The sequence below is a fragment of the Mercenaria mercenaria genome, chromosome 8 (genome assembly GCF_021730395.1).
Source record: "Mercenaria mercenaria strain notata chromosome 8, MADL_Memer_1, whole genome shotgun sequence".
NCBI lineage: Eukaryota > Metazoa > Mollusca > Bivalvia > Venerida > Veneridae > Mercenaria > Mercenaria mercenaria.
The window spans coordinates 31,817,674-31,961,852 of record NC_069368.1 but is presented as its reverse complement, the minus strand read 5'-3'; the positions used below and the strand labels follow the sequence as shown (position 1 = coordinate 31,961,852).

Sequence of the window (144,179 nt, the reverse complement as noted above, 5' to 3'; positions counted from 1 at the left end):
CTGAAGAACGACTCTACATGCTGAAGAGCGTCGACTTAATGTGCATGCATACCAATGACTGCCCCTTTATCGTATTTCAAACCTGCCCGGTTAGCTCAGTAGGTAGAGCGTTGGTCTACGGATCTCAGGGTCGTGAGTTCGATCCTCGGATGGGGCGTATGTTCTCCGTGACTATTTGATAAACGACATTGTGTTTGAAATCATTAGTCCTCCACCTCTGATTCATGTGGGGAAGTTGGCAGTTACTTGCGGAGAACAGGTTTGTACTGGTACAGAATCCAGGAACACTGGTTATGTTAACTGCCCGCCGTTACATGACTGAAATACTGTTGAAAAACGGCGTTAAACCCAAAACACACAAACAAACAAATTTATCGTATTTCGAAGGTAGCCGACACATTTTTGTTACTTCGAGGTGTCAGTCAAAGGTAGGCGGAGAATCAGATACGATTTGTAAACGTCAATTAAATTAACACAACTGCAGACTCTGCAATTCTGATTGGTCAAACATAGATTTCACATCATGTCAGAAAGAGTCCATGAAGAGAATTCTTTCAATAAAAAGAAACCTTGTTCGGTCACTCCCTATTGGTTTCTTTTTCACAAAGAATTCACTTCATAAACTCTATATCCTAGATCCCAGTAGAAATCAAGATGAAAAAAACAAACAAAATGAAGTTGAGATGTCATGTGAAATGAAATGAGAGAGAAAAAGCATAAGACTGGATTATATGCTATAGGAACAAGAAAAAACTATTAACTTAAAGACACTTCCTTTTGGGACTGAGATTATAGAAATAAACTTTGATGTCCCCTATGTGCTTCCATACTATAGGTTCTACTTAAGATTCTGTTTGAAATGTTTGAAGTAGTTGTAAGATAAGAATGATTTGTGTCTGTGATATTCCCTGCTGAGTCTATTAATTTTTTTTTTCTAACTTTAAGAGTCTACAGGTATGCAGATTGATATTTTCTAATTTCAGCTTAGATTTTTCAGATTCCAGAAAATATCAAAAAGTAATATGTTTTGCTTTACATATAACCGTACTGGATGTGCACTTAATTGTTATTTCTTATTTTTAGTGCTTTTATTGCTGTTCAGGTAGCAAGAAAATGAACTCTTGGTTTCTGTAATGTGTGCTTCAAGTTAAATGGACAAACTGTCAGGTCAGGCATCTCAAGGCACTTGCCAGACTTATAATTCATGGCTGAAATGTGCTCAGCATTATGAGGGTAAAGAATAGTGGCAAGGTGCCTGGCATTGCTATTTTAAAGCACATTCCAAACTTTCATTATTTCAATTTAATTGCTGAATTGGTAACGAAAAATTTCAGGTCATTTTTAATTTCAGCCCGGAATAGGGTCACTAAAGTGTGTAGTACTACTCATATTTTATTCGAGGATATCGTCTTACAGTAGGGGCCTTTGTCTCATTATATAAGCACATATCAAACATAGTTACTTTTATTACTTATAATTTATCACTATATTTCAGGCTGGATATCTGGAGGATGTACTCTTGTTTTATTCTGGGGTATTTGAACTGTCAGCCGGGGCAGCAATCGCAAGGCACATGTCAAACTTTCAGACCTTCAAGTACTTTGATTACTGGTAAATTCATTGCTCTATATTACAGGCTGGATATCCAGAGGGTGTACTCAATGTTATTCCGGGGTACGGACCTACAGCCGGGGCAGCTATCTCAAAGCACATGGACGTACACAAAGTGGCATTCACAGGATCTACTGAAGTATGTTAACTATCAGTTATGTAGTTCAGTCTGAATAAGACATTATACATAATTCAAAACTATACACATAATCACTATAGTTAAATGTACAAATTCCCTGCGATATATTGATCACAGTTTTCGTGACATTAGGTTCTTTTTAGCTCACCTGAGCAATGCTCAGGTGAGTTTTTCTGATCGCTCGATGTCCGGCGTCCGTTGTCCGTCGTCTGTCGTCTGTCGTCTGTCAACATTTAGCTTGTGTATGCGATAGAGGCTGTATTTTTCAATTAATCTTCATGAATATTGGTCAGAATGATAACCTTGATGAAATCTAGGCCGAGTTCGAAAATGGGTCATCTCGGGTCAAAAACTAGGTCACTAGGTCAAATCAAAGAAAAACCTTGTGTATGCGATAGAGGCTGTATTTTTCATTTAATCTTCATGAATATTGGTCAGAATGATAACTTTGATGAAATCTAGGCCGAGTTCGAAAATGGGTCATCTCGGGTCAAAAACTAGGTCACTAGGTCAAATCAAAGAAAAACCTTGTGTATGCGATAGAGGTGGTATTTTTCAATTAATCTTCATGAATATTGGTCAGAATGATAACCTTGATGAAATCTAAGCCGAGTTCGAAAATGGGTCATCTCGGGTCAAAAACTAGGTCACTAGGTCAAATCAAAGAAAAACCTTGTGTATGCAATAGAGGCTGTATTTTTCAAACCTTCTTCATGAATATTGGTCAGAATGATAACCTTGATGAAATCTAGGCCAAGTTCGAAAATGGGTCATCTCGGGTCAAAAACTAGGTCACTAGGTCAAATCAAAGAAAAACCTTGTGTATGCGATAGAGGCTGTATTTTTCAATTGATCTTCATGAATTTTGGTCAGAATGATTGCCTTGATGAAATCTAGGCCGAGTTCGAAAATGGGTCATCTCGGGTCAAAAACTAGGTCACTAGGTCAAATCAAAGAAAAACCTTGTGTATGCGATAGAGGCGGTATTTTTCAATTGATCTTCATGAATTTTGGTCAGAATGATTACCTTGATGAAATCTAGGCCGAGTTCGAAAATGGGTCATCTGGGGTCAAAAACTAGGTCAATAGGTCATATCACGTAAAAACCTTGTGTATGCGATAGAGGCTGTATTTTTCAATTGATCTTCATGAATTTTGGTCAGAATGATTGCCTTGATGAAATTTAGACCAAGTTCGAAAATGGGTCATCTGGGGTCAAAAACTAGGTCACTAGGTCAAATCAAAGAAAAACCTTGTGTATGCAATAGAGGCTGTATTTTTCAACTGATCTTCATGAAATTTAGCCAGAATGATAACCTTGATAAAATCTAGGCTGTTTTCGAAAATGGGTCATCTGGGGTCAAAAACTAGGTCACTAGGTCAAATCGAAGAAAAACATTGTGTATGCAATAGAGGATGTATTTTTCAATTGATCTTCATGAAATTTGGGCAGAGTGATTGCCTTGATGAAAACTAGGTCGGTTTTGAATATGGGTTATCTGAGGTCAAAAACTAGGTCACTAGGTCAAATTAAAGAAAAATCTTGTGTATGCGATAGAGACTGTTTTTTTCAGTTGATATTTATGAAATTTGGTCAGGTTGATTGCCTTAATGAAATCTAGGTCGAATTTGAATATGGGTCATCTGAGGTCAAAAACTAGGTCACTTGGTCAAATCAAAGAAAAAACTTCTGTATGTGATAGAGGCTGTATTTTTCAGTTGATCTTCATGAATTTTGGTCAGAATGATTGCCTTGATAAAATCTAGGTCGAGTTTGAACATGGGTCATCTAGGGTCAAAAACTAGGTCATATCTAAGAAAATGCTTGTTTTATTGCAAGAGACCAATTTTTTGGTCCAATCTTAATGAAAATTGGTCAGAATATTTGTTTCCATGAAATCACTAGGTCAAACATGTTTTACACTGTTATGGAGTGTTTCTTAGGTGAGCGACCTAGGGCCATCTTGGCCCTCTTGTTAATGTTTCCACTAACTGATCCTAGTGTAAAAACATTAATATAGGGTATTGTACATGTATGAATATTAAGTTATGCATTTTATGCATGAATATTTCAGACTGCTGATATGAAAGAAGATGGGTATGATAAAATGCACAAACAAAAAATTCAGGCCAAAGTTTTTTCTACTTATTTGTTTCTAGAATGTTAGAATTTTTGTTTTATAAAATTAATTTCATTGGAAATCTATTGAATTTTACTAAGTTTATTCACAATGTTTCAGAAATAGAAATGGGAAGTGTATGAATATTACATGTATGTATAATTATAAATGTCAGAACATTTGAAAATTCTTCGTCATAAAAATTTCAGTTGTAGGATCTGAGACTTGGAAAAAAATGTACAAACACTGGCTTTTATGAGACTTTTATATGCTGCACATTTTATTACCTTTTGAAATAGACATTTAATAACAAGAATGTAATATGTCAAGGTTCCAGTTTGTTGTTTTATTGTGGACGTATATACTATCAGAAAGCAAAGACTGCTAAATATTTTCAAATAAGCAGTAATAATAGTGCTGTAAATACCTGGAACTTAGGATTCTCAACACTGTTTGAATTTGATTTACATTGATCAGACCATAAAGAGAATAGCGTTCTTGCTAAATTTCTGAAATGGACTGGTCCATCATTCAATTTGGGCAATACCATTTGTTATTCGAAGCCTTGAAGGGGTGTTCACTGAAAATTTACTGACTGAATAGCAAACAGTTGCAGACCATGATCAGCCTGCACGGTTGTCGCAAAGGCAGAATCACTTGCCGCCAGCCTGCTAAAAGTTAAACTGAACTGAATTTCCCACTGAAAAAAAAAAAATATGCAGACTGCGTTGCATAATTAATTTATTGTTAATAACCAGTCATGATGACTGAGTTGCCTATTAAACTGACAGGTTTATCGACCAAAGCTTCTATTCAAACAACTGTGTTGCAGGTTTTATTTGTTGAAATTTTAACTTTAGGTTGGTCAGATAGTTGCTGCTGATGCTGCTACGTCCAATTTGAAGAGAGTCACCCTCGAACTGGGAGGCAAAAGTCCAAATATCATCTGTGCTGATGCTGATGGTAAGCGCTTTTTGAACATTTTTTAGCTCACTTGAGTCAAAGGCTCATAGTGAGCTTTTGTGACCGCTCAATGTCTGTCGTGTGTCCATCAACATTTTCTAAAAAAATCTTCTTGAAAACCACTGGGCAGAATTACACCAAACTTCACAGGAATGATCCTTGGGTGGGCCTCTTTCAAAACTGTTCAAAGAATTGAATTCCATGCAGAACTCTGGTTGCCATGGCAACCAAAAGGAAAAACTTTAAAAATCTTCTTGTCCAAAACCGCAAGGCATAGAGCCTTGATATTTGGCATGTGACATCATCTAATGGTCCTCTATGAAGATTGTTCAAATTATGCCACTGGGGTGAAAAGACGCCCCACCCTGGGGGGTCCCAAGTTTTACATGGACTTGTATAGGAAAAAACTTTGTAAATCTTCTTGTCTGAAACCGCAAGACCTAGGTCTTTGATATTTAGTATGAAGCATTGCCTTGTGGTCCTCTACCAAGATTGTTCAAATCATTACCTTGGGGTGAAAAAAAAGAGGCAGGGGGGTCTCTAGTTTTACCTATACTTATATAGGAAAAAACTTTAAAAATCTTCTTGCCTGAAACTGCAAGGCATAGGCTTTTGATAATTGATATGTTGCATTGCATAGTGTTCCTCTACCAAAATTGTTCAAATTACGCCCCTGAGGTGAAAAGAGGCCCTGCCCTAGGGGTCCCAAGTTTAACATAGACTTACAGAGGAAAAAAAATTCAAAAATCTTCTTGTCTGAAAGTCTAAGGCCTAGGCCTTTGATATTTGGTATGTAGCATTGCCTAGTGGATCACTAACAAGATTGTTCAAATTATACCTCTGAGGAGAAAAGAGGCCCCGCCCTGGGGGTCACTTGTTATATCAGTTATATAGGAATAAATACTTCAAAAATTATCAGATCATATTTCCTAGACTGTTAAGTTATAATTACCTTATGACCCCAAGTGATTAGGGGTCACCTGACTGTGACCTACTTTCTTGTTTTTTAGCTCAACTATTCGAAGAATAAGTAGAGCTATCCTACTCACCACGGCGTCGGCGTCGGCGTCACACCCTGGTTAAGTTTTTCGTACCAGTCCACATTTTGACAAAGTCTTTTGAGATAAAGCTTTGAAACTTTCAACACTTGTTTACCATCACCATGTCCAGTTATAGGCAAGAGTACATAACTCTGTCAAGCATTTTGACTGAATTATGGCCCCTTTTGACTTAGAAATCTTGGTTAAGTTTTTCGTACCAGTTCATATTTTGACAAAGTCTTTTGAGATAAAGCTTTGAAACTTTCAACACTTGTTTACCATCACCATGTCCAGTTATAGGCAAGAGTACATAACTCTGTCAAGCATTTTGACTGAATTATGGCCCCTTTTGACTTAGAAATCTTGGTTAAGTTTTTCGTACCAGTTCATATTTTGACAAAGTCTTTTGAGATAAAGCTTTGAAACTTTCAACACTTGTTTACCATCACCATGTCCAGTTGTAGGCAAGAGTACATAACTCCATCAAGCATTTTGACTGAATTATGGCCCCTTTTTGACTTAGAAATCTTGGTTAAGTTTTTCGTACCAGTCCACATTTTGACAAAGTCTTTTGAGATAAAGCTTTGAAACTTTCAACACTTGTTTACCATCACAATATCCAGTTGTAGGCAAGAGTACATAACTCCATCAAGCATTTTGACTGAATTATGGCCCCTTTTGACTTAGAAATCTTGGTTAAGATTTTTGTACCAGTTTATATTTTGTGTAAAGTGTTTGACATATGGCTTTGAAACTTTTATATCTTGTTCAGTATAATAGTCTCTATCAATAGGCAAGAGTACGTAACTCTCTCCTCTTTTTTGGCTGAATTATGGCCCTTTTTGAACTTGGAAACTGGTTCTGTTTTGTATAAGTCCATGTTTGTCAAGACATTTGACATATGCCTTTAAACTTAAACCACTGGTTTATCATTATGATTTCCATTTTAGGCAAGAGTACTAACTCTGACAACTATTTTGACTGATTATGGCCCTTTTTGGACCTTTCAAATTTGTTCAGTTTTCTTACAAGTCAGCGTTTTTCCAAAACTATTGAACTGTGGCTTTGAAACTTTAAACACTGTTTAATCAACATGATTTCATCTGTAGGCAAGAGTACATAACTCTGTCAACTATTTGACTGAAATTATGGCCCTTTTGGACTTGGAGAAAAGTTAAAATTTTCTATAAGTCATGTTTTGCCTACTATAACTTAACATATTTGCCATCATGGTCACCATTGCCATTTAGTGCAAGACTAATCGAAATCCACAAAACGACCATTTTTGTTTATCCATTTTTTGTTTAGTCTGAAAAATCTATGGAATATTTTGACCCCATTCTTCAATCAATTCTTCGAATAGTCGAGCGCGCTGTCATCCGACAGCTCTTGTTAAGATACAGCCTTGAAATTTGGATGACATGTACAGTTATGCACACCGATTTTAAAACTGACTTTCAGTGACCATGATTGTGACCTTAACTGACCTACTTTCTTAATATTTTAGCATCAGTTTGATATTTGAAACATGTAACTCATATTACTCAGGTGAGCGATCCAGGGTCATCATGACCCTCTTGCATACATGTGATCTCCCGCGCGGGCGGGTCAAAATCCCGATTTTTTCACCTTGCTTCCCGTCTCCCGACCAAAACCATAATTCTCCTACTTTTCAAAAAAAAAAAAAAAAATCAATATTATGACTGGGTTGGTAATTACTGAGGAGTGCCAAATATGTTTACATAGTAAATCAAAGTGTCACGGACTGTTGTGTATTATACATGTTACAAAATCCCCTTCATACTTTTGCAGGGGGTATCATAATCCCCTCTGTGATTTTTACTTATTTCATTAAGTTCAAATACATCTATATACGATTTAAAAGTCTATTGCATAAAACACGTAAATACAATGCCTTTAGCAAACATAATATAATTTGGAGCACTGATATCTATATATCTATAATGAAAATCACAGAGGGGATTATGATACCCCCTACAAAAGTATGAAGGGGATTTTGTAACATCCAGTCATTTTTCAGTGGAGGGGATTTTGATCAAGGGGATTTTGATATACACTCGTTTGACACACATGTAGCCGGAGGTTGCTGGCTAGCTGGAGTTGTTTTTCACAGGTGAATTTTGATAACATGATTGTTTGTTTTGATAAGGGATTAGACAAGCAGGGCCTTTGCCAATTAGGCTCCATTTTTTTACCAATATGAAGCAAAAAAACTCCCAGTCAGAAGAAATAATTCCTAGCTGAAATAATTTTTTGATTATTCGAAGAAAAGTTTTGTTCAGTAATAAAATCGCATAAATAATTGTTGGAAAAACCAACCCATTACTATTTTTAGAACATGAATGTTACTTCCCCTTATGCAGTTACCCCATTTTTAGCCCACCATCATCAGATGGTGGGCTATTCAAATCACTCTGCGTCCGTGGTCTGTCGTCCTTCCGTCCGTCCGTCCGTCATTCCGTCCGTCCGTCCTTCCGTTAACAATTTCTCGTTATCGCATCTCCTCAGAAACTACCAGGGGGATTTTGACCAAACTTTGTCAGAATGATGTATTGGTACCCTAGTTATGTCCCCCTGAAAATCAGACTGGTTCAACAATTTTTGAATGAGTTATGGCCCTTTGTTTATTTCTATAATTTACATAGATTTATATAGGGAAAAACTTTGAAAATCTTCTTGTCCAAAACCACAGAGCCTAGGGCTTTAATATTTGATATGAAGCATCATCTAGTGGTCCTCTACCAAGATGATTCAAATTATTTCCCTGGGGTCTAATATGGCCCCGCCCCGGGGGTCACATGGTTTATATAGACTTGTATAGGGAAAAACTTTGAAAAACCTCTTGTTCAAAACCACAGGGCCTAGGGCTTTGATATTTTATATGTGACATCATCTAGTGGTCTTCTACTAAGATTGTTCAAATTATCCCCCTAGGGTCAAATATGGCACCGCCCCGGGGGTCACATGGTTTACATAGACTTATATAGGGAAAAAACTTTGAAAATCTTCTTGTCAATAACCTACAACATTCAGATTTGGACCACATGTATGGTTTTGAGTGGCAAGATGAACCTTGACATGAGTTGACCTTGATTTTGACCTAGTGACCTACTTCCACATTTATGTAGCTACAGCCTTCAAATTTGGACCACATGCATAGTTTTGTGTTCTGAAATGAAATTTGACCTTTACATTGACCTGGTGACCTACTTTCACATTTCTCAAGCTACAGCCTTCAAATTTGGACCACCTGCATAGTTTTGTGTACCGAAACAAACTTTGACCTTTACATTGACCTAGTGACCTACTTTCACATTTTTGAAGGTACAGGCTTCAAATTTGGACCACATGCATAGTTCTGTGTTCCGAAATAAAATTTGACCTTGTTTTTGACCTGGTGACCTACTTTCACATTTCTGTAGCTACAGGCTTCAAATTTAGACCACATGCATAGGATTGTGTACCGAAGCAAACTTTGACCTTGACATTGACCTAGTGACCTACTTTCACATTTTAGAAGGTACAGGCTTTAAATTTGGACCACGTGCATAGGTTTGTGTTCTGAAGTGTAATTTGACCTTGATTTTGGCCTAGTTACCTACTTTCACATTTCTCAAGCTACAGCCTTCAAATTTGGACCACTTGCATAGTTTTGTGTACCGAAATAAACTTTGACCTTAAGATTGACCTAGTGACCTACTTTCAAATTTTTCAAACTACAGCCTTCAAACTTGAAGCACATGCATAGTTTTGTGTACAAAGAACTTTGTCCTTGAAATTGATCTAGTGACCTACTTTCACATTTCTCAAGCTACAGCTTTCGAATTTGGACCACATGCACAGTGTTGTGTATGGAAATGAAATTTGACCTTGAGCTAGTCATTAAGTCTTGAAATTTGGAACACTCAAAAATGGCACATTGGTGGGCGCCAAGATCACTCTGTGATCTCTTGTCTTCCAATGTTTACCAAATTAATTTGCTCCAAAAATCGATCTTATTTTATTGAAAATTGGATGAAAACATACACTCATTTATTTGATAACATCAATCTACATTATTTTGGTAAGGGTAAATACATGTTGATGCATTTCTGTTTTTTGTTTTGCATAACAAAATCATTAATGATCAAAAAAGTGGGTGGGGTAAGGAGTTTACATAATTTATGAGTTGTGTTCTGATTAATGTAGAGCTTCGTTGTTTTTTTTCCAGTCCTGGAGTAGAATAATGTTAATGCATGTTCACCACCATTTCAGACCTAAAGTGAGACTTTGTTTCAACAAATTTAATCTGTTAAGAAAGTTTAAAGTTAGAACAAGAGGGAGTGCTCAACTTTTCACAGTGATTGGCTCTGAGTTAAAGCTTTGCCAGTAAACGGGGCATAGTACCTGTAGTCAGTAGCTTTGAATGTAACAGAGATATATTGAATATTATTTAAAACTAACCAAAAAATGTAAGTAAAAAGGTGGCATAACTCTAAATACATTAAAATTCATATCAAGAGTTATGAGGATTGTTTCTACTGGGGTAGACTTATGCGTTATTGTATGGCCTAAAATGTTGGATTTTGTCTCAAAGTTATGTGTCCGCGCGCTTAATTTATGTCAATAAAAAACCTCCAGTTTTGAAACCCCAACTCCAGCTGAAAAATGGCAAACCTCCAGTTTTGGGATTCTGAACTTATCACATGTATGCCTCTTGTTTAACCCTTACCCTACTAAATTTCTATAATTTACTTGTCCATCTTCAATTTGGACAGTACTATTAACTGTTAAGAAGGGTGCATACCAAAAAGGTACTAACTTTCGTAGTGTTAATATTATATCAGATACTGTATTTGTAATATGTTAAATTGTTCATAGTGGGTTAGTATTATGTCAAAAAGTTCATAATCTTGAATATCATAATATTTCAGATAGTTTATAGCGGTAAATTTTATAGGTGGGCCGGTGGTCTAGTGGTAACACGCTTGACTGCCAATCCAGAGGTCCGGGGTTAGAATCCCGGTCCAGGAACTGGAAATTTCTGAGATGCTCTTGAGTGTCTCCCACCTGACTAAGAGGCCTGTACTGTTCTTCCCAGGAAAGACGGCTTCGCGTGTATCAGTGCTATACAACGGGCACGTTAAAGAACCAGACTGACTATTTGCAAAGAGCTAGCTAAGTTAGCCGGACAGGATCTCACTCCGTCCCTCTGGTCAGATTGCTCTGTGTCTGTACTAGTAGAGGATGAATTTCGCGCCCTGTGTGGCTGCGTTTGCTATATGTAAAGCTCCTTTGAACGTGTTTATCATTAAAGGGGGCTATATAAATCTGGTATAATAATAATAATATCATAATTTGTAAAATAAAATAAAGCAGTTGTAAGCTGTTCTAATTAACCATAAGGGTAGGTAGGTTGGAAAAAAATTTTTTAGGGGGAATTTTTTTTTATTAAGGGAGACTTTTCGGAGTTGATTTCTAACATCACTGGCCATGTTTAAAGCATAAAGTTGAATAAAATATTCACCAAGGCCATAAAAACATTTAGGGTCGGGCCAAAAATTTAGGGTAGATTAGGATACCGGAAACAAAGTTTTTTTTTTTTAAGATTACAAATAAGATATTTAGATGGATTTTAAGGTCACATGAAATGCATGCCTGGCAGGTGTATGTCGGGAGAGGGGCACATACTGTGACACTCCTTCCCTTCACATTCACACACAAATTACTTAGTTTTTATTACATGAAAACATGCAGTGAACATGATTATTGTTGCAAATCTTCTGCCCTTGAAATGTTTTCTGTTTGTGCAAATTTGACAGATTATCTGGTTTAATATTTAAAGGGGCATTCCTCATTACATATTTCATAATATCAAAGGTTTAAGTTTAGAGGTGAAATTATAAGTAAGTGCCCCAGGGGGTCTACCTTGAGATGTACATTCAGTTATACATAAGCTACACCAAAATACATTTTTTTTAACCTTTAACCTGCTTAATTTCTAAAATGAACTGGCCCATCTTTCAGTTTGGGCAACACCACTTATTTTTTCAAGGGGTGTTTACTGAAAATTTACTGACTGACTGAACAGCGAACAGTGCAGACCATGATCAGCCTGCATGGATGTGCAGACTGATATTATTCTGCACTGGATGCAAAGGCAGAATCACTTGCCGCCAGCAGGCTAAAGGTTAAATATCAGTTATCTACTATGTTAAAAGCTTAATAAAATGTTTTTTTCTGCATATCTAACAGCTAGACTACACATTCAAGTTATCTATAAATGAATATTTCCTAGAACACTGTAATTTACTTTGTTTGTTATTTACTTATTTTTTGCCATTTTTTACTAAACAAATGTAAAAATTGGACAGAAATCAGGAGGTAGGCCCCTTTAAAATTTTAATTCATGTAACATCCAAAAACTGGATGAATATTTGATCATACTAAACACTAATTTGCATAAGTCACAGTAACTGTTATGTAAATAACTCTATAAATTTTATCACCTGCTGCAACCTTGACACTTTATTTGGTTCAGTTTGGAGGTCAGCAATGTATTTGTACTTTTAATAATAGTACGTTCCTTTAGGTAGTGTTATTCAGTATGATAGTGGTTCTTACCTAAATAAGTGAGTGAGTGAGTTGGGTTTTACGGCGAATCGACACAAAATGGTCATATATCACCGAGACTTACCTAAATAAGGCAAGGGAAGGCAAGGGAAATTTTACTGATTTCCCTGATCGGCAGACTGGTCAAATATTAACTCTCGAACATTAAAATCTTACTATAGATACTAAAAGCTATTTTTGCATAAATACATAGTATAGGAAAAGGACAAAATAGATATTATCATTAAATTCAACCTTGAAATGACATAGAAATGGGACAAACATTTTCTTCCTGATTACATGTATTTGAGCACAGTGTATAATAATCATAAATATGACCTTGTGTGACACTTCAAACGTAATTGTTTAGTATTATATTGTATCAAGTTTTCTTTCCGGCAGTTTCAGTATTTGTACTTGATGATAATTAACAATTACATAGAAAAGAGAAAGATATGAACAGAAATTAATAAATCTAATTTTGAATATATTAAGATATTATCGATATTAATTATGTCTCCCCCCCCCATGGGGGAGACATATTGTTTTTGCCCTGCCCGTCCGTACGTCACACTTCTTTTCCGATCAATAAGTGGAGAACCATTTCACTTAGAACCTTCAAACTTCATAGGGTGGCAGGGCTTATGGTGTAGACAACCCCTATTGTTTTGCAGGCTACTCCATCGAAGGTCAAGGTCACAGGACCCTGAATATAGAAAACTATTTCCAACCAATAGCTTGAGAACCACTTCACCCAGGATGTTGAAACTTCATGCAATAATTAGAAATTCAGAGCGGATGACCCCTATTGAATTCGGGGTTACTCCATCAAAGGTCAAGGTCATAGGGGCCTAAACATTGAAAACCATTTCCGATCAATAATTTGAGAACCACTTGACACAGGATGTTGAAACTTCATATGATGATTGGACATGCAGAGCGGATGACCCCTATTGAATTTTGGGTCACTTCATCAAAGGTCAAGGATGCAGAGGCCTAAACCTTAAAAAAACAAGAGGGCCATGATGGCCCTATATCGCTCACCTGTTATCATTGCACTTGAGGACAAGAAGGTCCTCAGAAAAAATATCTAAGTCCAAAGGACAGGAACAACAAAGGGAAGGAATTAGACCAAAAAGAAAAAAAATCTTACAAGGTATAGATATGTTAAAATACACCTAAAATTTGGAGGTACCATCCATGTTGTACCACAGAAAACTGGTCTCGTGTTTTCCCTACGGCCAATAATAAAGAAGTTACTAAAATAAGCTATTTATAGTAACGTAAAAGGGAAGTAATTAAAAAAAAAAAAAATATTGTAAGTGGACAAAAGAAGGATCTGCCAAATAAATCTGTTGACATAAATGAAATTTCAGATCAGTATCTTCATAAGTTATGGAGATATAACAATTTAAATTTGAAATAAAGGGAGGTAATTTGATATAAAATCAGTCCATAATTATCTACCCTGATTGTCTCAGTCCAACTAATAACAATAATGAAATTTCAAATAAGTCCTGTAAGTACTTACTGATATAAATCCATTTTGATTACAATCAGGGGAGGTAATCAGATATAAAATAACTCTGGAACATATGATTGGATCTGATTTGTCATGGAATCCAAGATTTATTGTTGTTGAAGATGTTTTGGAAGTTTGTATCAAATAAAACCATAAATGAAGTCTCTATATGGCTGCAAAAGCCAAAATAGCCAATTTTGGACCTTTAAGGGGCCATAATTCTGGAACCCAAGACGGAATCTGGCGATTTGAAGAAAGGAAACAAGATCTTGTGGTGATACAAGTTGTGTGCAAGTTTGGTTAAAATCAAATCATAAATGAAGCTGCAATCGTGCAGACAAGGTCAAAATAGCTAATTTTGGCCCTTTCGGGGGCCATAACTCTGGAACCCATTATGGGATTTGGCCGGTTCAATGATAGTCCAGTCCATTTTAGAAATTTAGCAAGGTAAAGATTAAACCAGGGGACCTGTTTTGATATACGAATGATATGATTACCTTAAATGAAGGTATAATGGTAGACAGTCTAATGAATTTCCTGATCACTATTCTGTCTCATCAATTTGTGGCTACACATCTGAAAGATGTCCAAAAGTTTTAGAATGATATAAGGAAGCCATATAGTGTAAACAAGGGTTAGGAGGAGTGCCCAGGTATCTGGGTATCTGTGTGGGCAGGAGGGGTTGAGGGTTGGTGGTACCAGAATACAAAATTAGTACCTTGTACCTGACCTAAACAATGATGAAATATGTTGTTGTCATGTAAATTTGATTTCCAAGTAGATAATGTTTACCTCCCTTTGTGATGATTACCAGTAAGCTCACATGAACAGAGACCTGGGACGTTCAGTACACCAGTAAAAAGCTTCGAAACTGTTTTTGTTTCAGCAGATGGCTTGATTATGCTTTTAGAAAAGAAAGTATCCCAACTGTTTACAATTTATTATAATATATTGTTGTTTTTAGGCATTCAATCTATTATCAAGTGCCTTCAGGGTTTTTAACAAGGTGGTCAGGGTAAAATTTTCTACCTGCCATACCACATGTAGACTATGAAAAACATTTAGCAGTTATAACTTCATTAAAAATAGTTGGATTGTAATTCTTTTTCTGTGCACACATCTTTAATACTATACTATAATAACTTCCTTGTTGTGGTGTAGAGGCCTCCATAGCAAAATTGTTAAAGTTGATGATTTTGAAACACTTGCCTGGCACCTGATCGAGTGTTGGTTTCAAACTTCACTTTGGGTGTAGAATTTTTCATGTAAGGAAGCCATCCAGCTTACAAATGGTTGTAGGTTCTACCCAGGTGCCACTCATGCCGGCAACAATGCATAGAGGGGACCCTGGGGTCTTTTCCACCATCAAAAGATGTAAAAGTAAAAACAAAAATGATCAAGGTGAAAGACTATTGTCCAGCTTTGTAATACAAGCATTTTTTACTTACAGTTGACATGGCTGTAGAGCAGGCCCATTTCGGACTGTTTTTCAACATGGGACAGTGCTGCACTGCAGGGTCAAGGACATACATCCATGAGAGCATCTACGATAAGTTTGTTGAGAAGAGCATGGAAAGAGCATTGAAAAGATCAGTTGGGAACCCCTTCGATTCCAAGAATGAGCAAGGACCACAGGTAGGGTTGTTCTACTAGGGTAAGATGGATATTTTAAAAATCTAGACACCCTTTAATCCTTTCATTTATGAAAGTTTTACAACCTCCTACACCATTTCAATGATTTAGTTTTGTTAATTTGTTTTTGAACAACCATTTTGGAAAGAAGCACGTATTCTGTGATTTCATAGTTAAGTCAGTCCACAAAATTAAATCCCAACAAATGAAGAAAATTCCTGTTCATTTTATTGTTGAATGTTGGAATTCACAAAATCATATCCCCCACTAAATAGTAGTTTCTGCCAAAACCTCAGAATTTACAGTTGAAAAAAACCTGTATAGTTCCAATTGCACAAACTGATTTAGATGTTGTAATTTTTCACATCACGTTTATTTTGCAGCTTGATAGTTTTAGACAACAATTATATTTTTGGGGTTTAATAGAAAAATGTTGTAACTCTTATTAAATAAAGAAAGAGTGTGACGGTTTCCAGTTCAGTCCACAATTTGTGTTGTCAAGAATTCACATTTGGTAACTTGATATACTGTTGGAGATAAAACATATTAGTAAAAACTAAATTATTGAGAATATTACCTACTCTACATTTATTGAATTAGATTGATGAGGAACAGATGAACAAGATATTGGCACTGATTAATAGTGGTAAGCAAGAGGGTGCCACCTTGATGGCTGGGGGTAAACGTGCTGGGGACAAGGGATATTTTATTGAGCCAACTGTATTTAAAGATGTCAGTGACAACATGACCATTGCCAGAGAAGAGGTATGTATAGTTTAGGTTAAAACAGAAATGATATAATGATTGATCTACTATTTCTGTAACAGGATTTTTTGTTGATTTCAACTTAGAAATAAAACAGTACCATTTTGATGAAAGCCAAAGGTAATAATGCATTTTAAAAAAAAAACAAAAAAAACAACAACATATTGTCAGTGGTTAGTTTTAGATTTATGTATGAAAACAGGTAAGGTTTGTAAATTCCAGTCATATTCATGCTTAACAAATAATCAAGTGGGCAGGAATTGAACTGCTAGGATGTTAGCCACAGTGGTTAAATATCTAAGCATCTGAACAATGGACCATGGTAAATTAGACAACCAACCACAAGAAGATCATGATTGTTTCATTCTTACATGTTCCTTGAATTATTTGGATAAGAATTATGCTGGGCTTCATTTAACCGAGTAACAATGCACTGGACGTCATGCGACAATTTGACGTCATAATTGACATCATAATTCTCTTTCACCAGTCCGGGTTTCAACCATAATGTTAATCACAGAATATATAGAGTCTGAACTTCATTTTGTTTAACTGGCAATCAAATTGAGGAATTTTAGATCTATCTGGTAATTTGTTATGAATCTTTCTGGATATTTATGTCTCCCACACCATTGTGGTGGAAGACATATTGATTTACCCCTGTCTGTGTGTGTGTGTTTGTCCTTGTGTCTGTCTGTCACAAATCTTGTCTGCGCTCTCAGTGGAACATTTCTCATCCAATCTTCACCAAACTTGAACAAAATGTGTTTGCCAATAAGTCCTTAGCCAAGTTCGATAACTAGCCAAATCGGCACTACAAAATTATGGCCCTTGAATTACCGAAAATACTGATGCCAGTGATACAGGTCTTGGTGTAAGGTTGACTCAGATGCATAATGGAGAAAAAAGCCAGTCTAGATGATTAGGCAGTTATGGGAGACATGCGCTTTTCTCAAAAGCAGCTCTAGTTATAGGTTTAAATACTAAAGAACACTTTGGCCTACAGTTGTCAAACTTGATTATTACCTGTGCTCTGTAGATAAACCTTATTGTGTTGGGTGTCAGTTGGTTAAAGGGCAAGGTCTTAGTGATCTCAGTACTGAAAATGGGACAGGCCATTGTCAGGGGTATACACGTTTTACAAACTGCTCTTGTTCAAAATTATGGGACAGAATTGTTCCACAAAAATATTTTTTGCCAAAACTTCAATTATTAAAGATACCAGTGATATTTAAAAAGTTCCTAAAGTTCCATTCAGAAGGACCTTGCAAAAAAGCTGAAATTTACAGATTTGGTATATCAAACAGTAGGTCACATTTCTGCATAATGTGGACTTAGTACATAAGCATTATAAATAACCAAATGAATATAAGTAAAGGTTATAGATCAGTTATTAACCTTCTAATGAAATTAAGTTTTGCGCTGTAATAATGGTAGTATGTAACCTGACATATTAAACAATAAGTGAGTCAAAAGTTTGAAAATCTCTGGTTGATGATTTGACGTTTCGACTTGTTAAGCTATAATAATAATTAGAAAATACAAAAATGATTATCAGCTTTACATTTTCTTGATTTTAGATTTTCGGACCTGTCCAACAGTTAATGAAATTCAAGACAATTGATGAGGTCATTGAGCGCAGTAATATTAACAAGTACGGACTTGCTGCTGCAGTCGTAACAAATGATCTCAACACAGCTCTACAAGTTGCAAACAGTGTTAGAGCAGGAACTGTCTGGTAAGAATTAACGCTAGGTCATACACTAAAAAATTCTGTGAAATCATTTATTTTCAAGTTTTTGGCCTAAATCTTTATTTTGTGACCATATGAATTTGTTGATTTGAACTTTTGAATATAAAATGAATGTAGATTTATTTTGTTCACTGGGATTTCATTTTGTGGATTGACTCAAGCATTGCACCATGGGTCTTTATTTGTGAGTAAGAACTTCTGAAATATTCTGAGAAATGAACGCTTAGATTCTTGTGTTTATTTCAGGGTGAATTGTTACGATGTGTTTGATAGTTGTGCTCCATTTGGTGGTTACAACATGTCCGGTAATGGAAGAGAACTGGGAGAATACGGACTTGAGGCCTACACAGAAGTTAAACATGTAAGTGTAAAATTTGAGATTGTCCTCCGTTTATTTAGAAAATTTAAGTCTGTCCCCTGTTTATTTCGAAAATTTAAGAATGTCCTATGTTTATTTAAAAAATTTAAGGCTGTCCCCTGTTTATACAGAGAATTTTAGACTCCTTTAAAAAAAAAAACAGTCTAAGATGGTAATCTGTTTATTAATAGAATTAAAGTTTCTTCTGGTGATAGGATTTAAGATGGTTCTCTATAGAATTTAAGACTGTCCTTTGTTCATTTATAGAATTTAAGACTTACCCTGTTTATTTACAGAAATTTGGACTGTCTAATTAAGACATTAGCATCTGAAACTTTTTGCCTAAATATCTGAACTTTCCATATATAACGTTGCTTTCAAAGAACGCTTATTGTACCGCGAGAATGCATTATTATCGGAGGATCTTCCTTGCCATAGCTACACTGTGTAACACATGTGAAACAATAGCAAATATAACATTATTTTTTTTCACAAGTTTTTTCATTTTTTTTGTTCATTCATGAACAGACTCAATCAAATCAAGTCTGCTATTATTCTTCTTGGTTGCATTTCTAGCTTCCAAAGGATCTTTTTACAGATTTTATTGATATAGATCTAATAACCTTTTTGTTAGATTACAAATTTCACTTTTTTTTCTGATTTATTTTACCTAGGTATGTATGTAAGGACTATTTTTCTATCATTCAGGGGCAATTTTAACTGGTCTATTCATACCGTAAATCCTTGCAGCTCAAAACTTTTACTTCAGAAGCTCATATTAGGTTAACCTTTAGCCTGCTGGTGGCAAGTGATTCTGCCTTTGCAACTAGTGCAGACCAAGATCAGCCTGCACACTGCGCATGCTTATCATGGGTCTGCACTGTTCACTGTTCAGTCAGTAAACTTTCAGTGAACATCCCTTCGAATAATAAATGGTACTGCTCAAATTGAATGATAGACCAACCCATTTCAGAAAGTTAACATAGTAAAGGTTAAAGTTTTAAATTAATATTTAGTTGATCATAGTTTTATTCAATTTGAAGAAAGTTGTATATTAAACAAGTATTTATTGTTTGTATTCCAGGTGGTTATCAAGGTCCCTCCAAAGAATTCATAAAAGGGAATACCAGAATCAGTCCCTTAAAGTGAAAAAAACAAAACATTTAAACTGAAAGTGCACAAATATACAAAAAAAATCAACAACAAGAAAAACATGAAATTTCTGCAACAGTCCGCACTGAAATGTGATACAGGTGTGAGAAATCTGTATCCATAGAAATGCTTTCAGTATAAAGATTAACAATTGTAAAGACGAATGTAATATATGTTACATGTAACCTGTATACTGATATTCTGTATCCTATCCCCAGGAGCTGTAAGCTTCATTCTATACAATCCTAACTTCAACTATTAAAATGTTAGATATTCATTATTAAGGTAGTTGTGCACATTTGTTACACCAGACGTTTTGTCTTGGTGTTAATTCATTTGGATAACCTAGAATTAAACATTTGGTACGATATACAGAAACATAAAATATGCATCAGATAAGTAAAAGTGTTAATGAGTAAATAAATATAATAACTATAATAATAATATACATTGTAGAATTCCTTCTGCAAATTTCAACAAAAACTGGTTTTTTCCAAAGACTGCCATCACAAAAGTATGTTTGAGTTTTGTTTTGTTTTCAAACCAGTCTGGTAAAATATCAATTGGGATGTTCAAAAAATTTGGATTAAATAAAATTTTGTATTGCAGAAAAAAAGTTTAATCTGAATGTGCAGAACCACCTTAAGGTGTCAGTCTTGTAATGTGCATGTGTTTTTTTTTTTTTTAAATGTCTCATACATTATAGACCGGTCACGTTAGTAGACTCTGTTATCTTAATGATTTGCAAGAATTAAAAATCATTCTGGAAAAATAGCTCCAGAAATTGTCATGAAATACACTCGTTACAGTATATGTAGTTATAAAATGCAATTTAAGTTGTGTATTGCAACACTAAATTAGATGAAGTTTATTATTTGATGCAGGCACAGGTGTCTGTTTTCAGGAAGTTCAAAGCTAAAAAAAGACATGTATGATCAACATTAATGCTGACCTTAAACTTACCTATGTTTTATTTGATATCATTGATTTATTATTTAAAAAAAGGGAACAAGTTTTTGATAATTATTTATTACTGTTGTTTTTTTTTTCATACATATATATTGATCAGCTTTCTGTTACGTTTCGAATATTTTGTCTTTTTTATCGTTAAATTTTCAAAAATTTTAATTGTAAAAAAGGATGAGACAAAACTGCACTGACATTTTTCAGTCGAAGCCTTATTAAAAAGTCTTTTTGTGTGCAACTTGTTTACCTTAATTGTGCAGTTGCTTTTTTTTATTTTGGCATGTTCGAAATTTTGAATTTCATATTAAGCTTATAATTAAAAAGTAATAAAACACAGAAAATGCATGTTTTAATTGATTTGAAATGGATGCAGAGGTTTATGGTAAAACTCAGGACTGTCTCAATAATTTTGAATACACCAGCATTATTTCGATTCAAGTATATTTTACATGTTAAATAATAGATCAAAATATACAGTTAAGATATTGCTAGGTCCCTGTGAGTAGGTCAATGTGAAACGGACTTCAGCTCTGCTTGTTTAATAAACATGATTCATCATTAGAGTTAGTCATTAGTGTACGATATAAATATATTTGAGCCGTGCCATGAGAAAACCAACATAGTGGCTTTGCGACCAGCATGGATCCAGACCAGCCTGCGCATCCGCGCATTCTGGTCAGGATCCATGCTGTTCGCTAACAGTTTCTCCAATTCCAATAGGCTTTAAAAGCGAACAGCATGGAGCCTGACCAGACTGCGCGGACGCGCAGGCTGGTCTGGATCCATGCTGGTCGCAAACCCGCTATGTTGGTTTTGTCATGGCACGGCTCATTTTATATTCCCATTCTTTTACAAGGGTAAACAAAACCATACTTGGGTACATCTTTTCCAGGTTTAAACATTACATTTTGTAAAATTTTGTTTGCTTATTTGCTATCACACACTTATCTAGGTCTTTCTAGATTTTGTTATCTACGTAGTATGTTAACTTAGTGCTTTTGCATCATGTTGTCTACCTAAATATAAACATTTTAGTAATCAGGGTGTCTAACTGTAATGTCTCATGTAATAAATATGTATACATCAAGGATGATTTTCACTGTTTTATTATGTCTCCCCCCTCTAGGGGAGACGTATTGTATTTGCCCTGTCCGTCCGTCTGTACATTACACCAGTTCTGATCAATAACTGGAGAACCATTTGACCTAGAACCTTCAAACTTAGTAGGATGGCAGGACTTATGGAGTAGACGATCCCTATTTTTTGGGGGGTCAAAGGTCAAGGTCATAGGGGTCTGAACATGGAAAACGATTTCCGATCAATAACTTGAGAACCACTTGACCCAGAATGTTGAAACTTCATAGGATGATTGGTCATGCAGAGTAGATTACCCCTATTGATTTTGGGGTCACTGCGTTAAAGGTCAAGGTCGCGGGGACCCGAACAAGGAAAACCATTTTCGGTCAATAACTTGAGAACCACTTGACCAAGAATGTTGAAACTTCATAGGATGATTGGACATGCAGAGTAGATGACCCCTGTTGATTTTGGGGTCACTCAGTTAAAGTTCAAGGTCACAGGGGTCTGAACATGGAAAACCATTTCCGGTCAGTAACTTGAGAACCACTTGACCCAGACTGTTGACACTTCATAGGATGATTGGACATGCAGAGTAGATGACCCCTATTAATTTTGGGGTCACTGCATTAAAGGTCAAGGTCACAGGGGCCCAAACAAGGAAAACCATTTCCGGTCAGTAACTTGAGAACCACTTGACCCAGAATGTTGAAACTTCATAGGATGATTGGTCATGCAGAGTAGATGACCCCTATTGATTTTGGGGCCACTATTAAAGGTCAAGGTCACTGGGGCCTGAATATGAAAAACCATTTCCGATCAATAACTTGAGAACCACATGACCCAGAATGTTGAAACTTCATAGGACGATTGGTCATGCAGAGATGACCCCTATTGATTTTGGGGTCACTCCGTTAAAGGTCAAGGTCGCAGTGGACAGAAAATGGAAATCCATTTCTGGTTTATAACTTCAGAACCATTTGATCTAGAACCTTCAAACTTCATAGGGAGATAGGAATAACAGAGTAGGTGACCCCTGTTGTTTTTGAGGGTCACTTCGTCAAAGGTCAAGGTCACAGGGGACTGAACATAGAAAACTCTTTCCAATCAATAGCTTGAGAACCACTTGACCCAGAATGTTGAAACTTAATAGGATAATTGGACATGCAGAGTAAATGACCCAAATGATTTTGGGGTCACTTGATCAAAGGTCAAGGTCACAGCAGCCCGAACATGGAAAACCGTATCCAATTCATAACTTTTTGAGAACCACTAGGCCCAGAATGCTGAAACTTAGTGGGATGATTGGACATGCCAAATAGGTGATCCCTATTGCAGCCAACCATCAGTGTCTCTTTGATTTTGGCTCTTCTCCCCTATTGACTTCTTGCATATACGACTTTGCAGTGGGGGGAGACATGCGCTTTTTTACAAAAGCATCTTCTAGTTTGTTATATTTTCTGGTCCGTTGGGACCATGGTGTCAATCAATACATATTCAGTAGAATTCCACTTAAGCTGGTGCTAGGGGACACGAAAGGTTACCTCTCGGGAACTGACTCGGTCATACAAAGTCTGCCATTACTTGCTAAGGTGCATTCTATGCTTCCAAAGGGTCTTCTAATAGAAATTTATTTTATATTGTATACTTTACCAAACAAGAGTATTAGTAGCTATCACACAGTAGAAAAGCAGTGTCAGTAAATAACAAATATTGGACAAAATCCCACTCTGACAAAATCCTGCCAACCAATAAGAACTAAGCAGCTTGACTTTTGTTGCACAAAACTTGAGGGGGCACAGTCACAAGAAATTAATACATTTTTTGAAAAATACACATGCACCTGAAATGTCACATCCAACACCAGGTCAGTGTTGATGCCACTCTCTTTGACACCTTGAAGGTGGAGATAGGTCAGTGTTTAATGAAATGTCACATCCAACACCAGGTCAGTGTTGATGCCACTCTCTTTGACACCTTAAAGGTGGAGATAGGTCAGTGTTTAATGCCACTCTCTGTGACACTGACCTTGAAGGTGGAGATAGGTCAGTGTTTGATGCCACTCTCTGTGACACTGACCTTGATGGTGGAGATAGGTCAGTGTCTGATGCCACTCCCTGTGACACTGACCTTGGAGGAGGAGACAGGTCAGTGTTGATGCCACTCTGTGACACTGACCTTGGAAGTGGAGACAGGTCAGTGTTGATGCCACTCTCTGCGGCACTGACCTTGGAGATGGAGACAGGTCAGTTGATGCCACTCTCTGCGGTACTGACCTTGGAGGTGGAGACAGGTCAGTGTTGATGCCACTCTCTGCGACACTGACCTTGGAGGTGGAGACAGGTCAGTGTTGATGCCACTCTCTGCGACATTGACCTTGGAGGTGGAGACAGGTCAGTGTTGATGCCACTCTCGCGGCACTGACCTTGGAGGTGACCTAACTTGTGCGACCCTTTCCTCTCTATGGTAAGATCTGTGTTAAGTTTCATTCAAATTCTTCCATATAATTAACCCTTTCCCACATCGATACGTTTATCACCGTATCTATTGATTACCAAACAGAAACGTATTGACCCGTGTCTATCGATTACCCGATAGAAACGTATATTAGCGAGTATCGGCCATTTGAACAGAAACGTCTATCCCCGTATCTCATAATCGCTTTATTTTCATTCTTTTCCTAAAGAAAAGAATTCCGGATGTTTACTAACACAAAATATGGGATTTCGTCATCAATATTTGCGTAAAATATCATGTGGTTACTATTTAAATTTATCGAGTACTTTGCAAAAATAGACACTGGGGTTTTTTCCTACATGTGCACGACGCTACGTCATGGAAAATTACTGTGAAAACTACCTGCAACTGGCCGGTTCGCAAGACTTTCCTCGCTCTAAAAATAACAACCATTTAACATCTAAGTATTTTTAAATGTGTTAGGTCATGAAGGTCACGCGTGATACATGCGGATTTCCCCTAAACAACAATTTTCAAATGTGTATCGATGCTTGGAATTTATGCCTTAATACGGGAAGTGTTAATCAAACAGAAGGACCAGACTTCCAAAATTTTATGACACCCCAAGAGTTAATTGCAGCGGAAGTCACCCGTGATGTACCGACGTTTGCTCAGCAAAATATTACGTAATATTATCTAAAAATATTTTTAATTTTAGCACAAGAATACTCTAGTCGGTTACGAGTCTCGATGTCAGCGATCTTTTTGCACTTTCAGAAATTTTAAGATCCGTTATTTATGTAGTGTTATTCAGTTTGATGGTTGTTGTTTTTTATATAAATACTTACCGATTCCAATTCGGAAGATGAGTCTATTAACTATAAATCAAACTTTCAAACATCAAAATGAAATTGTATATGAATTTCAATGTGAAAGTAATCCAAAACAGAATTTTACGCCTAAAAATATATTTCCCTTACTTTAACACTTTATATCTTCGAAACTCGAAGAGAAACTACAATGAATTTTGTATCATCGGAAAGAGAATTTAAATTGCTATAAACTTTATATTGACAAAAATAATGTCAAACTTACAGAAAATATTAAAATAATGATATTTTTAACATAGGTGTGTGTTATCACAAAATAATGCCAACACCTCTGTTCAGATAAGACAGTCACGCTTATCAGCCATATACCAATTATTGATTATTGATTATCACTTATCAGTGTTATTTAAAGGAGGTTACTTTGGCCTCTGTTCTATGTGGTAAAGGGTTAAGACACATTTCAGACCAACTGAATTACAGACAGCAGGATTGCTACATGCCTCTCTTTAGGAGCATTTACAAACACAAAATAGAACAATTTTAAGTTTAATTCTATAGTAAATCAGATTTCACTATAAACAGTAGAAATATAGCCATATCTGCAAATAGTGCAAAAATCGGAATTTCCAAACAGTTTAATGTAAGTATGCTCTTCCAGATAGTAGAGTTCTTGGAAACTGACAATAATATCAGTGATTTATTCTCCTACATTCAGCTATTTTCCCAGTTACCTCTGTGGTTGGGAATAAGCAGTTTAGTTGTCTTAAAGACCCACCACAACCTAGTGTCCTGCTTGTTCCCCAAAGTTAACATTACTTCATGAAAATCATTCTGGTAACTTCAAATCAAGTCAAAAGTTTATAAGGCAAAAACATATGTATTCATCGCCTAATACAATACAAAAGTACTTACACATATTACAGAAAAGTAATATTGGATTAATACAGCTATACTACAAGATGACAGGTGGACAATTCCTAAATAAACATGTTTTCACAACTTCATCTGCTAACTTATTCAATCTCTTCTCAGTATTTCTAAAAACATAGATAAACAAGAGCACCCCAATGCGGAGCAATATATGCCCGGAAGTATGACCTTTGACCCTTAAATGGCATTTATGATTGTATCTTCATGAAAGTTGGTCAGACTGTTGATCTTGATCATCTTTATGTCAAGATCGAATCTGGGTCATGTGGGGTCAAAAACTAGGTCACTACCGGTAGGTCAAATTAAAGGAAAAAGTAGTTAACACTCTAGAGGACACATTTATGACCATATCTTAATGAAACTTGGTCAGAATGTTAATCTTGATGATCTTTGGGACAGTAGGTCAGGTGAGCGATACAGGGCCTCCATGGCCCTCTTGTTTATGTAAATCATGTATAATTACTATCATGGGAACATAAACAAATATAATTATTCTGTGGTGGGTCTTTAAGAGACCTGATTTCAAGCTTTATTTTATATCTGATGAACAGCTTTTAGGAACTCAACTGTTACTAAACAAATCCATAGATTTCTTATTACGGAAATTTTGGACATAACACAATGTGTTGCTGGAAAGGAATATATCTTCATTTTTTCCCCGCAGCTTCAGCCTTTAACTATACCTTAGCAACTGTTCACTGATATTTAACACTGTATTTTATAAATGCAGTGGTTATCGGTTATTCTTTCTGGATTTTGTTAATTTTGAAAACAGAAGTCCATTATCGTGCTTTCCTATGCTTGGAATATGGCACTTTATCACAGATGAACTTTGTTTCGCTCAATGCTAGATGCCTCTACATTTTGTAGCAGAATTCAGGTCAGTAGCTGAAAAATACATGACTGAATATTATTTAAATACATTTGAGCCGCGCCATGAGAAAACCAACATAGTGGCTTTGCGACCAGCATGGATCCAGACCAGCCTGCGCATCTGCGCAGTCTGGTCAGGATCCATGCTGTTCGCTAACGGTTTCTCTAATTGCAATAGGCTTTGAAAGTGAACAGCATGGATCCTGACCAGACTGCGCAGATGCGGTCACAAACGCACTATGTTGGTTTTCTCATGGCGCAGCTCATTTATAAATCGTATAATTATGTAATAACTGATGTGTACATTATCAACATTTAATAGATTATAGAGGTTTCTGAAATATAACGGTAGGTTATATCTGTAACTAGCAGTTTTAAACTGTGTGATTTTCATTTGATACTTTTCATGGAGCTACACTTGAATGCAAAAGTTTTTTCTTTTTCTTTTTTGTTCGTTCTGGGTTTATCGCTATTTTTCAACAGTATTTCAGTTATATAACAGCAGGCAGTTAGCCTAACCAGTGTTCATGGATTCTGTACCATTATAAACCTGTTCTCCACAAGTAACTGACAACTAGCCCACATGAATCAAAGGTGGAGAAATGATTTCTAACAATTTTTCTTATCAAATTGTCACAAAGAACATTTGCCTCACCGAAGGATCGAACTCACAACCATGCGATTCATAAATCTGTGCTCTCCTTATTGAGCTAATATGGAAAAAAAAATTATTATATTTTAAGTCCAGTCGCAGCAAGAACTGTGCTAGATTAGGATTTGAACTTACCTTCCAAGCTGACCTCCAGATATGGAAAAGAATTTATTGAAGTCAAGTCGCAGCAAGAGCTGAGCTAGATGAGGACTTGAACTGTTACTTCTCACACTTGATAACATCTTAAACAACAAACTCGACTGCCGCTGTAGAGTCTACAATATGTTATTCAATTTGTAGTATTGTGACAAAATTACATGAACTTAAAATACATACATCTGAAACTGAGAGAAAAGTGAACCTCCATATAATTATGAGACATCTTAAACTTGGCTTAATCTGTCTGTCAGTTAAACAAGAAGGAAATCAAGCATTGTACATGTATTTTCTGTGATAAACAAGGGATGACTACTAGGATGACATCTTGACAGAAATATGGTGTCAAATAGCTGTACAATGTCCGGCTTGTTACTTCTCCGATGAAAGAATTTCAGCATTATCTTTACCATCATGTTTTAATAATTATGTAAGAATCAAAATAAACCATGCCTTCTTGTGGTTTATCATCTGATTCACCATGATTCATCATTGGATGTTTGGATATTTAGCCATTCGGGCTTACTCCCTAATAGTTCCATTCCTATGTAATCTGAACAATGAACCATTGCATAAGAAATCTACATACACGACCATTTTGTCAGAATTTGTGTAACCTTTAAATTTTTTTTACATATGAAATCTGTAAGTACCAGCACCTTTTCAATTCAAATGTATTACATCCTTCTGAGAAATTATTTAATCTTGTCAGCATGAAAATTTGTGGTTTTAGATAAAGTGGCTTTCACTGGGGAACAGGCTATTGTGAAAACATACATACCTTAACCCTTATCATGCTGGACACGACTGATTCTGTTTCTGCGACCAGTGTCGATCATGATCAGCCTGCACATCTGTGCAGTCTGATCAACATCTGCACTGTTCGCCATTCAGTCAGATCTTTTTGGTAAGCACACCTTTTAACAGTTACTGTCAAAATTGAAAGATGGACAGGTTCATTTTAGAAATTTAGCTGGGTAAGGGTTAAAAATTTATATATTCATGTTTGATATTTTTAATCCATACAACCTTGTAACACTATAACAACTGTACCCCAGGTATATAATTTTGTGCATTGTTCTGTGAAATAGTTTTACCTTTGCTATATTTTCAAGCTGAGCTGAATCTTTATGTGACATTGGAGTTTCACACCGTACAACTAGAGCGGTGAACACTGTACACTGATCCAAGATCTCTTTCAAACAATGGGCAACCTGTTGATAAAAACTCAAATATATCAGTACTAATAATGCATCTTGCTTCATCTCAATGGATAGGCAGCAGAAAAGGAGCTGTCCGAGGAGACACCTCACACAACTATTTTCGATGGTTTACAGTGACACTGTGTCAACACCATTTCTCAGCTTTAATGAGGAGGCAGTAACTAGTCACCATTTAACTTACAGACAGGGAATGGTGCCCTGGTTTAACTGCCCGTCACCGCCCATCAGCTGCAAGCAAGCTGGGCAGTTTCCTCACATGAAAGTTTTCAACACCCCAAGCTGGAGTTTTTAATCCACAGCAGATGGGGACAAGCACTTCAAAGTCAGCAATTTCAACAACTCAATCAAAGTGGCATGGTAATTATAATAATGTTTGTTTATGACCCTCCACATTATTTGTTGGATCAGTATGATACATACAAAATACAAGCCTTGCCTCCCATTTATCATACCGACTCCAGATATACTGTATATTCTGGACAATAGGCCGCTGCACCGTATAGGCCGCAGCCGTATATTTGAACTATTTCAGAAATAAAATTTAACATATAGGCCGCTCTGGCATATTGGCTTTCAAAATGCAAGTGAAAAATTAAAACTGTTGCATAGGCTGCATGAAAGGCCCATTTAGAAAAAATTGAATGAGGTATAGGCCGCTTCGACGCATAGACCGCACCCCTGAAAATTTTACTTTTTTAAACATATAGGCCGTGGCCTATTGTCCGGAAAATACGGTACCTGTGGAGAGTCACTTATAAACATAATAATTAATTTGTTTCACCAACCGCTTGCTTTAAACATTACATGATAACATCTACCAGTACCCTTTATAGAAGAATGGGGTTGGGAGGGAGAGGTCACCATGTAAGCACCTTTCAACTTTCAACAAGTGAATATATCTTTATATTTTATTCTTTTAGGTTTTTACCCCGCACTGACACAATCATAGGTCATACGGCAACTTTCCAGCTTTAAGAGTGGAGGAAGACCCTGGGTGCCCCTCCATGCATTATTTCACCACTATGTAGAACTAATGACCTTCCGTAAGATAGCTAGATGGCTCCCTCATATGAAGAATTCAACGCCTGAAGTGCGGATTGTGCCCACATCAATGAAGGGAAGGGGTTTGAAGTCAGTGACCTTAACCACTCAGACATGGAAACCCCTCACAAAGTGAAGAATTGAAAAGGTGCTGGTACTTACAGATTTCATATGTACAAAGCTCTGCGCAAGAAGTGCCGACAGGAAGTGGTCATGTGCCAGTTTGACAGCCTCGTAATCCCGCGTACTGTTTATCTTCTCCACTAGAATACCATACTGAGATTCTATCACATCAACCTTTAGTATATCATCAAATAGTCAACAATTATCTAGCAGAAGAGCATAAATCTGAACACAGCCATACCAGAACATCAACACTTAATCCTTAGCCTGCTAAAATTTCTAAAATGGACAGGTCTGTCATTCAATTTGGGCATTACCATTTATTATTTGAAGGAGTGTTCACTGAAAATTTACTGACAGAATAGCGAACAGTGCAGACCATGATCAGCCTGCACATCCTGGTCTGCAGTGGTTGCAAAGGCAAAATTTTTCCCAATCAAGTTGTCTTAAGTTATTTTCAAAATGATTCACAGATAAATCATTTCTATGTTAATATATCAAATTCTAAACACCTATTGCTGATGCTTTCTAAAGTTTGTTATGGGTGAGCTAAATCGGACACCACTTACCTGAAGATAGTACTGTAAATTGTCGACCAGGAATGACATATGGTTCCGAAGCTGCCACTTCAAAGCCTCCGCTGGATTAATGTTTCTGTGTTTCCGACTCATCTGTATGGTCCAGCATTGCTGAAGATCTAACTGCGTACGCCGTACCACCAATAAAAATCTGAATACTCTGTTATACCTGGTAAATAAATATTATCATTACATACTCATTCATATTCTGTTACCATGAAACCGGAAATGTCAAAATTTTTCCATACTGACGTCCTAGTTTCATATCTGACATCATTTCAATGTGCCTTGTTGTGTTATGTTTAATCTACATCAGTATTACCAATTATATTTAGGCTTTTGAACAAATTCAAAACTATATGTGATTATTATATAACCTAAAAACAAAAATTAATGTATAACTGTACAAAAAATTACAATATTGCAGTTACTAAAAGTAACTGTCACTCATAGGAATTTAAATATCTGTACATTAAAAAATATTCATAAAATAAAATCTACATCAAAATTGAGACATGAATTAGCAGATCTCAAATTTTAAACATTAAATAAAATGGGATTCTTATTTGTCTCTTGGCATTTAATCGTTTGGTTAACAATAAAGAAATACATAAAAATTAGTCACACAAGAAAATAAAGGATTCTACGGAAACTTACTTTTCAAGGACAACTGGAGTGAAGAATATATGCAACGGCCACTGTACAGAGTATTTCAGTGCAAGACTGTTCCACGCTGGCTCAGCTGCTGAGGAAGATTGACTGCTCCCACTGCTACTTGTTGAATCTTCTGTCAGAATAAATAGGAACAAAACTTTTTATACTAATTTTTTTTTGGGGATGATTGAGAAGCAAGTTCTACAACTTATGTTAATCACTCTCGACACCTAATTCCTGATGGAATCCATCACCAGAGGGTATGTGAAAAGAGAAGCCAATTTCCCTTTAAATAATGAACACAAGCAAGAGAGCCAGTAGTATCACTTTTCTGTGTCTAAAGAAACTAAAAGGGGTCTAACTCCAGACCTGCATGAAAAACTTAATTTAGAAAATGTATGATTTGACAGAAATGGCAAGGTAAAGAAGAGCACTGCCTGTACGTGCTGACGTTCTTTCTAAGTGCATGACATATGGCAATATGCAAGAAAAGAATTATGACAGTTTTCAAGAAAAGTGGATTAAAATGAAAGCAAGTTTTTAAGATTAAAATGTCATAATTCTCACAAACTGCAAAAGAGAGTTATACTTTGGGACATGCTTACTAATCTAATGATAATAAACAAGGGTACAAAGTTTGAAAGCTATAGCTCTTATAGCATAGAAGAAAAGTGGACCTAAACAAGGAATTTCAATTTTTTCGATATATGAAGGAACGTATTTCTAGAGCTAAGATCTCTAATTACTCACCTAAAAAAGATAAACAATTGTAAAAGCTTCAAAGCTATAACCTCCATCGTATACAATTAAAGACAACTTACACAAGAAATTTCTATTTTCTAGAATTCCAATTAAATGCATGAGAGAATTATAGTTCTTGGCCTACTTACTCACCAAAATATGATAAAAAGGAGTGTAAAGTTTCAAAACTACAGTTTACTGGTTTTGAGAAGAAGTGGACCAAAACAGACAAGAGCTGTTAGAGGACAGCAATGCTTAACTATTCAAAAACCCTGTCACTATAAAAGTTAAAATAAAGAAAACATTGACATATCCAAGAGTAAAGGGGGCAAAAGCCTTGAGGTCTTATAAAATTCCTCTCCCATGATGCTTAACAAGATACTGTGAAATTATTAATATTCGTGGGGGACTAATTTTCGTGAATTTCATGGTGGAGCCAATCCACCAAATTTAGTACCAACAGACAAGTAAAATTTCCATTCATTTTAAGTTCAAACGTTGAAATCCACAAATTCATATCCCCACGAAATTGCTGTTTTGACCAAAACCACGAAATTTCATGCCCTGAAATTAAATGATTTTACAGTAATTATTAACAGATTACACTAAAAATTGTCAAACAGTAAAGTGAACCTCCATGGCTGAGTGGTTAATGTCTCTGACTTCCATTCACTTGCCCCTCACCACCTAGGTTTCAAAACCTTTGCCTGGCTTGATGAAGGTTGGTGGTTCTACCAAGGTGCCCAACCACCCTCTGAAATAATTCTCAAAGGGGCACATGAGGTCTTTCTCCATGCTGAAGCTGGCAAGTCACCATATGGCCTTCAATAATGTTCTTGAGACACTTAACCCACCCCAAATAACAGAACATTTTCCGGTATTATAGTAAAGTCTCTTACTTTTTTGTGGTTTAGGTGCTTGTTTGACAGATAGTCTAAACCTCTGTAACAATGCTTCATCATGGAATAGCACGTTCCTTGCTGCACACAGGTATGCTGCATTTACATCTGAAACATACACATCTATGATATCAGATAGGTTGAGATTTCAATATGTGTACATGTACAACAAAATTACTACACTGTACTGTTAATAAACAAGTGTTTTCATACTGGCGCTGTAACAGAGATGAGGATCTGTCATATCGGCCCCAAAGGTGCAAACAGCGGCCCAATACGAAAGCTTGAGGTTATTAGTTATTACCAAAAACATGTTAATCAATAATTTCAATTCCCTAGAAAACAAAAATCCAGTACATGTATTCTTTATTTAGCCGTGTAATAGATGATAAATAATCTGCACATGAATACTTTAAACTAAATCCTGTAAGTGGTGGCAAATTGGAGTAATCATTTACCATGTAAAGAATTATATCGAGTATGATGTAAACTCTGCAGGATGATGCATGTCCTAATGTACAGGTTGATTAGCCCAAAAATCTGTGAATTTTAACCCTAACAAACCAAGAGTGGATCCACATGGGGGTGCACAAGGTGCACACCCTGTCTAACAAGAGACAGCATACTCTATTTCGCTGCTGGATAGTAAAACTGGGCACATCTGAGGAAACTGGAGCTGTCACTGAAGTGTTTAATTATTCCAATGGTGGATGAAGATATTGCCATGGACAATAGCTGGAGTCTCAGTCAACAAGAGATCACAGAGTGATCTTGGCGCCCACCAATGTGCCATTTTTGAGTGTTCCAAATTTCAAGACTTATTGACTAGCTCAAGGTCAAATTTCATTTCCGTACACAACACAAATCTATGCATGTGGTCCAAATTTGAAGCCTGTATCTTCAAAAATGTGAAAGTAGGTCACTAGGTCAATGTCAAGGTCAAAGTTTGTTTCGGTACACAAAACTATGCATGTGGTCCTAAATTTGAAGCCTGTAGCTACAGAAATGTGAAAGTAGGTCACTAGGTCAATCTTAAGGTCAAAGTTCATTTCGGTACACAAAACTATGCAAGTGGTCCAAATTTGAAGGCTGTAGCTTGAGAAATGTAAAAGTAGGTCACTAGGTCAAAATCAAGGTCAAATTTTACTTCGTAATACAAAACTATGCATGTGGTCCAAATTTGAAGCCTGTACCTTCAAAAATGTGAAAGTAGGTCACTAGGTCAATGTAAAGGTCAAAGTTTGTTTCGGTACACAAAACTATGCATGTGGTTCAAATTTGAAGGCTGTAGCTTGAGAAATGTAAAAGTAGGTCACTAGGTCAAAATCAAGGTCAAATTTTATTTCGGAATACAAAAACTATGCATGTGGTCCAAATTTGAAGCCTGTACCTTAAAAATGTGAAAGTAGGTCACTAGGTCAATGTAAAGGTCAAAGGTCATTTCAGTACACAAAACTATGCAAGTGGTCCAAATTTGAAGGCTGTAGCTTGAGAAATGTAAAAGTAGGTCACTAGGTCAAAATCAAGGTCAAATTTTATTTCAGAATACAAAACTATGCATGTGGTCCAAATTTGAAGCCTGTACCTTCAAAAATGTGAAAGTAGGTCACTAGGTCAATGTCAAGGTCAAAGTTTTTTTCGGTACACAAAACTATGCATGTAGTCCAAATTTGAAGGCTGTAGCTTGAGAAATGTGAAAGTAGGTCACCTGGTCAAAATCAATGTCAAATTTCATTTTGAAACACGAAACTATGCATATGGTCCAAATTTGATGCCTGTACCTTCAAAAATGTGAAAGTAGGTCACTAGGTCAAAATAAAGGTCATAGTTTTTTCCAGTGCACAAAATTATGCATGTGGTCCAAATTTGAAGGCTGTAGCTACAGAAATGTGAAAGTAGGTCACTAGGTCAAAATCAAGGTCAACTCATGTCAAGGTTCATCTTGCCACTCAAAAATATACATGTGGTCCAAGTTTGAATGTTGTAGTTACTGACAAGAACATTTTAAAAGCTTTTCCCTATATAAGTCTATATGAACCATGTGACCCCCGGGGCGGGGCCATATTTAACCCTAGGAGGATATTTGAACAAACTTGGTAGAGAACCACTAGATGATGCTACATTACAAGTATCAAAGCCCTAGGCTTTGTGGTTTGGACAAGAAGATTTTCAAAGTTTTTCCCTATATAAGTCTATGTAAACCATATGACTCCCAGGGTGGGGCCATATTTGATCCTAGGGGTATAATTTGAACAATCTTAGTTGAAGACCACTAGATGATGTCACATACAAAATATCAAAGCCCTAGGCCCTGTGGTTTTGGACAAGAGGTTATTCAAAGTTTTTCCCTATATAAGTCTATATAAACCATGTGACCCACAGGGTGGGGCCATATTTGACCACAGAGAAATAATTTGAATCATCTTGGTAGAGGACCACTAGATGATGCTTCATACAAAATATCAAAGCCCTAGGCTCTGTGGTTTTGGACAAGAAGGTTTTCAAAGCTTTTCCCTATATAAATCTATATAAATTACAGAAATAAACAAAGGGCCATAACTCACTCATAAATTGTTGAACCAGTCTGATTTTCAGGGGGACACAACTAGGGTACCAATACATCATTCTGACAAAGTTTGGTCAAAATCCCCCCAGTAGTTTCTGAGGAGATGCGATAACGAGAAATTGTTAACGGACGGACGGACGGACGGACGGACCACAGACGCAGAGTGATTTTAATAGCCCACCATCTGATGATGGTGGGCTAAAAATATTAAGTAATAAGAGAGATAAAGATAAAGTGTGTCAAAACACTAAATAAGTATAATTCTAAGCAAAAAGGGGGCATAATTCATACAATATTGGTGCAAGAGTTATGCACCTTATGTCATAATCTCATATAATGTTGGTGATGATGTTGAACAACTACTTCAAGTTTGAACCAAATTCATTTAGTAATAACTGAGATATAGTAACAATGCATCAGCATTGACCTTAAATTCTAAGTAAAAGGGGGCATAATTCATGAAAAATTGGTGCCAGAGTTATGCACCTTGTGTCATATGATGTGGGTGATACTGTGGAACAACAATTTTAAGTTTGAATCAAATCCATTTAGTAAGAGATAGAATGAAAGTGCACCAAAACTTTAACCTAACCTAAAATTCTAAGTAAAAAGGGGGGATAATTCATTTAATATTGGTGCAAAAGTTATGGCCCTTGTGTCATATGATGGGAGTGATGATGTTGAACAACTATTTTAAGTTTGAATCAAATCCATTTAGTAATAAATGAGATAGAGTGGAAGTGCATCAAAACTTTAACCAGAAATTCTAAGTAAAAGGGGGGATAATTCATTAAATACTGGTACCAGAGTTATGAACCTTGTGTCATATGATGTGGGAGATGATGCGGAACAACTAGCTTCAGTTTGAATCAAATCAATTTAGTAACAACTGAGACGGAGTGAAAGTGCATCAAAACTTGAATTTCTAAGTAAAAAGGGGGGATAATTCATGAAATATTGGTGTGAGAGTTATGGCCCTTGTGCCATATGATGTGGGTGATGATAAGGAATAACTATTTTAAGTTTGAAACAAATCCATCAAGTAATTACAGAGATAAAGATAAAGTGCATCAAAACTTTAACCAAGGTGTGGACGCGGAAGGACGCCTACGTCCGGTCGAGTAGGACAGCTCTCCATACTTCTTATAGTCAAGTTAAAAACTGATGGGCATACATTCTTAAGCCTAGAGCCGAGTTGTCATTTATTCAGCAAGTAAATATTTTCAGCTCCATCCTGCTTGCATGTCCCCTGACCCTAGAAATTCCAAACCCCCTCTTAAAATTCTTAGAAATTCCCCTGCTTACAAAAAAAACCAAAAAAAACTTCTACAATACCATGTTCTGTTGTAGCTGATGCAGGTACTCTCAGCAGATGATGAGCCTGGTCTATAAAAGCCAGGTACAGTTCTCCACGACCCAGCAGGTAGAAGTCTTTGATAATACGTAAATGTGCCAACAGGTCAGCATCTTCTACCAGAATCTTCCACAGAACCTTATCAGGTAAAATAAATCAAGGAACGATTTAATTGTAGTCATAACTCATTAGCAGTCCACCATGCATAAAATAATTGCCACCATTGTTTTCAGTAAAGATGTATTTGAAATATATTCAGTTTGAGCTATCACTTCATTTTATTCATACTCCTGTATTCTAATGTTAATATTTTTGTAGGAAGAATATATTTCACAAAATTTTGAAACTTTTCATCAAGGATAGCCTAAATTCAAATTTTTTAACTTAATCCTTCAAAATAATTCTAGTAATATAACAAATGAAAACTTACTTATATAATTATATAACAAAATAAAAGGATCTAAAAATTTTTTAAGATCCTATGATTGCATGCAGATACATTTATGGCGGCCAACCCAAGTGACTTTGGATATGGTACACACGGAGAAAATGTCCAAATTCAGGTGACATGTTTCCTTTATTTTCCTTATTACTTTGAAGATTTTCCATAAGAATAACAGTGTTGAAGACAGCAAAATGAGAGCTTTCCTACAAACACAAAAATTGCCACCAGATCTCAGCACTTTTCTACAAAACTTCGCCAAAGTTCTAAAGTGTACATGTTATCTACACAATTTGTCAACGAAACGCATTCGGGCGAAGTGTTTGAGAAAAGTACCGAGAAATGATGACAGATAATGTGAGATGCTTTGTGCAGAGGAAAGCACTCATTTTGCGGTCTCTGATGCACTTCATTTCATGAAAATCTGTAAGGTTATATTACCTCCAGACATTTTCTCAGAAAATCAAATGGGTTGGCCACCCTGCATTACAGGCCATTACTTACTTCGGCAACTTGTGTTCTAATGTCATTAATGAGAGATTCAAACTTCATGCTGTTAAAAGGCAACTCCTGAGCAAGCTGGTGCAGATCTTTGGCAAACTTCTCCTGTTTTCCTTCTAGAATATTACCTTTAAGTAGACATCAAGGGTAAATAGCTTTAACTGTTACTCTCTACAATGAACTTTTTAAAGGACAGCAGATATGCACCAAAGCATTTTTTCAAGCATTTAGTCTACACCTATCAAGTAAAACTGCCTGTTTTAAAACTTTAAAGAACTAAATCCAAGTTATTTCAACATTTTCTGGTAAAAAGGGAGTTAAAGGACTAAAATTTATAACTGTTTTCCCACAGACCTAGGGATACAGTTCTAGAGGTTATCACCATCAACAGGGGGTTATAGTTTTGACTGTTTTCTTAATACTAATGAAAATATAGTATATTGTTATCAACATTCTTTCACGAATTTCTTGAATTATGCAAAATTTAACAGTCTCCAAATGGGAAGGATCTCTGCAAATATGAAACGAGGCTTGTATCATTCATAGGACGACTGCCATGTCAAATTCTGGCACATGAAAATGAAATAAAATATAATAATATTGAACTGAGTTTGATCATTTTTTACATAAATAGGTTGTTACTATTATTACTAGGTGGGCTCCATCGTAATCAGATTTCGCACGGTACACCAATCTTTCCTGATTTGTACTCACTTCAGTTGGGCTAGTTGCACGAGCATCCATTCGGCACACATGCAGAACATGCCGAATAGCCTGACCAAAACATCAGGGTGCACCTCGGTGCACCGATCATGTGATCAGGATAGCCAAGTGTTGTATGAACCTAGTCCACCTACTAACATGCTGGTTTTATAAGGTTACGACAAATATTACTTATTTCTATCAAATAAGTGCTTTAAGATCCCTGACAAAACATGCATAAAAGCCTGGAAAAAAAAATCTTACTTTTTCCATGTGAAACAGCAGACTTTCCTTTTTCTTGAAACATCTGTATAGACTCTCCAACAAACAGAATCTTGCTTGCAACACGTATTGGAATATAACCTGGTAACAGATCAGACTTTATCGAGAAAAGATGGCTCTGCGATGAAGTACTGTCTGGGGCATTTATTTTTATCAATTTCTGCAGATGGAAAAACACATATTACTTTTTTTCATGTTACTGATTTACAGTTAAACATGCGCTAAACACCAGCTCTGAATTAGTAGGACAAAAACTACAGTCGAACTTTGTTTGCTCAAACTCGGATAATTTAAACACCATCTCATCATCAAATCCCGCCAAAATCCTTTTATAATGTATATTGTTTGATGGCTCGAAATGCCAATAACTCAAAAAAAATTTGACGGTCTTGTTGAGTTGGAGTGAACTAAGTCCGACTGCATATTAACCTGCCTGGAAGGGTCACTTCCAATTTAACCTTAAAACTGAATATTTTCACGTGTTATGAGACCGTCTGTTAACAAAGACCATTTTTTCATTTGCAGACAAGATTCTTTATTACACATGTTTGACTGCATTTATTTGACTGATTGTCTCTTACAAGTAACACAGCAATGCATCATAAGTAATGGTTCCTTGCACGAATTTGAACTACTAAGACGATGTCAGTGAGTTGCTCTAAAACTGACTGACTTCAAATGAAGACATCGTAGTCAAATTATTGTGCAATGCAAAATAAAAGGAACACAATTCTTAGAAGCAAATTCATTACAAAATCATTTGTTAGCAAACAACTAAAGTTATATGTCTTAAAACAATAACCAGCTTTCATGAATATTTTCAAATGGCCCCTGATACTGAAGAGAAACAACCATGCTTCATCCCATAGTTTACAAAAGTTTCTTCCCTTTTATTAAAGGCAGTAATGTCATGCATCAGACCATATACTGGCAAAAGATTCCAAATTTTTTATCAAGAGAAGAGATATTTTTTTCACCAGTACTGTTCAATTAAGGCATTTTTTATTTTCTTAATTTGTCTTCCAAAAAACTAAAATTTTATGTCTTATACCTGTAGCTGTCTTCCTGTAACTCCCATAATGCCTAGATCATCTTCCTCCTCTTGTGACTGGCTGGTTTGATCATGTGACTGGTCATGTGAGTCTCCTTCACTTGGCTGGATGAAAAACTCCTTATATGGATCATAGACATAACCATACAACAACCAGCTACATAAATGCTTGAACAACACACCATGGCATACGTGTAACACTCTGAAAGTTACATAAACATAATATTAGATAATATTGCAAACACAAATGTGTAAGTGCTCCTGAATGCAAATACATGTATATCTAAAGGTAATACAGTAAACATGTGAAATTGATAGCAGCTTGGATACAGTAAAATATCTATTTTGTTATTTTCAGGTTAAATTGTGACTCTCCATCTTATTATGAAGGACAGCCTCATGTGTCCCTCCAGAAATATTTCTGGAGAGGTGGGGCAGGGGGAGAGAAAACACCTTGGTAAAACCACTAACAATCTACATGGCCATTTGCATGGCTACCACACATGATGACCCAAGCATGGTTTAAGCCCAGTTCAAACTGGCAAGTGATTCTAAGCGAGTAACCATAACCACTTCACCTTGGAGACCTCTATGTTATAGGTCCCAGATTATCCTAATACCAAAAACACTTTACAAGCATCAGCTTTCCTTAGAGTACACCATTTCAGACAGACACCTTAGGAGACTTCTGAAGTCTTCATTTACAATGAGCTAACATAAACTGGTACAAACTCACTGCTGTAAAAGGAATGACACAGTTTAAATAATCATTAATGTCTCTACAAGAAAGACACTCAGCACTGTTAATATTGTGAATTAAATCAATCTACAACTATTATAAGAGGAAAACAAATGGTAACAATGTTTAATGACTATAAGTATCCTGGAATCAGTAATTTACCTTGTGAGGGTATCTTTGACCAGTGGATGACCTGTTTCGCTGTGCCTGTGTATTATATCCAGAATATAACACCCATGTGCCTGTAGATATAGTCAAAAGCCATGACTGAATATTTAGAAAAAGTTTTAGCTTAATTTTCACCATTTATGAAACAGATTGTGCCAGTACCAAACTCGAATGAGTTAACATGAGAAAATCTTGGGCCAGTATGATCTTCTTGACAAATGACAAGACCAATATGAAATAATTTGATTAATAACGTTATCTCTGTAATTGAAAAATTTCTCCACATATATCAACTTGAACAATTCTCATATTTCATGGACATTTCTGTTTTAGCAAGTATATCTACAGGGAAGCTTCTTTAAATATTCATGCATCCATAATTTATCAAATATGTTGAAAGAAATGTTTTATACTGCAAAATTATAAAACTCACTTTATAGCTTTATCTTTCTAAAACATAAAAGCAAGGCGATATGAGATTTATATGAAGTTGTCTGACATCACATTGTAAGAATTATTTACCTTATGGCTGGTAACCTGCTCCACGACAGATACCAAAGCAGGGAACAATAACTGATACTGAAAAATCAAAACAAACAAAATCCAAAATATGTTATGAAAAATGTCACTAATACTTAAAGGGAAAGGAATGCCTAACCTTTGATTGATTTTATATGAAGACATCATCCAACCATTCTTAGCTGATAAACACTAAAAGAATCTTTAAAACGGGACATTTATTGAAAAATATACAGCTTTTTGAAATTTCAGAAAATGGCTAATCATGTTAGCAGCAATTTTAGTGTGTTTATGACGTCATTTACACACTGCCATATTATTAATATAGCAAATACACTTTAAGACAGTTCTGCACATTAAAGTCCAAACTTTTTCTACAAGTAGAATTTGATAAAAACCCTTTTTTAAAACCAGAATTGAAAATTCGGCAAATAAAAAAGATATGGGTGTGTGCTTGATTTTTTGCTAGTATGATTTTAACACGGCGATCGGTAACACCGATGGAAGTTCCCCAAAATTTCTGTAAGATAAGGGGCTTTTTGGTCATGGAGGTTGTATTAAGGAGAAATGTGGTCAGCAAGAGTTGTGGTTCTTGAACAGTGCACTCCCTATTACTGATCTCTATGAATATGTAAAGTACTGAGTCAACACCATACAAAGTATTCAAGTTATGCCCCGAACAAGGTTTTCAAAAAAGGGAGATAATTCTTCTCAATGAGCTCTGTCATTGTATAAAGCTACAACTTGGTATCTTCAATACTTTTTGATTTATCCTCCAGACAAGAAGTGAAAGTCTTACAATCTATTACTCACACACTTTGCACAAAGTAATACTGTACCTGCTGCAGATGGCAGACGAGATGAGATACAGAGAGGTGTGGGTCTTTCATCACGCTGGTCTCAAGTTCAAGTATCTTTGTCCTGTAACCCCCGAGCACTCGGTCCAGACCACTGCAGAATGCCTTCAAATACAGACCAGCAAGCCCATCTGGCTTCACCCCTGTTAGATATCATTTTATTTTAAGAAATTTATTGTTTATGTTATTGAAATTCAAAAGGTACAAATGTTAACACCACCATCTGGTGCATACTTACTGAGAGAATTTTTTCTTAGAATAATTTTTTATGAAATATACTGCAACCTCCCTACAGTGAACACATACAGACACCATTGCTTCATAGAGGGTAATTAACAAAAAAACAACACCCCTACTGTATATTCTCTAAAAAATACCCTCCTAATAAACACCTCCTCAACCATTTTAAAAAAAAACAAACAAACAAAAAAACACTATTATATAAAAAAGTAAATACCAGCAGTAAGCTAGTTCTATATTTGTTCAAACTCCTTCATTATAAGTTGCATTTATAGTTTATATTTCCTAAAATCTATGTAAAAATATACCCCATTTTTCAGGGCCTTAAAAAATGCCCCTCCGCCCCCACCTCCATTTAGGCAAAACATATTCAACTTTAATACTGTTAAATGGTTTTAAAAAAAAAGTTCTTAGACTTTTAAACCTATATTTACACCATCGTCAGTATCACTTTTACCAGGTTGATAAATGCTAATATTGACATCACTATAAGGTAAAAACTAAATGATATTACCTTGTGAGGGAAGACTTGGACCAGTCCCATACTTCTTGATAAATGCACTCAATGTTGAGAAGTGTGTACCAAGTCTGCACAGGTAATTCAGCTGCTCCTCATCCGAGGACGAAAGGAATGGTAAATCACTCTGGATCTGTAAATTCACAAGAATGAGAGATAACGAATAATTAAGTAGTTTGCAGTATAGCCTATATATGAAGAAAAACACCCCTGCTCAATTTGAAGAGGATGGACATGTATCTCTGATGAAACTGAAGGTAACAGGCTTTTAGTTTCGGCTGCAGTAACTTAACCAGCATTCCCACCAACTTTTTGAAAAGCGGGTACATGTACCCACATTCTTCTGCAAATGTGGGTACAGGATAAAAAAGATGAGTACAAATCATATATATTTTTTTCAAAAATGTTCCAACTGAAACAAATATGAGAAGTAACACTTTTATTCAGTCTGTGTTTGTCAGTGGTTTGTTTTACCTATGCACCACGGTGCTACAGCTAGAGCTCGTACAGAATAATTTGTTTCTCATTCAAGCGGATTTGACAACATCCATAGCCTAGCGGTAGAGGGCCCTCTTCGAGTACCAGAGGTTGTGGGTTTGATTCCTGGCCGCGCCATGCCAAAGACGTCACAAATGGTACTAGTAGCTTCCTCGCTTGGCACTCAGCATTAAGAGGTAGTGCTAGGACTGGTCAGCCTGGTGTCAGTATAATCTGACTGGGTAGGGTATCATATCACGTGTCTACGGCGTGATATTCCAGTGAGGCAGCACTATAAAAGTTGGGCATTAAGCTCACTGCTTAAAGTAGACACCGCCGTTTATATGATGGAAAACTGTTGAAAAAAGACGTTAAACCCAAACACACACACAGACTCCAAGCAGATTGAGAAAAGTGGGGAGACTTCAAAGTTATGAAGGAGTGTAGTAAGTAGAAGACGAAGGGAGTGTTAGCTTCAAATTTATCATTTCTAACTCTACATAAAACACCCAACTGCAAGTAAGCTTGTATAGTGATTTGAAAAGATGGCTTTTTGTGTATATGCAGGCTGTCAAGCAGTCAACTTGACAAGAGGGACAAGAGAGCCATGATGGCCCTATATCGCTCACTTGTTATCATTGCACTTGAGGACAAGAAGATCCTCAGTAAAAATATTTAAGTCCAAAGGACAGGAACAACAATGGGAAGAAATTTAACAAAAAAAGAAAAAACAATTCTTACACGGTATAGATATGTCAAAATGCACCTTAAAATTGGAGGTACCATCCATGTTGTACCACAGAAAAGTGGTCTCGGTTTTTCCCTACGGCCAATAATAAAGAAGTTCCTAAAAATAGGCTATTTATAGTAACGTAAAAGGGAAGTAATTAAAAAAAAATAATATTGTAAGTGAACAAAAGAAGGCTCTGCCAAATAAACCTGTTGACATAATTGAAATTTCTGATCAGTATCTTCATTAGTTACGGAGATATACCCATTTTAATTTGAAATAAAGGGAGGTAATTTGACATAAAATCAGTACATAGTTATCTACCCTGATTGTCTCAGTCCAACTAATGACAATTATGAAATTTCAAATAAGTCCTATAAGTACTTACTGATATAAATCCATTTTGATTACAATCAGGGGAGGTAATCAGATATAAAATAACTCTGGAACCTACGATTGGATCTGATTTGTCATGGAATCTAAGATTTATTGTTATTGAAGATATTTTGGAAGTTTGTATCAAATAAAACCATAAATGAAGTCTCTATATGGCTGCAAAAGTCCAAATAGCTAATTTTGGACCTTTAAGGGGCCATAACTCTGGAACCCATGAAGGAATTTGGCCAGTTCAAGAAAGGAACCAAGACCTTGTGGTGATACAAGTTGTGTGCAAGTTTGGTTAAAATCAAATCATAAATGAAGCTGCTATTGTGCAGACAAGGTCAAAATAGCTAATTTTGGCCCTTTCAGGGGCCTTAACTCTGGAACCAATTATGGGATCTAGCCGGTTCAAGAAAGGAATTGAGATCTTATGGTGACACAAGTTTTGTGCAAGTTTGATTAAATTCAAATCATAAATGAAGCTATTGTGCAGACAAGGTCAAAATAGCTAATTTTGGCCCTTTCAGGGGCCATAACTCTAGAACCCATAAAGGAATCTTGCCAGTTCAAGAAAGGAACCAAGACCTTATGGTGATACTAACTGTGTGCAAGTTTGGTTAAAATAAAATCATAAATGAAGCTGCTATTGTGCAGTTTAGATCAAAATAGCTAATTCTGGCCCTTTCAGGGGCCATAACTCTGGAACCCATAAGGAATCTGGCCAGTTCAAGGAAGGAACCAAGATCTTATGGTGATACAAGTTGTGTGCCAGTTTGGTAAAAATCAAATCATAAATAAAGCTGCTATTGTGCAGACAAGGTCAAAATAGCTAATTTTGGCCCTTTCAGGGGCCATAACTCTGAAACCCATAATGGGATCTGGCCGGTTCAAGAAAGGAACCCAGATCTTATGGTGATACAAGTTGTGTGCAAGTTTGGTTAAAATAAAATCATAAATGAAACCACTATCGTGCAGACAAGAAATTGTTGACGGACGCACGAGACGCACGGACGCACAGACGACGGACAAAGGGTGATCACAAAAGCTCACCTTGTCACTATGTGACAGGTGAGCTAAAAAAGTAGGGTTAATATTAGGAGCATTTTTCTTTTTAAAAAGTAGGGATTTTGTCAATAAAAAGTAGAGATAGAAGCGCTTTTTCTTACCTTTTTCAACACTAATCAGGCCCGGATCCAGAGATGTTTGATTGGGAGGCACCAGTTTATAACAAAGGCATCACCTGCATGGTGCATTGTGCCGAGAGGGAGAATGTACAGAAGGGGGCCTCTGTCCATATTGGGGGGAAGAGTGGGGGTCTCCTCCCTTAAAGTTTTTGATAATCAGGTATGACATGGTGCCTCTTGAACATTTTTGGTCTAAATTTTGAGGTACTGGACAGTACAGGACTGGACAGGTACTCCCCTCATTTCAGGGGGTAAGGGGGCTCTCCCCCTGGAAAATTGTGAAATACAGATATTCAGTCTAAATTTAGACGTATGGGAGGGGGTATCCTTGTCATTTTATGGGGGTCAGGGGGCTCTTTGAAATACAGGTAAGAAATGGTGGCCTCTGGTGCATTTCTTGGTCTAAATTTTGAGGTACTGGACATACTGGAGGGGTACTCCCCTCACTTTAAGTGGGTCAGGAGGTTCTCCCCTAGGAAAGTTTTGAAATATAGGTATGGAATGGTGTCCTCTGGTGCATTTCGGGTCTAAAATTTAAGAAAATATTTTTTTTTTGCCAAAAATGCAGTTTAGTGCAACTTTGATGAGAATAGGTCATTTCTCAGCCATCTGGATCCAGGCCTGCTAATTAATAATGAAATATCCAACCTTTTTCTTCAGTTGTTTTGATTTTTTCATTGTTCTGGCATTAGTAATTCAAGGAGGAAACCTGTGGCACAAGGAGACTAACCTGGAATTGTTTTTTTTATTAGATACAAATCCATTTTTTTATCTTTTCTCCAGATAACCTCATCACCTTATACTGGTACCCCTCATGAACCACTGTGCCAGGCAAAATCTACAAAACACTGGAAACAACTTTTAGTAAAGTTAATTCCTCTGAACAAAAATACTTGATTACCTTCTTCTTCAATATTTCGATTACATTTTTTTGCAAGACAATAGGGATAGAAAAGCTTTTTCAGAAAATAAAAAAAAATGAAGGAAAAAGTAGGAGCCTCTCAAACAAGAGCTGTCACAGGAGACAGCGCGCTCGACTATTTCGATGCTCGATAGTGAGACTGGGCATATTTGATGAAGCTGGAGGTGTCACTGGAGTGTTTAATGACTCCAATGTGGATGAAGATATTGGATAATAGCTTGAGTCTGTGTCAAAAGTATTAGGTAATAAGAGAGATAAGGATCAAGTGTATCAAAACATTAAATAAGTATAAATCTAAGCAAAAAGGGGCCATAATTCATGAAATACTGGTGCAAGAGTGTTGCACCTCATGTCATGTTGAACCAAATCATTTTGTAATAACTGAGATATAGCGAAAATGCATCAAAATTAACCTTTAATTCTAAGTAAAAGGGGGCATAATTCATGAAAAATTGGTGCCAGAGTTATGGACCTTGTGTCATATGATGTGGGTGATAAGGTGGAACAACTATAATAAGTTTGAATCAAATCCATTCAATAACAACTCAGATATAGTGAAAGTGCATCAAAACTTTACCCTGAAATTATACGTAAAAAGGGGGAATAATTCATGAAATACTGGTGCAAGAGTTATGGCCCTTGTGTCATATGCTGTGAGTGAAGATGTTGAACAACTATTTTAAGTCTGAATCAAATCCATTTTGTAATAACTGGGATAGAATGAAAGTGCATCAAAACTTTAACCTGAAATTCTAAGTGAAAGGGGGATAATTCATTAAATATTCATATCAGAGTTATGGACCTTGTGTCATATGATGTGGGAGATAAAGTGGAACAACTACTTTCAGTCTGAATCAAATCCATTTAGTAATACCCGAGATAAAGTGAAAGTGCACCAAAACTTTAACCTGTAATTCTAAGTAAAAAGGGTGATAATTCATGAAATACTGGTGCAAGACTTATGCCCTTGTGTCATATGATGTGAGTGATGATGTTGAACTCAAGTTTGAATCAAATCCATTTAGTAATAACTGAGATAAAGTCAAAGTGCACCAAAACTTTAACCTGAAATTCTAAGTAAAAAGGGGGATAATTCATGAAATATTGGTGCCAGAGTTATGGACCTTGTGCCATATGATGTGGGTGATGATGAGAAACAACTATTTTAAGTTTGAAGTAAATCCATCAAGTAATAACAAAGATAAAGAGAAAGTGCATCAAAATTTTAACCAAAATGTGGACACGGAAGGACGCCGACACCGGGTCGAGTAGGATAGCTCTCCATACTTCGTATAGTCGAGCTAAAAAGTAAGGAAAAGTAGGGCCGGCTTGACAGCCTGTATATATGGATATTTAAAACCATTCATTTTCTTAGATGCATAATTTCCCATCAATGAGTATTGTTTTGTTCCAAAATTCTGAAAAAAAGCCATTTTTAAATATTCCAGCCAATGCCTGCAAGTCTTACCCTCCAATTTTTGAACGATGTATTTTATTTCAGATTTTTTACCCATACATTGTACCCGCGGATTTTCAAAACTTGCATGCAAGTGACTTTTCATGTGTGAGTTACACAGACTATAGCGCAAATGAGAATGCTGACGCTTTTTTTTATTTTCTCCTTGTCACATCCAGTAAGATATGGCTTGACCCCCATTTGCTTACCTCACCAATGTCATTCCACCAGATCGTTCCATCAGATACCTGAGCATGTCAGCCAGGTACCATGGACAATCCAATGGGAAGTTGATGCGGCTCGGCAAAATCACTGGCATGAGATGAAAATAATGAAGAGATTTACTGGTATTAGTCCATGACAGGAAATAATAAATATATGGATGGAAAGACTTTTAAGGGCTGAATAGATTGACACCAATAGCATGTGTTTGTGTCGGCTGTCCAGAGCAAGGTCACTGTATGTAAACAATGAGCTTGAGGCCCGATGGACTAATACCAGTAAATCTCCTCGTTATTATCATCTCATGCCAGTGGTTTTAGGGCATTTCAAAGGAAGTATCTAGTCGTCTGGTAACTGGTTGCTTAGTCTGCGTTCCAGCCGTCTGGTCACCGGACGGCTCGAAAATCTTTAGAGGATTCTCTAGCCATCTGGTAATAGATTTCCTAGTGAATAAGTAATGATACCTGTTATTTACTAAAAATATTGATACTCATCAGCAAACAAAGATTTACTTTTAATCATCTCGAATAAATCACTGCATTATCCAGCCGATAAAACAAAAGTCTGCTGAAATCAATAATGGCGAGATCACCGTGACGTCACACATTAATATCTGTTCATCAAGTCGGGGGCAAAACAATGTTTTTATGGAATCGGAATCTTTTAATTTTAACAAATTTTTCACTTGATTTTCAGAGTTAAAAAGTTTCGAAATACTTACAATTTTATATATTAGTATTCAAATATTTTTTTAATGAATAACTGTTTTAAATGACATTTAATTTCAATAGCGGCAACTTTTAGAAAAAACTGTAGTTAAACATTCATAATTAATCCATTTCGAAATAATAGTCAACATTAATTAATGAATTGCTTGTTTTATAAGCTTTTCAGAACGTTTCCGGGATTCTGAGTTAAAATGTCCGGGATTTTTACCTTTTGTCCGGGACATACACCGTGACATTGGTATTCGTCTGTTTCATGCAAAAATATCATACTATTACTGTAATACATGTAGTTTCCAGAGATAAACAATGTTCACTTGCTGCAAATGTCGTCTAGCTTTCTAAGGGAGGTAAATACATGTACAGGTAATACACATCTATAGTTCGGCACATGAATTTATTGCGTTCCGGAGGTGAACAGAACTAAGAGACTTACTAAATACATAGATTATAAGAATCAACCGGGTCATCGTGATTTAGATTCTAGCTAATTTGGTATTATTCTAAAGCTTAAACATTTATCTATTTATCTAATAATTAAATTGAATCCTTAAAGGAATAAAATAAAGATAAAAATGGACAATATAAAATATATGGAGTAGGGTCAATTTTCATCGGTCGGTCGGCAAAGGCATTCAACATTTTAATTTAGAATATGTGTGACAATCGATCTAGATCTTAAATGATTACAACCTTTTAAAATAATTATCATTTAATTGACCGTTTTCAATAATCTCTTCCATAAAGGCTACATGTAGCTTTACTGCCAACGTGCTAAAAACAAAAAAAATTACGACTTTTCTTCCTAATTTAAGTATCATAAAACAGTTATTGCTTGTATAATCCTGTCAGTTCTTAACCAGGGTCATCATAATAACTGACCGTAACTTAATCAGTGTCATCAAAAGATGGTCGCGTGATCAAAGCGAGCTTAATCAACACGTGTCCAGCTCGAGGGCATGAAACTGATTAGGAATAAACAATGTGACACCGCGGACTGTTTATTGTGTAAAATTGAACAATTAATACACACAAAAAACAAGTTTTTTTTGGATTATTTTTATTTGTTCCTATATTTTTTTATTTTTTCCGGGACTTTTCAACCCTGTCCGGGACACCGGGACGAGTATGTAATTTCCAGGACAATCCCGGACAATCCGGGATGTATCACATGTATGCTTAAGAATTAAAGTTTAGGCCGTTAGAAATACATTACTTTTTACAAAGTAACATGGACGTTCGGCGATCAATGTTTTATCATTTCTAAAAACAGAAAATCAATGGATACATACACCTTCTTTTCTTCTTCCATTTGTGAACAGGTCCCACTCTGGGGCAACATCGTACAGTGTATACAAACACGATTTCATTCCTTTTATCAACTAAAAAATCAGTAATCTATTCGAGATGATGAAAAATATTCTTTGGTATGTGTTCACAAATTTTGTTTACAAAATTAGTATTGATATCTTAAGTAAATAACAGTTAAATCTATATAAAATCATTACTTATTCATTAGGAAATCAATTACCAGACATCTAGAAAATCCCCTGAAGATTTGCTAGCCATCTGGTAACCGGACGCTAAACGCAGGCTAGGCATCCGGTAACCGAACAGCTAGACAAGCTTACTGTCGCTGAGTGGCTGCTTTTTAATTTCTGACTTTTGCAGCCACCGCAATTACAGTTTGACCGTCACAATATAAAACAAACTGTATACGTCGGATTAGTTCGACTACCGAACAGCTAAACGCATGTACTTCCATTTTCAAAATACTTTATTCGTCAGATATGTGTGATGATAATATGTACACAATTAACTGCTGACCAATACTAATATAAGCTTGTCAAAGCCCCATGTGTCTGTGGGCAGTCACGGTACAGGGAATCAGCTGAAATTCTTAGCTACTATTTTGTGCGAATAAATTCGCGGCAGCCGGTCAGAAAATGTGACTACCTTAAGCCCATCCCCAGTATCTTTTATGACACCACCAGTATGGCCTAATAAAGCCAGCAGTACTTCATGCAGCATATTCTTCTCCCTGCAAAATGTTTGAATTCCGTTTGTTTGGAGGCAGGAAGTAATAATTTGGCGAGCTTGATTAACAATTTTAATACAGAATTAAAGAGCACAATGTTCATTTTTCATACCGTGTAATCAGTAACGGGTATTTTTTCTCGTTAATTGCAAATAAATTTGCTTGTCATGGAACTTTCTGAATTTCAGATAGCAGCAAAATAAAAAGATATGTATAATGTCCACACTGCCATTTTTTCAAATGTCGTGATTTTTATGAAATAAGCTCTTGTACGTTTTAAGTATCCACTTCTTGTTATATGTTTTAAATTGTTGCCATAGCAACTATATTTGTTGCCAAAGCAATCATATTTGTTGCTATTGCAACCACATTTGTTGCCATAGCGACACAATGAAAAAGATAAAGACTGTGCTAGGGAACAATGTTCCATTTTACAATTTTATAATTGATATTTTTAAATGTCAGGCCAGTCAAAACCCGAGCATAGGTGCTATGGTCCCTTTCTTGAAAAAAACAGCTCATATTCAATTCAATTAAAGAGTGTGATGGCTGTGAAAGTGAATTATGTTCTTTTTTCAACACTTGGTTTTTATAATTATAAATGTCATGCCAGTCTGACTCAAGCAATTGTACCGTGCTATTGCCCCTAGTAGCAAATAATAGTTCATATGCAACTATATAGTGTATAGACTGTGCTAAAACCTATGATTTTTATCTAAGAATATATATGGTATTTTTAAATGTAAATACTGATAATATAAATATACTGGGCGTCATTGAAAAGTTACCACTTAATATATACCTCTTTATTTTTTATACAATATCGACGTCACTTTTTCATGGTTTGTGCACAGTCTATTTCTCATAGACCCTGTCTGATCATGTCTCCTAACCCATTTCATGACTGTCAGGTGAGAACAGCACATACGACGTGCAACTTCACGACATGAAAGTTCGGCGTCAACCGTGCCAATGGCCTGATGGCGTTGATCGGGCCTTAAACGTGGAATTCTTAGTAAAGATATTCTGTTTTTAATGTATTCCTTTTAGTCTGTCGGCTAACTTTCAAGTGCAATGAATGATTTCCGACAGAATTTTCGTACATGTCGACATTGCTCGAAAAAGTCATTTTGCACGTGCAGCCCGTGCTTCGAGTCGAGTTCATCGAATTTGACAAATCTTTACACCAGTGATGTCTCAGTTGCGTCAAAAATGTAGTCGTTTATTCTTTTAAGGTTTAGGAGTATATCACCAAAACACAGAAATATTTTATAAACGAATAACATCATTACCAATAGTTTACTTAACCATTACATGTTCTGCCCTACTGTCCCGTACCGAAAATATTCTGAAAAAGTTGTCCCCCTTTGAAAATGAATGCCATTTGTAAAGAAATAAAAATAAACAATTGCTGAAAACTGTGTTCCAATTAGTTATGTGAAATTTCAACACTCGCATGCGATTGCAAATGAATCAAAACTAACATGTGTAACAGTTCTCTGAAAATGGTGAGTTTTTGAAGGCGTTTGACTGCCCGGAAGTGGGTCCCATTTAGGCAGTCTTTTTTTCGGAATTCAATGTTTATATTAGTATACTGACACTTGTTTTGTTGTTTTTGTAATGATAGCGTGTATATTACTTATATTACTCTACAAAACAAGTGTCAGTATACTGATATAAGCATTAAATTCCGAAAAAAGAACTGTTTAAACAGGCACCACTTCCAGACAGTCAAGCGCTTTTAAAAACTCGCCATTTTCAAGGAACTGTTACACATGTTTGTTTTGATGCATTTGTAATAGCGTGCGAGTGTTGAAATTTCACATAACTAGGTGGAACACAGTTTTCAGCGATTGTTTATTTTTATTTCTTTACAAATGGCATTCATTTTCAAAGGGGGACAACTTTTTCAGAATATTTTCAGTACGGGACAGTACGGCAGAACATGTAATGGTCAGGTAAAATATTGGTAACGATGTTGTTCGTTTATAAAATATTTCTGTGTTTTGGTGATATACTCCTAAACCTTAACACAGCCCAGAGTGGTTTTTATAATATAAGGGCCATTAGAGTGGTAACTTTTCAGTGATGCTGAGTATATATGTGTCAAAATGTACATACCAGTATTATGACAAAATGGAATAGAATTAATGTAAGATAATTCATGATAATAACAATAATGATAATAACTGATTAATACCATATTGGGAAATCAAATTCAAATGGGCCTAAGAAGCGACAACGCTTAACATCTAAAGACGTTCTGGCTTCTATTGTACATGAACTACATGAATGAATTAATTGCAATCGAGCTGGATCGATTTCCCAAAAATTTTCGGAAAGACAATTACCAGTTACATAAGCTCTGATGAGCTTTTTAACCGACTATATAACAAGTGTAGGTTAACAAAATTAAATAGGCTACAAATAAGAAAGGATAATTTACAAACATAAATGATAATGATAATAAATGACTTGACTAGTTTATAGTATTTTTCAATGCAAAATATCAACATGATTATTTTATGAACTGTCGCTTTAAAGGTGGTTAATCAGATTTTGGTCAATTCATAGGTTTGCTCAAAACTTAACCAACTGATCATTTACACTTATTTGTGCTCATTGAGTTCTTAAAACATGTCAGATTTTCAATGGAAGTATTTTTAAGATTTGATTTTCCTATCTTCAAATTGGTTGCCTAACAAAAAGAGCATTATTTCAGCATAGGTAAATCTAATTTACACATTTTGCCAAAGGAATAATATGAGTATAAGCACTATTGTATTAAAGTTGTCAAACATTTGTATTGACAAATTGGAAATGCGGGCTTATAGAATTATCATTACCTCCCTTTGTCTATCTCGGTTGCGCAACCAAGATAAATTGAAAACATATGATTTCTAAAGTCAAACACTGTTTTGAAACTAACCTTATTTTCATGTAGTTGAAATATCACAAGATTTATCAGTTGAAAATGTAAATCTAGAAATTATATTAAAATCAAAAGAAATACTTCACTATTCAAAAATTTTATATCAAAGGGAGGTAATTACAAATTTCGTAAAAAGTGATAAAATATACAGTGCCAATAGCGATTTAACTCTTTGTAATTGGTACTTTTGTTCCTTAAATAAATCTCTTAACAGAATAGAAGAAAGCTGAAAAATGTCATCAAATATTGCTCAAATGTGATTGATCACCTTTAAGAAAATACTGGTATTATTGAAATTAAAGTCATTATTCAAGTAGTAAAATTCAATTTTGTAGACGTAAAGCCACGAATGGACTCAACTTCCCTTCCCTATATAACCTTCAACTCGATTTATAATTTCATCCTGACAGTGAACATTAGTGCAATAAATTCATTGTAAAATAGTGCAATTAATATAAAATGAACCTAAAGTTTCAGTTTAAAGTATGTTTTTAATGGGAAAAGAAAAATATTTCTCTCGTCTTAACGAATAATGTAGCACTGCTGTTTAACATGTTATTTACATTACTTTGAGAAAACGCGTACAGGGTAATATCGAAACAGGTCATAATCAATAAATGATAGAGATATATAATACGTTACGACACCTGAAATTTTAACAGAGCGGACACAAAGGTCCAGTAGTTAATTTGTCTGCCTACGACGCCCAGACCAGCTTATCATAATAAAATTACTATCATTGGGATAAGAGTCCCATGTATGGGTGCTTAATACCGGACAAAGAACGTGGGAAGCTTCTTAGAGTATCTTCAGTATCCTTGAACTAAAATTACTAAAAAGTCTTCCAGAGGAGTAGCCCTTATGGGTTTCTAGTGGCGATTATAAATAAGCTCACAAAGAGACAGGTATCTACTTATCATCTAGTTAAAATCAATTGTACTGTCTTATATTTAAAGACAAATCAAAGAAAACTTTGTTACGCAAAAGGTAATTAAGTAGAAGGTACAAAAGTGATAATTACTGTATCTGCACAAGATACTCTACAATTATTTAAACTTTCTAACAACATCGATTAAAACATGACAACCACAATTCCATTAAATATACAACATTTACATTGTAAGGTTAGATTTTTCATCCTATTTTGATGAACAGACACTTAAGTCGATCCTTCTTGTGTTGACCCTTTGATGTTGTTTCGTCATCATTGTCCGGATTCATTTTTATTTGTGAATGTGCATACGTACACGTGAGTATATTGGTTGTGTGTGCGTCCATCCATGTACTGCTGTGGATTGCAGTTTATGGAGATTGTGTTCTATGACAATAGCTTTTCTTTTTTCGTTGTTTTTTGCCACTACGGTTTCTAAATTATACACGTCACGGTTTAACCTCTTTTTAACCTGCACCCTACCTCTCACATGTAAGCATCTCACCTCAGTATAACAATACTCCAGAGGAGATACGTACTTTACTGGTAGAATGAGATGTTTGATTATAGAAATATAAGAACAGTGAGTAAAATTAATCATTTGGCAAATGGACATGTATATGGGCATTCCTTTACGAAACATATATAGTGACAAAAAATCCTCAATTTATTAGTACAAAAGATTCTTTTACCTTCTAGATCTGAAAATAAGATGTTTTGTGTATGGCATATATATTTCATGTCATTTATACGACCAGTTATGTATATCACCAAGTTAATTGACATAATACATTTGAATATTTTGAGAAAGTTTGAAAATGTTTTAATGAAAAACAATGAAACCATGTATATTTTGTTTCATCACGGGCTTTTTAGCTATATACGTCTGTATTTTCATGTTGCATAGATGTTTGATAATTATATAAAAATAATGTCATATTTCGGTTGTCATGACAGCATAAATAACATTAATTTGTAAAAATATCGTGGAATTTGTATAAAATTTCTAGCCTCTACGTGAACAAAAGAAAAAAAAAATCCCAGCACTTTAAATTATTTATTATGCAATAATTATATTAATTATTATACAAGTTTTCCCATGAAATAGCCCATATATAAGCGCCTCCCCCCCCCCACCCACACACACACACCTTCCTCCCATACACACAAAATGGGCTGATAAAAATTTATCCAAACAAACACGAATAAACCCTATATAAATGCTAGTTATACCCAACAGGGAACGGAATCAATAGATATAACAGAAACTGATCATCTGATTAAAAGTTAGAATATAAATTTTATGCTCAAAATAAACCAAGTCGCATTCAGGAATTTTTTTATCACGTTATAGAAATAAAATGCACCGGTATATTTAGTTTGGTCACATGACCAAGTATGGCGGAGAGTGACGAAAGTCCCTCCCCTTCAGAAAATTCGCAAGATCCTAGTATTGGTCCACGAATTGTGACAATTACAAAGTCTGAAACAGGTTTTGGATTTAATGTTAGAGGTCAAGTGAGTGAAGGCGGGGTTCTAAAGTCGATAAACGGCGTGCTATATGCCCCACTTCAACATGTCAGTGCTGTTTTGGAAGGGGGAGCAGCTCAAAGAGCTGGAATCCGGAAAGGAGACAGAATTTTAGAAGTGTATGTTGTGTATACCTTACGTTTTATCAGTTGTACAGAGATATTGTTTTAAAACACTGAAAATATAGGCATATCCTTGAAAAATATAGATGTAGGTATTTCAGGAAGTAGAATTTTGTTGACCAGCTGTTGGAGCTGTAACCTCATTTGGGCAGCACGAAAAACCCAAATCTACCCAAATCTTACCCAAATCTACCCAAATCTTACCCAAATCTACCCAAATCTTGATAGGAATGATCAAATCTTCGTAGATTATGAATATTTATAATATATTTCAACATAAATATATCATTTTGATGTATTATAACGATAATTAACTAGAAAAATCGGCGTTGAATTGAAATCGCTCAATATTTGTAAATATCACGGTCAAGTATTCTTACATAGGTGCTGTACGTAAGAAGAATCGACTGTGATATTTACAAATTTCCCCATTTGGAAATCTATTTTCTTAATTTCATTTACTTCAAAACTCTAGGGAAAAAATGAAAAGAAAATCTTTATCATTATTGATAAATTATATTAACGCTTTACTGTTAGCACTGTTTGGGATGATAAGCACAACGAGAGATAACATTCATTTTAAGGATTTTAATTTTCTGTAATTCATGTTGTGAAACATGAGATTCTGGCTATTTTTATATCAACATACATATATTGATGAATTTTGTGCGGTGACATCGAATAATGGCGGCATCCATCACGTTTTCGGTGGCAGCGCCTGCGAATTTAATTGGAGAGATGTTTTTGAATGAATAACAATATTATTCTCAGTATCAGAAAGGGACAGGAAATGTTAATTCCCGCTTTTGATTTTTTTTGGACCCCAAAAGAGACTGGAATAGCCCTTCCGCAGACACAATATCCGTCATGGAATGCACGTGATTCTTTCCCGCCAAAATGCTAATAACGTGTCCACAACGTAATTGTTTTCACAAACGTGCACAAGCAATCTCATTTCAAATTTATCGTAAGTATCCTCAGATGTAAAACAAGGGAATTGCTGTCTTGATCATGCTTTAAATTTCATTGAGAGCGTTGATGGTCACCGAAAGAATGATGTCAATCTAGATGTCATCATGCCACCGATTATTTTCTGTATTTCGCACTTGAGTAGATGTCTATAAAACTGATTTTTTTCATTTTCCCGCCATGCACGTGGCGTTTACAATGCATTTAAGCAGCATGCCTCCAGATTTGGCTAAAAAAAATCTTTCTTTCAAATAGAAGTTTTGGTCATATCATGAACATTAGAATAAGAATCTTTGTTTCTAAAATATTTAAAAAATTCCAAATCAAGAAAAAAGACGACCGCGTCGGGAATCAAACTCGGAACTTCCGCGACAATAAAGACATTTTCCCATCGTCGTAACCAATAGTGCTATAGCTGAAGTAGTGAATAATGACTTCAAAATATAGATATTTATAATCGAGACAGTTTACCTTGAGTAAAAGCGTGACAAACGCTTTTCGATTTTCATCATAAAAAGTAGTAAAAACAGCAAATTCCCGAGCTGTCCTTCCGAAAGTTTAAATTGAGTGGAATTTATGAATATGACTTTCGAACTCCATTCTGCTTGAGGTCTACGTGTATGGTACTTACCCAAGTTTGAGTCAAGTGTGAGTTTGAGTAACGGCTATAAATATTGGCCAAAGTTTGCTGACATTCTATTTCGAGGGCTTAGAGCGAAACTAGTCTGTTTGCTTCTATTTCTATATACACTTAGACTAGTTTCGCTCTGATCCCTCGAATTTTATCCAGTCAATATTTTCAACGATGTTATCAAAAATAGGAAGTTTTGAAATAATCCGTGAACAAAATTCATCTCTTTGTGTACTGTCCCATTTATATCAAACATCTGTGAATGTACAATACAATGAAAAATGCAACGGAGCAGGATCACTCCACTCATTTAAATCACCAACAGTAAAGTTAGATAGCAATTGAAAGCCTTGTCGGCGTCGGGACATGATACGTGCAAGTTTTAGAATAAAAATGCCCTTGGCTCAATATGATTTTTTTTCCAAAACCGTATTTCCGTAGAAAATATGCTAGCTCGACATAGATCTTCTATACATTTTCCTACACTGACCGACAAAATTGTCCGAATATTTGGTTGCACGTGGGAGTAAGTTGTAAAGAGCCAGCCTTAACGAAAACGCGATTAAAATGTACTAAAATATCGTGTAATCCATGACTGTTAACAGCAAATTCAGTACGTTGTTTTTTGTGTTATATTTCGTAATATCAGGCCATCTTCTACGTTTCTTCAATTATTTTGGCGGGAAAATTGCACGTGCCTTCAATGATGCTTCTTTGCTACTGACCGCGTTTTTACATGCATTTTATTTTCGTGTCAGTAGCTATGTTAAATTTTCATGGAATTGTAAGCAAAATGTTTTAAACCAAATGAAAATACATGCTTCAGAGCTTGAAATTATTTCATATCTGTAGACCAGTGACCGTCTCTAAAATGGTTGAGGTTATAATATATTTCATTCAAGTTCTAAGTATATAAATGATGTGATCAGCTTCCAAAAAGAAAGGATGTTAATGTTTAAACAGCGGTTGGCTGATAATGTCAATTCTTTCATTTATACTCGTAATAGTGATACAACGAAATCACGACTTTTTAAAGAAGGTTGCGATTTGATTCTTTTTCGAACTCACCTGGCCTATTTCTTTTACTTAGGTACTGATTTGTTCTTTCAAACAAGGTATCATGTACTGGCTTGTTCTCATGATCCAACAACGTATTATTTAAATAAAATCGGACATAAGGTAATAAAGACATATTCCACCCCTCATTGACATATTTTAACGGAAAATAGTACATCATGAGAGGTTCCTACGACGGAACCGTATGAATTATTATATATGAATTATGTATCTGTTTAGACAATAACTTGATTTAATTTTAAAGCTATTTCACTAAAGTATCTTGCGTCTGTGGAGGAAAGGTATGAAAAATTAAATATTAAATATGTATATCACGATCGTTTGTTGATAACATCCGAAACGAAATTTCACCATCAATGTGTATATTTCAAATAGTTAACGAATTATATCTTGCATGTGATTGTGATAATATTTGTATTAATATATGCTTCTCTTCTTATGAAGGAATAAAAGATTGATCTATGTATTATTTGCATACGAAAGAAATGTTTACTTACATTACTATTAAACAAGTCTACAGATCATACAGAGGGACACAACTTACACAAAAGTATTCATTTCCATAGAAATATTAGTTATGCACAAAAGCCTGCTACTTCTGATTCTAAGTTGATGTACAACAGATTTTTTTTTTAGACAAATAAGATGTATTTTGGCGCTTTTCTCGCCTTTGAACATAGCACCAATGTTCGAGCCCGGACGACCCTTAGGGTCGGGACTTAAACATAACCTATACATTTATAGAAAAACCCTTGGTCATTGTGTGAAATCTAATTAGTGGCTTTCAAAGTTTACTTGCAAGGAGAAGCACTAACTTCGTATAAATCATCTGAATTATTGTCCTAAAGTTACAATCATATCAGAAATTTTATAACATTTTACAGCAACTGAAATACAAAGGAAATATAAGAATTTCATCAAAAATTAAATGCAAAGTAAATTGAAAGTAAAGAAATTTAGATTGCAGTTTGATAGTAATTTACATAAATTCAAATCAATGCAAAATATGCATTCCAAATTTAGATGTGATTAAGTTACATATATATTTTTTTAATGCACCACTCAGGGAAACGCCTTCAGAACGTAATTTTTTATTGGTGATAGCTGATTGGTCAGTAACGATGTCAGTTAAATAGCCAACGGTTCCGCCTATCTTTATGACCACCTGCCAGGCGCAATACACAGCCACTGTGCACTACGGCCAGCATTAAATAAACAGAATCGAGCTACTGGAATACATGACCTGTATATTTTTGTGACGTAAAATTAATTAAATTTTCAGCTTTTTTAAATACAAAGTAATTCATATAAAGTTAATTTTAAGGACACTGCCGACTTTATAATTATGAGCCGGTATACCTTTTAAATTAAAAGGACAGACAAATAAGCTATACATGATGGACATGATCGGAATACACTTTCCATAACCTGATTGTTTTTAAAAGAATTCGATCATATGTAAGTGTAGGTTACTAACCGAGTAGGAGGTGTTCATGAATTGAAAATACCCGCGCTCGTGCAGGTGTTCATGAATTGAAAATACCCGCGCTCGTGCGAATCGTGACACCGAGAGCGTAAGGCGCTCGAGGTGTTACCGCACGAGCGCGGGTATTTTCAATTCATGAACACCGATCTAAGAGGTAAGTAACTGACTTACACAACATTTTTTTTTTCAATTCAATGTAATGTTGTCGGTAAATAGCTATATATAGCTAATGTTTTCCTGTTTATATATATGTACCGACTTTGAATAAATTTGTATTGTATTGTTGTTACCGATGCTACTTTTACTCTTACAATATTTACGTAATATATTTCACGAGAGCTGATTGTTTTCTCTTGTAGATCTAGTATTCATTTTCGGGAAACGCTGGTGAGAAATACTTTGTCCTTTTATCCAAGATACTTCTAAATATGTTTCATTCAAAGTTTTCGATAACGTTTATAGAATAAATAAAACACATTCGCGCAGAATGTTTTATACGAAATTGGAATTGTGAACCTGCGGGAAATTTCCATTACCGAAATGCAGCCGTAGCTTTTTTTTATTTTAATAAATGGTGTTTTTGCAGGACTTATGGCAGCATTCATTCGTATATATAATATGAATAATTAATCTTTCAATAGAAAAGTACTATACATCCGCGTAAAACGTTTTTATATAAGTTTGAATTTCCATGAGAGCACGCGAAAATTTGCGCATTCGTAAATGAATTTCCGAAACCTCTCTATTAGAAACTACTTTTTTTTATTATTTTTGTAAGATGCACAACCCTATTCAATCAGATTGAACATAAATGAACAAAACTGAGAGAAGTTTATTAAAAGTTATTTCTGTATACGATTTCTGACGGAAATATTCTTCGCTTACGTGAATGACCAAAATAAGAGTAGATATCTTCTCCATTTGGGTTTATTTTGAAGAAAAAAAATGTATGTCACATGGTTTTCAGTTAAATAATAAACTTTGTCATGTATTGATATTAGCTACAAGACCGATTCAAGGCAGATTCTTTGAAAAGTTCGGAGCATTTATGTTTTTATTCTAAAATCATTTTTATTTGGTTTTAAATATTAAATAATTATTGTATAATTTGGTACAATTTGGTGCATTTTAAATTTTATTGACTCTTTTATACCGTCAGTGCAAACCCTAAAAAATAATTGAATGTTAAGACATATATGAAACTGACATGTTTAAAAATTAGGGAACTGAAATTGCACGTGCCTGTTTTAAAATTGCACATCAACATCTACAGAGAAAACACATTTTAATAAGAATATACCGTCTTGCAAATGATACACATATTACTGAAAAGACTAAACTTGGTAACATATTTTTCACTAAATTGATAAAAGTTGATAATTTTTCCTCAGAAGATATTAACACTATACCAACTTACTAAAGATACACATATTTCATTGGATGTCTGACATATAATTTTGATCATAATATATGCGACTATGCACGAGAAAATGATTTAGCTGTATTTCGTGTAATTACGCGAAACATTATTTTTACTGAAAAAGCAGTGTTTCTTTTTTTTTTCAATATATATATAAACACTTTACTGAGCAAATATTTTATTTGAAAGTCAGTATAATTTTTGGAGCACGGGAAGTTTGATTTGGTTTTCCGACTAGCTTTTTTGTAATAAAATAGCTTAGAATATCACGTTTCACGACTTGAATTACAGGAAATTTAAATCCTGAACTCCTGAAAATGAATGTTGCCTCTCGTCGGGCTTATCATCCAAAACAATGATTGTAAAAAAAAACGTTAATATAATTCATCAATAATGATAAAGATTTTCTTTTTATTTTTTCCCTAGAGTTTTGAAGTAAATGAAATTAAGAAAACAGATTTCCAAATGGGGAAATTTGTAAATATCACAGTCAATTATTCTTACGTACAGCACCTATGTAATAATACTTGACTGTGATATTTACAAATATTGAGCGATTTCAATTCAACGCCGATTTTTCTAGTTAATTATCGTTATAATACATCAAAATGATATTTTTATGTTGAAATATATTACAAATATCCATAATCTACGAAGATTTGATCATTCCTATCAAGATTTGGGTAGATTTGGGTAAGATTTGGGTAGATTTGGGTAAGATTTGGGTAGATTTGGGTATTTCGTGCCGCCGCCTCATTTAAAGAAGGAAGTGGCAAATGTCCGATAACCGGACTTGTAGACCTGGAGTCTAGAAGTCCAGTAATTAATACATTTGTACTGTTGGCAATAACCGGTAGAAGTCCCCTCTATGTACGGAACGAACAAAAATAATAAAGGGAGGTAAACGATAAAATATGTTGATTTAGAATCCTTTTCGAATAGGAAGTGTCTAGGGGTACGGATCCGTACCTCTAGACAAGCCTGTTAGGGGTACAGACCTCCGATTTTCTAGAGATTAAGGGTCATTTACATTTTAAATTTTGTTGAAAATGAAATAACAAGGAAGAATTCATCAGAATTCACCTTAAACTTGGATAGATCTAAATGGTTTACAGAAAGCAACGTTCACCCGATTTGTTATATTTTCTTTCAAAACGTAAATAACCGAGGAACGCCGAATAAATCATGAGGATTCGAACTGGCAGAAAAAAAGATATAAAGATTAAACAAAAAAATGTTAAATATCTTGGGGGGGGGGGAAAACTATTTTTAATGATAATTAACCCTTAGGGTATTTAGGCCTAAATTAAAATTAAGTTTGTTTGACCTTTACCGACCCAGTATTTTTACAGTGGGTAGGTAGGTAGGTAAATAATTTTATTATATTTTAGTTTTTTTTTTAATGTTTGTTGTCTCAGTAATAATAAAAATTAAAGTCTATTTATTAATACCTATTGCTTGTAGATAATCTTGGAAGATGCTCTGTTAAATGTATGCTTGTAATAAACCCCTAGCCCTATTCATGCACACACAATATGGGCACAGACTTAATTTGCACATAAGGCAAAGTAGTATCTTTCATGTCTATACTTTTTCTTTATATATATATCAAAAATGTTTTCACTACATCTGCGCTTAAAAGTACAAAACGATATAGTCGGGAAAATATTTGGCATCTAAACACACTACTGAATTACAGCTTATTTTCAACAAGTGTTTGATGCTTAATTCAATAGCTTTTTATGAGTTTTAGAAGGTTTTTACAACGGTTATGGCAGTATGCAAGCAAAAGTGATGATTTTTTAGCTTTAAGCTACTTGCACGTATTGGTCATGTTACTAAGAACAGAAACAAGATTGGGTTTCCCCGACATCAGACATTTATTATGCCACTGTCCTGGCAAAAGAAGTATAAGATTTTTATACCTCTTTGTTCTGGCATTACAAAATTAAAATATTAAAACTATTTAGCTTGTCATATTTCAAAACATTTACGTTCGTGTCAGATTCTTGAAATTCGGAAACTGAGATTTTCTCACTTCGAACAAATGCATTTCAAAACGATCTCTGATTAAAGACATTTTGAAATCAACAATTAAGTCAGTTCATAATATATTTTCACAGATAATCAAATTTCCCACCACTCGCCTGTCAATTGCCGTAATACTGTCACTGTTATGAAAGCAGTATTATGTACAAGCAAATTTCAGATATAACACATAGTAGACAAATAATAATCTCATGTACATTACGTTCCTTTGTAATCAATCGTATTTGTTCTTCTTAAATTTCGTTTTCACAGCAGACATTTTTCTTTCAGGGTATTTTAGTTATCACCACCACCTAGTTGCTCTCCATAATAACTGCATCGGTAGTAAAAATAATCACAGTCTAGCCCTTACCGTATTTTTTCCAAAAATGTTAGGACTAGTTATTTTCACTTTCTCAAGACTTATTTCCCGAAAAATGATTATTTTGTAAAGTGTCCCAAAAATATGGACACAATAATCATAATCCACCCAATGTTGAAAGCGTAATAAAAAGCGTAAACAATTATCGGTAATTAATCTGTTGATAAACTTAGTCCTTGTCCTTGTTTTCATCATCAATTAACACCCGCCTCAAAGAGCTAAAAGAAGTGTGTAGGTATCACGGCATCTGAAGCGGAGATCAAAGCGTTACAGTTGCCCGAGATTGTCATGGAATTACGTCATGTTTTCGCGCCATATAACACATCACTGTTTGATCGTACCGCCTCGGTTCTTTGAATTAATCAATAAAAAAGTTTCTTCTTTAATTTCTTAAAGCGAATTCAATAGCCTGTATAAACTGACAGTAAATGTGTCAAACGATAATTGTGGATATCCTACCTCTGTGAGCTATTTTGCCGGACTAACATAAATCTGTTTGCCAAAAGTCGTTTTACGCCATGTATTTAAATTGCTGACGCTTTTTCATTATTTAAGATTTTTTTATTCTGTTTTTTTTTTTTTTGTACCTTCTGGTCAAAAGTTTGAACTTTATACCCATAGAATTTATCATTTATTTACTCTTAGAAAGAAATAATTTTAAGACCGCACTGTTTGAAATTTTACAAAGAAATAAATTTAAATTTGACCGTTTTTATAGGATTTTGCCTACATTCCTGTCGATATCTTATTAAAATCGTTATAGAATTCAAACTATATTACTTCTTAAGCGGTGCTAAAAAAATATTGGTGCGATAATAACAAAAAAAATGAATGCACTACGCGCGGTTTTTTTTGTGTATGTGTAAACAAAAGTAACGTCGAGTGATGGAAATTAGATATTACGATAGCTCGCACATGCTCGTGGAATGGAAAAGTACCGGCATGACGTTTTGGTTTCTTTACGTTTAGCGGGTAAATTAGATACTAGATTTGTAAAATTATGTCCTTTCGTCAGATTGCCTTCCGGTTATAAGCGGTTTGATTGTCGTCTGCCTTCTATGGCCTTAGGCAACGTTATCGGCATAGTTGACACGTTTTCGGAATACACGAGATGATAAACAGTCTGCTTTATCGATTTCTACTAGCCGACCGCGGGTTGCTTTCTCACTTGCCATAATTATGTACGCATTTGTTAAATAAAATAATCGCCAGTTGCAAGCACCAAAATAAGTTTTTCCCTTTGATAAGAAAATAAAAATTTTTTTTTTCTCTGGAATGCAATAAAATTATTTGAGTCGGGGCAATTTTTTCGTGTCGGTCGGTAAAGGTCAAACAAACTTAATTTTATTTTAAGCCTTATGTTTTCCACACATTTGGTAGCCTTTACGAGATACAAGGCACGTTTTCACAAACAGTTTCTTTTACTTAATTTCGGTTAATTGATTATTAAACAACCAGTTCCGTGCCGATTATCATTATATCTTGTTATATAACAAAATAAATAGGTGCATTTTATTATGCCCCCACTTTTGGGGGCGGGCATATGGATTTGCCCTTGTCCATCCGTCCTTCCGAGAATGTTGTGTCGCGCCTAGCTCCGAAAGTATTTGACGTAGAGTCACAAAACTTTACAGGAATGTTGGTCAGCATGTGTAGTTGTGCACCTGGGGTTTCGCGTCTGGATTCAATCAGTCATATATGAGTTAAAGGCCCTGATTTTGTAAAAATTTGTTATTTTAGTGTTGTGTCGTGCCTAGCTCCAAAAGTATTTGACCTAGAGTCACAAAACTTTACAGGAATGTTGGTCAACATGTGTAGTTGTGCACCTTGGGTATCGCTTCCGGATTCATTCTGTCGTGTAGGAGTTATGGCCCCTGACTTAGTAAAAAATTGGTCATTTTAATGTTGTGTCGCACGTAGCTCCAAAAGTATTTGACCTAGAGTCACCAAAGTTTACAGGAATGTTGGTCAGCATGTGCAGTTGTGCACCTGGGGTTTCGCGTCCGGATTCATTCAATATTGTAGGAGTTATGGCTCCTGACCTAGGAAAAAATTTGTGTCCATTGTCATAAAGTGGGGGCATCTGTGTCCCATGGACACATTTCTAGTTATGCTTAATTTATTTTTTTTCTGCTGAATTTCAAATAGAATTCATTTAAGGGTTACAAGCACTCATTTATCTGTTATCAACAGTTTATTTCACAACAAACTTATTGGCACGGAACAGTGTATTCATTTGGAGTTCCTCGGTTATTTAGGTTTTGAAAGAGAAGGTAAACAATCGGGTGAACGGTATCTGTAAACCATTTAGATCCAAGTTTTAAGTGAACACTGGTTAAGTCTTATTTTTTATTTCATTTTCAACAAAATTTAAGATATATATAACTCTATATATCTAGAAAAAGGAGGTCCATACCCCTAGAAAACCCCTAACAGGCTTGTCTAGAGGTATGGATCCGTACCTCTAGAATCAAATTCTAGAGGTACGGATTCGTACCCCTAGACACTTCCTTTCGAATACCAGGTAATGCGTATTGTTCTGTACTGTGTTGCCAGAGTGTGTGATAATTAATTTGTTGTCATAAAAATGAAGGTAAGTTAAAGTTTCATGTTTAACATGGGTAGTCGATGAAAGTCCCCACCTTGTAGTCCAACTAATTTGACGCGATCCTAGGAAATATTGAGATAATCTTTTCATATAGGCAATATCCCCATTCGCGTCAAACACTCGAAAGACCAAAATAGTTGAAGCAATTTCTGATGAAGTTCTAATCACTGCCGATACTTAACATACTACAGGTTTAATTGCAGATTATTTCAAGAATTGGCCATAAATTCAAATAAAACTTACATGTATCAAAGGGGATTCAATTCCTCATTGATTTATGTAAAAATTATCAAATAATGTCCAAAATTACAAATTTTCTGGTGATTTAAACCAATGTATGTACTGTACACGATTAACGTTTGTACTCCCCAGTATGCATTAAAGATAAATCCAATAACTTTACATGACTGTGTACTGTGATTTATCTTCTGTTATTTTGGTCTTTCAAAGTTTTGACAATTAAATTGCCCGTCACAAATATAAAACAATCTGAACGTCAAATTATTTTGACTGGATGGAACAACTTATTTCATATTTACCTCCCCAGCATCCAGTCCAGGTAGGTACAGGGTTTCAGAAATCTGCAAATTATGGGTAACCCATTGAACACTTTACGGCATTTGGCAATATTTGCTTAGTGCTTGTAGTTGTATACTACAGTTGGACAGAATGCCTAAATCGATCATTATATCCCTTTAATTATTGCATAATAGCAATATCATAACAATTGTCAGTCAAATTATATAGACTTGCAAATCCCTCACAGTATCATGTTGCAATTGCAATTTATCTTATAAAATGATTATAAATTATTATTTCAAGCCGATAAATAGTTCTGTCTGTTTCTTTACATAGATCTGTTAAATAGTAATTGTATAATAGTACTAAAACCGAGTAAACAAAAGGTTTCAGTTTCTTTGCACCATGTTCATTTATCCAGTGTGCGACATAAACAGTAGCCTGATCGCCCATGGCTATGAAAAATCAGCTCGGGCGACAGAAAAGCCCATCAAGCTATGAAAAATTCTGAGGAATTAATTTACCAAAAACGATCATTGCAAACATGTGCATTTTGCTAAGTTTCCTCGTCGGCAGATTGTGTTTACATTTACATCGGTTTCGTGCATTTTACACTTTTGTAAAATCTACCTCAGCTGCAAGGGAGTTAACTGGGGTACCCGAGAGATGACAACAACTTTTGCGCACTGAGAATGAGCTGAGGCACAGCCAGGAAAGGCATTCAAGAGGCCAATGAAAAAGAGGTCCGTTTTTTGGGAATAGTTCTTCTTTCTGTCACCATCGCCCTATTTATCAAAAACAATAGTACTCGGCCGGAATTCAAATTCAGATAAATTTGTTTCTGCAGATTTGTAGTTTGAATCCATTTTATTCCCGGTCAAAGGTCAAGGTCAGAGTTATCTGGAACAGTTAAACTGTTTCCAGATGATAAATTGAAAACGCTTGGGCCTACGATCACAAAACTTGATAGGGAGGATGATCATGACCAGTAGATGACCCCTTTTGATATTGAGGCCAGTAGGTCAAAGGTCAAGGTCAAAGTGACCCGGAACAGTTAATCCGTTTCAGGACGATAACTTGAGAAGGCTTGGGCCTAGGATCATGAAACTTAAGAGGGAGGTTGACCATGACCAGTAGATGACCTCTATTGGATTTGAGATCAGTAGGTCAAAGGTCAAGGTCACATTGACACAGAACAGTAGAACTTTTTTTGCCAAATACCTAGAGAATGCTTTGGTTTAAGATCACATTTGATACAGAGGTCACTTATGACTGGTAAATGACCCATAATTATTGATTTTAGGTCAATACGTCAAATGTCCAGTGCACAGTGACCAAATAATTTCTATTTCTGGTGCAGGTACTGAATGCATCAAGGGGGACATTTCGTGTTCTACGAGCTCCTGTTTTCTTTAGATTTGGAAAACAACATAAGATACTTTTTAAGATACTGCTGTTCAGTATTTATGTTTGTTTTCATTCTTGTGCAGCAGTGATCATGAATATCAGTAAAATTATCCTATCTGTAGTACTGTTTCTTGATTCAGCATTCTGTCTTTATGCCATAGAATTTTTTGTTTATGGTAAAGCTTAAAGTATGAAACACTGCATTCATTTTGTCAAAATTTAAGGATTGTTTTATATTTAACAGTTTTTAGACAATTGGGGAGTTAATTTGTAAATAAAGCAAAAAAAAAAAAAGAAATAACTTGCAGTTTCAACCATGTATTCACTAAAATTTATTTGTATATCTTTAACATATTTGCATTTAAAGTTGCATCCAGGTAAATCATGATACCAGTGAAATATGTCATCAACTAATAAGTCATCTAGAACAATTGTAAGTAACATTTTGGCGGTTTTATAATGCAAAAAAACTTAAATCGAAGCTCCAAATCTGATGAAGCTGGCAACACGGGCGCTGCCATCTTTGATATAACTGACGACCAATCAGAATCGTGTATTTCAGCAGAACAATGTGAAAGATTTAAAATGAAATGGGTCTATTTTTTTAAAAATCGAAAGGCGGAAAATTATCCCCAATAAGAAGTTCAGGGTAGGGGGTAAAAAAAGAGGGTAGGTAGGGAGACCGGAAACGGTCCTATTTTTTTTTTCCTTTGCCTACACAATGTTTGGTCATCTTGTTTCAGTTCATGAGATGATAGTTATTACAAATATCTTTTTCTTGCAGGAATCAAGTGAATGTTGAAGGAGCAACACATAAACAAGTTGTTGACCTGATTAAGTCTGGTGGAGATACACTAACGTTAACAGGTATAAATATATATATATTCTTAAAAGCTACCGTAGATACCCATGTATAATGCGCACCCGTGTATAATGCGCACCCCCGATCTTAGTCCAAAATCCTGGGGAAAAAAAAAAAAAATTTGGTCAATTTTTAGGTGGATGGAAAACGAAAGTAGAGTTTACATCGACACCGGTAATAAATTTTATCTCCGCGGCGGAGAGCAGCATCGGTCTCACGGTACTATCTATTTTTGTTTTCTCGAAAATAAAACCAGTAAATTATTGTTATATTTGTTGTTTTACCTTTTTTAATTCACTATTTTGAATAAATAAATAGCAGCTGATATTTCGGAATGGTATCTTTCAAAATGACATGAGCTTCTCAATTTAAACTGATAACAAAAGGTGTGATAGTCTTTTTGTCACGATCATAAAGCCAGTAATTACCGGCAATTAACGTGTCACCTCATGTCAATTATGTTGTTCACAGTTTGATCTCGGTTAAAGATAATTCTCGATCTTTAATTAGTAACATAATTTTTGTGATTTATAAACATTTCTTTCGTCAAAATACTTCTAAATTTATATGAAATTAATTTTTTTGAAAGAAAAATAAACAATTCGATCTTTTACGGAACGTAACGTAAATCTTAGATTTTAGCGGAGACAGTAAGCGCGGGGAGTAGTTTCCCTTTACCAAAATGGCGAACATCGGTAACAAACTTGTTTTGAAGTTGGAAAATTGTCTATACCTGTGTATTGTGCGCACCCACGATTCGGGGGTGGTCCCGGGGGTCAGAAAACTGCGCATTATACATGGGTATCTACGGTAAATACTGTAAAATCATTTGATTAAAATTCAGCAAAAACAGTCATTTCATTGGGACATGAATTACAATAGTGGATTTCAAGTTTTAAGAAATGAATGGAGAATTTGCTGCTTTGTTGGGACTTAATTTATTGGAGTGACACAACCCTGAAATCAACAATATTTAGTCCCTGCAAATATAAATGTTTTATTGAAACTTGGTTGACGTCCCCTCTGAATTTCAGTCCTCATAGACTTCAGACCTATAAGGGTTACAAGCTACCTGAATGTATTTGTGTATTAGCCAGCTACACCCCACCTCCTCGGCAACCATTTTTCTGCAGAGTTCAATTAAATAGCTTACATGTAGTTTTATTAAGCATTAAATATTCTTATGATTATAAATGATGCAGCCTTCACATGATGTAAAATTGATAGTACATTTTTAAATGTCATAAACATGTACTAACAAAATTAAGGGACACTGCCTTTGAGCTGACAGTCTCTGAAGAGGGAGAAACTGGAATTTATATGTGTCTGTAGCAAGTCAAACTCAGAGTTGAATTTCTTCCAAGTGTGTACTAGTATAAACCAATTGCCTGCCAATAAACTAAATGATAAGGAAATTTATTGACTTTTGACAATTGATACTTGGATATTTAGACATACTTACTTTCTAGGTCTCAGTGGAAGGGCCTTCTTGTAGTTAAATGTCATTTAAATCTAGCAAATGTAGTATGACCAGTCTGTGAACTAGAAGTTAATAAGAAAAGTTTTTGTCTGTTTGCAGTAATATCAGTGCCAGATCAGATAGCGGACCGACTGGAACCAAGCGATGATTCCTCAGGACCGTCATACATAGATTACTCAGAGAGAAGGTCATTGCCAATCTCCATACCTGACTATCAGGCTGTGCAACAGAATGGGGAGAAATTTGTGGTAAGGATATTACAGTAATGTCCGATTACTGATGTTATAAGTTTTGAATGTGTCAGTAGTTATTTGTTATGTGAGTAAAGTGTCTCCTATATTTCATGTACATGTGTGTTCAAAATTACATTGAAGCTATTTTGCATTTTAGTAATAACCTCTTCTAGGCGATATTATGACCTTTTTGTGTCAATTCACCATAAAATCCAACTCACTCATTGGAGCTTTTTAAAGGATCACGGTAACATAAATACTGAGGAATTGAAATACACTACAGTTAGAATTTAGCTAAAGTTTCTTTTTGCATTTTTTTTCGCAAGTAGTTTTTTTTTTCATTGTCCCAAAACTTCCGCTGGCAAAAAAATGCAAGTTCATAAATTGCAACTTACAATACAATAGGTTTCACAGGTATGCTATCTTAGATTTGAACCCTGTAAACTTAATTGTCAGATTAGCTAAATCCCAGAGAAAATTTAGCAAAAGACATAGGGGATCATTTTCATGGTGGTCCCTACTATCCCTAGCATAAGAAATTAGCAAGGAAATAGTTGAAACATCATTTTATCAAGTGCTACCTTTTACATGATTCCTTGATGGTCATGTGATCATATTAAACTAAACTATTCTTTTCTTGTAGGTCTATAATATCTATATGGCTGGGCGCCATTTGTGTTCAAGACGTTACAGTGAATTTGACACTCTTCATTCGAGATTAAAAAGAGAGTTTCCAGACTTCTCTTTTCCAAAGATGCCGGGTAAAAAGTTGTTCACATTAACAGAGCAGCAGCTGGATGCACGGAGAAGAGGTCTTGAGCAATACCTAGAAAAAGGTAAATGTGATACTGTAAAACACATCAAATTTGTGCAAATTTTATTTTGCCACTTTGTTTATATTTGACATTTAATTTATCGGTAGAGTGCCCGCTTCGCATGTGAGATCGTGGGTTTGATCCCTGGCCACGTCATACCAAAGATGTAAAATAATGGTACTAGTACCTTCCTTGCTTGGCGCTCAGCATTAAGAGGATAGTGCTAGGACTAGTCAGCCCATAGTCAGTATAAGTGACTGGGTGGGGCATCATGTCATGTGTCTATGGTGCGATATTACAGCGAGGCAGCACTATAAAGTTGAGCATTGAGCTCACTGCTACAAGTAGATGTTTTTATGACTGAAAAATTGTTGAAACCCGAACACATACACACACACATATTTCCTTTGTTTTGGATAATGAACCAGAAAAGCATTAGGATATTGTTACCACATTTAATCTGATACAAAATTTTCAAATGATTTTTTCGCAAAAAAGGAATGTGCACAGCACTTGGAAAAATGATCATTTTATATCATTGTTTTCCATAATCTTACTGTTAGACTGGGAGCATTATGTTTGATCTGAACTAGCTCTATAGAGAACACTGAGAACTGCAAATCAAGAAATTACATGTATTAGTTTCATCTGCCTAGTTAATTTTGTTCTCTTTGATGGTCTCTCTGCTCTGTTAGCTCAGAATGTAGGGACTTTAAAATTCTGAGGTTGCAAGTTAAAACCATAGCCCATAGGTGAAGAACATTTTATTCCAGACATATAGAAGTGGCTGAAATTGTTGATTCTTCACCACTGTTTCATGTGAGGAAGTTGTCACTTGTTTGCAGAGAACAAAATCAGTACAGTTAAGACATAGTTTTATACTGGTGCTAAGCCCAATTGAAACAAGCAAACTGCTATGATCAAGTTTTAAGTTCCATGATAATTAAATTTTGTTGTTTTGTCCAGAAAAAAAAGAAGAGTATTTCGTAGGAATATGCATTTATGGATTTCAACTTTTGAAGATAAAATTGATGAGGATTTTGTGTGTTCTTGGATTTCACAGTGTCATAAAAATAGGATTTTGAAACAAAGTAAACCTCATACTGTTGATGATCTTAGTTATATGTCTGAAATTTGTTAATTATGTCTGAATTTTGTTAGTTATGTTTATTTAATGGGTGTGTAATTTTCAGCATGTGCTGTCCGGGTGATAGGAGAATGTGATATTATGCAGGAATTTTTAGCTGCAAATGAATCTGAGCAGGTGAGAGTCATTTATTTTTCATCTCATCATCATAAATGTAGGTCACAGCTTGTCTGTAAACATCACTTAAATTTGCTTTTTTAGCTCACCTGTCACATAGTGACAAGGTGAGTTTTTGTGATCGCCCTTCGTCGGTCATCCGTCGTCCATTAGCGTTGTCCGTCCACAATTTCTTTTGAACATGATAGAGACCACATATTGCAGTCGATTTTTAGCTTACCGTCGTGTAATGACAAGGTGAGCTTTTGTGATCGTCCATCGTCCGTACATCCACAATTTCTTGTGAACACGATAGAGACTACATTTTGCAATTGATCTTAATCAAACTCACTCTCAACTTGTATTGGCATAATATCTTGGTTCCTTTCGAAAACTGGCCAGATCCCATTATAGGTCCCCGAGTTATGGCCCCTTAAAGGGCCAAAATTTGCTATTTTGTCTTGTGAACATGATCAAGACCACATTTTTCAATCCATTTTGATCAAGCTTGCACACAAATTTAGCATAATATCTTGGTTCCTTTTGAAAACTGGCCAGATCCCATCATGGGTGGCAGAGTTATGGCCCCTTAAAGGGCCAAAATTTGCTGTTTTTAGCTTTTGCAGCCATATAGAGACTTCATTTCTGGTTTGATTTGATACAGACTTGCAAAATGTTTTCGACAACAATAGATCTTGGATTCCATGATGAATCCGTCAGATCCAATCACAGGTTCGGGAGTTACGGCCCTTTATTGACCCCTGAAACAGTCAAAGTTTGTTAATTTTTACCTTGTGAACACATAGAATGACATTTTACATTCAATTTTAACCACACTTACACACAACTTAGTCACAATAAGATCTCTGTTCCTTTGGAAAACCAGCCAGATTCCATCACAGGTTGTAGAGTTATTGCTAAAATTTTCTATTTTGGCTCTTTCAGCCTATATGAGTTTTCATTTATTCTTTGATTTGATACAGACTTGCACAGAATGTTTATCTTGATGATCTCTAGGCCAGGTTAGAAACTGGGTCATGTGGGGTCATAACTAGGTCACCAGGTCAAATCAAAGGAAAAGCTTGTTAACACCCTAGAGGCCACATTTATGACCCTATCTTTATGAAACTTAGTCAGAATGTTTATCTTGATGATTCCTAAGCAACATTCAAAACTGGGTCATATGGTGTCAAAAACTAGGTCACCCGATCAAATCAAAGGAAAGGCTTGTTAACACTTTCGAGGCCACATTTATGACCCTAACTTCATGAAACTTGGTCAGAATGTTTATCTTGATGATTCCTAAGCCAAGTCTGAAACTTGATCATGTTGGATCAAAAAATAGGACACCCAATCAGATCAAAGGAAAAGCTTGTTGACACCCTAAAGGCCAATTTTGTAACCCTATCTCCATGAAACTTGGTCGGAATATTTATCTTGATGATTCCTAGGCCAAGGTCAAAACTTGGTCATGTGTGGTCAAAAATAGGTCACCCACTCAAATCAAAGGAAAAGCATGTTAACACACTAGAGTGTGATCCTATCTTCCTGAAACTTGGTCAGAATGTTTATTTTGATGATTCCTAGGCCAAATTTAAATCTGGGTCATGTGGGGTCAAAAATTACCGGTAAGTCACCTGATCAAATCAAAGGAAAAACTTGTTAACACACTAGAGGCCATATTTGTGATCCTATCTTCATGAAACTTGGTAAGAATGTTTATCTTGATGATTCCTAGGCCAAGTTTGAAACTGGGTCATGTGGGGTCAAAAACTAGGCCACCCCTCAAATCAAATGAAAATCTTATTGACATTTATGACCCTATCTTCATGAAACTTTGTCAGAATGTTAATCTTGGTGATTCCAAGGCCAAGTTTAACAGGTTAACTATATAGGGTCATCATGGCCTGCTTGTATGTCAGGGCATATCTGCTGTTTCATTATAAACACTGAATTTTAGAACCAGGTACGTGCTATTAAGTGATAGAATCTGCTCATAATTTAATAATTTTACGTAATTCCTTTTCAGTAATCATGTTTGTTTGAAAATGTTGATGGAATTTTCTTTTTTGTTGCAGGACTCAGCCAATAATGAAGTTGAATTGAAGGTTTTATTACCGGACAGAACTATTTGTGTAGTAACCATTCATAGGAATGACACTACAGATACTGTATATAATGTAAGTAGTGTTACCAGGTTCTCCATCTTATGCACCAGTGAAAGTTGCCATTTACACAGGAAAGATACTTTTTGTGAGAAACCAGTAAATACTGGTTGTCGCGTATAAATTGAATACAGCTGATAATTGTTCGCTCGAACTCGTCAGGACCAGTAAATTTTGTTTGAATTATTGGTAATTCAATGGTTGCTTTGTCCGCCCAAGGTCCAGAATGTTGATTTTACTGACTGCTTATTGATTGATTCGTTGTTACGTGACGTTGTCAGGGTAAGGATTCGCATTGTGTACTGTTCGATACGATGTTGGATTATCGAAAAACAGATAAAGATATGAAAATGTGTTGATGCAATTTTAAAAGTTGACGGTTTTAGCTAACTAAAGGCAAAGTTTGAATGGAAAAATAAATGACAGTATTTTTTTCCTGGCTATACAAAGAAAGTAGTTGTAAATATAGTCTATGAGGGGTAAAAAACGTTTGTGTACTACTAATTGTATTAGTATGGGTTTTTGATGATTATGGCTCTAGGACACTAAAATAAGTCATTAAACTCAGTCCACTCATGTGCCGAACCCCTTTGGTTCAAGCCGTCTAACACTGGACAGTTGTGAAAAGAATGTTTATTGACAAAATTATTTCATTATAATTTTACTTAAATCGAACACATGAAATTACTGTTATCCTAATCAGGCTGTTGTTGATAAAGTTAACCTCTCTACTGGAATGATACATGTCGTATTTCAGGCTGTTGTTGATAAAGTTAACCTCTCTACTGGAATGATACATGTCGTATTTCAGGCTGTTGTTGATAAAGTTAACCTCTCTACTAAAATGATACCTGTTGTTTTTCAGGCTGTTGTTGATAAAGTTAACCTCTCTACTGGTGCTGCAGAGTGCTTCTATTTATTTGAAACTGTTGAATATAATTTTGGTAAGTTTTGTGTGCTTTGTGTAATATGTGTTCTGTTAGTTATGACAAATTTTTTGTGGCTCCAGTCGAATTATCTATTTTTAGGGAACATAATTACGTGCTTGCATTTAAAGATCACTTCTGTGGAAATTAGATTTTAAACTAGAACATTCCCAGGGAAAAGAATGATTTTTGAGTCGGCTAAAGGCTGAAAGCCTTTTGACGAGTCCTTGCTATCCAACGATTCTCTAAATGGACCAAATAACACAGTGAAGGGATGTAGTTCCATTAGATTTCTCAAACTTCAAACAGTTCACTGCATGAATGAAGTTAAGTTGTGTCAATTCCCTTTGCTATGACCAATATACGATGTAATCTGTCATATTTATGACTTGTAATTGTGCAATACTCGAATGTAACTCATTAAGCATAAATGTGCATTTTAAGAATTGCGCAGGCTTTCAAAGCTTGGGTAACATCCAGCGAAAGACAAAAAATAGTTCCACAGGGCTCCAGATAAGATGCGTATTAGCGTAAATTACGTATAGAAATAATGCAAATACGCATGTCTAATAATTTCTAAGCATATAAAAACATATATAAAATTACAGAAACGCACACAATGCTTTTTTAAAAACAAAATCTGAATCGTCTGGATGCGTTAGGTAACATAGCCGATCAGCCTTAATTCTCCCACATTGAACGTAAACACGCATCGTATGATTTCTATAAACTTTGCGTGGGTTGAATTTTGCAGTCAGTAAATGGATAAATTATCGGAAGAAGAAGCTCTTACTGGTTTGTTTAGTTACTACTGATATTAAAAATGATTTTAATTCATATTTTTCGAGAAATAAACAAATCGGCGAAACATTAAATTGTATTTTCTTGTAGTTTTTGAAATCGAAAGTAGATCGTCTATGTTTGGCTGCTTTCACGAAACGAAACAACTTTTTTATGAAAAGACTTAAATAAGAGGTAATTTAACTGTAAACTTCAATGTCAGATACTGCCAATTGCTGCTAAATGTCTTCGTATCATCACAATTTGTAAAATATATTGTTCAAACTGGAGAAAAGTGTAATCGTATCCAGATATAATATTTTGGGTAAATATCGAGCTGTGTTATGAAATTTTAAGAAAAAAACTAAAAACAAACTGAAACTGGTAGACTATACTGTCAGTACATCAATCATTAGCCGACTCAGGCCATTCAGGCCTTTGATATTATAATGCTATAGATCAGGTTTTATTCCCGATTTTTTATTTTGCTCGTATTTGCAATGCCAGTGACAAAGTTAATGTATTCATGTTGTAATAATCAGCATTGTGTCCTAAAACACAGACATGCATGTTTCGCAGATTCTTAAGGTACCGGTAGTTCTGCATGTTTGGATAAAAAAAATTTGTACAGTGTAGAATTTGATTAATCCCCTGATTTTTCAAAACTTCAGTATTAAAAAAAAAATAAGGTTGTGTGCTTGACTTTTTACGAGACTGCTTTGATTTTTTTTTAATTTACTAGAAGGATGCCATTTTTTCATAAAGTAATTTTCATTTCGGAAATGATTACACAGATTGCACCACTCAGCCACGGTGAGCTCTGTTTCACTGTATACATTCTTGGGTGAAGCTGTTCCATCTAGAATCGTTACTTTGTTGAAAATTTTATTATATTTTTTTCAGAACGTAAATTACAGCGGAATGAATTCCCTCACAATATATACATACAGAATTACAGTACTGCTACAGCCACATGTATCACCTTGAAGAAATGGATCTTCTCAATAACCAGAGAAAACTTCCTAAACTCTGACCCTATTGCTGTAAATTTCCTCTGTGGTCAGGTAAGATATCATATCTGTTTGATTCTGACAGTATTGCTGTAAATTTCCTCTATGGTCAGGTAATATATCATATCTGTTTGATTCTGACAGTATTGCTGTAAATTTCCTCTATGGTCAGGTAAGATATCATATCTGTTTGATTCTGACAGTATTGCTGTGAATTTCCTCTATGGTCAGGTAATATATCATATCTGTTTGATTCTGACAGTATTGCTGTAAATTTCCTCTATGGTATTGCTGTAAATTTCCTAATATATCATATCTGTTTGATTCTGACAGAATTGTTGTAAATTTCCTCTATGGTCAGGTAAGATATCATATCTGTTTGATTCTGACAGTATTGCTGTAAATTTCCTCTATGGTCGGGTAATATATCATATCTGTTTGATTCTGACAGTATTGCTGTAAATTTCCTCTATGGTCGGGTAATATATCATATCTGTTTGATTCTGACAGTATTGCTGTAAATTTCCTCTATGGTCAGGTAAGATATCATATCTGTTTGATTCTGACAGTATTGCTGTAAATTTCCTCTATGGTCAGGTAATATATCATATCTGTTTGATTCTGACAGTATTGCTGTAAATTTCCTCTATGGTCAGGTAAGATATCATATCTGTTTGATTCTGACAGTATTGCTGTAAATTTCCTCTATGGTCAGGTAATATATCATTCTGTTTGATTCTGACAGTATTGCTGTAAATTTCCTCTATGGTCAGGTAAGATATCATATCTGTTTGATTCTGACAGTATTACTGTAAATTTCCTCTGATGCCAGGTAAGTAACTCTGATCCTTCTGCTGTAAATTTCCTGTACAGCCAGGTAAGATATGACATCCGTGTAGCTCAGGCCCTATTGTTGTTACTTTCTTTTTGGGCCAGGTACAATATGATGGTAACTCGGAACCTTTTGCTGTAAATTTTCTCTGTGGTTAAGTAGGATATGATTGTAAGTTAAGATATGGCGGTAACTTTAACCCTATTGCTGTAAATTTCTTAGATGTGGAAAGGATAGATATGATGTCTGTTTAACTCTGACCCTATTGCTGTAAATTTCTTAGATGTGGAAAGGTTAGATATGATGTGTGTGTAAAGTATATCCCCATTGCTTACAGAGATTTAAGGGTGTCACTTAAGACACGGGATTTCAGCCATTTAATAAGTTAATTTTATTATATATCTAAATAAAACTTTCCAGTTATTGCACACACTTCTATTTATTGTCATGAGTTACAGGTTTCTGCCTTCCTGTTAGTGTTTATGATGAGGTGTATAATAATACGGTTTATAAAAAAACTCCTCTGAATGGCATAAGAAAATTTACATCCAATCCTTTGTACTTTTATTGAACTACAATTTCAGGCTGTTGAGGAGGTGAACAGAGGCCATATCAAAACTGAAGATAAATTGTATGAACTGAAATCACTACATGATGCAAGTAAAAAGATAGAGGTAAGTTTAAATATTGGCTTTTGTCAAAATGAATGTAGGATATCAGGGCTTGACAAATTCTCAAGGGGTCCTGCAGGACGAACTATCTAGAATTTTCATGCATACTGCTACAGATGCACTCGTCCTGCAATTCACTTGAGGAAAAAAGTTTTGTAGACAGCGTCTATTTTAAAAGTCAGTTCAAAACTGTTCAAACCAAAATCTTGTTCTGGCCCAGTGTTCACAAAACATTTCAGTCTCAGCTGAGTTTGATAATGAAACTTTATTAAAATTTTGTTATTTTTATCTAAATAGCATGTTTAAAACTAAATTTGAAGTTAATAACTATTTCCGAGTGACTATTCAGTATTGATGGTCAGTCCAGTTGGAATTTAACCTTGCAGTTTTAGTAAAGTTGATATCAAAGTTTCAAGCTCAAACTCAGCTGAGACCGAAAAATGTTTTGTGAGCACAGGGCCTGGACAATTGAGCTTCTAGGTAATGTGATCATAATGTGGTATGTAATGGAACTGGGCAAATTTTAGAGTTGAAAAGAGTAAGTTAACTTTCGTTTAGCATCATTCTGCATGGCTGTGTTTGTTTTATTATATTTTTGGTAAAAAAAAAACACACTAGGGTGAATATAATTGCAAGTTCCACCAGCCCAGAGCTGATTTCTACTCAAGTTCACACCTGGATATACATTTCATATTTTATTTTGTGTAAAGAAAAATTCTTCCTGCCTAACTGTTTCTGATTTGCTTACTGTGTCATACATTTGATTTCTCGGGTCAAAGTCATGATATTTCCTTCAGGTCCTCCTGTCAAGCAATCGAGCATTATTTATAAATAATGTATTATGTGTATTTTGTTTTATAGTGTTTCAAAGTGTTTGTACGATATATAAGTTATAAAGAACATAAAATGTTTGGATTCTGTTTGTAAAATTTAACTTTCATGTGCTTAAGTTTTGGTGATAAAAACGCTCCAATTTTGAGACCACAAGTCTTTCAAAGTCATCACCATTAAGTGCTGCCATAGAGACTGAAAAAAACGCACAAAGAAATTGATTTATCTACTAATTATCATGTACTTTAAAACTTAACACAATGTTAGAAAAAAATAACAGACCTCCAGTTTTGGTAGGCAACTTCGCTAACAATGGTCCCCTGACCCACAACCAGTAGATACTCAGAGGACAAGTAAATCTCAAAAGCTGACTTGTCCCTTGGACCATCAGTAATACAGAATAAACTGTTTTCACTGAAAACATTTGAGTATTATTGTAAATACTAAAGTAAGAAAACATGACTGTTTAAGTGCTGAAATTTTCTGTTTTTCTCATTAAAATTTTGTTGATATAGATGAATTGTGGGGATCAGTTGAATTCGCCAGGACCTTTTGTGGTCCTTTGGGTCATCAGGAAAATGTGGTTAGTGTATTCTGAACTTACCACATGTATGATAACATGCAAACATTTGCCTCACCTTGAAGAAAATGTTTGTTTCAGTATGTGAAAACGGCGAGATACCTGGAAGGTTACTGCGAAGTACAGTTCCCACATTGTCCTTGTGACTCGAGAAAGGAAGGACATGTTATAGCAATTGTAGGTAGATCAAGCTTCAAGCTGCAGGCGTGTAAAACTGATGGAACTCCTGAGGTATGATTGTCAATTTTTACTGGCATTTAAAACTCAACAAAACCACACCTCTTCTCCCATTAAATCCACAACCCTCAACCGAAAGTAAAAAAAAAAAAAAAACAGTCTAAAGTCATGTTTTTCGAATTATTGGCAGCTATAATTTCCTGTCATTTTCACTTATGAGATGACAAACATTTCCCTTGATTTGCATATATTATAAAATGGTTTAGTGTTGAGTCATATTGTAAGTAAATAGAGATTGAAAAGATGTATGTGATAAGACCTGATGTTTCAAAACCAAAAACAAACATGTACTTCTGTGCATTATATTGTGTTGTTAAGCACTTACCTTTGTTGTCATGTTACAGTCTCAAGTGATAGAGTTCCAGTGGAAGGATATACAGGGTTATGATGTGGAGGAAGAGGGTATGGCATTTACACTGGAATATAACCGACCAGGCAAGAAACCTCGAATTGTACAAATTCTTACACAATATGTAAGTACTTTTTGCAGTGTTTAGGGGTGTTTTTGCTGATTTTTCATGTGTTAATGGCTTATAATCACAGATGAAAACTAATCTTTTTTCCTAAATTTTAGACAAAATTCCCAGTTTTAGTATAAAACAATTTTGGTAAAAAACTTGTCTGTATAAATTGAAGCAAAGTCAGTAAAGTAGATCATCTAAGATTTAAACCATTGTAAAGAAGTGGGTGTGTCCTGTTGTTATTGATATGCAATAGATAACAGGAAATTTTTTGCAAATCTGATCAAAATGCTTCTTAAATTCTCAAAGGGTCATCTTCCCAAATTAATGGAAAAAATCCTAGCCATGGACTTACTTTCGTGTCTATTAAATTAAGTTTCTCATTAAGGTAGTGGACCAGTAATAACAAACAGTCAAATAACTTATTCTCCAAGTGTATTTTCATCATTCTCACGGTTCCGTAGAAAACCATGTAGATGTTTTAGGAGCTATATACGTCCAAACAATTCCATATTGCTCCACTGGAATACATAATAACACACATTACTGGTCCACTACTTTAATTGGTTTAACATAACATTTATATGGCTTGATTAAAAATTAAGCATATTAAAAAGTGTCTATGCAAAATAAGAATTGGAAAAGCCGTCTGATAATTTGAATATAAAAATTAAAATACCATAGTGTTTTTTAAGGTATTTGGGGTATGCGTATAACAGTATATTTCCTACCTGACACATATCGTGAAAATTAAGTTACATATTGTTATGTTAAGGGACCCATAATAACTGTTAGCGATTTCTGTGCAGGTTTGTATTCTCATCTGTTATTTCAGCTTTCTTTGGACGTCAGTATAGCTCATACAGCCAACAGTTTCCATAACAACATAAAAATGTCAAAATCACATATTGAGAAAACGTAATTGAACAGAAAATGCCAATCATTGGTCCGTTGCCTTAAATTAAATTCTAAGCACTAATGGACGATTTAATACATGTGTAAGGTCAAGGACAATGTCAGTATCCCAGAAAGGGAGATACTTCTAATTTATATATTTTAATTGTAATTAATTTTGTGATTTACTGCATATGTGAGTATACTGATTTTTATTTTCAGTTTGTTTACATGAAAGAATGTTTTGACAAAATCTTTGAAGAAATTGAGTGGGAAAAAGAGGTATGAGTAATGAAATAATTAATTTTCTGTATTTCAGATCCTATAATTAATGGGAAAAGCAGTTCTGTTTTAGTGTTCATTCTGTCTCCTTAGTCTATTTGATTCATTTGAGGAAGTGAAAGAATTTTGAAAATCTACTTAAAAACTGAGAGTCATACCATCAGAATGGCAACAACGTGTTCCCATAGTAACAAAAAACAAATTGGCAGATTTAATTAATTTGCATATATTTATTTGAACTGTATTTCCTTCATTTTGACAAATAATAGGTGGGCTCAATTTATACAACACGTAATCAGTAGACCGAAATGCATTACGATGTTTTGATCAGGCAATTCGGCATGTCCCACAGGTATACCAAATCGATGTACATGTAACTAGCCGGACTGAAATGAGTACAGATCAGGCAAAATTGGTGTAACACAATTGAGCCCACCTATTTTCTCTACTTTTTCCAACTAGAAGGAAATGAATTATCGTTCTTTTCATCTGATACTTGAAAAAAACCCATAAATTAAGGAATTTTAAAATATAATTAATATAATATGAAAACAGTTTGTAAATGAAAGCATTAACACTTAAGATGGCTGCCTCCATGATTAGCCATTTCCTTAAATTTGAAACAGCCATACCTCTGCCAGTTGTGATTCAATTTTGAAAATTAAAAGCATTATGGATAACTTTCATGCAAAATCAGCGTATGTTAGGGCATTCCTTCTGTCGTCATAGTTATGTTAGTAAAGAAATTTTCGGATCATTCCTGAGAATCTTGTTGTACATTTAATGTCAAGATATTACTTGTTAGTATTTGAAATAATTTATTAAAAAGGATGAAAAATTAGGTAGAATTTCTTTTGTTTTAAACTGATATACTGAAATAAATATATTTTTCAGGAGGGCATGGATGTTTGAGAATAATGTAAGTACTTACTAAGTCTTGTCTGTGTATTGTCTTCATACTTGAATTTCATGTTATGAAAAGTCCAGATTACTGTTAAATCTTTAATATTCATGGGAAGATAATTTCCCTGTATTTCGTGGTTACACTAAGAATTATAATTCATATTTATTGTATCTTTAACATTTTAAAATCCACAGGTTTATTTTACAGTAAAGTAGTAATTTCGCCAGATGGTAATTTGACTTGGGCCTAGGATCATGAAAGTTGGTTGGAAGGTTGGTCATGACCAGCAGATGACCACTATTGATTTTGAGGTCAGTAGGCCAAAGGTCAAGTTACAGTTACTGTTCCGAACAGTTTCCGGGCGATAACTTGTGAACACTGGCCTAGGATCACAAAACTTGATAGAGAAGTTGATCATGACCAGCAGATGACCCGTTTTGATTTTGAGGCCAGTAGGTCAAAGGTCAAGGTCACAGTGACCCAGAACAGTTAAACCATTTCCGGATGATAACTTGAAAACGCTTTGGCCTAAGATCATGAAAATTGTAAGGAAGGTCGTTTATGACCAGCAGATGTCCCCTATTGATTTTGAGGTCAGTAGATTAAAGGTTAAGGTCACAGTGACCCAGAATAGTTATGTCTCCCCCAGGAGACATATTGTTTTTGCCCTGTCCGTCCGTACGTACGTCACACTTCATTTCCGAGCAATAACTGGAGAACCATTTGACCTAGAACCTTCAAACTTTATAGGGTTGTAGGGCTGCTGGAGTAGACGACCCCTATTGTTTTTGGGGTCACTCTGTCAAAGGTCAAGGTCACAGGGGCCTGAACATTGAAAACCATTTCCGATCAATAACTAGAGAACCACTTGACCCAGAATGTTGAAACTTCATAGGATGATTGGTCATGAAGAGTAGATGACCCCTATTGATTTTGGGGTCACTCCGTCAAAGGTCAAGGTCACAGGGGCCTGAACATTGAAAACCATTTCCGATCAATAACTAGAGAACCACTTGACCCAGAATGTTGAAACTTCATAGGATTATTGGTCATGAAGAGTAGATGACCCCTATTGATTTTGGGGTCGCTCCGTCAAAGGTCAAGGTCACAGGGGCCTGAACATTGAAAACCATTTCCGATCAATAACTAGAGAACCACTTGACCCAGAATGTTGAAACTTCATAGGATGATTGATCATAAAGAGTAGATGACCCCTATTGATTTTGGGGTCACTCCATCAAAGGTCAAGGTCACAGGGGCCTGAACATGGAAAACCATTTCCGATCAATAAGTGGAGAACCACTTCACCCAGAATGTTGAAACTTCATAGGATGATTGTACTTGCAAAGTAGATGACCCCTATCGATTTTGGAGTCACTCCATTAAAGGTCAAGGTCACAGGGGCCTGCACATTGAAAACCATTTCCGGTCAGTAGCTTGAGAACCACTTCACCCAGAATTATGTCTCCCCCAGGAGACATATTGTTTTTGCCCTGTCCGTCCGTACATACGTCACACTTCATTTCCGAGCAATAACTGGAGAACCATTTGACCTAGAACCTTCAAACTTTATAGGGTTGTAGGGCTGCTGGAGTAGACGACCCCTATTGTTTTTGGGGTCACTCTGTCAAAGGTCAAGGTCACAGGGGCCTGAACATTGAAAACCATTTCCGATCAATAACTAGAGAACCACTTGACCCAGAATGTTGAAACTTCATAGGATGATTGGTCATGAAGAGTAGATGACCCCTATTGATTTTGGGGTCACTCCGTCAAAGGTCAAGGTCACAGGGGCCTGAACATTGAAAACCATTTCCGATCAATAACTAGAGAACCACTTGACCCAGAATGTTGAAACTTCATAGGATTATTGGTCATGAAGAGTAGATGACCCCTATTGATTTTGGGGTCGCTCCGTCAAAGGTCAAGGTCACAGGGGCCTGAACATGGAAAACCATTTCCGATCAATAACTGGAGAACCACTTCACACAGAATGTTGAAACTTCATAGGATGATTGTACTTGCAAAGTAGATGACCCCTATCGATTTTGGGGTCACTCCATTAAAGGTCAAGGTCACAGGGGCCTGCACATTGAAAACCATTTCCGGTCAGTAGCTTGAGAACCACTTCACCCAGAATGTTGAAACTTAATAGGATGATTGATCATGCAGAGTAGATGACCCCTAACAATTTTGTGAAAGGTCAAGGCCACAGGGGCCTGAACATTGAAAACCATTTCCAATCAATAACTTGAGAACCTCCCGACCCAGAATGTTGAAACTTCATAGGATGATTGTTCATACAGAGTAAATGACCCCTATTGTTTTTGGGGTCACTCCGTTAAAGGTCAAGGTCACAGGGGCCTGAACATTGATAACCGGTTCTGATCAATAACTCGAGAACCACTTGACCCAGAATGTTGAAACTTCATAGGATGATTGAACATGCAGAGTAGATGACCCCTATTGATTTTGGAGTCAGTCAATTAAAGGTCAAGGTCACAGTGGCCTGTTCATGTAAAATCATTTTTTGGAAATAACTTGAGAACCACTTGACCTACAATGTTGAAACTTAATAGGATGATTGGACATGCAGAGTAGATGACCCCTATTTATTTTGAGGTCACTTGATCAAAGGTCAAGGTCACAGGAGCCTGAACAGTGACTTGAGAACCACTAGGCCAAGAGTGTTGAAATTTAGTGGGATGACTGGACATGCCAAGTAGATGATCCCTATTGCAGCCAACCATCAGTGTCTCTTTGACTTGCGCTCCTGACCCCTATTGACTTCTTGCCTATAGGACTTTGCATTTGGGGAGACATGCGCTTTTTTACAAAAGCATTTTCTAGTTCAACTTTGACATTGGCTTACTTCTGTGACAAGGCCATATTGTGGGGGTATAATTCATCACTCCAGTGACAGCTATATATATGTAAATAGTTGTGGGTTGCTGTTTACATAATTTACTTTTAACCCTTCATCTCAATAGGTTCGAAACCTTGCACGTAATGAAGAATTGACTCTGGTGGGAAAGCCATTGGGGGTAAAGTATAGAAGGTTGAGGGGTCATCCAGGCGCTGGCCGCTGCCCGAAATAATGTTGAGGAGGGGTGGGGGGACTTTGGTCATGAATTTTACCCCACATAAGTATTAAAGGTATAACATATCAAACCAGCAATTTAAAAAACAAAAAGAAAACATACACACAAATGATTACTTTAACTTTGTTCTGTTTTTTCAGGTTGTGTAGGATATATCAAGTAAAACCTTCCCAGACAGCAGCAATACCCTACTGCTTACAACTGATGTGATCAGACCTGATGATGGTCTTTCAGCATCATCAAAACCATAAAAAAAATTAGCAGCTTGGTACCTCACCCCGAGTTGTTACAACCTGTGCACCATTGTGTTCCAAAACTGGATATTTGTTACCCTTGCAATGTAAATGTTGTGCATGCTTGAAATCTCCGTATTCTGAAGACCTTCACAAAGGAGAAACGATGATTCAGGCCGGTTTAATATTCGCATAAGTGGTAGATTTTTCACCATCAAAGTAATTAATGTCCCAAGTTTTCACAAGGACTTACTTTTGTGAAATAATTAGAAGTGTAAAATTAGTGAAAAATAATCCCCTTCAAGCTTTTCTGACTTTACAGTACTGTACATCTCAGAACAAATGTTCCTGAAAATTTAAGTTTACCTTGTGTATTTTTTATGCTGTTTATTTTCCAATTAATGACCCAAAGGGGTGTTACATTTTTCATAAGGGGGTATAGGTTGGGTTTAATAAGGTATTATAAAAATAAGATATATACTATCAATCTAACTTCTATTGAATGAATTTAACAGTTATAGGACTTCTGTAGTGATGGTTTTAGCTTGCCATATAAGTTTTTTTTGCAGGGGGTGGGGTATTAGGGGAAGGGCATTAATTAGGGAATATACAGTAGTAAATGAGAGAGAAAAACAATACACTATTAATATGACTAACAAAAAATTGTAGCTTTTTAACCATAACATTTATTACTTATATATTATGACAAAGGCTGTAAGCATTAGATTTGAAAAAAGAGTGTACAATAGTCAATTTTCTTTATTATTCCTGTTTAGGTTTGTAACTGGAAAATATGTATGTAGAATGTTTTTGTCAAGCTGTAAGTATATATATATACTATGTTCAGTGCGTGTTACATCATTTAGGAAATGTGTTTTCATATTTAGGTATTTTTCATTATCTATCACTTGTCATCAGTACATGTTAACAGGAACGTCAAATGTCGAGTTGTTATTTGGAAATAACATTGTCCAAATTCTCTAGAATTTTGTTGTCACAGTATAGCTGTATAGTCAAATTCTTAAAACGCTTGTAGTCTCAACACGAGACTGGACTTTTCATGATGTGTGTCATTAATTCATCAAACATCATTGCTAGGCAAAACAACTGCCTTCTCAAGTTTCATAACAGATTCATTAGCACTAGGTACAATTTTGCGCTGTGCTTAGAGATTGAACTAGCGAACACTTGATTTAAAGTCTTGAGTTCTTCCTACTAGGCAAGCTAGTTAAGATAACTTGAAGAAATTTGGAGTTAAATTTTAGTATGGCCATATTAAAATCTTACTTTTGCTCTGTAAGGAATGCTTGTATTTGATTTAAACTGTTACCAGTTCTCTTTCATTTTTCAGATGTAATTTTGTTTGCACTAATTAATTTTGTTACGATTCTATTAATATTTCATAAAACAGTACTTGGTGTCCTTTATTTTTTCAATTGTTTCTTAATTGAAACTTTTTTATAAAGTTTCTGTAAATAATGTATCTTCAGGTGCAAGTATTAACAAAGTTTCTAACAAATATTAATTAGCCGTGCCATGAGAAAACCAACATAGTGGGTTTGCGACCAGCATGGATCCAGATCAGCCTGCGCAGTCTGGTCAGGATCCATGCTGTTCGCTTTCAGAGCCTATTTTAATTGTAGAAACTGTTAGCGAACAGCATGGATCCTGACCAGACTGCGCGAATGCGCAGGCTGGTCTGGATCCATGCTGGTCGCAAACCCACTATGTTGGTTTTCTCATGGCATGGCTCAAATTTTTATTTTCTATGTTACTAACTTTGCAGATTTTTTATTTGAGACTTTTGTAATGACAGATTGCAAATTTAGTTTTCAGTATTCTTATTTAAGAAAAATTCCTTTATTTATCAGTAAATATAACAGTAATTGTGCTAGGCAGTCTTGTTACCAGTTTTTTTGCAAGGTATTTGTGCTAGGCAGTCCTGGTAATAGTTATTGTGCTAGGCATTTTGATATTTAAACACTTTTAGCGCCGGGCGGTGCTAGTCAGTTTTGGTAACAGATTTATACTAAGCAATCTTCATAGGAGCTTTCGTACTAAGCAGTCTTGACAACAGTAATTTCTCCAGGCAATCTTGGTAACAGTTGTAAGGCTGTCTTGACTACAGTTTTTATGTTAATTAGTTTTAACATCAGTTTGTGAGAGGCATTCTTTATAACCATAATTTCCCCAGGCAGTCTTTGTAACATATTTGTGCTTACTCAGTAAATGCTTTAAAGAGGCTGTCTTTATTTATTTTTGTTCTCTCGAGTTAATCTGGTGTTAGCTATACAAGAAGAAACAATTTTCAAATTTATAGAAAGGTATCATAATTATTAATCTTTTATGAACTTATTCATTGACCTGTATCTGTATACATCAAGAGCATTATTTGATTTAAATAGATGATATAAGTATATAAGTACTTGCCATGTTGTTGATACACTTACTGCCATTTCATTATTTAAATGCATCAGATCAAATTTGTTCTTAAAAGTAAATACTGTGAAATCATTACATTTTGTGGGTATTAAATATTGTGGTGTATGCCAAAAAAGACTATTTGGTGGAGATACAAATTCAATTTTTTCCGATTATCTGGATAAAAAATGGGAACTTTGCTTGTTCATTGTGATTTAATTTCTTGGATTGATGAAACCACAAAAATTAGTCCGTTATGACAGTTACTAATTTCATAGAGGATAAATTAAAAAAGAAAAAACGTACTGTATACTACTGAAGAATAATACTGAAGAGTACTGCATGTGTAGGTCTGCATATGGAATCAGAATGTCTGACTGAATTTTTCACTTCTCATGTAACATTGAGGGTATACAATAGAACTATGGTAGACTTATTTTAAGGTAAATATCTTGTATTGTTGATCTATCTGAGAGTAATATTTACCTTCGACATATCTGTAATTGTTTAAGAATTATGGGTGAAGTCATTTGAAAAATTGATCAGGTTATTTTCCAAATATATTTGCAGGCCACTATAATGATTATAAATGCTCTTTCAATGAAAAACAAAACAAAACAATTTAGTGCCATGATAGAATAAGTTTATGTTGGTGCTAGCAATAATTCCTGAGTAGAAAATGTTTTATTGTGTACACTGCAAGAATTATTGTGTTCAGGCAGTTGTTAAGTCCCTAGGAGATGACTATAGAAAATTTAAATTGAAGGGTTTTGTGCATTATGTTTATCACATTTAGGACATTCTATATATATACAAGATACTATGGTATACATATCCGCATACTACTTTAATCAGAAATTAATCTTTATACAGATGGTTAAAATATTCGGAAAGCATGCATTTTTGCAAATTTGTATTATATAGAAAGCTCTGTTAGTAGCAAGACGGGAAAGAGATTTGGAAATTTTTAATCAGTATAGATTTAATAATAATTTAGTCTATAAATAGCATGACCAAATTTCTGCCAATACATGTATATAGCAAGAACATGTAAATTTCTAGTTTAAATTGATTACATGTGTAATATCAAGACTTTTTGTGCGTGAGGAATGAAAGTACAAGAGTATTTTAGGGGTCTGTATTTGTTTGACCACCACATTTAATCTGCAGCTTTTTACAAGTCATTTGTCAGTTTTTATGCACTTTGTAGTAAACAGTAGAAAAATGTTTCAGTTATACACCAACTAGAACAGCTATATCTGAATACATAAAGGTTACACAAATCTTACTTTAACATATGTGTAATTGTAAAATTTTAATAGGAGTTTTCAGTCAATTTTCTTGTTTTGAACAACTCAATTTTAAAATTATTTGTTGTACTGTTTTAGCAGACGTGTTTTAATATGTAAGGAGATTATTTACCCACATGCACACCATTGCTCATTGTTTACAAAATCAGAAGTTTTCAGTGTTTAGATTTGTGTAGCAAATGACTTGATTAAAATCTATTGTACAATTTTTAGCAGAGGCTTGTTTGTTGTGGCATGCAGAAGAATTTACTTCAAATAATGTATACACATAAAAGTATTGAAATTGCATTGTGTCTATTATATACCATATTTTCTGTTGAGACAAGTTATGCATTTTTCCCCAGTCTTATCATTTAGTAAGGTCATTTTGAAAAACAAAACTTGACAGCTTTGGTTTCTCAGACACTGTTCAGATCTAAAGTACAAAATGTAAACTCATGGATATTTAAGTAGTTTAATTGTTAATAAATGTGTTCAACTATGGTGTTTAACAAAATTATTTTTAAACATCTGATATCATAAAATTCTTAAGGTTGTTAAAATAATTCAGGAAAGTTATATAATTATGTCATTTTTCACAATAAATTGCTTTTATAAGTCCATATTTCTAAACTTTACAAAATGAAAACATTTTTTTTTACAGGGTTGGTGGGAGTGGGTGGGGGGTGGAGAATAAGTAGCAGTAATTTCATCAGCCCCACTTGTTGCATTCTTTGGGATTTAGGATGGAATCTTCACCAACTAAAAGTGGGTCCGACTTCGAACCACTTGCATTAAGTTTGTACCCCACTGGTGAACATAGAAGGTCTCTATATGACCTAAATTGTGTCTGTGTGACATAAAATCTAAACAGAACAAACGAAAAACATGAACAGCTGAAAATATTTTCAATATTTAGGCTTTGTATAATGTTGCATAGTTGAACTTTTATTTATTGACAGATGTTGTATTGTATATTAGAGTAATTGAACATCTTGTACCTTTGTTATGGTTTAAAATTGTACATAGCATTTAGATGCATTATTTCCCATTTGTTATCACTGTTGTTGAATGGCTTGCCTGAACCAGGGGAACAGGTCGAGCTACAAATAAAGGTAGATGGTCTGGCATCCGCCCTCAGCACTTCACTTTACTTGTCAAGGTCCAGCATTACAGGTTGAGCTATAAATAAAAGGTAGATGGTCTGGCATCCCTCCTCGGCATTTTACTTTAAAAGACTTGTCAAGATCCTTTGAATACGTGTTCACCAAACATAAAAGCAGTCTTGCAGGTACCTTTTTCAAGTTCATTGGGTCAAGTGGGCGATTTAAGGCCGTCATGGCACTTTTGCATGTTTTTTTTTTCTTGCATATATTCACATATTCCATTTAATGTTTCACTAGGCAGAGAAATTTGTTTCGAAATATTCTTTGTATTTCTTATTACTTAAGGCACTGCAATTATTTTGAAGTTGTTGGGTAATGTATATAGAACTATATGATTATAAAACCGTTGGCAAATGTGAGAATTTTAAAGGAAAGGAAATGATGGTGTATGTTGGAAGTTTGCAGCTTTTGTGTGAATGAAAAAACTCCATCTGTGATGGATAAAACCCATCTTTTGAATCTACTGCTGTTAATTAGGATGTGTAGCCAGGAAAAATGTTACGGCTTAAAATATCTGAAGAATTTCATTAGAAAATTACAGAAAAAAGTTTTTTGAATCTGTGTTGTAGTTTCGAATTTGATGATTTCATTCACATTTCTAAACGGAAATTTATTGGGGTCCGAAAATTATTGAATTGAATTTTTGAAAGGTGAACTGTTAATAAGATTTCATTTTATGGATTTGTGCAACCTAGAAACGTAAAAATTAAATCTTATGATTTTGTCAGCCCATCTTTGCTTAACTGACTAAGTTAACTGGGACTTGAATTTTCAAAAATTGTAATATCTTTAAGTTAAAATATTAATTAAAACCTATATATTTGTAAAACCTTTCAATTGTTTCCTAATGTTAAATATGTTGTATACACATGTTAAAATTGTTAAGATACTGTTGTGATTCTGTATAATCAATATTTTCATCAGTCTTGAAATATTGTCATTTGAGCGGGCCTCCTTTACATCTTAAAACTGAGTTTGTTTGAAAAGCAAAACTGGAGAAGTTTTTGCAGTTTTTTGGCTAAATGGTTCAGCAATACCCATGTATATGTATATCTCATTAAGTCCCTATATCATAAATTACCAAGTGCATTCAAGATGACAAACCTATATCTTAGGCAGTTCATTTATCGCGGAAATTTTTGTAGCGTATCTTTTTGAAAACATCAAAGCACGGCAAATTTTTAAATTTGCTTTTCCTGAAAAATGTCAGTATTGATAGGTTTGTCATGCTGAATATAAAAAAAAAAGTACTGTCTATAGGTACAACATACTGAATGGAAAAGTTCAGTGTTTTAGGTTAGCAATCCTCAATGAAAATGAAAGAGTTCAGTGCTTGTGTGTTCTTATCTTAAATTGAGAAGTTCAATGTTAGTAGGTTCTTTATTTTGCATTGAGGAGTACAATGTTTTTAAGTTTGTCATATTAACTTCATGCCAGTAAAAAATAAGTATTAGTGTGCTCAAGTTTTGATTGTGATGCTTTAGCATTGATGCGGTCAATTTCATGTGCATAAAATATCTTTTCCCCCCATGTTTCTACTTTATAAACAGTAAGGTTATTAAATCCAACATTCAGTGTCGGGATTCAGCCACCTGACACCCACTGTATTTTGCTTCTAGAGGCTCTTGGTAAACAGATAAACCTTACATAGGGCTTCTTGTGAAAACTGATTTTATCTCTAGTTTAGTCAGCTGCAGTGTAGTTTAACCTGTGAATACTGACAACCTGTGCATAATACCACCAGCAAATAAAGACTACATCTTGACTTTTCCAAGCATGGTCTTACAGTACAAGTTAGACCAATGGATTCATCAATGACCATCTTTTTCCCCACATAGAAATATGTGTTGATGAAACTAACTTCCAAGACTGATGTAACTAAAAATACATATTCTCTTGATCGTGATATTGGGACTGATGTAGCTTTAAATATTCCATGATGTAACTCTTAATTTATAAACTGTTAAAAATAAAAATTTGTATTGCTGTAACTCTTGAAAGAAGTAACTTAAAACACATATTCCGTGATGTAACTGTGACTTCTTGAATGAAGTAACTTTAAATACTTATTCCATGATGAAACTGAAATTTCTCGACTGAAGTAACTTTTCAATACATATTCTATGATGAAAAACTTATTTCTTAACTATAACTTTAAATACATATTCCTGTAACTTCTCGACTGATGTAACTTTTATAAGGATCATATCAGAGTTGTTGTTATTGTTAACTATGTATTTGTTAAGGACAATTCATACTGTGTATGGCTATACATGGAGATTTGTGTAACTGTTGATTCTAAAATATTATCTTGTAATAAAGATGACTCATAAAACTCATCAAAGGTTTTTTTTTTTTTTTATTGTTTTATTAGTTTTTATGCGTCTCTTCCTGCACCGCCCCCCATGGGAGGCATAAAGTCAGACCATCCGTCTGTCCATTTCTGATCTATAACTGAAGAACGCTTTGACCTCTAGGCGCATGATTGCCTGTGGTCATTAGAGGACGATCGTTGTTTTGACCTCTGACTCTCAAAACAATTGGTGCTATCTAGCATACTAGGAAGGCAGAAGCATTCCGGCATTATTAGTAAGAAACCGTTTCTAGGTAACTGTGGCATTGAAAAATGACTTAATGACCTGCAAAAAAGTAGGAGTGTTACCTAGTACCCACAGGCAATCACCCTAAGAAGTTCTAGCATTACAGAAACTACCGACCAATAGGCAATCATCCTTTGAAAACTGTAGACCAAATCATTTTCTAAGTACACCAACTAACCAACTTAAGCAAAACAACATACCCACTCTTCTCAAACAAATAATACCTGTTCTAGCTGGCTGAGCGGCAAAAGAACACCATTTTATGCGAAATTTTAAAACTATGTGGCTGCACTGTTTCATAACGTTTACAAGATTTCAACAGCGCCTTCAGGAATAAATTTCAATTCAATGTCCCTTTCTTTTAAATTTAAAAACACGTCATCAACTTTGCAGACATAGAGAAACTAAAACAGAAAGGTCAGTTTGAAAACATAACATACAACAAAATGAGGCTTTTCAGAGATTTAAAACTAGCATGAGCTTTAAGCAAACATATGAAATGGTAAAAGTACTGGTTAAAAATTCTGACAATGTAATGAGATCTTTCCCAGTGTGCTACTATGGCTGAATGATTCATAAACTTCTGAAGTGGAGCCTGCTTTCATAAAAAGTTCATTTCAAGTTCTATGAAACTGAACCACTTTCAAATTCAACTCCTCTTCCTTTTATCATCCACAAACTCATTCATAGCACCAGTCAACCATAATACCACGTTCTGCTGACTGGTTTACCATTCCAAAAGCTCAAATATCCAGTCTAATTTATTCTGTACAATTCCTTGAAATCATTGATTGTTCTGAACACATTTCATAAATCCAGTCTAATATTTTCTGGACAGTCTTAACATATTCTGGACATAGTGTAACATTTTCTAGGCACAGTCTACTAAACATGACTTCCTCTGTGTAAGGTCAAGGTCATCTGTTCACAAATGGTCTATTCATCCCAGCATCTTTTTTACCTTGTAAGCCCTGAAACCATAAATTTCCGTAAATACACAGGTAGACATAACAAGAGGGCCAAGATGGCCCTAGGTCGCTCACCTAAGAAACACTCCATAACAGTGTAAAACATGTTTGACCTAGTGATTTCATGGAAACAAATATTCTGACCAATTTTCATTAAGATTGGACCAAAAAAATGGTCTCTTGTGATAAAACAAGCATTTTCTTAGATATGACCTAGTTTTTGACCCTAGATGACCCATGTTCAAACTCGACCTAGATTTTATCAAGGCAATCATTCTGACCAAAATTCATGAAGATCAATTGAAAAATACAGCCTCTATCGCATACACAAGGTTTTTCTTTGATTTGACCTAGTGACCTAGTTTTTGACCCGAGATGACCTATTTTCGAACTCAGCCTAGATTTCATCAAGGTTATCATTCTGACCAATATTCATGAAGATTAATTGAAAAATACTGCCTCTATCGCACACACAAGGTTTTTCTTTGATTTGACCTAGTGACCTAGTTTTTGACCCGAGATGACCCATTTTCGAACTCGGCCTAGATTTCATCAAGGTTATCATTCTGACCAATATTCATGAAGATTAATTGAAAAATACAGCCTCTATCGCATACACAAGCTAAATGTTGACAGACGACAGACGACGGATGACGGACGCCGGACATCGAGCCATCAGAAAAACTCACCTGAGCATTGCTCAGGTGAGCTAAAAACTTACAGAAGATATCTTCAGTAGGCCTATGAAATATTACCATGCATAAGGTTTTTTGAGTTCTTAAACTCTTCAAGATAATATTCATTTATGTTACTGTGCATTCATCCACTCGGGGTTTAGGATCTAGAACCATATGTGTATTAGTTTTATTTATACTTAAGTTACCAACTTCCCTCATATGTACAACACTTCAAGAAGAAAGTAACACAAGGCTAAAGATACTGAAACTGTTCAAATTACAGAAGCTTTTCTAGTTGTTTTATCATTCTAGGTGTTAAGCACCTATACAAATACCCTAAACTGGAAGAATATTAGAAATTTTAGTAAGAGGTACAAGGAATCTGAGATGCTTTGTTTTATAGTCCAACTCCCTACTGGACAGATCAGCCTTCACTATCTTTACTAAAAATTGCCAACACCCTTGTAAGTGTTTGGTAAGTGATAGACACTGACAACACAATTCTTTTAATGATAAGAGTGTACAGTGTCAAACCCAATTTTGGTACTACATATTAGCCAATTTGTAAATCTGTCTTCATCCCTTGCCATACAACGAAGATGACCCTATGCAACACTTGTATAAACTGTGCAGTCACTAATTTACCTGATAGTATCCTGTGTGATAACCACTCATATACCACGCCATCAACATACTGCATAATGCTTCATTGCTCTCTTCTGTCAAGTCTGAAAACTGCGGAGGTAGCGGTGGTGGTGGCATAAATGGAATCCTCTGCATAAAAAAAGAACCATGATTGTCTTAATACATATTTTTTTCTATTTCAACAAAAATTCTTATATTACTTCATTTATATATGTTAATCATTAGTATCATACTAGAACATTTTTTCTTTTTTAACTGGAATAGGACCCATGTCATTTCCCTCTTCCAAGATAACATAAAACACTTTCCATAGCTAACCTACAGGAACAAACATATTTTTCTATAAAATATGTCAATAACTTTTCTAAAAGAGAACAGAACAAAAGAAAACTTCCAACAGTTTGCTTACTATAGAAAGCGAATGAGTTGAGGTCAGTGACCTGAAATGTTCTGGCCTCCACCTACGGGTTCAAAAGCCTCTCAGACTACCATATGAAACAGCCATCCTTTTGCCTGCACAATAATGATGGTTTTACACAAGTTCCAGCCTGTGTGTAAAATAATGTCACGAGGGGGGACTGGATTCTTCATCCACCATTACATGCTATCTTATTAGCTTAAGACTCCCTGGGCTCGAATTCTCGATCAAAATTAAAAATCTCAAACTTGTGCATTCTGCAGCTATAAACTGCCCAATGTCATAATAAATGTCTAAAAACGAAGTTCTGTTGGGTTTAAAGGGAATTCCGATAGTTTTTTATGCGCATCTTTCTGCGCAGCCGACACATTCTATGGAAAACTGAACTGAAGTCAAAATTTGTTGAAACATGTTACAGACAGTCTTAGACATGAGGAATCTTGAATGAAATAACATTTTTGATAAGTTTTATCAGTAATCAAATGTTGATACTGGTTTATGTTGTATTGACAAGTATCATGCCTGACAGGTATCTTGCTATTTTTGTGGTTGTGTTTTCACATCGCATTTTAGTACAAAGACAGTGTTGTTCATATAATGTAAGATAATTGACTTAGTTCTGATAAGACATTATCACCTTTCAGATTATTTAGTATTCAATTATAGAAAGAATTAAGAATTTTTAAAACTTTTTTTAACTTCTAGCAGACATACATGTAATCAGTTTGGCCGGTTTCGCGCCATTTTCCTTCCGAACAGGTGTTGTATGCTAGCGGTCTTAACATAAAAATTAGCCTGGTGACCCATACATTTTTAGCCATTTTTATGCTCACAATACAATTATCTATACATAAGAAAAACAGGAAAAAATTCTATGAAAGAGTTTTTTCAAAATTTAAAAAAATATTCTTCACTATGGGCATTTTTCACTGAAAAAAGTTCACAAAGTAAATATGAAACAATATTTTTTTTTTCATTTGTACCCATTATTGTAAGGATAGAGTATTACAAATATGACTATGATATCAAATAAGTAAATAATAAAATCTGTAAAAAGAAAAAAAACTTATTGTGCTGTCTTGATGTATATTTTGGTTGGTATTTACAAAAAAGCAGAAAATTATGAAAATGTTGAGAAATCGCTAGCAGTTTCAGCAACAGTGGGTGTGTTCAAAACAATTTTTCACAAAAACAAGCCTGGTGACCTATTGTTTTTATTTGTTCATTGTTTTCAGCACACATTTTCCTATCATATATGTGAATTTAAAAAATTTCTATGAAAGGAAAAAAACTATAGGAATTCTCTTTAAGTCACAGTCACAGGATGATGTAAACAAATGATGCTAATTTCATGAGATTCATTCTTGTGATTAAAAATATGTAGAGCCTACCTGAAGTATAAGCTATCTGACATTAATTTTTGATCTCCAAATGAGACCTTGGTCTTGGACCTAGTAACTCATACAGAGTGACACTGTCTGCATATTGTCTAAATGAGGTAAACAATTTAGTAACCCGTAAAATGTGACTGCAAGTTGTCTAGATGAGGTAAACAATTGTTTGTTTTATAAAAATCTTCAAAGTGGCTTAGACATTATGAAGTGGAAATGAAATAAAGCTATTTTACCTTTGACCTTAAAATGTACTTCAGACCTAATGGCCTGGGTTGTGCGATCTCCATGTTATTCTGTTCAAGTTAACAACTGTTGCAAACTTTATAAAAATCTTCCAACGGTTAAGATATGGAGTGAACATGAAGGTAAGCTATTTGATCTCTATGTGTAACCGTGACCTTGGACTTCAGTGACCGGGGCTGTGCACTATGAAAATTGTCTTGATGACTGTAACAACTGTTGCTAGTTTTATAAAAAAAAAATCCCAGTGGTTAAGATATAGAACAGACATGATGGAAGGGCAAACAGAGCAACAGATGGACGGACATGTGTAAATACAATAAGAATCCCATATACTTTGTATCTGTGGTTATAATAAAATTATGGAATCTGTCACCACAAGCCAGGTCTTCATTGTAAACAAGAGGGCCTTAAAGGCCCTGTTTCGCTCACCTGACCTAGGAATCATCAAGATTAACATTCTGACCAAGTTTCATTAACATATGGTCAAAAATATGGCCTCTAAAGTGTTAACTAGCTTTTCCTTTTATTTGACCTGGTGACCTAGCTTTTGACCCAACATGACCCAGATTCAAAATGGACCTTGAGATCATCCAGATTAACATTCTGACCAAGTTTCATGAAGATACAGTCATAAATGTGGCCTCTAAAGTGTTAACAAGCTTTTCCTTTGATTGACCTAGTTTTTGACCCCAGATGACCCAATATCGAACTCATCCAAGATTTTATTGAGGGTAACATTCTGACCAAGTTTCATTATGATTAGGCCACATGGCGATCACAAAAGACGGACACAGGGCGATCACAAAAGCTCACCTTTGAGCACTTCGTGCTTAGGTGAGCTAAAAAGTGAGCAAAATTTCAATCAATTCCAAGAAACAGTTACTGAGAAATCAGATGCCAAAAACAACTTCTGGCACGGAGGCAGTTGAGCTAACAAACAATACTTACAGGTGCAGAATCAAAATGTCCTGGTGGTGGTGGTGGTGGTGGCATACCCATCATACCAGGGAACATGGGACCAGGAAACTGGGGTTGTGGCATATGTTCTGAAGTTCCTGGCTGTCTGGGTGGGGCCATAGATGGAAGACTTGTTGAGTGGGAGGCTGTATGGGAACTGCGTGCACTCCTCCAATCCATACCACTATCACTCTGAAAACAAAAAAACACTTAAACCATCTCAAGATATACTGTACTTATTCCATTTTTCCTCTACTATTGTTTATACTTTCACTGAATATTGTAAAATGATTGAGGGATGTTAGTTTATTCATAATTTATTTTAGGTCGATTGTAAAGGAAGTTCTACGTCTTATATTAATCACTCTCGACACCTCATTCCTGATGGAATCCATCACCACGAGGGTATGAGAGAAGAGGCCAGTTTCCCTTTTTAATGCCGAGCGCCAAGCAAGGGAGCTACTGGTACCATTTTTCACGTCTTTGGTATGACGCAGCCGGGAAGCTAACCCCTATGCACCACACTCGAAGCAGACGCTCTACCAATGGGCTATAGAGACGGTTGAGGGATGTTAGTAAAGTATATATACTATACTTCCCCCCTACCCCACCGCCAGGTAGTCTGTCAGGGGTAAGTGCTTTTTAAGGTTGTTGTGCCCTTAACCTAACCAACCAATGGCAAATAGCATATGCAAATTGACCTTGCCTTCTCCTGTTATGTCAAACTAATAATACCTGTGTTTAGGATTACTTGACAAAACAAACATTGGGTAGGTAGGTAAGCAGGTACATGGTAGATAGGTAGGCAATTTTTTCTAGTATTGATTTCACGGAGTGTCGCTGCAATCCCTTCAAATATGACAGAATTAGGACCAGACCACCCGCCCCCCTTAAGTGTGACCTTGACCTTTAGCTAGGGGTCTACTGTCTAGGTGTTATGCATGACAAGTCTTCTCATAAGGGATGTATTAGTGCCAAGTAATATTAAAATTAATTCAAGAATTGACTGCGCTATGGACTGAAAAGGGAAAAAAGCACAATGACACTCAGTCTGGTCACTTTACTTCATTATAAATGTATCTATCCTAAACAATCTATATTTACCTCATTTTCGGACTCCTGTACTTGCTTGTGTTTAGCTTTTCTTACTCGTAAAAGGTCCTTAAGCATCTGCTCTTCTTCATTTCCATAGTCTGCGTATCTGACGTAACACGTGCCTGCAGCATCGTCAATTGAGATTATTTCAGCTTCATATAAGCACTGGTCCTCACTAAATCTAGCTCTGCATCTGTCCCCTACTTTCCACTGAAAAATATTTAAACACTCATTTTTAAATCGAGCATTTTCTAACAATAGTCATACATAAATAGTAAAAACATCGGTTTCCTGCAGATAGGTGCATGTACATTTGAGCCTTGCCATGGGAAAACCAACATAGTGGCATAAGCCACTATGTTGGTTTACTCATGGCACGGCTCATTTTAGATTAGTATTGTTCAAGGACCAATACAGATGACACCGAGGACAGTAACCTGATACAGAAGAAGTGTCTATTTCAGAAGCTTTCCAGAGGTTCTTCAGCATGCCACACATAAAGCAGTCACACATAGGATTGACATGAAGTCGCTAAATGTGGGACAAATTTTCGTGAATTTCTTGAATGGACCAATCCACAAAGTTTAATCCAAGCAAACAGAAAAAAATTAAAATTTCCATTCATCATCTCTCAACATATCTAAAACCCCAAGAAATAGCTGTTTTTGTAAAAAACTATGTCATTTCATACTCATGAAATTTAATGACTCCACAGAATAGAACGAGATCATGGCCTATGGGTGCCATCGTTAGTCTGTAAGTGCTGGTCAGTATGTAAGTGCTGGTCAGTATGTAAGAAATGTGTTACAGTTCAGAATTTCTAAGTACAAAAGGTGGAAGGTCCTAAACAAAAACTTTAATTGACGCCCCCAATCCAGTGATAACAATACCGTGTAGATTTTTTTCAAAAATCAGACGAGCTAAAAAAGACCAATTTTCAGCAAATGTACCTTTCTAGTCTTTTTTGATCTTCCCCGCTTTCTGTTCTGCTTTCTTGACTTAGGTGTTGCCAGAACATCTTCATCTGTTACACTTAATCCATTCTGTTCAGCTGCTTTCATCTGAAACAATATCAAAAGCTGTCATTACTGTCAACGATTGATCTCAACATGTTCAAAACTACACTATAAACATCCTTTTTATAAAATCTTATTTGTTTACACACATTTGTTCATCCGTTCCATGCATATTCAATCCAAAACAATAGCAGAGAGAACCTTCAGCTGCAGAAAGTAAATTAACCCTTACCCTGCTAAATATCTAAAATGGACCGGTCCATCATTCAATTTGGGCCATACCACTTATTATTCAAAGGGGTGTTCACTGAAAAATTACTGACTGAATAGCGAACAGTGCAGACCATGATCAGACTGCACGGATGTGCAGGCTGATCTTGGTCTGCACTGGTCGCAAAGGCAGAATCACTTGCCGCCAGCAGGCTAAGGGTTAAGTAAATACAAAATATTACCACACACTAAGAAATGGGGGTTCAACATTTGAGATACCATTTTCATCCATCTGTGGTTCATCAAAATCATGAGATGAACCAACCAGGGAACCATGGTCCAAAATCACACATTTGCTATTTCATAATACATCAATATGGATTGGTTTGTTTGTTGGTGTTGTTTTTTTTTTTATTTAATGTCGCAACGATTATTATTTCATTATTTCATTGCATTATTTCATCACGAGCGGGCACCTGGGTAGAACCACCGACCTTCTGTAAGCCATCACAGGGATACAATTACAGATCAGAAACATACCAGCTTTGCATGCTGGAGGAAGAACCCAGGTGCCCCCCTGCTGACATTATTTCAGTCATGGAGTGGCACTATGTAGAACCACTGACCTTCCGAAAGTCAATTGTATAGCTTCCTCACATGAAATAATATTGTCCAAGTAAGGTTTACAACCCACAATGGCCAGTTCAACTGATAAGAAGTCAGCAACCTTAACTAGTCAGCCACACTGTGACAGAGGCCTGTTATCCCAAGACACGGACTTGGTTATTAATAGGTAAGTTTCAAGATTTCATTACAAGTATATGAAATAAAGTGGTATAGTACCTTCATGACAGATACTGCCTCATCATAGGCCTTGATAAGGGCAGTGTCATCCCATATATCTTCATTTTCATCTTCCTGAAGCGAAAAAATACAATTTTAAACTAGAGCTATCACTAAAGGTGATGAATGTACCTCGCGCATGCACTGACACAGTACATTGCAATTTGACGCACACAAGATTGCATAATTATGTGGACTGTATGTATATAGACTGTATGTATACAGTACAGTAACAAAAAACAAAGTCCCATAACTATGCAGAATATTTATCTAAAACAATGTAACATGCACCATGCACAACTAGGGTTGGTACTGATCACTTGTGTGAAGTTTCATTAAATTGTGTGCAAGGGTTTGGTAGATTAGGCACGCACAAGATTGCATATGCAGACTGTATGTACATAGTATGTTAACAAGAAACAAAGTCCCATAACTCTGCAATTTTTGTTGCTGAAAGAACCTAACATGCCTCATGCACAACTACTGTTGTTACTGATCACTTGTGTGAAGTTTCATTAAATTGTGTCAAGGGGATGAGGAGACATGGTGCGCACAAGATTGTGTCTATGTATATAGTATAGTAACAAAAAAACAAAGTCCCATAACTCTACAAATTTTTTTTCTGAAAGAACCTTACATACCCCATGCACAACTACTGTTGTTACTGATCACTTGTGTGAACTTTCATTAAATTGTGTCATGGGGATGAGGAGAGATGGTGCGCACAAGATTGTGTCTATGTATATAGTATAGTAACAAAAAAACAAAGTCCCATAACTCTGCAAATTTTTTTCTAAAAGAACCTAACATGCCCCATGCACAACTACTGTTGGTACTGATCACTTGTGTGAAGTTTCATTAAATTGTGTCAAGGGGATGAGGAGAGATGGTGCGCACAACATTGTGTCTATGTATATAGTATAGTAACAAAAAAAACAAAGTCCCATAACTCTGCAAATTTTTTTCTAAAAGAGCCTAAAATGCCCCATGCACAGCTACTGTTGGTACTGATCACTTGTGTGAAGTTTCATTAAATTCTGTCAAGGGGATAAGGAGAGATGGTGCGCACAAGATTGCGTCTACGGACAGACAGACAACCTGAAACCAGTATACACCCCCCTTACAACTTTGTTGTCAGGGGGTACAATGACATAATTTATGTTTTTGTTTTGGGTTTAATGCCACTTTTCAACAGTTTTTCAGTTAATAATGGCAGGCAGTTAAGGTTCTTGTATTTAAAGCCTTTTGAAAATTTGAAATCTCCCCTCAGATGAATTTTTGTTCTATTTTTTTTTGCACCTCATGGTTTATCATAAAGAATATATCAAATTGTTAATAACAAGAGCGCTGTCAAGCAGGGAAATATACGCCCGAAGGGTTACATCAGAGGATGGGAGCTACCATCCATGTTGTACCGCAGAAAAGTGGTCTCGGTTTTTCCCTACGGCCAATAATAAAAAAGTTTCAAAATAAGCTATTTATAGTAACAAAAAAGGGGAAAAAATTATTGTAAGAAAACAAACAAGAGGACCATAAAGGCCCTGTATCGCTCACCTGACCTATTGACCTAAAGATCATCAAGATTAACATTCTGACCAAGTTTCATCAAGATATGTTCATAAATGTGGCCTCTACAGTGCTAGCTTTTCTTTTGATTTGACCCCGTGACCTAGTTTTTGACCCAACATGACCCAGATTCGAACTTGACCTAAAGATCATCAAGTTTAACATTCTAAGTTTCATGAAGATACAGTCATAAATGTGGCCTCTAGAGTGTTAACAAGCTTTTCCTTTGATTTGCCCCCATGACCTAATTCTTGACCCAACATGACCCAGATTCGAACTTGACCTAAAGATACATCAAGTTTAATATTCTGACTAAGTTTCATGAAGATATAATCATAAATGTGGCCTCTACAGTGTTAACAAGCTTTTCCTTTGATTTAACCTAGTGACCTAGTTTTTGACTGAAGCTGACCCAGGTTTAAACCTGACCTAAAGAGCATCAAGATAAACATTCTGACCAAGTTTCATTAAGATATGGTCATAAATGTGGCCTCTACAGTGTTAACTAGCTTTTCCTTTGATTTGACCAGGTGACCTAGTTTTTAACCCTACATGACCCAGATTCAAACTGGACCTTAAGATCATCAATATTAACATTCTGACCAAGTTTCATGAAGATATAGTCATAAATGCGGCCTCTACAGTGTTAACAAGCTTTTCCTTTGATTTGACCTGGTGACCTAGTTTTTGTCCCCAGATGACCCAATATCAAACTCGTCCAAGACTTTTTTAAGGATAACATTCTGACTAAGTTTCATTAAGATTGGGCCAAAATTGTGACCTCTAGAGTGTTAACAAGCTTTTTCTTTGATTTGACCTGTTGACCTAGTTTTTGACCCCAGATGACCCAATATCGAACTCATCCAAGATTTTATGGAGGGTAACATTCTGACCAAGTTTCATTAAGATTGGGCCAAAAATGTGACCTCTAGAGTGTTAACAAGCTTTTCCTTTGATTTGACCTGGTGACCTAGTTTTTAACCCCAGATGACCCAATATCGAACTCGTCCAAGACTTTATGGAGGGTAACATTCTGACCAAGTTTCATTAAGATTGGTTCAAAATTGTGACCTCTAGAGTGTTAACAAGCTTTTCCTTTGATTTGACCTGGTGACCTAGTTTTTGAACCCAGATGACCCATTATCGAACTCGTCCAAGATTTTATGGAGGGTAACATTCTGACCAAGTTTCATTTAGATTGGGCCAAAAATGTGACCTCTAGAGTGTTAACAGTCAAATTGTTGACGACGGACGGACGGACGGACGGACGACGGACGACGACGGACGCCGGACACAGGGTGATCACTAAAGCTCACCTTTGAGCACTTCGTGCTCAGGTGAGCTAAAAAGGGATCTGCCAAATAAAAACAAGAGCACTGCACACTGCAATGCAGAGCAATTTATACAAAGCAGTCATAAATGACCTTTGACCCCCAAGTGAGACCCTGACCTTGAAGCGAGTCATCCAAAACATGCTCTCTGCACGTCACCTCAGTGTGGTGAACAAATTTTGTGCCAAGTTTCTTTGAAATTCTTCAAGCAGTTCAAGAGTTACAGAGCATCACGAAACACTCCCATATGACCTTTAACCCCAAAGTGTGACCTTGACCTTGAAGCTAGTCATCCAAAAACAAGGCTCTGCACGTCGTCTCCATGTGTTGAACATTTGTGTCAAGTTTCTTTGAAATCCTTCAAGGGGTTCAAGAGTTACAGAGCAGACACGAAATTGCTAACGGACAGACGGACACCAGCGTCATTACATAATACGTCCCTTTGGGCGTATAATAAGTAGAAGAAACTTTCAAGACAGGTTAATCTCTTTTGATCAACACTTTTGTTCTGTATCACATGTACTTTAACTGTTCACATTCTATTTTGTAGAAGATATCAAGCTTCTTTTTCAGAAGTATTTTGTCATTTCTTTTATGACTACTGTGTATCTAATATACTTCTCCACGTACTCCGGGAGTTGAAGAGTGTTAACAAGCTTTACATTTGATTTGACCTGATGACTTAGTTTTTGACCCCCACCTTACTCAGATTTAAACATGACCTAAAGATCATCAAGAATAACATTCTGACAAAGTTTAATTAAGATATGGTCATGAATGTGGCTTCTAGAGTGTTAACTAGCTTTTCCTTTGATCTGACCTGGTGACCTAGTTTTTGACCCCACAAGATTCGAACTTGGCCTAATGATCATCAAGATTTACATTCTAACAAAGTTTCACGAAGATACAGTCATAAATGTAGCCTCTATAGCGTGTTAACACACTTTTCCTTTGATTTCACCTTGTGATCTAATTTTTGACACCATATGACCCAATATTGAACTCTTCGAAGATTTTGCATTCTGACCAAGTTTCATTAAGATTGGGCTAAAACTGTGACCTCTAGAGTGTTAACAGTCAAATTGACGATGACGTACACAGGGCCATCACAAAAGCTCAACCTTTGAGCACTTTGTGCTCAGTTGAGCTAAAAAAAAATGCAATGCTTAAAAAAATATAGAAGTTCGCTAGTTTTCATTTCCCGGAGTACCTAGATAAGTTTGTTAGACACACAACAAAAACAAATTTAGAGCAAAAATATGTTTGAAAAAGAAGTTTGATATTTTCTACACAGTAGAATGTGGACAGTCAAAGTACATTTGTTGTAAGACAAAATACATATTATCGAACAAGGTGACATTTATAGAAAATATCAGCTTCTTCTTCTGAACAATTCCATATATATATGCTACGAATATTACAGGTCTGTCAAGAATAACTTACAAAATGAAAATTTACCCGAGGGGTGGTCTCAAAGGCTTTACATGATCCTTAACCTTATCAGAGTTCAAGGATTATGTATCAGAACAAACCTGTTCTCTGCAAGAAACTGCCAACTTCACCACAATCATGAATCAGAGGTGGAGGATGAATGATATCAGAAACATTAAAACATGATACTGTCCATAAGTATTGACTTGGCACTCATGAATATTCCGTATATTTCAGTAAATTAATTCTCAATGTCTGAACCTAAATAGCGATATAACTCCTGCGTATAGATATATATATCTCATAATGAGCTTTATTTCTCATGTAAAAGTACCTGCGATGGACAAAACGTTTAGCTGCCAATCTTGGTTTTGTGAGTTCGAGTTCCACATCTGACCATACTTCTTTTTTTTTATTTTATCAACAGGCAGGAAAATTGATCATATTTTATGGTCCATTTATTGAAAAAAAATACACTTGTATTCAAGTTGACCAAAAATGTAAAATAAAAATACCTTCAAAAAGTATGTTAGATAAAAAGACAAATAACTTGTCTCCAGCATTTCCAGAAAACAGATACTACAAGACAAAACAAATAAATTCGTGAAAAATGTTATAGAAAATGGAGACCAAATAATTGTGTAGTAGATGCCAGCTGACAACAATTTAATGAAAAAACGTCCAAAAACACAATGTTGACAATTATAGGAAAGTGTCAAAGATGTAACCGCGTCGTTCAAACTCGTTGAATAAAATTGATAAAATGCTCGGCAGAGCCTCGCATTTTATTCTTTTATTCAACTCGTTTAATAAATTCAATATGAAAAGACACTCGTGTAATATCCTCTATAAAAAAAATGCCAAATTGAGCTTTAATTTTATTGTAGTCTAAGAATCATAACAAACTGATATTACATTCAGGAATTATGGATTATCATTAATGCAAACAATTTACATTGTGTTAATAACTTAATAGAACATCAAACTTCGTACAAAGAATCTGTAATACCAGGTATTGCCATTAATGTTCACACAACTTCTTTTATTTTTATGGGGCACTGTTGGTTTATCAAGAGAACTCTGCCTTTTAAATAGCAACTAAATTCACACTGGTTTTTTATTAATTTTGATGTCCATTTTCTCTTTACAAAGATAGGTTTTAAAAGAATTTTTCTAAGTTTGCTATTAAGTATAAATACTGTCACGTCTGACTTGATGTTGCACCCACACAATCTAAGTGTGCTGATACCATGAATGTGACATTACACAGGATTAATATGTATTTTTAAAACTATTTGTTACGTGTACATGAACTGAAAAGAAACTTTGCATTCCCGGATTCAGACAACTGTATTAGAGAAACGAATTGACAGCAAAGGCATGATCGTTGGGGCCCATAGCGCCGACTGTATATACTGGACTAGTGGCCTCTGATTGGATTTTGGGACTAGATTCTGTGCATCCAACGATTTTTCCGTCGTCAGTCTAGTTTTGACACATTTGAAGAAATGATTTGATCTTGTTCATTTATTCCAAACATCTGCCTTTGATCATGATTCACATAACAAAAGGCTGAAGAGCAAAACCGTCAGGCTTACTGTCAAAACTGAAACTATCAAAAAGAAAAATGAATGCAGAAATAAGATTCTGTATGACTAGGTTTTCCCGTCAGATAGGCAGCGCCTAATTTCATATTAGTATCCCAGACTCACCAGTTTCGACGCACATAACAAGCAACATGGCCGCGCTTTTTCATTCAGTAACATACGTGACTCTATTAGATGTTGCATGTGCACTAACCTTTTATGCATTGAATCATACCAATAACATGTTATTCTAAACAACTGACTGCCAGAAATCAAAAGGTAAACAACAACTAGTGTGGTCGGCCATACTTTTTTCTAACACACCTATTTCGACGCATCTTACATGATACTTGTTACGAACTTTTGATTGGCTTAAATATTTGTGCAATTACTGTAAGTAATGTGCTACACCATAACTATCATGGATGCTGCAATAAAACTTGACACAAAAGCAGATGCAAGTAGATAATCAATATTAACGCCAAATGATATAAATAAATCTGAAAACATTTTAACATTCATGAACATAAGGGGCTAAGAACATAAATAATCACTCTGCTTTTTTAATACGCACTGTCTGATGTTTTTTGTTTCATTTTTCTGGACTGCAGTGTTTACAGAGGAATTTGGCACATTTTGTTTTATACAAAACTTTAGATGAACCCAGTGTTCGCAGCCTACTTGACAAGAGAAAAAAAGTGTGTAGTAATGATCGCATTGATATATAATGCATACACCTTCCAAAACAGTGCATAAAATAGTGCGACTACATATGCCACATGGCAGTAATGTGACCTTGATAGCACCATAGTCGGCTGCAGACGTACAACAAAATTTCCAGCAACTTTTTTAATCTAAGCTTCCACAGGGACGTTTTTAATATGGATGAAAATTTGCATTAGTAGAAACATTAAAAATCATGTATAGGGTAAATGTAAGTTGATAAATATCTTCAAATCCTGAACTTTCCAACTTTTTTATCGGTAAAAGTAACCATGATGTTTTCTGTCATTACACGAGGTCAACACAAAAATGGCGTCGAAATAGGTGTGCGTAAAATTACGTGGTGCGACAATATATCTATCTGGGAGATTTTTTAAACATATTGAAATGGTAACAGAAGTTGTTGTATGATCGAGACATGTGCTCAGTCTGATTTAAAAGGTGAAAATATTTTGGCTGAAGGTTGGCAGGGGCGGACTGGGAGGGGTGACAGGTTCTGACCCCTAAGTGTCTGTGCATATCTGAGCAAACAAACGTTTCTTCAACGTTGCACATAATTTAATTGTCCTGAACATCACTTTTTCGTCCACAGCCAAAGGGCACTGATACGAATTAGCTATAAAATATCAAATGTGATAAAAGTAAATGAGTTTTAAAATATCTTGCTTTTTAACAAGTACAGGTAACAGGTACCTTTCCACGCTGAAAAAGAACTTCTCCATCTTCGTCGGCCATGTTTGATGTCTAGCCTACATATTTGTGAAACATTAATTTTAATTGGACAATTCTTGATTCTTTATCCAATGAAAAGCGACTTAACATTTCGATCGGTGTCATAAACAAGCTTTCCATCATCTGTCAAACGTCAAATAGATATGGACGAAAGTTTATCAGTTTCAGAGTAATTTGTCCATAGATTTGTCAAGTTTTCGGCAATGGAAAGTGCAAACCTTTTAGGTAAATGTGCAATGTACATGGTCATCGATATTGTTCAGTTTTATGGCCGGATAAAACTTACGTTTTTGCGAATATTAGCAACACTTCTGTAAATGTTGGAAATCTTGGCTGAAATTCACCCAAAGAGCTATAAAAATAAATAGATTGGTAACTTGAAAGGCATATAGAGCAAATCTCGCCAACCTCCCGTGACAAAAAAATGAGATCTCGTTTACTGGAAGTGGCGCTTTCTCCACGCGCCATTTTGTATGCGAAAGCAATTATTCATTGGTAAAATAATTATCACCGTATGACCACGCTTCTTTCGATGGCAAAAAAAACCGTGTACTTTGTGTCTTAAGACCATTTCAAATTAAACTAATTTTGTTTTAGAAGCTAACATGTATTTTAAATGTAGTTTTAAAGGTACAAATTGTAACTCCATGCTCGCCGATGTTTGTTTTTAGTAAGATAACCCCGAATCACGCTCTGACACGAGCTCACGTGAGATTACAGCCAGTTGCCATTCTGTGTATTTTATACTTTTTTGATTCACCAGAGTAGCTTCAGATATGTTTACTGTATATACTAGCTGTTGCAGATCTCTGTCATAAAAAGAATCCAGTTCTGAAACTTGACCAAGAAATATGTCACGGTTTAATGTTCAAACATATCTGACACCTTTTCCTTCTACATATTTGAGAGCATTTTTCTTTTTATCTGATAAAAAATTTTATCTGACATTTACTTGGTCAGACCAGATGCACATCAATTGAGGGGTCACAACATGAGATACCTCATACCACACTCTAGGATCCTGATACATAAGGCATCATTCTTCCCAAGTACCATTTGACTATGGAACTCACTTCCTGCTCAAAGTACATGTTGCAGCTGCGACCATTGAGGGCTTCAAGTCTGGGCTGCAGACGTTGGTCGTGTAAATATACAAGACATTTTTGCTTTTAAATTGTACACTTTGGCATTTTAATTTCACTGTGTTGTCCACAACAACTCATGTATAGTAACACACTTCGATAATACTCATTTTGAGGTATGAAGTCAGCTGGATTGAAGAAGAAAAAATAAGTCTTGCAACACCTGTTTATTTTATAGATATGCGACTGTCAGAAAATAAAGATGGTAACAATTTATTTAAGGCAATCAAAACTAGTTAAATTGTTAATATAGAGAAATGCTGTCATAATTTAAACTACTAAAACTTAACTGTTCTTTTTTGTGCTCCATGAAAATTTCTGACAGGCCTGTAGCCGGGACTATATGCACAACAGTTGTGCCAATATTTTTCTTTATTCGCAAAACCGTAGTCTCGATTAACACAATGTTTTATTATTCGCTCAATGGTCAAGCCTGGAATGTCATGCCAATTACATTTGGTATCCATATTACTACACATGCTGACACATATTTGTAAAATTTTGTTAACCTTTTTTCAAGTTTTTCCAATTATCAGATTCTCATTGTACTGATCATTTGACATTTTTTGCAAAAAGTATCAAATTAATCAGGCTTCTTACCAGCTTCGAGAGTTTGTCTTTTAAAGAAGAAGGCGTTGGTCTTTATTTAATGAAATTCCATTGAGTATAAACAAAGTTATGAGCAAAAATAATACCTGAAGCATGCCTATTTGTTTACAAATCGGGCTCCATACCTTACCTTCTGGTCACGTGGGTTCCCCACAGTGACGGATGTTCAAACATAAATTTTATGTAATTGACAGTACATTTTAATTTAATAAAAGTTAAATAAGCTGTCGTAGACACAGTACTTCAAAAAATTTTAATAATATGATGTTTTGTTGAAGATGGTTAAAGACATTTTGAATTTAAAAAACAAATCTTATTTTTATTATCACATTCATGTTATAGACTAAGTATGTTAAAGGATTGGATTTCTAAGATTTCTTTTTTACTTCCTACATATTCTCTTACATATGATAACATTTCATTTTTGCCATCATTTTTAGCTTGACCATACAAAGTATGGAGAGCTGTCCAGTGTCCTACTTGACCCGGGGCTGGTGTCCTTCCATGTCGGCACCTTGGTTAAAGTTTTGATGCACTTTCTCTTTATCTCTATAATTACTTTATGGATTTGTTTCAGACTTACAATAATTATTCCTCATCATCACCCACATCATACCGCACAAGGGCCATAACTCTCATACCAATATTTCATGAATTATCTCCCCCTTTTACTTAGAATTTCAGGTTAGAGTTTTGATAGACTTTCACTCTATCTCAGTTATTACTAAATGGACTTGATTCAGACATGAAATAGTTGCTCCACATCATCACCCACATCATATGACACAAGGCCCCTAACTCTAGCAGGTAGCCTAGTGGTAGAGCGTCCGCTTAGAGTGCAGGAGGTTGTGAGTTCAATCCCGGCCACGTCATACCAAAGACGTAAAAATGGTACTAGTAGCTTCCTCACTTGGCACTCAGCATTAAGAGGATAGTGCTAAGACTTGTCATCCCAGTGTCAGTATAATGTGACTGGGTGTGGTATCATACCACATGTCTACGACATGATATTCCAGTGAGGCAGCACTATAAAGTTGGGCATTATGCTCACTGTTACGTTTATATGACTGAAAAATTGTTGAAAAAGACATTAAACCCAAACACACACACACACACACACACACACACATGAATTATGCCCCCTTTTACTAAGAATTTAATGTTAATTTTGATGGATTTTCTCTAATATCTCTGTTAAACTTAAATAGTTGTTCAACATCACCACTCACATCACATGACACAAGGACCATAACTCTAGCACCAGTATATCATGAATTATCTCCCCATTTTACTTAGGTTAAAGTTTTGTGCACTTTTGTTCAGTCTCAGTTATTACTAAATGGATTTGATTCAAATTTAAAGTGTTTGTTCCACATCATCATCCACATCATATGACACAAGGTGCATCACTCTTGCACCAATATTTCATGAATTATGCCCCGTTTATGCTTAGAATTATGCTTATTTAATGTTTTGATACACTTTATATTTATCTCTCTTCTTATTTAATATTGCTGACACAGACTCAAGCTATTGTCTAATATCTTCATCCACATTGGAGTTATTAAACACTCCAGTGTCAACTTCAGCTTCCTCAGATGTGCCCAGTTTCACTATTCAGCATTGAAATAGTCAAGCATGCTGTCTCCTGTGACAGCTCTTGTTTAATTTTCTATTTGTCAATATCAGTTTTGTCTCTGCACAAATATCCTGAACAACAACAACAACAACAACAACATTGGAATGTTTTTAAACAGTGACATCTATAAGCAACAGCATTTTCAACACAATAATGATGAGATGTAGTTCAGCAAGTTATTACTGAAAGTAAAATAAAATATTTTGATTGAAAAATACTTGATTCATATAAACAGTTTGATTACCAGATGGCTAGAAAACCCCTAGAGTACAAGCTAGGGTTCCGGTTACAGGATGGCTAGAATGCAGGCTGGGCATCTGGTTTTTGGACAGCTAGAAACTTCCAAAAAGTTTTGACCTACAGTCATGAAACAGTACTAAATTGTTATTCAGTAAGTGAAGTTGTGTACCTAGGGTTTTGTTTAACCAGATCAGAGTTATGGCCTTTGACCAAGTCAAAAATAGTCTTAAGAGCCTTAGAGTCTGTGTCACAAGTATCTCAAAAAGTACATGAAAAAACATTCTTATATTCCAGAGTCCAGTTTGTATTGCTGTTACAAATGTAAAGGTCTCTTTGGCACACCAGATGACAAGCTTAAGCACCAGATAAACTGCATGGGAAACCCCCTGGAATCAGCTTGTGCCTACTTTGCTTGTGAGAGGAAAGTTTTCCTACAGGTACTTTAACTTTATGCTTTTTTATTCAATAATTGAACCCACCTCCGGACAAGAGTAAAAATTCAACTTGGAGGGATTTTCGGTTTTAGAGGAGTTTTGTTGGTGGTATGTGTACTACCTAACTTAATTAGTTATAAAATACCAAGTAACCTCAGTTACCTGGTTCACATTTTAGCTCGACTATCTGAACAATAGTTAGAGCTATTGGACTCACCTGTGTGTCTGCTTTTGAGCACCAACTTGCTTAAGTTTTTGTATGTAAGCTTGTATCTCAGTAACCACTTGCAGAAATTTATTGAAACTTCACGCACCTATTCACTGTGATGAATTGACTTACACTGTGCAGGTTCCATAACTCTATTTTGCATTTTTTTTTAGCTCGACTATTCAAAGAATAAGTAGAGCTATCCTACTCACCACGGCGTCGGCATCGGCGTCTGCGTCGGCGTCACACCTTGGTTAAGTTTTTCGTACCAGTCCACATTTTGACAAAGTCTTTTGAGATAAAGCTTTGAAACTTTCAACACTTGTTTACCATCATCATGGCCAGTTATAGGCAAGAGCACATAACTCCATCAAGGATTTTGGCTGAATTATGGCCCCTTTTGACTTAGAAATCATGGTTAAGTTTTTCGTACCAGTTCATATTTTGACAAAGTCTTTTAAGACAAAGCTTTGAAACTTTCAACACTTGTTTACCATCAGCATGGCCAGTTATAGGCAAGAGTACATAACTCCATCAGGGATTTTGGCTGAATTATGGCCCCTTTCGACTTAGAAATCTGCGTTAATATTCCGTACCAGTTCATATTTTGACAAAGTCTTTTGAGATAAAGCTTTGAAACTTTCAACACATGTTTACCATCACCATGTCCAGTTATAGGCAAGAGTACATAACTCCATCAAGGATTTTGGCTGAATTATGGCCCCTTTTGACTTAGAAATCTTGGTTAAGTTTTTCGTACCAGTTCATATTTTTTGTAAAGTGTTTGACATATGGCTTTTAAACTTTTATCACTTGTTTAGTATAATAGTCTCTTTCTGTAGGAAAGAGTACATAACTCTGTCCTCTATTTTGGCTGAATTATGGCCCTTTTTGGACTTTGAAATTGGTTCTGTTTTCATACGAGTCCATGTTTTGTCAAAACTATTTGACATATGGCTTTTAAACTTTGAACACTTGTTTATCATTATGATTTCCATCTGTAGGCAAGAGTACATAACTATTTTGACTGAATTATGGCCCTTTTTGGACTTTGAAATTGGCTCATACATTGCCATTTAGTGCAAGACTTACCGAAATCAAAGAAATACAGGAACATTGTTTGTCTAATCTATTTATTTCTTTTGTCTGAATATCCGTGGAAATATTTTGACCCCATTCTTCAATCAATGCTTCGAATAGTCGAGCGCGCTGTCATCAGACAGCTCTTGTTTTAAAGAATTATGCCCCTTTTTTGATTTAGCAATGTGTGGTAAAATTTTTGTATGTTAGCTGGTATTTCAGTACCAATTAATGGGAATGGATTGAAACTTCACACACTTGTTCACTGTGATGATCTGATATGCATTGCACAGGTTCCATAACTCTATTTTGCATTTTTACAAAATTATGCTCCTTTTTTTTTGACTTTGCAGTTTTTAAGTAAAGTTTTTGTTTGTAAACTGTTATCTCAGTACCCACTAATGGGAATGGATTGAAACTTCACACACTTGTTCACTGCATTGCACATGGTTCATAAATGTACTTTGAATTTTTACAAAATTATGCCCCTTTTTTGGTTTATATTCAGCTGTTGAATAGTCAAGCAGTTCTTAGACAGCTCTTGCTAAGTCCTAATCTTGTTTATTTACTGTATGAAAGCAACATCATCAAACTTTTTATGGACACGTGTTACAACATAGAATATTTTCTGGTAATCATGATAAAAGGCAAGTGCCAAAATTCTGATTGCCTTTCAAATTGTTCAGTTTGCAGGGGTAATTTCATGTTGATAGAGATTCTGTCTGGAAGAAATGTTCACCTTCTGGAAAAGATGGGTTCCTGATTGCAGAGGTAAAAAAAGTAAAAAGTGCAAAATTCACATTGTTCAATTTTCAGGGATTGTGTTGATAAAGGTTCTGTCTGGAAAAATGTTTGCTTTCCAGAATAGAGAGGTTCCTAATTGCAGGGGTAAAAACAAACAAAAATGCCTGTATAAGGTATTATGAAATACTCCTTTCGAATTATGGTTAGTTTACAAGGAAATTAATTTCATTGTTGGTGTGACATCATTTGTTACATCATCTTAAGATGTGTTGTCACTTTAAGAATGTTTATTAAGGTCAATATTTTTAATTTTACTCAGTCTAAAAAGCAAACTTGTATCATTTGTAAGCGTAAATTCTAGAAATAAACATGTACCAAATTTTTGTGCCCCCCCGACAACAAAGTTGTAAGGTGGAGTATACTGGTTTCAGGTTGTCTGTCTGTCTGTCCGTCCGTCTGTCTGCCCGTAGACACAGTCTTGTGCACACCATCTCTCCTCATCCCCTTGACACAATTTAATGAAACCTCACACAAGTGATCAGTAACAACAGTAGTTGTGCATGGGGCATGTTAGGTTCTTTCAGAAAAAAAATTGCAGAGTTATGGCACTTTGTTTTTTGTTACTATACTATATACATAGACACAATCTTGTGCGCACCATCTCTCCTCATCCCCTTGACACAATTTAATGAAACTTCACACAAGTGATCAGTAACAACAGTAGTTGTGCATGGGGCATGTTAGGTTCTTTCAACAACAAAAATTGCAGAGTTATGGGACTTTGTTTCTTGTTAACATTCTATGTACATACAGTCTGCATATGCAATCTTGTGCGCGCCTAATCTTCCGAACCCTTGCACACAATTTAATGAAACTTCACACAAGTGATCACTACCAACCCTAGTTGTGCATGGTGCATGTTACGTTCTTTTAGATAAATATTCTGCATAGTTATGGGACTTTGTTTTTTGTTACTATACTGTATACATACAGTCTATATACATACAGTCCTCATAATTATGCAATCTTGTGTGCGTCAAATTGCAATGTACTGTGTCAGTGCATGCGGGGGTACATTCATCACCTTTAGTGATAGCTCTAGTTTTTTTTAGCTTATCTGTGCTGCAAAATGCATATTTCTCAATACGAATGTAAATATCTACAGTTATTTTCATTGTAGATTTTTCAACCTGAAGACTTCTTGCTGGATGGCTTCGACCCTCCATTCCTGTTTTCTAAAGATGACAGTTTCATTAATCATTTTGTCAAGATTCGAGTTCCAGATATTTTTGATCCATCCATCTTCCTAAAAACTACACCACAAACGAACCAAGTGGATGTGGAAGACCCAAATTTTCTTATTGAATCAAACATTAACACTCTTGAAGAAGAAACAGAAAAATCAACTGGTAATACTTTCCTTGATTCCAGTAAACAGGTGGATCCAATTGACCAAGACCAGATACAGAGTATCATTAACAAAAACATTGAGTACTTGAAAAATGATGACATACCAAGCTTAAGCACTGGACGAAATAAAGGTGAACCATCATTTTCTAGAAGTCCTAGTCTGCCACGTCTTTTATCGCCAATAGATAAACATTTACAATTATTCAGCGACAAACACTTGCACTTATTCGGAGATGGATTTAAGTCAAGGGTGCCTTCGCCATTTGAGAGAAGCACTGGTTTTTCACACGATGGACAACTGGGGTATAGTTCGGGGAGTTTTATGTATTCATCAAACCCTTCTATACCATTTTCATGCGGATTGTCTACAGATTTGTTCAGTAGCATACCCCCTTCTCAGGAGGAAAATCAGCAGGCTTTTCCAACAAACATTGAAGAATGCCCGACACTACAATATCTTGACCTTGCAAAAAAGGATCCGTTCTTTGGGCAGAATCCGGGATTGGCCCAGATTAACTCAAAGGATCCATTCCTCATCAATGCATCTTTTAATAAAGCTGGAGATCGGCCAAGTTTCAGCTTACAGAAGTCGCAAATTACACGTAGTTGTGAAGATCTACAGTCCAGCCCTACGATGCAGTTGCAAGATGGGAACTACTTTAATTTCCCGAGCACTCTTGATGAACCTACTCAGTTGGATTACCTTGACCTTGCCACCCTTGATTTCATAACAAATCCAAATTTGTTCAGTTACAACACAGCAGCTGTAAAAGAAAAGGCACATGAAAAAGATGAAGATATTTATAGTGAAGATAATATAACTTGCCATGAGCCAGGTAGCATTAGGTCAGAGGCTGCCATAAGACAAAGTACCATTTCAGTTAGTGACAGTGGTGACACTGATAGTCTGTCGGCATTTTCAAGAGTTAAGAAAAAGAAAACATTGAGACTGAAGAAAAGTAAAAGTGACATAGAAAGAAGATGTGAGAATATTTCTTCTCATAATATGAACACATTGACATTCTATCCAGAGGTTCGCGAGGTCTTAGTGAAACATCCTAATATAAGGGCACCTGAGCCTTTGTATAATTTTCAACCAAAAATTAGTCGATCACTGTTAGAGAATAGAGATTTTAGAATATGCCGCAAGAGAAAGTTAGACACACAAAAAGACAAAAACAATGATAGTAAACTGATGAAAGTGAATAGAAAATCGCATGCATCTTGTAGGATATCAAAATCAGATAAAGATTTTAATGTAAGAGAGAAACTGACACATTTAAGTGAAGAGCAGAAAGATAAGATGAAAGCAGTATTAGGTCAGACAGGTTGCATTTTTGTGAAGAAGAAAAGGTCATTGTCTTGCGATGAACCAGTTGTGTATGTTAACGACTCACAAGTTTTTGGTAACGCTGGCATATTTAGTGAACAGTCCATAGATAGAGATAACAAATTCCACCCTGTTTTATCCAATTCAAAAGCGCTGTTTGATCAGCAGTTTAAATTCAGAAAGCTCACATCGGTCCTACAGTTGAAGTGTCAAGAGTGCAGTTTCAGATGTCGAAGTGTTGTTGAATTGAAAACTCATCGAGCAAAGCATGCAAAGAAATCAGAACCAAAACCACTTGAAACTGAAACCACACAGCAGGTGCAAGTTTCATTAATACCTGACTCGTTCAAGTGTCAGAATGGTACAGAAATGACACAGGTAGAAGTAAATGATCAAGGATTGAAAGTACAGGGTACTAGATGTAATGTAACTAACTTATCTTGTCTCGAAAAAATACCAGAAGCAAGTGGACTTGATGAACAGCCAGCTACTAATTACTTTGAGGTAGACTCAGCTGGCTCTTTTTCTACATCAGTCTCTGTTCCACATATAGTAGAAAACAGTCGGGCAGGTTTTGGTACAAGTGTTGTTATAAGTGAAGTTACAAAAGAACTTGTAGCTTCTCCAGAAAAAGCAGTATCAATTTTACCAAGAAACATAACAGATATATCTATTCTACCACCTAAGCCAGCTGGAATAACATGTGAACAGTACTTTGACCATTCCAAGTCGGCAGTGTGTTCAACCCCAGATTTGAATAAAGAAACAGCAAGAGCAGTTGAAGCAATTGAAAGCATCAGCAGTGAATTTGATAATAAACATGTAAGTAATGAACCGATTTTCCACAAAGAAACATGTTTAAGATACGCAAATGAAAATAAAATCTTAGATAATGAAATACAGGTAGAGACTAATGATGAAGGAAAACAAGAAATGGATCATATTGACAATGAGGCAGGGTTAGATGTATCAAATCTTAAACCTGAAGAAAATGACATAATTGCTCCTAACCAAAATCTTGGAAGAGAAAATGAAACATTTATAGCTGAACTGCTGCATCAGCACAGCAAAGACATTAATTGTTTGTCTGGTGAAAACACTAGTGATAAAGCTGAAGTTGGTAGTGAAGTACTAGGAGAGAGAAATCAAGTTGCTGAAGTTACATATAAATTGTTCAGTCAGTACAAGCCAGACTCTAGAAACATTAAACAGGACCAACAGCATTGTGAAAACTCTGAAATAGAAGAATATATAAACATGGAAACTGAAAGAGAGGCAGCACAGATAGGCAAAACAGAACCGATTGAAAATAATTGTGAACAAGACTTGTGTCCTGAAAACCAGACAAAGAACAGCAACCTGACAGTACTCCTGAGTCAAGATGAAGCCAGTGTTGATATAACTGAAGAAATGGAAGATATAGGTTTAGGAATTGAACCAGACAAGGGGGAAGATACAAGGACTAATTCTGAAAATATCTGTTTCAGTAATGAATCAGATGTACTGAAAACTTTAGAGCATGTCCAAAACAGTGTCAAAGAAAATGAAGAAGGCATAGTGCATCCAGTATCATTTGAATCTGTGATCGAGGTCCACTCGGAAAACATAGATTTTGCAGAACAGATTGATATCAGTGATAAGTGTGGAACAGAAATTGCTGAAAAACATTCTAGTAAATGTGAACAGAGCCTCAGAAATCACTGGAATAAATATGCAGAAAGTAGCGTAAGTGATGGTAATATACAAACACAAGATATTGAACAATTTTTACCAGCCAGTGACAATGGAAGTGAGCAAACATTTAGTCACTTAAGTGAAAATTTAAGGCATAGTTCTCTTGGAGCAGACACTGAGCTTACGTCAGATTTTGATCAGAATAACAAGGATAGTGTCAAGTGTTCATTTACATGTTATATTTACAGTGATGGAAATACTGAAGGAAAAACCCTGCCTGAAAACTCTTCTGAATTAGAAAAAGAAACTTCCTGTGCAAGATCAGGAAATAAATCTGACCAGTATTGTGAAAGTAAACCTGAACTACATGCATGTTCTAGTCAGCTGAATGAACATACTGAAAATGTAATAGCAAGAGAAGCTCCAAAAGGTGTAGAAATCAATGTAAAGGAAGATTCTACTTTGCTAATTACAAAAGATGTTAATGTATTAGATTGTGACAAGGTTAAAGATTCAGAAACTGCAAGTTCTGTAACTGCATGTTCAGATGAAAATAAATATGTAAAAACAGAAAATGTACTGCACAACCAAAGTGTTTCTGTTCCTGATGTTGATGGTTTTGCTGTAATGGCATTGATGGAACCCATTGAAAAAGTAAGTGTACCAGACATTGGTAATACAATAGTCAATTTAGCTGATGATTTAATTGATAAAGAAGCAACAAATGCTGGACATACAGAAATGGAATGTGTTGCAGTTGGGGAAAGTGTCCAAGCATTTGGTAGTGACAGTTTTGTTCTAACAGAAACTTGTCATCAAGTTGCAGATCATTCTAGAAAACACACTGACTTAGATGGTAATGATGCAGCTGTACATGTAAGTCAGAGTGCTTCTATAGAAGATCATAGTCCATTTTCAAAGCAAAATGTTCAGACCCCAAAAGATAGAATTGACAAGATCGTGAGTGAGAAGAATTATGAAACTATTAAAACTTCACAGCTTGTAAGGAGTGGTATGTCTTCTAAAGCAGATAGTGTTCAGGACATGAAGATAGAAACTCAGAATAAGAAGGATGATGTGAATACAGAACACCTAAGTTCCTACTTCCTGAACAAAGCTCTGCAGGGACCAGGAACTAAGAAACAGATAAAAGAATCTGGTATGTATAATAGGGTTAGTATGATAGTATCTTGATGTGCAATATTGTGTCCGGTGAGAGTGAATTTTAGAGGCCTCGATCCGAGGTGGCACTTGCGTCGAGTGTGATCTTTTTCTGGCAAATCAACAAGAGCTGAATACATCATTGCAGATCAAGATATTTTGCTTTAATGACCCTTTATTCATATACATATACCTATTTCTAGAGCTGTATCAGTCAAAAATTTGTTAAAGGTGAAATTTTTGATGTATGAAACATAAAGACATCATCATTACGTCATTTCTGATGCAATATTTGTCATCATAACTGAAGCAAACAGTCCATTGAATATTTTTCCGTATTAGTTTGGAGTTGAATTAGGGCTTTTTATTCATTAGTGAATTACAAAGAAAATTGGTAGGTAGATCTACATGATAAAGCTTAAGATTTGCATGTAGTTGTAAGACGATTTGACTTTGTGGAGGTTTTCTGTTATTTAGAGGATATGTCAGTCCCTGTGCAAATTGTACTCATCTTTAAATGATACTGCAAAATCATTTAATTTCATGGGCAGGAAATTCTATGGTTTTGGTCAAAACGGCATTTTTTTTCAACTTTTGAACATCAAATGAATGGGAAATTTACTTGTTCATAGGGGTTAAATTTCATGGATTGACTCAACCAAGAAATCCATGAAAATTAGTCTCCCATGAATATTAATTATTTCACGGTATTATCTTTAAATAGTTTGAACTTCTTTCTACCCCACTTGGTAACTCAACAAGTTTAATTTTTTATGCATGCATACTGTTGTCTCAGTGCCCCAGTGAAAGATCATTTTGTTCACACAGGTGGTATATCTGTTCAGAATTTTATGTAAATACTAACTTGTGTGTAGATATGAAGACTGAACTTCCAAATGTTAAGGAATCAACTATTTCATTAAAAAAAAATCAGAATTAAAGCAGTGTAATCTCCTTTCTGGCATTTGGTTCCAGACTAGAACAGCTTGTGTATGTTTGTATGGCAATTATTGTTAAGTTGTTCAATCAGTGATAGATGCATCAATGAATTTCTCTTCTTTTTTTTTTCTAGATGGGTTTTTCCACTGTGATGTGAAGGGTTGTAGGTTCAAGACATTGTACAAGAGCAATGTATCACCCCATTATCAGCAAGTACATTTAGCCCTGAAGAGATTCATCTGTGATCAGTGTGGTTATTCCACCCCTAATGTAAGTCTGAATGCCCCTTCAGTTTTATTATAACTGGAAGTATCTTGTTTTATTGTTTACTTTACCTTTAGATAACATTTCCTGATTGCCATAGATTGAAGTATTGAATTTTTATGTGGTTAAGAACTTTTTTGTCGAGCCCGCTTGCGGAAGCGAAGACATAGTTGTCCAAATGTCTGTTCGGTGTATGTACGTGCGTCCGTCCGTCCGTCCGTCCGGATTTGTTTGTCCGGACCATAATTTTGACATGCATGGAGCAATTTTGTTTATATTTGGTATGAATGTTAACCTCAGTGAGACGGAGTGTCATGCGCAAACCCCAGGTTCCTATCTCAAAGGTCAAGGTCACACTTACAGGTCAAAGATCAAATTAAAAAATGACTTTGTCCGGAGCATTCTTTCTTCATGCATGGAGGGATTTTGATGTAACTTGGCACAATTGTTCACCACCATGAGACGGAGTGTCTTGCGCAAGAACCAGCTCCCTAGGTCTAAGGTCAAGGTCACACTTAGAGGTCAAAGGATACAAGAATGACAACTTTGTCCGGAGCATTTCTTCTTCATGCATGGAGGGATTTTGATGTAACTTGGCACAAATGTTTACCACCATGAGACGGAATGTCATGCACAAGAACCAGGTCCCTAGATCTAAGGTCAAGGTCACACTTAAAGGTCAAAAGTCAGATACAAGAATGACTTTGTCTGGAGCATTTCTTTTTGATGCATAGAGGGATTTAGATGTAACGTGGCACAATTGTTCATCATCATGCGACAGAGTGTCATGGGCAAGATCCTAGAATTACTTCTCTTTGTTGTTACTATAAATAGCTTATATTTGAAACTTTTTTATTACTGGTCGTAGGGAAAAATCAAGACCACTTTTCTGTAGTACAACATGCATGTTACATCCAATTTTCAGGTGTACTTTGACCTATCTCTACTGGTGCAGATTTTTGTGTGGACTTAGAATTTTTATTTTTTTTTTAGATTTACGCTCCTTTGTTGTTACTTTAAATAACTTATATTGTAACTTTTTGCAATATCTTTTTTTATTTGGCATAAATGAGTGTCATGAACAACTCCCAGTCCTTTTGACAGCTGGCGGGCTCGACATATTGCCCGTGGGCATCTAGTTTAGAATAATATCTTAAACAACTGATTTCCATTTGATTGTGAGCTGTAATCATACACAAAAGAGAATTGAGAGATTTACTTTTAAAAATCTTGGAGGTAATTTTAAATTGATCGGTCTTTTCAAGGACTTAAATACATGTAGAATAGACTGGCTGCTATCAGCTGCTAATCTGTCCTTTTCTGCGACCGCTAAGGCTGAGAGTGGTTAAGGTCCCTGACTTCCAATCATTTTCCCCTCTGTGCTGTTGGTTTGAAACATAGCTTGTAATGTAGAATTCTTTTATTAGTGGAAGCAATCCAGCTGGTTTGTGAAAGGGAGATGATTCTGCACAGGTATCCACCTGTGGTGAAATAATGCTTCAGGGTGCACCTTTCGGTCTTCCACCATGGTGTAAAGCTCAAAATGAAAAAACTTCCCAATAATATTGTAACATCAATGTTTACCGAGCTAGGTTTGGTTTATATTGGGCAATGGAAAATGCAGTAAATAAAGATTGCAAGTTCCTTTTCCATCTGTATTTAGGATCTTAATAAAATCAAATGCATGGATTATCATTTAATGTCTTTTCTCTCAATTTTTCAGATGACATGTTTAAAACACCATATGCAGTTAAATCACTATAAACAGAAGCGATTCAAATGTCCCGACTGCGACTACCTGGCCCTGCTGCATAGTGACATTGTTAAACATGTTAGACATACACATATGAAGCAGAAACAGTATGCGTGTAATCAGTGTGAGTATAGAACAGGACACTCGCATTCTTTAAAGTTACACATTATGTCGCATAGTGGCATACGTCCTTATAAATGTAATTCATGTGAATATCGTGCAAATAACACAAATAAAGTTACACGGCATATCAAACTTCGTCATGCAAATAAAGTGGGTGTGGCTTGCGAGAAACAAGATTTAACGTTTGAAATAGATGCAAAACAGTTTCAGTGTGAAGAAATTATTTCATATCGTGATATTAAAGTGATTGAATTGACAACGGAAGAAGTGAATGCCCTCATGAAACAGAAAGATGAGAAAAAAGAATTGGAAAAGAAAGCCAAAGCAGCAGAAAAGGAAGCAAAAGAAGCAGAAAAAAAGGCAAAGAAGGAAATGAAAAAGGCGGCAGAAGTTGATGACATTTCTACTTTAAATATTAATAACAAGGTACCTTATGCAACCCATTTGTCTAATAAAGATGTTAAAGTTATTAAACTAACCCCAGAGGCTGCTAAAGCTTTTATGGAAGCAAAAGTTTCCAAAAAGTTAACTTCGGGTAAATTAGAGGAAACAAAATATACTAAGATGTTACAAAAACCGAAAAACTTACCAGAGCAAGATACGAAAGTAACTGAATTAACTTCACATGAAGTAAGTGAATTTAGAAAAGTGACTGGTCAAAACGAGATTAATAATGCAGAGGTGAACATTGTTTCTAGTGTACGAAAAACATCTGAAAAGGAAATTTAATATAAAGAAATGTTAAAATCTTTATTGATTTGTTATGAAAATTTATTTGTTATATACTGCTGGTATAAGCAAAAACAAGAAACACCCACTTTTTATATGCCCATCTCTGAAAGAGCGGGGCATATAATGTGAACACCTGTAGCGGGCAGGCGGTTGGTCGACGTCCAAAAGTATGTCTGCTCTCTAATTGGAACAATTTTCATCCTGTCTTCACCAAACTTGCTGACTATGTTTGTGGGCATAATATCTTGGCCAAGTTTGATAACCAGTCAGATCGCCCCAGGCACTCTTGGATTATGGCCTTTGAATTACTGGAAATACTGCGGATTTAACCTTGTCCATTCACATGTAGTTTTGATCCGATTGTCAGTTTCATCCCACATGGAACCTCACTAATACCTTGATTCCTTATTACTCTGTTTTTGGGTTAACAAGGCATACAACATCAACATTATTACCATTATGATACGTAACTGAATATTTAGACAAGCGTGTTTTGTGACAGTCTGGCACTCTTGTTGAGAATGTACTGACAGAGTGGTCTATTTAATACCCACTTAATGGAGAAGTGAGTGAATTTACAGTGGCTGAAAACTGTTGGTAAATTTTGGAAGGTACGGTATGTAGGGCACCTTCTTGTATGTTGTAATACAGGGCATAACTCTATGTAGTAAAAGGATTGCAGGAAATGAATTATGCCTCCCTGTAAGTTTGAAGATATTGTATTGATTTTGTCCATTTCACAGAGTCCAGTCAGTCCTGTATGTCTGTGATAAACATTTGTTCAGACTACCAGTATTCTAAAGCTTGTGGTTGGATTTCCACCAAACTTTGTAGAAATGTGCAATGCCATTTTCATATTTTCGGCATTGCACTTTTGCATGATTTTGCTGGAGTTGTGGTCTTTAAAAGATTATTTTTGAACAGTTTGTCTGAGCAACTTCGGTTCTACATGTAGGATTTGAATAAAACATCTTAGGAATGGGCAGTATCAAGCTTTGTTGAACATTTTTCTGTTGATTGAATGTTGTCAGTGTTATAGGCTTTTGAAATATCAAAGATTCTGAAGTAAATTTTGTAAATTGAGTACATGAAGGGCCATAATTCCAACAAAATGTATATCAAAGTTATAGTTCTTGCCCTGCATACTAACCTATTAATAATAAGCTTAGTGTGCAAAGCTTCAAAGCTATTGCTTTTATGGTATTCAAGTAAAATGGGCCTAAACAAAGAAGTTAACCAATAAATTCCACTTTTCTAAAATGTGAGGGTAATGGTTCTTGGCCAACTTACTCAACTACTGATGATAAACAAGTCTACAAAGTTTCAAAACTATAGCTAATATATTAGTTAAGGAAAAAGCGGACCTAAATAAAAATTTTAACCAAGAAATTCAAATTTTCTATGTACAGAAAGGGCTATAATTATGACTAATACAAGTGAGAGTTATGGTTCTTTGCCAAATAACCTAATGATTATTAACAAGTGTGCAAAGTTTCAAAGCTATAGCTCTTACAGTTTTTTTTTTAGAAAATATGGACCTATTAAAACAAAAATCTTAACCAAGGCTGACAATCAAGTGACAACAGTACCTAATAGTTATCGCATAGTGCGGCAATTTTCCTTTGATCTTTGCAGCATGTTATACATAGTAACACACATTATTACTACAAAACTGTGCTGATATCTTACAAAACTGTTGCGATATATATCAACACGGAAATCTCTATGGAGTTTCATAAGAAAAAAAGTGTTCCGATATATATCAGCACAGTAAAACTGTTCCGATATATATCGGAACACATTTTCTCTATTGAGGTCCTATCAAGGGAGTATAATTTTTTCCTTTCAAAGAAAAGATGATTTTAGCTCCAATTTACAGTTCACAGAGAAAGAATTGTCACAAACACCTACATTTATAAAGTAAAAGAATAAATAAACTAGAATATTTCAAAAACTTGATAGTTATTGCCAAATTCAGAAATACATGAAATATATGAAATTCTGAGATTTCTCAAATGTTTCTTTTTCTTTGATTTTTTTTTACAAACAAAACAACAAGTTTTACAATATGTCTGGGCAATGAAATGCAAAGATTTAAAACCAGTGCAGAAATTTGTTGGGTACTTTTATCTGGGGAACACATTTTCTAAAATAGAAGTTTTAGTGTTTCAGTCAGCGAGGCGCAGAAAGGGAATCAAAATAGTAAAAATAATAATAAACAAATTTAAATGAAAATAATATATAAATTTTAATGATAAACTATGCGATAAAACAGTTATAATATGTAATGCTCGTGTGTTACCAGGATATATCAGAGCTAGGGGTACATCTCGTTAATTTTCTCTTCACATATCTGTCTCGGCCTACCGGCCTCGACGATATGTGCAGAGAAAAATACCCTCGATGTACCCCTAGCTCTGATATATCCTGGTAACACACTCTCACACATACTATAACTATTACATATTTTTAAAAAATCGGACATGCTAAAAATGGCTAGCACTGTACATACAATGGGGGTGGTATAATGCTGGTACAATCTAGGGAGCGAGAATGTCCAATACGCGACTTAATCCTGCTCAGTAGTCTTGCTGAATACTTTTTAACAAATTTACTTCCTTGAAATCCAGATTTAGTTGTGATGGCTCCTACTGAAATGAATTTGAAGAACAAGGAAGAAGGAAGTTACTTCTGTTTAGTTTAGAACAGTTGCCAACCTACTGAACCATGAAGACAAACCATGCAGCATATACGACTTACTTTTGCATGCTATAGCTTAAACTATCTGGAAAACCAGATTTAGAAATGACTCATGCCTATGTTAAAGTCTTACTTAATTCACACACATCAGGCTAGCAACGAAGAAAAAAGGGGTATTCTCAGTTGGGAAGGTAAACAAACTACTGGAATGTGACAAATCGTTAACAATACCCTGGTATTCTGGCTAAGAAATTTTGGACTTGTGTAATGACTTGAAAAATAGATTAGTAGCAACAACTTGCATGTTGTATTTATAGTTAACCTTTCATTTTGGGTGGGTTTTCGAAGAAAAATCCGGCTTGTAGATTAGATCTGTCTGGGCGGATGGATGGAATAATGAGTCTCATGTTAACCTTTTTGTTCATTCATTTTTCTCAACAACTATTTATCCAAACTTCAAGAAACTGTCAGAATAATCCCGTATTACCCTAGTTGGTCCAAAGTGAGAATGGGGTCACTGGGTGAAAGGTCAAGGTCACAGACCTGAACATTGCAAATGGTTTCCACTCAATATCTGGACAAATATTTCACCTAGGACCTTGAAACTTCATAAGTGTGTTGGTCTTGGTGTGTACATGACCTCTATAGATTTCGGGTGTTCTTTCATTTTTCTCAACAACTACTTACCCAAACTTTAAGAAACTTGGTCAGAGTGATGATCCCCTATAACCCTCATTGGTCAAAGTGAGAATGGGGTCAGAGGTCAAGGTCACAGTGACCTGAACACTGAAAATGGTTTCTGCTCAATATCTGGACAAGTATTTCACCTAGGACCTTGAAACTTCATAAGTGTGTTGGTCTTGGTGTGTACATGACCTCTATAGATTTCGGGTTAACTTGTCAGAGGTCAAGGTCACAATGAGTCTCATGTTAACCTTTTTGTTCATTCATTTTTCTCAACAACTACTTATCCAAACTTCAAAAACTTGGTCAGAATGATCCCCTATTACCCTCATTGATCCAAAGTGAGAATGGGGTCACTGGATCAAAGGTCAAGGTCACAGGGCCTAGAACACTGAAAATGGTTACCACTCAATATCTGGAAAAGTATTTCACCTAGGACCTTGAAACTTCATTGGTATGTTGGTCTTGATGTGTACATGATCCCTATTGATTTTGAGGTCACAGGGTCAAAGCTCAAGGTTACAATGAGTCTCATGTTAACCTTTTTGTTCTTTCATTTTTCTCAACAACTACTTACCCAAACTTTAAGAAACTTGGTCAGAGTGATGATCCCCTATAACCCTCATTGGTCAAAGTGAGAATGGGGTCAGAGGTCAAGGTCACAGTGACCTGAACACTGAAAATGGTTTCTGCTCAATATCTGGACAAGTATTTCACCTAGGACCTTGAAACTTTATAGCTATGTTGATCTTGATGTGTACATGACACCCATTGATTTCGAGTTCTCTGGGTCAGAGGTCAAGGTCACAATGAGTCTCATGTTAACCTTTTTATTCATTCATTTTTCTCAACAACTACTTATTCAAACTTCAAAAAACTTGGTCAAAATGATCCCCTTTTACTACCCTCTTTGGTCCAAAGTGGTAATGGGGTCACTGGTTCAAAGGTCACAGGGACCTGAACATTGCAAATGGTTTCTGCTCAATATCTGGACTATACCGCCTTGGTAGCCTAGTGGTAGAGCTTCCGCTTCGAGTGCGGGAGGTCGTGGCTTCGATCCCTGGCCGCGTTATACCAAAAACGTAAAAAATGGTACTAGTAGCTTCCTCGCTTGGCGCTCAGCATTAAGAGGGTAGTGCTAGGACTGGTCAGACCAGTGTCAGTATAATGTGACTGGGTGGGGTATCATGTCACGTGTCTACGGCGTGATATTCCAGTGAGGCAGCATTATAAAGTTGGGCATTGTGCTCACTGCTACAAGTAGACACCATCGTTTATATGACTTAAAAAATGTTGAAAAAGATGATAAACCAGAACACACACACACACACTCAATATTTGGACAAGTATTTCACCTAGGACCTTGAAACTTCATAGCTATGTTGGTCTTGATGTGTACATGAAACCCATTGATGTTGGGGTCATTTGGTCAAAGGTCAGGGTCACAGGGATCTAAACATTAAAAATTGTTTCCGGTCAATATCTGGACAAGTATTTCACCTAACTTCATATGTATGTTAGTCTTCATGTGTACATGATCCCTATTGATTTCAGGGTCAAAGGTCAAGGTCACAGGAATATAAACATTGAAAATGGTGTTTTTCTTACTTTGATTTTTTACACTAATTTATTTCTTTTAATTTCATTTTCTGCATGTCCATTTCTTTTTTCCTCTTTTCCTTCAGTAGTGTTTATTAATTTGGGGGTTATTTATTGAATGCCTTTATTAGAACTTTTAACTCATTATCACCTAATTCGGAAAACCCGACCGAATCGCTGTCAGGCGTTAGCTGCCTGTTTAACCAATCACATGACAAAAATTTCAAAATTTTCCAATATTTATCTTTGGAGAGTTTACTACCTGAACAAATCTATGAAGCCCGTTTCTACGAGCCTGACCTGCATTGTGTTGTTTTGGGTTTAATGGTGGGCAGTTAACCTAACCAGTGTTCCTCGATTCCGTACCAGTACAAACCTGTTCTTTGCAAGTTATTTGCAAATTTTCCCACATGAATCGGAGGTGGAGGACGAATTATTTCAGGCACAATGTCATTTATCAAATTGTCATGGAAAACATGTGCTTCACCTAGGGATCAAAACTTACAACCCCACAATAGTATATCTGTGCTCTCCCTATTTAGTAAAGTGGGCTGGCTGGAGCCACATTAACCCTTACCATGCTGGACACAATTGATTCTACCTTTGCGACCAGTGTAGATCATGATCAGCCTGCACATCTGTGCAGTCTGATCATGATCTGCACTGTTCGCTGTTCAGTCAGTATCTTTTTGGTAAGCACCCCTTTTAACAGTTAGTGGTACTGTCCAAATTGTAAGATGAACAAGTTCATTATAGAAATTTAGCATGGTAAGGGTTAAAGAAGTTATAAGTGAAAACGCAAAGTTGGATAGTAGCTACAATTCCTTCCTTTTTGTTTCCCAAAGTAGTGGACCAGTATTGACACTCGATAATTTCCTTATGAATATGTATTTGTGTTCTGCAATTTGGCATTCTTCAAATGGAAATGTGGTTAAAAGTAGATATGGCTGTCCATAAAAAACCTGGATGAAATCACATTTGCATTATAAGTAACTTGCAGACAGTGTCATTACAGGATGCAGATAGGACTACAGATTAAGCCTCTATCTTATACTTGAATTGCACATGAGAAACTAACAGCTATATCTATCTTCTCACCTTGGCATGGTAAACATGTCCTTGGCATTAAATCATGACAATGCACATTGTATTTCAATTTCTTTATTTATTTTGAAATTCATTGAACATTTCAAATAACTAATAGAACACAATAACATGACAGAAGATGACTACATAACGTGGGCTTAGTGCAAAACTATTGTAACTGTATATAAATAAAGAACAAGATATAATAGTTTTGCACTAAACCTATTAACAGAACTCTTTAGAAGAGTGCAATATACACAAGAGGAGCACATGCAAATTAAATAACGAGCACATTATGCAAATTAGATGGAGCACATTATGCAAATTATGTATTTTTTGCACTTTTATAAGAACTCCTTTTAAATGGCACAATTCTAATCTAGACTATGAAAAGAACATGTAAACACTAGTACACATAAGTTAAGGAATATTTAGGGACAAAACCTTCACTGAGCTCTAGTCTGTCCATGAGCATAGTTTGTTTAGAGATCAAATTGGAATATTGCATATCAGTTTTGCCATATTTTGTTCTAACATTTCTAAAATGACTAATCAGGGTACCAGTATGCTAGGTACACTAAAACAGAACAGCATTGTTTTTATTTATTCAATAATTTTTCAGTAACCACATGTTTATTTTAGAGCAAAATCTCTCTCTTGTTTCAAATAAATTTTTACATGCATAAACAAGAATTTACGACATCACATATTTTCCAAAAGGTTACCTACTTGCATACATCATTGAAAATGTTGTCCAGTAACTAAACAGAAATTTAGTGTCTGAGCCACTACATTTCATTAGGCAAAAACCTGTTTTAGCAGCAAACATGTATATAATGTTGACTTTATTGTAGTTTCTCCCATAGATTATTTTTCTTTATTAGTAAAACTTAAATATTCTATCTATATTAGTAAAACTGTAATATTTTATTAGGCTAAATCATTTTTTTAAATATATTCCTCTGCTATACCCATTTTTAGTAGCAAACATTCAATATTTTACTCTGCTAAGTATTTTTTTTAGCAGCAAACATGTAATGGCATCAGTTCATACAGGTTTTAATGGTTACAGAATCGACAATGTGGTATGCAAGTTTTTCAAGTTATATGTAATGATCAATTTTAGTACTAACTGTACCATCAAAGACATTTAGTTTTGATCTTTGTATATAATCTTACTTGACACAAAATCAAGTATAGTGCAACCTCTGTAAAGCAACACCCTTTGAGAGATACAAATACTGACGGTTATGTAGAGATTGTTGTTATTGACAGGTAAATTTGATAGTATATTTCAGCTTAGGGAAATTTTGATGTGTTGTTATAGAGAGGTTTTTGCTTAAGAGAGGACCACTCTGGAGAGGTTGCATTGTACAAATGACACATTTTATGTATACCAAATGTGTTATCTACAGGTTGTGATATTGATGACATATTATGGCATCTGTATATAGCCTAATGTACAAATTACTGTTTGATCAAACAGTTTTCCATAACAAGATGTACAAATTACTGTTTGATCAAATAGTTTTCCATAACTAGGTATTTCTTTGATTTCTCTTTGAATAAATGACAATAATATTAGTATTGGTACTTTTTTAAAGTACTCAAAGGTAGGTAATAGGAACTTTATAATTTTTCAAAATAATATTAGTTTTAAAGTTCCTCTCAAAAACTATTCTGATATTAATGGATTGTTACAAAATTTCAGGATATGGTAAAAAACAATTTGTTCTGATCATGCCTGACTTTTACTCTAGGAAAATATATTTTTGGCCATAAAATTAGCAATATTACAAATACCTTAATTTAAAAAAAAAATGCTCCTGCCATCCTTGGCAACCTTTAGAATGTTGAAGAATTTATATTTAGATCTTGCAAAATAATGCCTCAATTCATGAAAAACCTTGTTACAGAATACTAGGTGGATCAAACAGTAAGTGCACTAATACAATGCTTTTCAAATTTCTGACTTGTCACACAAAAAAAAAATGAAAATACAAAATAATACTATTCATAAGTATGCTAAAAAATTATAATAAAAGAAAATGCCAGTGTGTAATGAAAATGAAAGTTTTTAAAAAATGATGTATATACAATGACTAGTGTTCTTTGAGTGTGATTCACAAAAAACATATTGCATCAGTTATTAAATTACTCTGTTCCAAAGATCAAAGGAAATGATGTTCTGTGAATAATTATTTCATATTAAAAATGAGGTTTGCTAGCCTTGATTTTTGTGGATAAACAAAACAACCGAAGTTTATTAAAATCAGTTCCCCATACAAATTAAAGTTCTATAGTATGTACTTTTATTAATTGTATGGATAACATTTTTTTTACAAGTACAGACCATGTAAAAAAAATTCAGAAGTATTTGATATGAAAAAATGCTGCATGGAAGTGATTGTCCCTTTTTGAATTAAGCACATTAATTAATATAATTTGGTTTATAAGACTACGTAAGCTGTGAAATCATTTATATTCGTGGGGAGGCTTATTTCCCTTGACTTCACGGTTGCCTCAATGCAGGAAGATAAAATCCTAATGAATAAATAAAAGCTTCCAAAAATTGAAATTCACAAATTCATACCCCCACAATAGTGCTTTTAAGCCTGAATCATGAAATTTAATGCCCACAAAATTAGATGATTTCACAGTTAGCCTTAAATACATAAATTGATACATATAAAAAGTTATCTCAGTTAAGTCTCGAATAAATTGAAGGTCTGGGTCTAAGGTTATAAAGCTGAATTTGGAGACCAGTCTAGTTAATCCTGCATCCGATTGGTTGATTTTAAGCTCAGTCTTGTAACTGACCAATGGCAAAGCTGCTTTCTGAGACTGGTCTTCAAACTTGTGTTTTATAACTCTGGAACCAGGTAATAAAGCAGTCTACACAGTATAACCTGTGCAAAGTAACACCCCTGAAAAAAATTTGTTTGTTGTACAGAGGTTATTGCTCTGGAGAGGTAAATTCATTATGAAACTGGTCCCATTAAAAAATTTACTGTCGAATGATATCATCACTTTTTAAACATATGTACACAGTAATCATACATGTGATCTTACATGACAAAAACACAACTTGCCATTTTCAAATGGAAGCCACGCATAATTTGAATGTTGCTTTAAGTAAAAATTAAAGTTTAATCCAAAATTTGCGTAACCATGATTCTGGTTTTCACAAATGTAGGTAATGGTAATGAAATGTCAACTCCATGAAAATTATAATTCAATTTAAATATGTCTGATATGCTTACATAAGTTTCTTGAAATCCTGTAATGTTATACTGAAATTATTGCACATAATTAAAGTTGTAAAAAACACAAGTACACTCAATATCATGATCACATACAAAATCTGACACATGCACCTTTGGTGCCGGGCAGACCTTTTTCAAAAACAAAGAAAAAGAACACAACATTAAGTCACTGAGATTAAAACAAAATCAAAATAGGTGCCTATCACAAAATAAACTCTAGGGGGTAATTTTTACCCTGGGTCAATTGGTGCATGTCAAGTAATTACACTAGCTGTACAATGTATAATATAAACATGCCTTGGAGAATCTTATTACAAAACATGTACATTCAAAACTCTACTTACTCAAACTCCTTTCTATTCAAAGACATTTTACCCTGGATCTTTTTATTTTGAACTTTTTAAAAATGTTTGGTGTCCTAATCATCGAACATAATAAAAAGAACTCTACAAGAACAAAACAGCTAGTATGTCACCGAGATCAAAATAAATATGTGCTTATCACAAAGTAAACTCTAGGGGTGATATTTCCCCCATGGTTAGCTGGTGCAATGTGCTGGAATTATACTAGCATGTTCAAACATTTCTTGGAATATTTCATTATATCATGCATTCAAACTTGTTCCCCTCAGGCTGTGTTTACCTGGAACCTTCTAGCCCCTGAAACAAAGACTGCAATCCTGATTCAGTCCTACTTTCAAGACTTTTTCACAACATTCAATAAAATTTCAAAAGACCATAACTTCTCAACCTGGCATGGCACATTCATATCTTGACAATATGTGCAAGTTTATTATACAGTACAGTGATACAATTCCATAAATTTGGTCCAAAAATACCTTGTAAATTGTAGATATTACCTGATTACAATAGACAAGGCAGCAACTATAAGCATCGCCCTCTCTTTCTGATTTTTTAATATCATATTATTAAATGTACTTTTTTAAAGAAAATTTTCCTCAAATGATAATTGGTATGTAATGAAACTGTCTTCTTTTCACAATTTTGTCATGAGTCTACAATCTTTAAGCAAGACTGCAACTTTGTGCAACGTGTTTGTGTACATTGTTTTCTGTAGGACTAGGGAGGATAAGCCCGACTGTTACACACTTGGCTAGCTATTCTGGCGGAGTAGTCCCTCTTAGATCAATCTTGCTTTGGTAAATTACCTAATACTTTTAGTACATGTATTTAAAGCTTTCTTCACAGATTGTTTCAAATGTACATAATCTTGTTTCAGCACAAGCATTCATTCATTCCAAGTCAATCATTTTCTTCACATTCCCTCACCAGCATCAACTCTTGATAAACTTCTTGTAACCATAGTAACATATCATACCAACTCCAAATACTAAAACAGCACGTCCAACAAACACCATCGTGGAATTGAACACTGCGCCCTGAAAAACAGAAATGTACAGTATTTATAAATCCCAAATAAACACCATGTACACAATGTCAGATGATGAACAACATTCCTGGTCAAATATCTTTTTGAGTTTAATATGAAATGCATGTGAAACAAACTTTTATGCCCTTTATGCATATTTTTGACTTCAAATACTTTTTCGAGATATTTGCCACACAAACTTTTAAGCCCTTTTACAAAACTCCAGCCTGGCTCAATGAAATTCACATGCTGAATAAAGACCTAAATGTTTCAGATACATGTTTCTCTTTATAGACCCTTTATGCATACTTTGACTAAGTCAACAGACAAAACTCCAGCCTGGCATAATGAAATTCCAAACAAAACCCGGGGTCCGCAACTTTACATGCTGAGTAACAATCGTACAACGTTTCACAACTCTACTTTTGAGATATGCAAGATACAAACTTAATGGTCTTTTAGTTTAGATTGTCAAGGGCCATTACTCTAGTTTTATATGTGAAATCCCCAAGAAAAACACAGGTGCACAACTTCACATGCTGAATAAGAATGCTATTGTATAATGACTCTAGGTCAAATACTTTTTGAGATATGAACAATTCAGGAATTCGGGCTGGACAAGCAAATGGACAAGGGTAGATCTATTAGCACTACTAAAACAATTTTTGTGTGTGTGTGGGGTGGGGGGGGGGGGAGTGCAGCAATAGCACTCTGGCCAAAGGGCTTTCAAATTTAAACTTATTGGTCAAATAATGCTACTAGGAAAATGTTTTTCTCTCTGTTTGTTGCACTTTTACCTAATAGTATGTTTCGGAAATTATGATATTCTTATGACCAATATCTTAAAAATAAAAGAATAAGTTAAAGATACGTCATTTCACATTGACTTACCCAACCTCCATTAGCTTGAACCCATGAACACACACTTTCTGCGATAAATTCAAATGACCATTGGATAAACTGTTGACACAGCTGAACACTTGTCTGCGCCTTTCTCTTCAGCGTTTCTATGGCAACGTCAGAGCAGAAGAAGAAAAGTACAATAATTCTCTCCTTTGTTATTCCATTCTTCAACAACTCGGACAGCAAGTCTCTGAACTGATTCTTTGTGACCCCTGAACTGTTCTGTGTAATCTGAAAAATAGAATAAACTTCAAGTTGAAAAAAAAATTATTTCCATAATTATAATATTATGATCTTTTTGACATCATTATATAATCTTCCTGAAACGTATATGCTTTATGGAGATCTCATTTATCAGGTTGATGTATCCGAAAGTCACTACGTAATGTGACAATTAATTCTCTAGGCACAGCCAGAACATCATGGTTTTGGCAAATATCACTATGTATTCCAAGATTACAAATTTTCCATATTAAATCAAAAAGAAAATTTTATTTATGTTCAGAATGGTATCTAAATGACTAAACCACGCAATATACAAAATAAAATACTGTAAAAGCAGGAATTTTCGCGAGGGTATAATTTTCGCTATATTTGCGAGGCCCTAAAGGTACATCTCACAAAAAAAATCCTTGCGTAAATATTCACTATTACCATGATTACTATATATAATTCAAATTCAAGTATGATTATATCATCATACCATTTTTACAATTTCGCGAATATTAAACCGGACGACCCGATGATACTCAAAATTTCAAATTCACAAAATTTCAACTCCACGAAAATATGTGCTTTGACAGTATTACTAATGATTTTACAGTATTGCAGAAGGAATGAAACTCTTCCCTTCAACTATGCTACTGATAAAAACTACTTAGATCTCCGTATCTGTCTGTAGGATTTGAGTCGCACTCAAATACTATAGACATTTTTATATCTAAAAAGGATATGATACATTTTTTGTAAGTTTTTGTAGCTGCTTTTTCACATTTTAAGTATAGTCATAAGATACATTAATCTACTTGTTACTTCCTATACCCTGAAAATGTTACACCTTGAAAAATGTAACTTATACAGTAACCTGAAATATTATTGGTTTATTATTTTAACAAACAGAATACACTAAATAATCTCCATTTTTATCAAATACAGTAATATTTTATTCATAACTTCACATGACTGCTACTAGGGAAACCCAATTATCATATACACTTATCTCGCTTTTATATTCTTTACATAACATAAAAGTCATTCAAACATCCACTTAGTACAAGTGATTAAGCCGAAGTACAAGTAGTTAACCACAAATACAAGTTATTAACCACAAGTACTAGTGATATTAAGCCGCAAGTACAAGAGATAAATAAACAAAAGGATATGACACACTATTTCATTCTTAAGGGACTGTAACCTCCAGAAAGGATTACAATATCAAACTTTTCAAAAGAAGGAAAAAATGATAACAGAGTATCAAAACAAATCTTAAATCACTATCATGTTAATGATCATATTACAGGAATCAATATCAAGCCAGATCAACATACACCAAAATTAACAATATTAAGTAACTATTACTCAATTTGTATTATCAAATATAAAGCTTACTTCACCTTTCAATAAACTATTGTTAAACCCACTTGTCTAATCTTTAATGATTAATAACTGTGATAAGGTATATAAATAAGTTTTCTTTGTTTTGTAAATAATACTGGCCCATAAATAAAATTTCTACAATTCAATTTAAAACATGATGAAAATGATGATTATAAAAATAGATAAATTAATTACTAATGATGTTTCCAACATCAATGGCATATTTTACTATTATTGTATACAAAAGAATAATATTTCAATCTTCTTTCTTTTTGCTTCTGTCATTAATCATTTTTCTTTTTCATACTGTTTACAGTAGTATCTATATATTACTTTGGTATACCCGTACAGTAACTGTTGTTCAATGGTATACCTGTATATTTATTCAATATATTCTATTATTATCCAAAAATCCTATGTACTAATAAGCTTTGATAATGTGGCAGTTGAGTCCAATAAGTCCAGGGGTGTTCAAAGATAATCTGTCACAGATCTATTGTAAAGCAGTCGTTGGATTTACCTGTATTGGAAAATAAACAGTGTTGATTGTATTGGGGTCAACTGCCACATTATCAAAATTTATTAGTACTATTCATTATATTTTGTGGTAAAAATATATTTCTAAGTCATTTAAACAAGTCACATATTAATCATAATGAGATAAAAAGTAAATCTGGTTGCAGGGACCCCAACTTTATAATGATTCAAACAGACTAAAAGAACAGGTAATTTGTATGTAATGTTGCTTGAAAGAAATATATCAATTAGTTACAAATATTATATTATATTCAAAATTTTAATTCCTCAAAAAGAAGCTTAAGGTCTTGACACAAGTATTAATTAACTGTTTTTTGTTATTGTTTTTTAAAGATATCAAATATTAGTCATTGCTGCAGAGCCATGCATACAATCAAATTCATTTTAACTTTTTGTTTTTCTCATTTTACTTCAAGAAAAACTCTGCTTGTATCACACCATCTTTATTAGGCTGACAAAGCACGGGATAAAATTATTTCTCACTAAGGAACGTTTTCAAAAGATTTAATGAATATTCTAATGAATCATTTCATTAAGTTGACAAATCAAAGTTTTCCAATTATTCAATTACTCGGGGAAACTCTATGACAAGAGTCAAGTCATTAACCAGATCATTATCAAATAGCGGCACCCATTAATTCTATTAGCTGCATCCACATCAGCATATTTCAACGACTTCTCATTTACTCGGAATTCAAAAAATGCCGTCAACCAATAATAAGCAACATCTGCTAGTCAAAAGTGTTATTGGCTAATTTGAAGGGAGCAGATTTTTTAAATCAATATTTTGGCCCATCACAACTGCTGTTACTGGGCATGGAATGTAAGCCACTGAATATTTGATCAATAAATTCTCTAATACTGATATCAGCAACAAGAAAATGTCTTTTGAAATTCTATTTCTGTCAAACTCATATATGATGCACGCAGAATGAATAAACAATATTGCGTTGTTTTAATAAAGTTACCAGATTTTACGCAACGTTCATTTGGTGTTATTTGAAAGCAGAAGTCAGGAACCTATGTTTAACTTACTAATTACTAACACATTTTTAAGCTAAAAAAAGGAAGGGGAACTTCTTAATGAAAATTACTCGATTCACTTAATCCATGCTTCTGTCAAAAATAAAAACAGAAAAAAAATAAAGAAAATATACATTATGATTGTTAATTTTATTTACTTACGGTGGATGTAACCCTGTATTTTTCAAAGCACTGCGATTCAGCCAATAAAAAAGATAGTGTTCTTATTACAGAGCTTTAATTTTAATGCTGGACTGATTAAAAAAACAACAAAAAACATTGAATCTCGAGCAAGTTTTCATAATCATTGATAATGGGAGCCTGTTGGTGGACATTTTTCAGTAAAGCAAAAATTCTACATGTAGGTATTAATGAAGCTTTTCATCATCTGCAAATTTATCTCTTAATTTTTCTATCTTAAGGTCAAATAAAATCTATAGGTGTGAGTGCTTATCATTGAAATGTGTGCCACCTAAAATTTCAAGCTGATTATGACATCATCTGGAATTATTTTACATTAAAATTTTCACCATTTATTCTTATCATATCTAATCTTTAGAAAGATAATACTGTCAACTCATTAGTGGTTTTGTGTAATAATTTGTATACCAGATCCCAGATTTATTTAAGGTTATCTGGATAGTGGGATGCCATACCTTTATTGGTTTATCAAACATGTACAACTATCTTAAAGAAACTGAAAAGTAATAGGACCGAGTCTGACTGACTTACGAGTGCATTTGAAAATATCTTGAAAGCTTACAACAAAGTGGCATCCTTTTCTTACAACAATACATATGAAAGAGATATCAGCCGCGCTGTGAGAAAACCAACATAGTGCATTTACATCCAGCATTGATACAGACCAGCCTGCACATCCGTGCAGTCTGGTCAGGATCCATGCTGTTCGCTTTCAAAGCCTATTGCAATTAGCGAAACCGTTAGCGAACAGCCAGGATCCTGACTAGACTGCACGGATGCGCAAGCTGGTCTGGATCCATGCTGGTTGCAAATGCACTATGTTGGTTTTCTCATGGCATGGCTCATATTATATTATATATTTACCTCAGCTGCTTGTCTTCGAACCTTTTTCCTTTCTTTACTCCTCTGGAAGTCATCTGCACATCTTCGTAGGTCCTGGCCTACCTTTGCCCAGGCCGGATTAGCATACCCCTGTGGTGTACTGAAAATCCCAGTAAATATTTATTTTAAATATTACACAGTTATAAATATGTTATTATGAAAAAATACATCAAATAACTTGTATAATAGGTGTGAGGTCTGAATTAGTCGGGCCCTTAGCTACCCTTATAATGTAGCAGCATCATGTGTCTGAGGTACCTGTTAAGTCAATAAGAATATTCGAGGCATGGGAATTGGCAACACAACAGGCCCTACAAAAACAAAAAAAACATACGACTTCTTCAACCAGGGAAAAGTTCAGACCACCAGCAACAAGTGATTCAAAATTGGCAATCCTTACCACTTAACCACAGATTTTAAATGTAGGTTCCAGAAATAAATCACCAAAATAATGATGTGGCACTGAAACATTGGGACAAGATTCCACTTTGGAAACTATGAGACAGTGTGTCAATGTACACATTCACTCTCCACCTGTAGGTTAAATAACAACATTTTGGAGAGTTTGATAACTTAGTGACAAAATTACTCTTGGCAACCAGAATCTTTTCCTATCTGATTGTGTCTGTACCCAGACTAAAGTTTCTAAGTCACTAAACCTGTATTACTTGTTCAGTGTTGATCTATATGGATCCTGAGTGGCTTACACAACTAAAATTGACAAATCATCAACCCAACTGGTTCAAAATAATTGCACCACTGTTCATCCATATCACCATATTTTTAATTAACTGCCAGTAGCAAAACATACTTATTTTCACCAAAATATATTTACTGTACAGATATAATTTAACTGACAGACAGGCAACTATTACACCTAAGACCTGTCTATATTTCTCCCAAATTTGTTCTAATATTTTAAAATAAAATATAATTTGATTTACCAAAGATGATCTATTTCTTCTCTAATTTCTTCAGGGGTTTCCAAATCCTCCTCTCTGTTGATTTCATCATAAATAAACTGACCAAACAACACTTTTCCTTCTTCACGAGTTTCCTCAGCACTGACTTTCGGAGCAGTCAAAATATTATCGAAAAATGGATTTCTATGGTTGTCATTTGGCATGTCCAACCTTGTAAGGTGCTCGGATATTCGTCTGAGACGTGTACGTCTATTCTCTCGTGGCACATAGCCTACTGGATAATCCCTCTCAGATGGGGCAACAGCAGCCATTATCCCATGATATAAAATGTTTTTATTACTGAACATCAAGAGTTTCTTATCACACAAAATGTCCTATTTCCAACTAATTCTTTTTGTATAAATCTACAGCACTGATAACCTACAATAGATGTAACTGTATTTCAGTTATTTCCTCAACAATTTTTCTTTTTCTGGAACACGTACTGTAGTACATTTACAAATAAAGAGTACAATATATACTGTTTACATGAGTCAGAAACAATCGCTGTCAATCAAGTTTACAGCTGATCAAATAAATGAATAACACCAGCTAAACACACCTGTAGTAGATCTACACAGTGTCACCGAAATTGACTGAATTGAAGGACACACTATCTCCACCGATTTATACTGCTGTCTGTATATATATATATATATATCGTAACAATTTTTCTGGCGCTTAAAATAAACAAAAAACTAGTAAAATGTCTAATTCCGCTATGTCACATGTATCTTTGTTTGGAAGATTCCTGAACAGTGCGCATGCGTCAACAAACTTCCCCCCTAACGCGAAATTACGTCAGGTAGCAACAGTATAAAAATAGATCAACGGAAAACCCAAATTGACCCGGCTGACCTGAATTTATTGGGTCTAAAACCATTATTGATATCACACTGAAAGATAAACCTAAAGCGCCGTTACATAAATGCATGTCATCTCAAACAACTCTACTTATAGTGAGATTAGCGTCGCAATTAAGATAAACTAAAATTAAGTCTTGATCATGTGACAAAATAAGTATGGGATTTTTAGG

At 35.2% G+C, this 144,179-nt stretch overlaps 6 protein-coding genes across 7 annotated transcripts in view; 3 read left to right on the top strand and 3 right to left on the bottom strand.

Moving 5' to 3' along the window:
- The window catches only part of LOC123566639 (aldehyde dehydrogenase, mitochondrial-like), a 61,713-nt gene extending 39,992 nt beyond the window's left edge, over positions 1-21,721 (top strand). Inside the window, exons 7-13 of the mRNA XM_045360926.2 lie at positions 1,637-1,750; positions 4,731-4,833; positions 15,458-15,642; positions 16,240-16,404; positions 17,985-18,142; positions 18,404-18,518; positions 19,600-21,721. Coding sequence (XP_045216861.2) covers positions 1,637-1,750; positions 4,731-4,833; positions 15,458-15,642; positions 16,240-16,404; positions 17,985-18,142; positions 18,404-18,518; positions 19,600-19,632 — 873 coding nt within the window. The 3' untranslated portion in view covers positions 19,633-21,721. The remainder of the gene's footprint in view (positions 1-1,636; positions 1,751-4,730; positions 4,834-15,457; positions 15,643-16,239; positions 16,405-17,984; positions 18,143-18,403; positions 18,519-19,599) is intronic.
- A 3,809-nt stretch (positions 21,722-25,530) lies between these two features.
- On the bottom strand, positions 25,531-50,988 carry LOC123566641 (gamma-tubulin complex component 4-like). 2 transcript variants are annotated; one of them, XM_045360927.2, is made up of 17 exons: positions 50,859-50,987; positions 50,195-50,284; positions 42,803-42,938; positions 42,031-42,191; positions 41,195-41,251; positions 40,667-40,746; positions 39,766-39,967; positions 38,697-38,874; positions 37,734-37,858; positions 36,769-36,925; positions 32,868-32,975; positions 31,231-31,360; positions 30,565-30,742; positions 30,035-30,169; positions 28,706-28,822; positions 27,588-27,727; positions 25,531-26,815 (listed from the first exon to the last, which is right to left on the bottom strand). In XM_045360927.2, exons 1-17 carry the CDS (start codon positions 50,931-50,933, stop codon positions 26,809-26,811), a joined length of 2,076 nt encoding a protein of 691 aa, XP_045216862.2. In that variant the 5' UTR covers positions 50,934-50,987; the 3' UTR covers positions 25,531-26,808. The 2 variants fall into 2 exon arrangements, with proteins under 2 accessions (XP_045216862.2, XP_045216863.2); XM_045360928.2 differs by lacking the exon at positions 50,195-50,284 and having other exon boundaries at positions 50,859-50,988.
- A 5,187-nt stretch (positions 50,989-56,175) lies between these two features.
- On the top strand, positions 56,176-94,742 carry LOC123566643 (sorting nexin-27-like). The gene is made up of 14 exons (XM_045360930.2): positions 56,176-56,452; positions 69,767-69,849; positions 71,424-71,572; positions 72,201-72,393; positions 73,566-73,636; positions 75,694-75,795; positions 76,646-76,724; positions 78,390-78,550; positions 79,913-80,002; positions 81,492-81,641; positions 81,992-82,120; positions 83,225-83,284; positions 84,179-84,203; positions 87,430-94,742. The coding sequence occupies exons 1-13, from the start codon at positions 56,202-56,204 to the stop codon at positions 84,194-84,196; spliced, it is 1,536 nt and encodes a 511-aa protein (XP_045216865.2). The 5' UTR covers positions 56,176-56,201; the 3' UTR covers positions 84,197-84,203; positions 87,430-94,742.
- Positions 94,743-95,445: 703 nt separating this feature from the next.
- On the bottom strand, positions 95,446-110,925 carry LOC123566644 (survival of motor neuron protein-like). Its single transcript, XM_045360931.2, has 7 exons — positions 110,795-110,925; positions 103,465-103,539; positions 102,346-102,456; positions 101,405-101,605; positions 100,292-100,492; positions 97,289-97,417; positions 95,446-95,969 (listed from the first exon to the last, which is right to left on the bottom strand). Exons 1-7 carry the CDS (start codon positions 110,834-110,836, stop codon positions 95,916-95,918), a joined length of 813 nt encoding a protein of 270 aa, XP_045216866.2. The 5' UTR covers positions 110,837-110,925; the 3' UTR covers positions 95,446-95,915.
- Positions 110,926-110,930: 5 nt separating this feature from the next.
- On the top strand, positions 110,931-126,336 carry LOC123566642 (uncharacterized). The gene is made up of 5 exons (XM_045360929.2): positions 110,931-111,058; positions 114,758-114,900; positions 118,110-122,502; positions 123,577-123,713; positions 125,431-126,336. The coding sequence occupies exons 1-5, from the start codon at positions 111,037-111,039 to the stop codon at positions 126,310-126,312; spliced, it is 5,577 nt and encodes a 1,858-aa protein (XP_045216864.2). The 5' UTR covers positions 110,931-111,036; the 3' UTR covers positions 126,313-126,336.
- Positions 126,337-132,443: 6,107 nt separating this feature from the next.
- LOC123566645 (apoptosis regulator BAX-like) lies at positions 132,444-143,896 on the bottom strand. The gene is made up of 5 exons (XM_053549681.1): positions 143,706-143,896; positions 143,126-143,524; positions 142,164-142,281; positions 137,931-138,173; positions 132,444-137,049 (listed from the first exon to the last, which is right to left on the bottom strand). Exons 2-5 carry the CDS (start codon positions 143,449-143,451, stop codon positions 136,945-136,947), a joined length of 792 nt encoding a protein of 263 aa, XP_053405656.1. The 5' UTR covers positions 143,452-143,524; positions 143,706-143,896; the 3' UTR covers positions 132,444-136,944.
- Between the last annotated feature and the right edge of the window lie 283 nt (positions 143,897-144,179).

Excerpts from the sequence above, each read along its gene's own strand:
- LOC123566644 (XM_045360931.2), bottom strand. The coding sequence starts at position 110,836 with ATGGCCGACGAAGATGGAGAAGTTCTTTTTCAGCGTGGAAAG. Across the intron at positions 102,457-103,464 it reads AGGCAGTATCTGTCATGAAG|ATGAAAGCAGCTGAACAGAA; the intron begins GTACTATACCAC and ends ATATTGTTTCAG. Across the intron at positions 97,418-100,291 it reads GACATTTTGATTCTGCACCT|AGGATTCCATTTATGCCACC; the intron begins GTAAGTATTGTT and ends TTTTTTATGCAG.
- LOC123566642 (XM_045360929.2), top strand. The coding sequence starts at position 111,037 with ATGGAAAGTGCAAACCTTTTAG. Across the intron at positions 111,059-114,757 it reads GGAAAGTGCAAACCTTTTAG|AGTCCAGTTTGTATTGCTGT; the intron begins GTAAATGTGCAA and ends CTTATATTCCAG. Across the intron at positions 114,901-118,109 it reads AGAGGAAAGTTTTCCTACAG|ATTTTTCAACCTGAAGACTT; the intron begins GTACTTTAACTT and ends TTTTCATTGTAG.
- LOC123566645 (XM_053549681.1), bottom strand. The coding sequence starts at position 143,451 with ATGTTCAGTAATAAAAACATTTTATATCATGGGATAATGGCTGCTGTT. Across the intron at positions 142,282-143,125 it reads GAAGAAATAGATCATCTTTG|TACACCACAGGGGTATGCTA; the intron begins GTAAATCAAATT and ends TGGGATTTTCAG. Across the intron at positions 137,050-137,930 it reads TTCAAGCTAATGGAGGTTGG|GGCGCAGTGTTCAATTCCAC; the intron begins GTAAGTCAATGT and ends TCTGTTTTTCAG.
- LOC123566643 (XM_045360930.2), top strand. The coding sequence starts at position 56,202 with ATGGCGGAGAGTGACGAAAGTCCCTCCCCTTCAGAAAATTCGCAAGAT. Across the intron at positions 71,573-72,200 it reads AGAATGGGGAGAAATTTGTG|GTCTATAATATCTATATGGC; the intron begins GTAAGGATATTA and ends CTTTTCTTGTAG. Across the intron at positions 76,725-78,389 it reads AACTGTTGAATATAATTTTG|AACGTAAATTACAGCGGAAT; the intron begins GTAAGTTTTGTG and ends TATTTTTTTCAG.
- LOC123566641 (XM_045360927.2), bottom strand. The coding sequence starts at position 50,933 with ATGCTGCATGAAGTACTGCTGGCTTTATTAGGCCATACTGGTGGTGTC. Across the intron at positions 40,747-41,194 it reads AGCAGGTTACCAGCCATAAG|GCACATGGGTGTTATATTCT; the intron begins GTAAATAATTCT and ends CTATATCTACAG. Across the intron at positions 37,859-38,696 it reads TGCTGTTTCACATGGAAAAA|GTAATATTCTAGAAGGAAAA; the intron begins GTAAGATTTTTT and ends GTCTACTTAAAG.